Below are 144179 nucleotides of genomic sequence, written 5' to 3' on the forward strand. Positions count from 1 at the left end.
TACATGCGTTTTCGATAGCGCGTGTGGGGTCCGCGTATTCTGAGGGGTGCGCAGGGAGTTTTCCACATGTTTTCATGGTTGGGGGCTGTATGCTGGTCTACTGGCTTTTGCACCTTGTAGGGGATTTGTACTATGTTTTTGGCGCACGGGACAGGGGTTGGGGGCGTTACTTTCGCTGCTGCAGGGTCACTGAGCCGCTTTGCGCCAAGGCTGGTTATGAATGTTGAAATCCATGAATACGCTGTGCGTTGTAATGGGTTTTGGCGCACGTGGCTAGCGCAGACTGCTGCACGCGCACTCTGTGCACCAGCTGCGTGCGCCACTTGTGTGCCGGGTTCTATGAATTACCTTGAACTTGATCTGGTGGCAATCTCCTATGTATTTGTTAACCATTGCGTTATTAACTTTGAGAAGTTGAAACGTCTCCAGATAGACACAATCATTGGTGCATATATGGTTGCCTACTTGCGCCTAGTGCGTAACTCTAAATTTGGAATAATGGGCAAACTACAAAAACTTCATAGCAAATGGGATTGCCAGAATTCCCCATATAGATTGATGAGTATGCCCCTCATGAACTTAAAATTAAAGCATGCACTGAAGGAAGTCTGCTATGAACAGCAGATGATAAACCTATCCACAAAAACATTTAGTGGAATCTATTATAATGAGCGCTCATCACGTTGCAAACTCCCTAGTTATATTAATGCATACCCGAGCCCTCAAACGGTGCGGCAATATTTGTTACTAAAATTTAATATTTCTGAGGCATTGGAAACACATGGAACACAAATGGGTATTCCTCGTGACATGCGTTTCTGTCGATTGTGCGGCCATAATGTCACAGAGACACTACACCATTTGCTAATTGTATGTGATAGTGTGTATGCACTGCGATACAAACATATGAAGTCATATAATAATACCATTAATCCTGACGAAATTGAGACACTGTGGCCATTGTTTATGAGTGGTAATGACATAAATCTAATTTATTTTATGGTGATATTTTATAAGAAAATTGTATTGATATTACATTGTATTGTATAATTATGTAGGGTACCTCAAGACTGTCGTATGAAATCAAATGTGTTTGTAAATTGGTATATAATCTTGTATTTTAATACTGTAATAATGTGTAATCTCGGTATATAAAACATTTGTTTTGTTATATGTATACCTAATAAACTAAAACTATGAATTACCCCCTGTGTGTCTCCAGTATGCACCATTTTGAGTTACACCAGGGCTCCATTAATTAGAGAAGGTAGTCAGCAGAAAAAAATCTATCATGTCAATGGAATGTTATGTTATTGCCAAGAAAACGTTGTTGATGCTTTGAAGAAATACAAGGTATTATATAAAATGTAAGCTATATTCTACATGTGTCATTAAAATGCAAGATGCACATAAACCTACATTTGTTAATGAAATATAGCATTATTTAATTAAAACCTTCTTCTAATGCTCCTGGCTGCATGCTTACAGGGATTCACAGCACACTGGATCCAGCTTATAACAACAACTGAAAAGCATATAATTGCACATTTACAGTCTCTTATATCAAGATTCTAAAAGCACAGGTACAGCCATATTTAACGTATGTGTTATATTTTGGGTGAAAATAATAAAAAATGCATTATAATCTCCTTCGATATGCTATCACAGAAGCACAGCCTATGAGGAGTATGGGTATACTTCTAATCTGCTTTAAAGAATGTCACTAGAAAAACCCCTAATCTAAATTTCATATACAATGTCAATGTTTGAAGACGAGGAAAAGACGTTACTGGCAAAAATGATTGATGGTAATGTGTAGGACCCTTTGACAGGGATGTCATTTAGGGGTCGACAGGGGTCGCAACTGTGACCTCTGAAGTCTCCCTTGCTACCCTTGTGGTCTCCCTTGCTATCCCTAAAAATGCAAGCTCCTGGGCTGTGGCCAGCGCCACGCGGCTCTTTCCTTCTGGAGTGGCTGACTTTCTTGTTCAGGTCTCTTAAAAATAATATTTAAAAAAATAGAACAGGGGTTCCACAAGTCTAACATTCTCAATAGTGACCCTAAATAAGAAAGCATAGGAATACCACATAATGTTCTATACACTTGCTAGACTCATTAAAGCTTTATTTCAGGCACAATTCAGTGGGTAGTCTGTTAAATGGTCTGCCTTCTATTTAGATAAATACCATCTACCACTCAGATTTAAAGGATGGCTTCCTCCTAAAAGCACGCATTAAAATTTGAGGCATACCCTTGGAAAATATCTGATATCATATGGGCAATCTTGCGGCTGAACTATTGAAAGGTTCCCGGCCCCGACGGTATCCCAGTCTGCGTGATCAAATATGACCCAAGTTTTGGGCCATAATACTTAAAATAAAATTTGATAACATCTATATTTCCAACACATTACCAACCTCATGGCTAGCCTCAATTATAATTATAATAGTTCCATGTCTTAAAATCGTAGCAAAAATGGCTGTGAATACAAAATATTGCGGCAAAAATGCTGTGGTTTTTTGCGCCATAATTATATAACGAATTCGGGGAACACCCCTGCAACCCTGGACCCATTATACCATTTAAGGGGAGTGGGGGACACCCCCGCAATCCCTGCTCCCCATAAATGGTATAATGGTGTACACCTTTACCGGGTCACACCACAGCATTTTTGTCGCAATTTGTTTTACCGGCGACATTTTTGCTCTGATTTTATTACCTGATACCATTATGATACCATTATTTAAAAAGGTGGCACGAAAGATCCAGGGAATTATCGTGCAATTGCTCTTTTAGATGTCTCTGAAAAGATATTTTCCATACTAATATTAAATGAATTGGAATCTCACATAAAACAAAACAGAATTTGATCGCGTTTTCAAGTGGGATTCCTTTTCGCAAATGAGCACAGCACTTAGTGCCATCATTCTAGCCCACCTATTGGAAAAGTGCAAGACCTGCGTTTCAGGACCCATTTATATGGCGTCCCTGGACCTAACAGAACCCTTGGACTGTGTCATGTGTCATCTGTAACATGTTTTGGAGAAAGATGACTAAAATGGGATTTCAGCCACATACAATTATGTTATTAGCTATGTTACATGAAAACACATCTCTTAGAGTAAGAATTTCCCAGCAGGGAGCCCTTACTGATTCCTTACCGACATATGTCGGAGTGAAACAGAGCTGTAACCTACTGGCTATACTTTTAAATCTTTATTTAGCCGATATGGATTCCTTATGGTCTCTGATGCCCACTTTCCCAGCCAGATTAGGCAAACGTTTCATTCATTGGATAGCCTTCGCAGATGATATTTTGTTTTTGATACCACTCCTTTCGGACTACAGGCTAAATTTAAGCTTTTTGCCTCATATCCTAAGCAACTACATTTGCAACCCAACATCTCCAAATCTAATGTCATTATCTTTAACAATCAAAAAAGGAAAATTATTAAATACAAATGAATGTTGGGTGGATCACCAATTGAATGAGTCCCTTCTGCAAAATATCTAGGCTACAACCTCTGTAATACATCCTCAGCCACTACGTGGAAAAAGGCCCTACAAGGGAAGGTGACACCTCTCTGCTCTTAAATGAAAATAATATACTCTAGATATTGTGAATTGTCTTTGTCTCCACTGTTTGAGTACTATACGTTAAAAGTAGAGGCTGTTATCCTTTATGGCCTAGATATGTGCCTTGTAGATCTTGATATTACCCTGAATCAGACCCAAAGAATGCTTTTGAAGAACACACTCCGGCTTGCTATGGCTCTCCCGAATGCAATATTACGGGATGAGCTGGGGCTTATATCCCTGGCAGCAAGATACAATTGGAGATTGCTAAATAGCTGTTATAACATGTTAAATCCTCCTAGCAACTCCCTTTATGAAAATCTTGCTATCTTGATTGGAGAGAAAAACCCATACTCCATTAAGAAATATCATGCTAATATGATTACGCTGCTAGACACTATTAATTTAAAATCAAACTGTTTGCGGGAAAGACCGATATATGTAAAAAAAAGACTCTTTGAACATGACTGGCTTTCAGCTATAAAGTCATAGTCAAAATACAAACTCTATAGTGAAATAGCTTGTTTTCCATCTAAACGCGTACCACGAAATCAATATTTAACATTATTCCCTAGTAGCAAGGCACGTGATGTTTTACTTCGCTTTAAGCTGAACCAGTTCCATTCCAATGAGGAAACGCCACATTGGTTGAAAGGCACATTGAATCACAATAATGGGATGTGTCGATTCTGTGGGAACAGTACCGAAAAAGAAACTTTAAAACATCTAACTGTGTACTGTAACTTTTTCGAGACACAGAATTAACATTTTGGGCATTGCTAACATTGGTGGATCCGTTTTTGGATGGGAATTGTTTTGGTCACCTTGCATGTGAGGGTCTAGTACAAACTTCTGTTGTCTCTAACTCGCCTATTGGCTATTATTGATACAGAGATTGACCATGTCGGTCTTTGTCTGATTCTTTCTTGCACCAGTTAGAATACAATCTATTGTGCTTTGGGTTGTTTACGACAAGTGCAAATACAATAGGATTTTCTATAGCAAATTGCACTGTACTATATTGAAAAGTTAATATTGACTTTTGGTTCATGTAAAGTATCATGAAGGAGTGTCTTCCACGTTATCTTCCGTCGATTAAGGAGATGCACTATAAAAATCTTTAATAAGCTCTCACGCAATTGTGTACACTTTTAAATATGGTGCATGGGAATTTGGACACTCATTTGCAGACCTATTCTTTAACTTATCAGTAAGCTGATTGCTATAAACATCTAAAAACTGATTGTTAGAATGATATAGATGGAGAATAATTTGCACTCGAACACCCAAGTTGCAGTATTCTAGTGCTTATTGTAAGGTTGAAGGATATTTGATGTATCATGTACCACTCAGATACTTGTTTAATAATTTTCAGATATCATTAAGTAATGATCTTGGAAACAAAAAAGAATTTTATGCTTTTAGAATGATGTCTATTTTAATATTTCTTTTGTTTCCTCTTCTTTTAATGCAGTAATGGTGACATTTATATAATACTATTTATCTATTTGAAATATGTTTGTTAATGTAAATTGTCTGAAAAATCAAAAACTATTTTTAAACAACTAAAACAACAATAATATATATATATATATATATATATATATATATATATATATATATATATATATATTCAGTAAAACAACTTTGTTAAAGGGAACTTATGGTTAAGTTGCGCTAATAAAAACCTATGAAATCCAATGAAAACACTTTGTTAAAAGGGATGTTATGGTTAAGTTGCGCTACTAAAAACCTATCAAATTCAGTAAAAAAACTTTGTTAAAGGGACATTATGGTTCAAAGTAAAACCGAAAACCCCCTGAAATTCGGCAGTTATGGTAAGATAAGCAACCATAACTCGCGCCACCGTGCACTGCTAACACTAACACCCAGGACATCAAAGATGACATCACAAATGTCATTGATGACATCACTGATGACATCAAATGTGCATTTACTTTTCATGAAAACTCTGTAGGAGGGATTCTTATAATGTTGACCAAAAAGTGTCAAGGATCATTTGAATAAATATCATGAGCTAATTAGTACATTAAGCAATGCATTGATATAAATAGCATTCTATTATGAAGTTCTATCCAGTATACTAAGCAACTCATGCAGAAACTTAGGCAGTGTGTGCAGTATACATGATGATGGTGCAATATTCATAATCCAACATGTAATAAGTAGCTAATAAAACCCACTTAATACATAATTACACTTAATACAGTCAAAACACAAAGAGACAACAACACATACAAATATGAGTATATACAGGGACAGAGAAGTAAGCAAAAAAGCAGAAGTAGTTGCAGAAAGAGTTCATAACCTAACTGATTATCTTTATGCAGAGAAATGATTGCTCTGTTTCAAAGCTGCTACTTACTGTATGTATGTGTATCAAATGATGTCAGTGAACCCTAAGGAAAGGAGTGTGAGTACAATGTATACAAATATGAGCATATACAGGGAAGGTATAGTAATAAAAATAAATCTACGAGAAAGTGCTGATAACTCTAATGATTATCTTCATGCACAGAAAGGATTGATCTCTTTCAATCCTGTGTCTTCCGCTATATATATGTTTCATATGATATGACTTGACCCTAAGTCTAGAAATATAGTACCTTTTCAATTTTTACTTCCTGACTGTTACTGAAGAAAACTATGTGGCTTAGATATGTCAGTAAAGGAAAAAAAAGGACAGCCAGCCATGTGATGTCATCAGTGATGTCATCAATGACATTTGTGATGTCATCTTTGATGTCCTGGGTGTTAGTGTTAGCAGTGCACGGTGTCACGAGTTATGGTTGCTTATCTTACCATAACTGCCGAATTTCAGTTTTTTTACTGAATTTCATAGGTTTTTATTAACGCAACTTAACCAAAACATCCTGTTAACAAAGTTTTTTACTGAATTTCATAGGTTTTTAGTAGCGAAAGTTAACCATAAACTCCCTTTAACAAACTTTTTTCATTAGCATGCAGACAATATACAAAGATGGAGATAGTGCGCGGTACAAAACAATATGCCACATTGAACGAACAAGTACAATTTAACCAGGCTTTAACGACACGCTATTGTTATTATATTCCGGTATAAAATAATTTAAAGGGTTACTTAAATTCTATTGCAATTTTCCATTGTCTACGCGTAATGCAGTCCCTAAATACAACTCTGCCTGTGCCAACGATCTTTCTCATAGTGATATAATATATAAAAGCGGTTTTGTTTCAGAAATTTCATCCTTAGCGTCTCTTACGTTTTTGCACCCCTCCTTCAAAAACAGTGGATTGGGGAAAACGGATTGTCAGATAGGTTAGTATGATTCCAAAAGAGGTTGCAATGCATTTTGTACATTGTGAAGAAAAATCTGATTGCCAGCATATGTGAGGTGGACTCCATCTCTGCGGAAAATGAAAGTGCTGCTAAACAAAATGTTTTCATTGTGGAAAGAGGACATGCCAACATCTCTTAAAAATGCACACACATCCTTATTCACATTGCGTCTCGCTTTCTCCATTTGTGGACCAAATGCAGAAGAATTGTCCTTGGGCAATACGGGAAAAAAGTATTTACAATTTGGAAACATGTCCATGAGCTTTGCGAGTCCTTCCTTCTTTGCAAATTGCAAAGAAATTCCAGATACATGGCCTAAACTGTTTCCTCCACAATGAATGATCAGTATATCTGGAGGACGCTGTGTCAGTAAAGTAACACAAAGAGGTACCAAGTCCAGCCATCTCATGCCACGCACACCATGCCAGTGCACTTCCGCATGTGGAAATCCGAGATTTGTAGATAAACTGCAGCTTTCTGCATGCACCTTCAACCAATGTGTCCATGAGTCTCCCAAAATCCATATAATCTGTTTTCGAGCATGGAAAGCCATGGTTGTGTGGTCTCCTGTGAGGGAGAAGACGGTCTTATTAAAGTGTGTCAGTCAGAACACACCTACTTAAATTTATGGACCAATCCCTAGCACTGCTCATTCTCATTTACATGCGGCTCCACCCTTGAATCCCCGGTGGTGATATGTGCTGGCTGCTAACTGCCACCATGTTCGTGGACATGTACAGGATCAGAGCGTGATGACGGTACAGTAAAGTACTATTCCCCTCTTTCCCCTTTAAGGTAGACTATGAATTTTTATTTTTGGCCCGAAACCGTACAGACATCTGGTATTTTATGTATTTTTTTTTGTATTTTTTGTCCTTGCTTTACTCTTGCAAACATTACAGAACCTTCTCTAAAGCAAGCCTTACGTTCCAAAAGAACATCTCATTTCCCAAACACCATCTCCTTCAAAGTAATGCGCATTGCTTGGAGCAATGTTTTCGTGTCTGCAAAAAAACATACCAACTCGTAGCATGAATGCACGCATGCCGCAATTGATAATACACCTCCCGATGCTTTGATTTGGACAGAAAACAGAAGTGTTCAATTGTACTCTCGGGAGTAAAGCAGAAAAAATTACTTTTGTTGTTGGGAAGATGGTCATGAGTGCTTCAACCAACAGTGCCAAATCTGCCAACAAAGTACGTGAAGTCAGGTATCCCAAATGGCAAGCGCCGAAGTGCAAAATTACCACCTGAGGAGTGGTCATTCTGTGCATGTCTCTACAAACTTGCAGACTAGCCGCAGCATTGGCATCAGTGTCAGCGCTCCACACCACCTCCACTCCTCGCACATCGAAATGTGTGCCACATGCCTACTCTCGGCATAGTGTTGTAAGCCTTGCACAAAAATGTCTGCAAGCGGTTTATAGTGATAATGTCGAAAAAATAATGTCGAACAACAAAAATGTCGAAAAAAATGTCAAAAATAAACATGTCAAAAATATATACATATAATTGAAAAAGTAAATTTTTCGAAAAATAAATGTCGAAAAAAAAATCGAAAACAATATCTATAACCGAATGTAAAACGTCAACACTAGTACCATTTAATAGGGGTGGTTCCCTCCCCAACCCCCCCTCACCCTACACCACCCACCAGGAACCCCCCGACCACCCTCTCACCCTTGACCCCTCATACACGACACAAAAGGATAAAAAAGGGTTAAACTCGTAGGTGACAACCACGATTAAAGAACCTTGCATAGGTACCACAAACCCAATAACGGTTGTGGAAAACCATCATTACCTGACAGAACCTCACTAGAGAACATACTGCAGGTAATCGATTGAAGTTGATTCTGACTAAAACAGGTAATGTTGCATAACTAAACATTAAGGTATCTCACAATATAATAGTGTATGACAGGAAGGGTAAAATATGTTATTTTCTCGTTTATATCTAACAAAAAAGGTAAAACAGTTTATTTTGTCGTTTATTTTAGAATAAACAATGGAGAAGAAAGTGGGATACATCACCACACAAAAAGGCAGAAAAAAGTTAGTTTTGAATGGATACATGTTCTATAAAGAGTCAGAAAAAAAAATCGCTCTTACTGGAAGTGCGTAGAGTACGCCAAAAGTAAATGCGGCGCACAAGTTATTACTGAGGCTTCCGATGTAAAGAGCAAAAATGAACACAATCATTTACCTGATCAGACGAATATTGTTATTAAAAAAACAATATTGGAACTAAAAAGAAAAGCCTTGGACAGTCACGGTGAAACTAGTGGATCAGTACTTTCCGGTGTGTGTGATAAATTGCCATCTCATATATCAGCTCAGTTACCAACGGAGAAATTAATGCAAAGAACAATAAACCGTACAAAACAGCAGAAGGAAAATCTCCCACCGGCGCCAATGCTATTTAATGAAATAACAATCCCGGATGTTTTAAAATAACCGCCGAAGGAGATAATTTCTATCATGCCACACTGGAGGTAAACAACGAAAAAATATTGATAGTTTCTACTGCTGCTAATTTTCAACATCTAAATAGGAGTCAACATCGGCAAAGTGACGCAACGTTTAAAGTATGCCGCAACCTTTTCACCAGTTTTTTACCGTACATGGTACAATAAATGACAAAATCATTCTACTTGTATATATTTTAATGCCGAGAAAAAGTGAGGAAACATATAAAATCATGTTCAACAAAATCAAAGAGACTATACCTGATTCTAAACTGACTACAATAATCATGGACTACGAAATGGCACAAGTTAAGGGTTTTCAATCAGTGTACAAAGAAACAAGGGTTCAGGGGTGTTTTTTTCATTTTACGCAAAGTATATGGCGAAAATTACAGAAATTAGGATTAAGCAGTAAGAGGCCGATTCATGGAATAATTAGCGCGGCGCAAGTGGGCAAAAACGTGCGAATCGCAGTGGAATAGCGAAAATCGCAGTGCAAGTGCGAAAATCGCACGAAAAGCAGCGCACATCGATTCATGGAAGTCCGTGCGCAAGCAAACCAGCGGATGTGCGATAAAAAAGTGCGCAGCGCACGTTGGCGCACAGGCCATCTAACAGCGTGCGCCAGGTCACAGCGAAAATCGCACAGGCCACAGCGAAATTCGCACATAGCGCGGCGCACGCAACAAAAGTAGGCGGAACACGGGCGTAACACTCGGAATGGGGAACAACTTGCCAAAACGTGGGCGTCACGGGGAAAAGTACAGGGCACAAGTGCGCAGAACGCCCACACGCTCGCCTACAACACGTATTCATGGAATAGAATAGGGGAAAAAAGCGCACGCTCAAACCAGCGCACAGGCACAAACACGACCGCCACAAGAAAGCAGGCGGTAGCGTCTCTGCGGCTGTAAGAAATGTGCGCCAGTTTTTCACGTGATCGGGCCTGGGGGAGCGGGCTACGTCTATTACAGGGGTTCGCGTGAAGTTTTTCACGCGATCGGGCCTGGGGGAGCGGGCTACGTGTATTTCAGGGGTTCGCGTGAAGTTTCTCACGCGATCGGGCCTGGGGGAGCGTGCTACGTGTATTTCAGGGGTTCGCGTGAAGTTTCTCACGCGATCGGGCCTGGGGGAGCGTGCTACGTGTATTTCAGGGGTTCGCGTGAAGTTTTTCACGCGATCGGGCCTGGGGGAGCGGGCTACGTGTATTACAGGGGTTCGCGTGAAGTTTCTCACGCGATCGGACCTGGGGGAGCCGCGATCGGGCCTGGGGGAGCGGGGTACCACTCACCGTCTGCCTTGTGTGTAGAAGAACGCGTAGCCAACACCCGCTGTGAAGTAATAGCGTGTGAACCCCAACGGATGGAAAACACACGCACCGCACGAAAAGCACGTACAGAACATAAAGGCACGCGGGATCACCAAGCCCTGCCAGGGCAACGCCCGTGTGCAAAACGTCACAGATGCGCTTACGCTGTAAGGGCCTTTGGTCCAATGAAAACGCGTACGCGTGCTGACGCGCTTACGCGCTAAGGGCCTTTCCTCGATTTTCACGCTGACGTGCAGGATTTTCACGTGCCAAATCACTCCGTATCAAGCTGGCCACGCGAAAACACACGGAAGACCACGCTCCTGCCCAGAAGGCTGAATTACTGCCCCCCAGTGCCCCGAGCAGCCTCCCACATGCCATCTGCTGCTGCCTGCCTGCCTGCCGCCACCGTGCCCTGCCATTTGGTGCCTGCATATCAGCCATCTGCAGGTGTCCAGTTGCTGTGTCCACCCCTGCTGGAACAGAAGACTCCCGACTCGGATAACATCGCTCCACAGCCCAGCCCCAGGACCCAGTTGCCCACCCACTCCTGCCCCTGGGGTTGCCATGTCAGGCACATCAACATCTGGCACCAGTGGCAACCCCCAGCCAGAGGGGCAGAGGGGCACCAGCTTCACTGCCACCGAAGTTGGTGTCCTGGTGGAGCAAGTCCTGGGGCAGTATGATGCCCTCTTCGGATCGTCCCGCGCCAACAAGGAAGGACGGGACAGGATCTCGGCCGACTGTGTGGTTGCCATCAACGCGGAGGGGGTGGCAACCCGCACCATCCAGAAGGTCAAGAAGCGCTGGGAAGACTTGAGGTCCAGGACCCTCATGAAGGCCCGGCGCCTCGTGGAGGGGGGCCGGGGCCGCATGAGTTCCATCCAGTTGAGGGTCCTGGAACGCGCACACCCAGCGCTCCACGCCCAGGTCCTTGAGAGGGAGACCCGTCTGGAGTTGAGCGGTAAGTGGCCAAGCATTGCTGTGTGAGACAGGGCATGTTGCAGTGTGCTGGTTGTCTGATACTTGCCTGCATGTGTGACATAGGCCATGTACGCATGTATGTGTGCAGGGACATCATGGGAATGCATGTGCGACCTGTAATGTGTGAACCGCACGGTTGTTGCATGTGTTTGAATGCGACATGGGGAGCCCTGTGCAGATTGCACACATGAGAGCATGGCAGTCTCTGTTCCTGGACATGGGTGGGGGCGAGGGATGGGTGCTGATGCCAGATACATATGTGGTATCCATGTCTGTGTGCCTGACCTGCGTGTCTGTGACTTGTGAGTGCCATGGATGCATGACACATGTCTGTGACAATGTACAGATTCACTGATGCAGCCTAGTCATCCTTGTATGCACTGTGATTGGGGTGTACGGGGCCAGATGGATGTGACTGAGGTGAAGTGTGTGCATGTGATAGGCATGACCCATGATCCATGTGAGTCCCATTACATTGTATGATTCGAGAGTCCATTGGACATGCATTGAAATGTCCATGGCACGCACCATGACTGTCACTGTGTGTGTTTTGCCTGGACTGACACATGTGTTGTGGTGTGACATGATGGAAGTGTACTTTGACAGTGGCACTCATCTGCTATTGCTTCCTGTCTAGGGGACCATTGTACAGTACCCTGATGCTTGTGTTCTATGTCTCCCTCTACGCAGCGGCTAGAGAAGGAGAGGGTGGAGACGGCGCTGTGGAGCAAGGCGGCGGGGATTCCCCCACGGCTGCAGCGGAAGGGGTGGGTGAGCCCCCACAGGGGCCTGCTACGGCGGTAGATGGCGAGGAGCCATCCAGGTTGGTGGTTTCCACAGAGGAGGAGGAGGCCGCCACTGAGGCGCACATGGGGCCTGGTGGGGGCATCCGTGCTGGTGCAAGTGGTGCAGTCCAGGGGCAGGGGCAGGAGGCAGCACAGGTCACCGTGGAAGGGCCTGTGCATGTCGCTGTCCCTGAACCTGTGGGTGCACCACCTTGCACCAGCAGGGATGCCCCGTCCCAGGCCCGTCCGCAGGTAGAGGGGATGTCCATGTCATCTGACTCCCCTCCACCTGCGGACGGGGGGACCCCTGGCCGTGTGGAGAAGGTCCTGATTGGGGTCGCGATGCGCACGGCTGTGATTCGTGATGCCGTGCATGCTTCCCAGGAGGAGCACGCACGTCATCACGAAGAGCACCGTGCCGACGTGGCCCAATTGGGGTCGGCCATGTTCGGGGGTTTCCTGCATGTGTCGGCCAATCTGGCGGCCCTCTCCTCCTCTGTGGAGACTATACGCCAGTCGTTCTCCTTGCCGTCTACCGGCCCAGATGCCACCAGGGCCCCCTGTGGACCTGCCCTGACCAATGCAGCCAGCTCAGTGGGGATCCCATCCCTGCCACAGTCGGGAGTCAGAGGTCCAGCAGGGGTGGACAACACAGCAACTGGACCACAGCAGATGGAGGATGTGACGGCATCATCAGGCAGGGCACGTGCACGACGGCATCAGTGGTTTCCATCATCCTGGATGCCGTCGTGCTGGCAGAGGCAGTGGCGTCGGAGGCAGCAGCAGGCTCGACGTGGGAGGCATCATGGCTCAGGGCCATCAAGATCAGAGGGGCAGGCATCGGCCGGAGGGCAGGAGAACCATGGGATGGTAGTGTCTTCCGTGTGGGAGCAGTTGGTCCAGCGGATAGGTGCGGAGCGGCAGCGGGCGGAAGAGGAGCGGCTCACCATGGTCAGGGCGGAGTTCTCCATGCGTCGGGCGTTGAGGCGGGCTGAGTGCCTCGAGGAAGCTCGCAGGGAGTTTGAGGTGAACATGGGGTTATCCCTGCGAGACCTCGGGGCCAGGACAGAGTCCCGCCTCCAGGACATCGACATGGAGTTCCATGATGCCCTGGCCGGCAACATCACAGAGTGAGCGGCAGGACTTGCCCGCTGCCATCGTATATAGTTCTTTAGTTAGTTAGTGTTTCGTTTCCTTTATTTTATGAGATTTTTTTGGACCGCTCGGACAATGGCCACTTTTCTGTATATAGTTTTTTTATTAGGTAGTAGTAGGTTTCATTTATAGTGTTGGGCTCATGGACCCTGGAATATTCTTGTGTATAGTTGGATTTTTTAAAATACATTTTTTTGATTTACATTTGTGTTCACCATGAGGCAATGGTTTTTCCTTATTTTTTCTCACCATGATTTTGCTTTGGACAACATTAGTTTTTGGATTCCTTTGTTTTTTTGATTTTTACATTACTTATCGGACAAGGACAATTTATTTTGTTATCCCCATTGTTGTATGTTTGATTAGTTTACTTCATATTCTTCGAGAATACATGTTTTTATAAGTTTCTTTTGTGGTATTTTCTCATTGGTTTCATGCATGTCATGATATGGGTTTTGACATTCACTTGCACCCATTGTGTATGTGTGTGTGACGGACATGTGTTCATTTACATACTTGCCATTGGGGTTGTATCATGTAATTGCATTTGCTATGTGGGTGGATGCAATCCTTGGCTGGGTGTTTGTGCTGGGTATGCTGCCCATTACTGCCATGATTGTGTATCGTCAGGACCTGGGGGCAGGGGGACATGGTTGGGGGCCTGCTGGCAGATGCCCCACAGTGCTGGGGGGTGGGGGTGGTGGGGAACATGAGTTGGACATGGGTGGGGGCCTGCTGGCAGGTGCCCCACAGTGCTGGGGGGTGGGGGGTGGGGAACATGAGTTGGACATGGGTGGGGGCCTGCTGGCAGGTGCCCCACAGTGCTGGGGGGTGGGGGTGGTGGGGAACATGAGTTGGACATGGGTGGGGGCCTGCTGGGAGGTGCCCCACAGTGCTGGGGGGTGGGGGTGGTGGGGAACATGAGTTGGACATGGGTGGGGGCCTGGTGGAGGCTGCCCCTGGTGACTGGGGGGGTGGGGGTGGTGGGAGACATGAGTGGGGGCCTGGTGGAGGGTGCCCATGCACTGCTTGGGGATGGGGTGGTGGGAGACATGAATGGGGGCCTGGTGGAGGGTGCCCATGCACTGCTTGGGGGTGGGGTGGTGGGAGACATGAGTGGGGGCCTGGTGGAGGGTGCCCCTGCACTGCTTGGGGGTGGGGTGGTGGGAGACATGAGTGGGGGCCTGGTGGAGGGTGCCCATGCACTGCTGGGGGGTGGGGGTGCAGGGGGACATGAGTGGGGGCCTGGTGGGGGCTGCCCATGGTGGCTGGGTGGTGGGGGTGGTGGGAGACATGAGTGGGGGCCTGGTGGAGGCTGCCCCTGGTGGCTGGGTGGTGGGGTGGTGGGAGACATGAGTGGGGGCCTGGTGGAGGGTGCCCCTGCACTGCTTGGGGGTGGGGTGGTGGGAGACATGAGTATGGGCCTGGTGGAGGGTGCCCATGCACTGCTGGGGGGTGGGGGTGCAGGGGGACATGAGTGGGGGCCTGGTGGGGGCTGCCCATGGTGGCTGGGTGGTGGGGGTGGTGGGAGACATGAGTGGGGGCCTGGTGGAGGGTGCCCATGCACTGCTTGGGGGTGGGGTGGTGGGAGACATGAGTGGGGGCCTGGTGGAGGGTGCCCCTGCACTGCTTGGGGGTGGGGTGGTGGGAGACATGAGTGGGGGCCTGGTGGAGGGTGCCCATGCACTGCTGGGGGGTGGGGGTGCAGGGGGACATGAGTGGGGGCCTGGTGGGGCTGCCCATGGTGGCTGGGTGGTGGGGGTGGTGGGAGACATGAGTGGGGCCTGGTGGAGGGTGCCCCTGGTGGCTGGGTGGTGGGGGTGGTGGGAGACATGAGTGGGGGCCTGTTGGAGGGTGCCCCTGCACTGCTTGGGGTGGGGTGGTGGGAGACATGAGTGGGGGCCTGGTGGAGGGTGCCCATGCACTGCTGGGGGGTGGGGGTGCAGGGGGACATGAGTGGGGGCCTGGTGGGGGCTGCCCATGGTGGCTGGGTGGTGGGGTGGCTGGAGACATGAGTGGGGGCCTGGTGGAGGGTGCCCCTGGTGGCTGGGTGGTGGGGGTGGTGGGAGACATGAGTGGGGGCCTGGTGGAGGGTGCCCCTGCACTGCTTGGGGGTGGGGTGGTGGGAGACATGAGTGGGGGCCTGGTGGAGGGTGCCCCTGGTGGCTGGGTGGTGGGGGTGGTGGGAGACATGAGTGGGGGCCTGGTGGAGGGTGCCCCTGGTGGCTGGGGGGTGGGGGTGGTGGGAGACATGAGTGGGGGCCTGGTGGAGGGTGCCCCTGGTGGCTGGGTTGTGGGGGTGGTGGGAGACATGAGTGGGGGCCTGGTGGAGGGTGCCCCTGCACTGCTTGGGGGTGGGGTGGTGGGAGACATGAGTGGGGGCCTGGTGGAGGGTGCCCATGCACTGCTGGGGGGTGGGGGTGCAGGGGGACATGAGTGGGGGCCTGGTGGGGGCTGCCCCTGGTGGCTGGGTGGTGGGGGTGGTGGGAGACATGAGTGGGGGCCTGGTGGAGGGTGTCCCTGCACTGCTTGGGGGTGGGGTGGTGGGAGACATGAGTGGGGGCCTGGAGGAGGGTGCCCATGCACTGCTGTGGGGTGGGGGTGCAGGGGGACATGAGTGGGGGCCTGGTGGAGGGTGCCCATGCACTGCTTGGGGGTGGGGTGGTGGGAGACATGAGTGGGGGCCTGGTGGAGGGTGCCCCTGGTGGCTGGGGGTGGTGGGAGACATGAGTGGGGGCCTGGTGGAGGGTGCCCCTGGTGGCTGGGTGGTGGGGGTGGTGGGAGACATGAGTGGGGGCCTGGTGGAGGGTGCCCATGCACTGCTGGGGGGTGGGGGTGCAGGGGGACATGAGTGGGGGCCTGGTGGAGGGTGCCCATGCACTGCTTGGGGGTGGGGTGGTGGGAGACATGAGTGGGGGCCTGGTGTAGGGTGCCCCTGGTGGCTGGGGGGTGAGGGTGGTGGGAGAAATGAGTGGGGGCCTGGTGGAGGGTGCCCCTGGTGGCTGGGTGGTGGGGGTGGTGGGAGACATGAGTGGGGGCCTGGTGGAGGGTGCCCCTGCACTGCTTGGGGGTGGGGTGGTGGGAGACATGAGTGGGGGCCTGGTGGAGGGTGCCCATGCACTGCTGTGGGGTGGGGGTGCAGGGAGACATGAGTGGGGGCCTGGTGGGGGCTGCCCCTGGTGGCTGGGTGGTGGGGGTGGTGGGAGACATGAGTGGGGGCCTGGTGGAGGGTGCCTCTGCACTGCTTGGGGGTGGGATGGTGTGAGACATGAGTGGGGGCCTGGTGGAGGGTGCCCATGCACTGCTGGGGGGTGGGGGTGCAGGGGGACATGAGTGGGGGCCTGGTGGAGGGTGCCCATGCACTGCTTGGGGGTGGGGTGGTGGGAGACATGAGTGGGGGCCTGGTGGAGGGTGCCCCTGGTGGCTGGGTGGTGGGGGTGGTGGGAGACATGAGTGGGGGCCTGGTGGAGGGTGCCCCTGCACTGCTTGGGGGTGGGGTGGTGGGAGACATGAGTGGGTGCCTGGTGGAGGGTGCCCATGCACTGCTGGGGGTGGGGGTGCAGGGGGACATGAGTGGGGGCCTGGTGGAGGGTGCCCATGCACTGCTGGGGTGGGGGTGCAGGGGGACATGAGTGGGGGCCTGGTGGGGGCTGCCCCTGGTGGCTGGGTGGTGGGGGTGGTGGGAGACATGAGTGGGGGCCTGGTGGAGGGTGTCCCTGCACTGCTTGGGGGTGGGGTGGTGGGAGACATGAGTGGGGGCCTGGAGGAGGGTGCCCATGCACTGCTGGGGGGTGGGGGTGCAGGGGGACATGAGTGGGGGCCTGGTGGAGGGTGCCCATGCACTGCTTGGGGGTGGGGTGGTGGGAGACATGAGTGGGGGCCTGGTGGAGGGTGCCCATGGTGGCTGGGGGTGGTGGGAGACATGAGTGGGGGCCTGGTGGAGGGTGCCCCTGGTGGCTGGGTGGTGGGGGTGGTGGGAGACATGAGTGGGGGCCTGGTGGAGGGTACCCATGCACTGTTGGGGGGTGGGGGTGCAGGGGGACATGAGTGGGGGCCTGGTGGAGGGTGCCCATGCACTGCTTGGGGGTGGGGTGGTGGGAGACATGAGTGGGGGCCTGGTGTAGGGTGCCCCTGGTGGGTGGGGGGTGAGGGTGGTGGGAGAAATGAGTGGGGGCCTGGTGGAGGGTGCCCCTGGTAGCTGGGTGGTGGGGGTGGTGGGAGATATGAGTGGGGGCCTGGTGGAGGGTGCCCCTGCACTGCTTGGGGGTGGGGTGGTGGGAGACATGAGTGGGGGCCTGGTGGAGGGTGCCCATGCACTGCTGTGGGGTGGGGGTGCAGGGAGACATGAGTGGGGGCCTGGTGGGGGCTGCCCCTGGTGGCTGGGTGGTGGGGGTGGTGGGAGACATGAGTGGGGGCCTGGTGGAGGGTGCCCCTGCACTGCTTGGGGGTGGGATGGTGGGAGACATGAGTGGGGGCCTGGTGGAGGGTGCCCATGCACTGCTGGGGGGTGGGGGTGCAGGGGGACATGAGTGGGGGCCTGGTGGAGGGTGCCCATGCACTGCTTGGGGGTGGGGTGGTGGGAGACATGAGTGGGGGCCTGGTGGAGGGTGCCCCTGGTGGCTGGGTGGTGGGGGTGGTGGGAGACATGAGTGGGGGCCTGGTGGAGGGTGCCCCTGCACTGCTTGGGGGTGGGGTGGTGGGAGACATGAGTGGGAGCCTGGTGGAGGGTGCCCATGCACTGCTGGGGGGTGGGGGTGCAGGGGGACATGAGTGGGGGCCTGGTGGAGGGTGCCCCTGGTGGCTGGGTGGTGGGGGTGGTGGGAGACATGAGTGGGGGCCTGGTGGAGGGTGCCCCTGCACTGCTTGGGGGTGGGGTGGTGGGATACATGAGTGGGGGCCTGGTGGAGGGTGCCCATGCACTGCTGGGGGGTGGGGGTGCAGGGGGACATGAGTGGGGGCCTGGTGGAGGGTGCCCATGCACTGCTGGGGTGGGGGTGCAAGGGGACATGAGTGGGGGCCAGGTGGGGGCTGCCCATGGTGGATGAGCAGGGGTGCAGGGTAGTCCCCCGTGGTGTGGGCTGCCTGCAGGGGCTGTGGAGGTTGTGGAGCGTACACCTGGGAGGACCTACACGGCCAATTCACGTGTAGTACTCCCCAGAACCCCTGAAAAACACATACCCTGCTGAAATCGCGTGTGGAACTTCCCGCGCACCCATGGAATACACGTACCCTGCTCGCACTGGGCCAATCGCGTGCGGGACTTCCCGCACACCCCTGAAATACACGTACCCTGCTGAAATTGCGTGTGGAACTTCCCGCGCACCCCTGAAATACACGTACCCTGCTGGAATCGCGTGTGGAACTTCCCGCGCACCCCTGAAATACACGTACCCTGCTGGAATCGCGTGTGGAACTTCCCGCGCACCCCTGGAATACACGTACCCTGCTGAAATCGCGTGTGGAACTTCCCGCGCACCCCTGAAATACACGTACCCTGCTGAAATTGCGTGTGGAACTTCCCGCGCACCCCTGAAATACACGTACCCTGCTGGAATCGCGTGTGGAACTTCCCGCGCACCCCTGAAATACACGTACCCTGCTGGAATCGCGTGTGGAACTTCCCGCGCACCCCTGAAATACACGTACCCTGCTGGAATCGCGTGTGGAACTTCCCGCGCACGCCTGGGATACACGTACCCTGCTTGCACGGGGCCAATCACGTGTGGAACTTCCCGCGCACCCCTGGAATACACGTTCCCCGCTTGGCGTTTGCTGTTTGCCAGCCCGGTGAACTGGTCCAGGGTTAGCGCAGCCCTTTGCGATGATTTAGCGATTTTGATGGCTTTTCCTTGCGCGAGGGCGTTCTTGGGGGCGTTACTGGCGCTGCTGCAGGGTCGCTGCGATTCTCTGCGCCACGGCTGGTTTGGGAGCCTAAAATCCATGAATACGCTATGCGCGGAAATCGGTTTTAGCGCTCGTGCCTGGCGCAGACAATCGCACGCGGACACTCTGCGCCAGCCGCTTGCGACACTTTTCTGCGAAATTCTATGAATTACCCTGTAAATATATAGAGGACAGTTGTTACCAATACAACATTAAAAAACTGTTTGCATTAGCTTTTGTACAGGAGAATCATGTTGTTGAATTTTACGAACATTTAATTGAAAGTGAATACTACAAAGATCTTGAAGCAGAAAATACAGATTTATTAGACTATGTTGAAACCACTTGGATCGGACAATTAACTCGAAGTGGAACGCGGTGCAGATCAAAATACCCTGTACACTTGTGGAACTGCTACCAGGCTACATTAGAAAATAAACAACGCGCCAATAATAGATTAGAGGGGTGGCATAGTAGACTAAACAAACATTTCAATACAAAGAATCCTAATTTATGGCATTTTTTGAAGGACTTGCAAATGGAAGAACAACACCAGGAATTTAGAATATCCCAAACAATTTCATTAGCAAACCAAGAACCAAAACGTAAAAAATACAGGGATTACGAAAATAAACTAGAACAAATAATACGAGATTTTAACGAACACAATAAAGACACATTCTTGAATTCAGTTGCATTTAATTTGAAATGTTAAATAAAAGTACAGTGGAATTTAACCTAAGAAAAAAATAAAATTTGCCTTTCGTGGAAATCTGCGATCCAGTGTGGCATGGGAGAAGTACATCCAATAACACCAACCTGAAGCTCAATAAATCAGAGTCTGCAAAAACGATCCATGTAAATATCCACAAAAAGACAAAGTAAAAACAATCCAAGAAGGAACAATATACGGAACTCCAAAACGAACCCATAAGTACAAAAAATCCACAATCCACAATGAACCGGAAGAAAAAATATGAAAAAGGCACTTAATCCAATGGAAAAAAACCCAGCATGGTTCAAAAAAATCAATGAAAAAAAAAATCCATAAAATCACGAGCACGAAGTAACGGAGACACGAACGCTAGGAAAACGGTTTACAAATGGGCTTTAAAAATGGCGCTCACGTTAACGTAAGGGGACGTAACGTGCGTAAGAAAACAAAAACAAACATTAAATATATAGTTATATGAATGTTTCTAATCCTCTAGCACCATCTACACGACAAAAAGTATAATACACATTGAAGTTAAAAGCATACATGTTATTGAATGTTATATATTTATTAATATATTTAGTTTAGAATTGAAATAAACTATTACTTCATATATACATATTAAATAAAAAAATATTGTGTTAGAAATTGTGTTATTATTAAATAAAATTTAATATTTATACAATAAAAAAGCATATTTTAAATATAACAAATTGTATTAGTATATTATTTATATGTTTGTATTACTTACCATATATAAATCATTGCTTATAAAATATAGAAACATTCGACATTTTTATTTTCGACATTTATTTTTTTCGACTAAATATTTTCGACATTTTTGTTTTCGACTATATTGAATTCGACATTATGACTGCTGACCAGCACAGGTATTTATATTTTAATCAGAGAACATGTGGAAGCCTTATGATTTAAATTAGAGAAAATATTGCCGCTAAATGTCTGTAGGGAACACATAACAACGCTCCCCCTTTAAAGTGCAAGATTGCTGATTTGTCATTCACAAATTGCACGACTGCTTACTGTCTTCCGCATAACCTGTACATACGTTGCAAGCATGCCTATTTAGGGCAGACCTCAATTTTGTATGTGAAAATGTCGGAGTTCTGTACTCTGTACATCCTACAGTAATGCTACTTGCAATGTGATCGTATGAGAATAGTAAGCACTCCCGATTGTAGTGCTGACATTTCCTTCTGAGGGTCTCCCAATTTTTCAACATTGTGCTTTTCATTAACAAGTAAAACATTTTTCACCGTCTAGTACTTTGCCCTATTGCTTACAAACATCTATCCTATGCATAGTACACTTTGTAAAGAACAAGGCATTTCCATACCCTTAAAAGATTTAGTTATTTTGAAGGACTTACAAGAACCATATTGCAAGTACTATGCCAAGACTTCACAGAGTGAAGTTAAATGTGCACATGCACTGGGTTGAAATATGAAAGTTCAATCCTCTGACGAAAGATGCACAAGTAATGTCTGCAGTATCATCACTGCTGCAAACACACAAAGTAATTGATTTTGTTTTTTTAATTTGCAGTGAAGACTACGCTCCTGAGAATCAACAGCATCTACACTGCAGACGACATATCCGAAGAAACCTGGTCATCTTGCACAAAAAAGTAAGCACAGTACAACCTTTATATTGTAACTACTCGTTAGAGAGACTGTGTGGCTTATTTGTTTATTTTGGGCACCAAAGCAAGCATTGATTTGTAAACCATTCTACCTACAAATATCCATTTATTGAACAAAGAATAACAGGCAGAATGGATGACAAATCCCTCTGTGTTTGGTACTGAAATGACATAGGTAATCCTTAGAAGGTTAGATTGTGAAAAGAAGTTGCTGTAGCAAGTTTTTGGCATTTCGGTTATTAATAATGGGTCTCGTCACAAGTAAGCCACTTTATACTCTCATCTGAAGCACATTGTAGTAGTACACAAACAGTAAAGTAGCCTTAGCAAATGATTGTTAGAGTTCACTGTACGTTGACACACCATGACAAAGAGATTCCCCATCAGATTATGCACACATGCACACTGCACAAATACATTGGACAACAGAGCAAAGTATATTTTTTTCTCAACAGACACCAAAGAATGCCTACCAAAAAGCAACTCTGTAGAAAGGAGTGCAGAATTAGAGCAAAGAAAAATAAGGGTGCCCAATGTAAGCATCCACCTGTTGTTGAGTGTGTACAGAATCTTGGTACAAACCAGCTAATGCAGTTGGGTAACATAATAAAGGAAGTCTCAACTTCCAAAACTGTACCTCCTCCATCAAAAAGTGTCCCAAAACACAGAAGTGTTGTCAAAAAAACGGCTCCCTGTACAGCTAACAATGTTCTTAATAATCCTGATAGTGTAAGAAGAACCCATAGTAAAAAAAGTATTTTAGCAAAAATGTTTCATCACAGAGTCCTTCACAATTTACTAAGAAGAGGACCAAAATCATCCACACCCCTTAAAACCTACCGTAGAAAGTTAATCCTGCAAGCTCTTATGGACAGTGCAATCCTTCTCAAAAGGAAGTTGTTCATATTTGTGTTAAATAGGATGAAAGCACTAATAAAACTAAGTACCAAACTACAAAAGAAACTCAGCAATATACGGAATGTGAACAAAAATTATTTTCTTTCATGTTTGTGGTGGTGAACGGAGTCACACAACAACCACAGAGCCATATTTTAATGAAGAAGCATACAACAAAATCAAACAAACGCAATTGCCATCCATAGCAGTGGACACGCGTATGAGAAAATCAATACTACCATCATGGAAAAAAAAACATTGCTTATAAAACTATCTCCTGAAAACTCAGAATTACCTCTCGATTCGGTAGAACCACAACGTTCAGTATACAAAGGGCCATGCACATCAATGTGTGCCATTCCAAACAAAGCTTTCAAATCTTTATGTCAGTTTCTTAATCAATATGTAAAAGGTAAAGACAAAAGTAAAATGAAAGTGCTGCAAAATATGGATATGTGTGCAGTGCAGAAAGACACAGGTCTAAAAGGACATTCATTAGCCTGCATTTCTGGGCCTATTTGCAAAAGTAAATTCCATGATGTCAAAAGAATATCAGTACATCATTCAAATGTAAGAAATTTAGTGTATACAATATACTATGCAAAAAGTCCAGCTTCAGAATTAGGCAATTTAAATACCACTCTTCTGCATGGTACACCCAAATACTCACAAGAAGAAATGGACCGCATCCATAAAAAGTATTTTGGAAGTGAGAGCCCCGTAGAAAATGCAACAGTTTTAGAACATAGTAGCGACAATTCTGCACATAGCAACCTTCTACTACACACATACAGAAAAGAAATAGTAACATTTAAAGGGTCATCGGCTGAAGTACCAAACCATGTGTGTGTGTGTTGCTGCAGAACGTTTTACAAAAGGAACACAAAAAATGTGGACATAGCATCCAAAATAGAAAACAATGAAGACTCTAAATGGTTTGAATTAGCTTTGTACCTTTTAGTTGAAAACAAATATGAAATAACTGAATTCCTAATATGTTGCAGTTACTGTACTGCAAAATTAGACAACAACCACACTCCTTTGCATGCTATTACAAATAATTTGGAATTGTTTCCATTACCAAAAATCCTGCAACAGTTCAATTTGTATGAGAGCATAATAATTCAAACAGTTCACCCATTTCAAGCAATTATACGCCTTCATCCAAAAACAGCAACATTACCTTCCTCTGAATTGGTGAAAGGCATTCATGGCAAAGTAGTTTACTTGCCATTAGATCTAACGGAAAATGTACACACTCTAGGAGTGGAACGTTAAATAGAACATTCTTTAATAGTCTTGATGAATGGAGTACCAACAAAGGACAAACACATTTGGCAACAATTAGTGGACTTACACAAAGTTAGACAAGCATTGCAATATCTAAAAGACAATAATGAGTACTACAAGGAAATAAATATTGATGAAAGCTTAAGGCAAACAACTGAAATAATTCAAGAGCCATCAGAAATGGGACAATTCGAACCTCTGGATCCAGCTGCAGTATCCACTCTTTTGGACCATTACACAATTCATCCATTGCATTCCAATGAAAGCATAGATGATGCACTAGAAACTTACCAAATGCGACAAACCAAAGGGTCACCAATGAGTATTTGGGAAAAAAGTATAGAAGCATGTGCTTTTCCACTGCCATTTCCTACTGGCAAAGGTGGGTGATACGTTGATAGACCCACCCTGATTGCGCATCAGAATACCGCTCATTACAAATGTATTCACAAGATCCCAGATTTAGACAAAATGTGGAATACATATTCCACCTACTCTATGAAAGTGAATTAGCAACACTATGTTATGGAGTTGCACACATTCTTAAATCTGGAACGCACTTTCAAAATATGTCAGCTACGCAGTTAATACAAAAAGTACAAGAAAAAGATGAGGTTTTACAATCAAGTATAACAAATTTGTTTGCAAACATGCGTGGTACAAAGGAATACTGGTTCAGATGGCATGGAGACATGCGTTGCATGATCAGAAACCTTGGACCACCAACTTGGTTTGTTACGCTAAGTTGTGCAGAATATTCATGGGAAGATTTACATGAGTTCCTATGCATAGCAAACGGCAACAAAAACAACATAGATATATTAACACCTGGAGAACTTCGCTCCAGTTAAAGTCTCAAGATAGTTCCATCATTGTTTCATTGCAATGCTACACTTTATATGCAATAAAACTATTTCTCCCCTTGGAGAAGTGCAATACTTCTTTTGGAGAAAAGAATATCAAGCGAGAGGAGCACCACATATTCACATGCTGTTATGGATCAAAGGTGCACCGGAATTTGGGCACAACAGTAATATCACTGTTTTGCAGTTTATCCAAAAATATGTCACATATGAAATCCCTTCACAACAGACACATAGTGAGCTGCATGGGCAGATTTTACAATTTCAAAGACACAAATGTGGCAAATATTGTCGCCGTAAATACAAAAACAAAGATAAATACTACACCAAATGCCACTTTGGTTTCCCTAGACCAGTTACAGAAACAGGTGAAGTAAACAACTTCATGTCTTCAGTTCGACATAGCGTTAAAGGTAAATCCCCTAAAAACACGGATTACATAAAAAGAAGGGAAGAATAAAAATATATCAATGATTACAATGCAATCATTTCCCTATTATGGAAGGCAAACATAGATATGCAGTACATTGTAGACAATGCAACTGCTGTTGCACGATATGTTACAGCCTACTTAACAAAAGCAGAAAACACAGAGCTTCAAGACCTCTGGGATGACCTAGCATCAGACAAAACATTATCACAGAAATTGTACAGCCTAGGCATAAAAATGCTCTCTCATAGAGAATGTGGGGCCTATGAAGCAGCAGATCGTTTAACCGGCACTGCTTTGTATGGAAAATCAGACAACATAGTATGGCTCAGTTTTGGTCCTGCAAAATCTAGAAAAAGAGTGCTAAAATCATATGAGGACATAGAAATAATTGCCAGAAATGATCCCAACAGCCAAGACATTCTAAAAAAACTATTTACTGGACGTTACCGCCTGGGCCGTGACTTTACCACCATGGCGTAAACTACGTTTACGCCATGGTGGTTGGCGGACTTACCGCCCCATTCCGACCTAGGCGGGGCGGTAAGTCCCCAATCCCCATTTACCCTTCCCCATTCCCATTTTTGCCCCATAGGGCATAATGGGAGTGGGGAAGGCGTTAATTACGCCACCGTAAATTACGGTGGCGTAATTAACTCCATGGTCCCTTAGCGCCATGGATTTTAACACCTGCTAAAAGCAGGTGTTAAAAGCACCATGGCGCTAGGGGACCTCGTAATCAGGCGGTAAGGGTCGGCGCTGTTAACGCTGCCGTAAACCCCTTACCGCCTGAGTTGTAATGAGGCCCATACTATCCGAACAGGAATACCACTCTGGAAAGCATGTGTCTATACCACATAGCTCAAAACTTTGCATACAAAAATAATGTAAAATCCGATGAAAGCAAACGTAGATATAGAGTGACCGATTGTGAAGGGAGCTTAGTGAAACTTAACAAACGAAGCTTAATTAATCATGTAAAATTGTCATTAAAAACTCCTCAACAGAAAGAACTATATTACATGTCTCTGTTACAACTTTTCAAACCATGGAGAAAAGAGGAAGACATACCAGATAATTATGAGTGCTATGAAGATGCTTTCAAAGCAAATGAAAGCCCTATCACTGATGTGAAATTTACGCAGTACAAAACAATGTTACACAATGAGCAGCAACAGGAAGAAGAAATTCAGGCCCAACTACATACAGACTCTTCCGACAGTAGTCAACCTTCTGTAACAAGAAGTCAAGAACCATTAGGACAACCACTAATAGCAAATGAGGCTGAAGTTGCTATGGCAGAAGTGGAAAACACATGTATCAGTATCAAGAAGATACAGAAGACTTAACTGTACAACAAGAAAACTTAACAAAGATCAGACCCAAGAGTGCAGGGTCTCCCCATAACCACCTCAGTGATGAGTGGTAGTGGGGGTTATTCTGTAGGTTATCCTTCAGTGTGTCTGCCCAGAGGCTTCACTCCTAGATGTATGTCTGTGGATCTTACATGGGATGGATGTGCAGTGTCTTCCACGTCTAATACTTACCACTTTTTTTCTTTGGTGCATGGCCTTTGGCCATGCACCCAATGTTCTTGGGTGCATGGCCATTGGCCATGCACCCAACACTGCACGCACTCCCCACAACTTGCCAATCAGAATGCAACACTACGGGTGTATGCATGGGTGGCACATGTGGCGGTGGTTGTGGCCAGGGCCTACAGTCTTGAAAGTAAGGCCTTCGGCCGACAGCCATACGTACAAGACCCTAGGCCCTGCCCACAACCACCATAACATGTGCCACCCATGGCGGCGTACTAACGAATATAATAATAGCCATTCGAAAAAATAATGCATTCACGGCATGTTGTCAATTCCAATGTTCCCTAACACGACACGTGTCCTTACAAATGTAACAACTCCCCCGTGCACTGCACAGGCTGAAATACTGGCCTTATTGGACCCCTCATTTTCTGTGCGTACAAGGAGGCCATAGAACTTATGTCAGTAAGTAGATATAAGTGTACTGTGCGTACAAGATGTCCATAGAAATTACATCATGACGACCGACCCCCAGAACAAATGCATTGACCACCCATATCTTAAGACTCTAGCCCCTGGCCACAACCACCGTAGCATGTGCCACCCATGGCAGCGTACTAATGAATATAATAATAGCCATTGGAAAAAATAATGCATTCACGGCATGTTGTCAATTTCAATGTTGTCTACCAATACGCGTGTGCTTTCAACAGTTACAAATTTCCTGTCCACTACATGGACTGAAGTGTTATAAATTTCCTGCCTACTACATGTACTGAAGTGCTATTGTTATTACACCCCACATTTACTGTGCGTACAAGGTGTCCATAGAAATTACATCATGACGACCGAAGAACAAATGCATTGATCACCCATGTCTTACTGTCTGAACCTTTCCCAATGCTCTGTGACACAGCAAAATAGTTTCATGAAAAAAGCATGTGTACGCTGGTTGTTGCTCCACTTTCCGTGGATCCAAGATGTCAGGCACATCCAAACCATCTGACACAGAACCCGTCTTACAGCAGCCAATGGCCAGAGATGTTGCGTGTCCGTGGTCATGACGCCAGCCCCTTAGCGAATTGGTATATTGTTTGTCGACCGAACAGGGAAGTGTGACCGCGGAGCGAACATAGATATCACTAATTATTTCAAACCTACATTTTGATAATTATAAAGGAACATACTGCACGGATGGTGACCAAATTTACAATAGCACGCTTTCTGGACCAAGCCCCTGTACCTGCGCAGATTTCTTCAAAATCCGTCCAGCGGTTTCACCTGTAGCCGTTTTCAAAGTGTTTCCCCCATTCAGTCTATGGGAAGAAAATAAGTTTTGGGACCACCCTATAACTTTGCCCCCATCTGGCCCAAACATCTCCAAACTTTGCAAGAAGATTCGTCCAGGGGGAGCAAAGTTATAAGCTACCTAAAAAGTGCTCTTCCTATGGAAACAGCAACTTAACCATAACTACATGGCCACTACCGTGGCCATGATATATATATATATACATATATATATATATATATATATATATATATATATATATATATATATATACATACATATATATATATATATATATATATATAAATATATATATACATATACATTACATGGACGCGGTATCGTCCATTTAGTTATGGTTAAGTTGGTGTTTCCATAGGAAGAGCACTTTTTGGGTGGCTTATAACTTCGCTCCCTCTGGACGAATCCTCACCAAACTTTGCAAAAAAAGTATATGGCTCACTCTGATTTTTTTTTTTGCAAAGTTTGGAGAGGTTTGGTCCAGGGGGGGCAAAGTTATAGGGGGGTCCCAAAACTTTTGTTTTTTCCCATAGACATCATTGGAAAAAACTTTGCGCACGGCTACAGCCCGAACCGCTGGACGGATTTGCGGCAGGAGCGGCGGCTTGGTCCTGAAAGCGTGCTTTTGTAAATTTGGTGTAAATCCATCCATTAGTATTTTTAGAAATGACCAAAATGTAAGGCAAAAAAATTAGTGATATCTGTGTTTGCTTCGCGGATGGACTTCCCTGTTCGCTCCGCGGACAGCACCCCGATTGGAACATGGGCTTGGTCATGTCCGCGGACATGCAACGTGTTCGCTGATTGGACGGCGTTGGGTGTGGAGCGTGTCAGATTTTCTGTGGCGCCCGCCATCTTGTATTCGCTGTCGACCACGGACAGCGCTGTGAAACTTGGATTAAAAATTGTATTTAGTGGAGTGTGTTGGTGTGTAAGAGTGTTTGGGGAGGGTGGGGGGAGTATGAGATAGGTTCAATGTTTTGTTTTTTATGTGCTATATGCTTTTGTTGTGTTTGATTTGTCCACGGAGAACACGGCTGTTCTGACATTTTGTAAATAAACTAAATGGTGGGGTGTTCAGAGGACGGAGTATGTGTCCTTTTTGTTCGCAAGGAAGGTAACATTAAGCTAAAACCACTTGCGGTGTACTTAAATGTTCGTAAATACACAAACTGGGGGTGTCCTGAGGACGCTGTCCGTATTGTAATCTGTCAAGTTAATGTGTTCTAAGAAGACTCGCGGTGTCCCGAAATGGTTGCAATTACACAAAATGGGGGTGTTCTGAGAACGTTGTTTGTATTGTTCGTACGAACCCTCCTTTTGTCTGCTGATAGTACAATTTCCTCTGGGCCTCACCCGACTTTTTGTCCACTAAAGAAACGATAAATCAGGCTGGTGTCCACCGACATTATGTGATAATCCTATGACTGGCGCTATTGACCTGGCTGACTTGCTTTTGCGACACTAAATCATATCTCCCGCCCCTAAGCCTGACATTATGAAAGCATTCATATTCCCCACCTCTCTCTGTGACGTTACAGGGTGCGTCATCAAACGCGCCCAGTCGTCTCCAGTCCTACACGACTTTACACAGAACCCGGAAGACAACACACATTATGTCACAACACAGCGCGCCACAATTCGGAATATGAAACTGTGATTTAAAAGCAAACAGCAAGATTGTACATTTTGTAAAGTACATTTATTTGACATCAAGGGGCCGATTCATGGAACAAACGTGCGCCGAAAATCTTTGCACAAGCAGGCGCAAGCAGGCGCAAGCGCAAAAAAACAGGCGCACGCGTGCGATTCATGGAACACCAGAAAGTGGGCGGGACACGGGGCGTAACGCGCGGAATGGGGAACAACATGCGAAAATAAGGGCGTAACTGGGGATGTACTGCAGGGAAGCAGACGGAACGCCCACACGCACTCGAACCACACGTATTCATGGAATCGAATAGGGCAAAGCCACGCACAGCCAAAGACACGCACAAGCTGAAACACGTCTGCCACACGAAGGCAGGCGATAGAGTCCTAGCGCATCACAAAAGTGGCAACATACAGCAATTCGGCCTGTGGGAGCGGGGCACGTGTATTGCGGGGGTGCGCAGGAAGTAACACACGCGATCGAGCGGGGTACGTGTATTTCGGGGGTGCGCAGGAAGTTACACACGCGATTGAGCGGGGTACGTGTACATCGGGGGTGCGCGGGAAGTTACACACGCGATTGAGCGGGGTACATGTATTTCGGGGGTGCGCGGGAAGTTACACACGCGATTCAGCGGGTGCGTGTATTTCGGGGGTGCGCGGGAAGTTACACACGCGATTGAGTGGGGTACGTGTATTTCGGGGTGCGCAGGAAGTTACACACGCGATTGAGCGGGGTACGTGTATTTCGGGGGTGCGCGGGATGTTACACACGCGATCACATCAGGGTACGTGTATTTCGGGGGTGCGCAGTAAGTTACACACGCGATCTCATCAGGGTACGTATATTTCGGGGGTTTGCGGGAAGTTACACACGCGATCTCATCAGGGTACGTGTATTTCAGGGTGCGGGGGAAGTATCACACGCAACATCAGCAGGGTACGTGTATTCCAGGGGTGCGCGGGAAGTTCCACACGCAATTCCATCAGGGTACGTGTATTACAGGGGTGCGCGGTAAGTTCCACAAGCAATCTCATCAGGGTACGTGTATTACAGGGGTGCGCGGGGAGCACCACACGTGAATTGCACGTGTAGGTCCTCTCAGGTGTTCCCTCTACACCCTCCACGGCCCCTGCAGGTGGCTCACACCACAGGGGCCTACCCTGCGCATGTCCTGCAGGCACCCCATCCACCATGGCCATGCCCCCCAGCCAACCCACATGTCAACTTGCACTACTGCCCACCAATGCATGTCCCCAGCCACCAGGGGCACCCTCCACCAGGCCCCCACCCATGTCTCCCACCACCCCCAGCAGTGCAGGGGCACCCTCCACCAGGCCCCCACCCATGTCTCCCACCAACCCCACCCCCTAGCAGTGCAGGGGCACCCTCCACCAGGCTCCCACCCATGTCTCCCACCACCCCTAGCAGTGCAGGGGCACCCTCCACCAGGCCTCCACCCATGTCTCCCACCACCCCCACCCCCCAGCAGTGCAGGGGCACCCTCCACCAGGCCCCCACCCATGTCTCCCACCACCCCCACTCCCCAGCAGTGCAGGGGCACCCTCCTCCAGGCCCCAACCCATGTCTCCCACCACGCCCACCCCCCAGCACTGTGGGGCACCTGCCAGCAGGCCCCCACCCATGTCCAACGCATGTTCTCCACCACCCCCACCCCCCCAGCACTGTGGGGCACTTGCCAGCAGGCCCCCACCCATGTCCAACTCATGTTCCCCACCACCCCCACCCCCCCAGCAGTGCAGGGGCAGCTTCCACCAGGCCCCCACCCATGTCTCCCACCACCCCCACCTCCCAGCAGTGCAGGGGCAGCCTCCACCAGGCCCCCACCCATGTCTCCCAGCACCCCCACTCCCCAGCCACCAGGGGCAGCCTCCACCAGGCCCCCACCCATGTCTCCCACCACCCCACCCCCCAGCACTGTGGGGCACCTGCCAGCAGGCCCACACCCATGTCCAACTCATGTTCCCCACCACCCCCACCCCCGAGCACTGTGGGGCACCTGCCAGCAGGCCCCCACCCATGTGCAACTCATGTTCCCCAGCCAACATGTCATCACAATCTAGATCCCTGGTCCCTATGGTCAGCCTCCAAATGTAAAACACCCACCCGAGTATTGCATCCACCCACTCATAATTTGCAATTACATCACAGAACACCAATTGCAAGTTCCGAAACAAACACATTTCCCTCACATACACCCAATGGGTGTCAGTGAATCTCAAAACCCATATCATGAAATGCATGAAACAAATGAGATACCACACATTGAAGTCCACCAAAAAAAAAATGTATTAAAGGAAACATAAACATAATCAAAAATAAAGAAACAGAAATGTGAATGTACAAAAACTAAAAGAAGCATGTCTGTGAAAAAAAGCAAAACCAAAAATAAAATTCCAAAGTAATGGTGTCCAAAGTCACTGTCCACAAAACGTAATCCAATGGGAAATAAAAAAGAAAGCCATTGCTCCATGGTTAAAATGTGAAAAAAAAATACAATCCAACAGTGAACTATGTACATGGGAACAAACCAGGGTCCATTATCCCAACAAAAGAAAGGAAACCTATCTAACTACACTAACTAATAAAATAAACTATATACAAAAATGTGGCCAATGTCCGAAAGGTCCAAATAAAATCAAAACAAAAATGAAACCTAACACTACCTACATAACTATGTACAAGGGCAGCGGGCTAGTTTCACGGCTCACTTGTGGATGTCCCGGGCCAAGGCATCATCGAACTCCTGCTCAATGTCCCGGAGGCGGTCCTCCTCCATGGCCCCGAGGGTCCGCAGGGCCGTCGACGTGTCCACCTCCAAACCCCTGCGGATTGATCCCTGCCACAGTCGGGAGTCGGACGTCCAGCAGGGGTGGCCACATCAACGACTGCACCCCAGCCGGCGGAGGATGTGCAGGCAGCAGGAGGCAGTGCACAGGCAGAGGCACAGCAGCAGCAGCAACGTGGTCCCGCCTCAGGGCCCTCCGCATGGAGTTCTCCGCCCTGACCATTGTGAGCCGTGCCTCTTCGGCCCGCTGCCGCCCCGCATCTATGGCGTGGCCCAATCACTAAATCAAAAGGAGGACTATTTTTAGGGTAATACAACTGTGTGTTGCCCAGTTTCGTTTTCACACTAATAATAACAACACAGTCCTAACGATTATAGAGGGTTTGACAAAGAAAAGCCAAAATGCCTAATTGCGCTTTCCGAATAGTCTCTTGATGCACTTGTGTTGTGCTAAAAGACACATGCTCCACCACTTTGGCTTTGGCATGTGTTGGCTGCCCCCCAGATGAAGATAAACATTAATTTTATTTGATTTTCTCTGGGTAGGCAGGTGCAGATACAAGTTGGTTAAAATTGTGAAGAGTTTTCTTCAACGACAGTCTCTCTTGAGGTAGGTCACCTCGGATTGAGAAGGGGTCCCTGAATGCTTTTAGCAGGGTAGCCTCAAAATGAACGAGCTAGACCTGTGCGATACATGTTATGCACTAGGTTAGAGTCGTTCTCTTAGCCGACCGGTTTCTGTGGTGCAAATAAGTGGGCCACTTCATCAGGGCTTGTGCAGGGCATCTACATGTGTGCCTGCTGTTAGTCTCATAGGGCAGCACTGTCTGCGTGTCTTAACGTCCTCTCCCTGTAGGGGTGACAGGAGGGGAGGGGGAGAGAGAGAAAGGGAGAGCAGCGGTGAATATCACATGCTGTCAGTTCAAGTTATTAAAAGACACTGCACTGGTGTGTCAGGAGGGGGAAAAAGGAAGACTTACCCGCTCCGTGTGATCTGGTGGCTTTATCAAGAACGGTGAGACGGCCCGCTACCTGGGGGCCAAAGGACAACAATTATTAATGTCTAATTAGATGTCTGAGTACATCGGATCGGAAAAAAGTCAGTACAGAAAGTTACTTATTCTTCTAACCAAATTGAGTAGTTTTCCTGTCTAATGCGACACGCGCTCGGCGTTGTCGCTACACATTTAGCAAACATATTTCTGACAAGCTTCAGTACATCCCGGATGCCCACGAAGGCGTGACATCAATGGGAGAGGGAGTGGCTAACCCAGGTGGGCCACAAGGGGCTTACCTCTGAGCAGAGTTCAGTCCGTTTCACGAGCCGTGCGCTAGAGGATTGAGTCTTCGCGGGCCGTGTGACTACACTATTTATGTTGCCATGGGTTGGCGCGTGGTCACGTGATCACGCGTGCCTGACTCTGGGATGGCCGTCCACAGAGGGAGACTGCGGCCATCACCAGGTCAGGCACCGCGGACCGCGGGTCCCCAGGAATTTCACATCAAATGTTATGAGTGGGAAAAATCCCCGATTTTCTTCATGAATCTTGCTGCTGGTGCCTGCATGTACCATCCTGTGCAGCCATTCATACATACAGCACTCATCACGGGCACAGTCAGGAGCACCAGTCCAGAGTACATCAAAAACAATCAGTCACAATGAAAGTTAAATTAAACAGAACAATGTTGGCACTATTGATTCATAACGTGGCCAGAGTTTGCCAACTGGTTGCTTCATTCAGTCCGTCTTTATCTGTTTTGAGACGGAAGATCCAGAGTTGTTCACGTTTGAACAGTAGATTCTGTAGGTTCCCGCCTCTTGTGGGGATAGACACTTTTTCAATTATTGTCCATGTGAAGTCTGCCGAGGTGTGTTTAGCAGCTAGAAAGTGTTCTACCATGGGTGCCGTGATCTTCTTAGTGCGGATACAGGATCTATGTTCCGCAAGGCGTATTTTTATAGGGCGTGTTGTCATGCCTATGTAGCGTTTGTCACATGGGCATGTGATCATGTAAATCACGTTGCTACTGTTGCAGTTAGTCAGTGTTTTCTGGATCCACGGGTAATGCCACCCTATGTTAATGGAGGTGGTTCTCTTGGTACTTGAACAGGCATTACATGTGCCACAAGGAGTGTGGCCCGTCGCTGGGTTCTGCCCCCACAGTGTATTCAATCTGTGTTCTTTTTCTCTATATGAATGTACCAGGGCGTCACGTAGATTCTTCCTTCTTTTGAGTGCAAACCTTGGGGTATCGATACTATGCTGGCCCACATTCAAAATTGGCCATAGTTTCACAATCTCTTTTTTGATTTTGTTCGCAATAGGGGAGAAGCTCATTACTGCAGTTATAGTGTTCTCAACTTCATTAGACTTAACGTGATGTTCCAAAGTGACTTCTCGTGGGATGTTACTGGCTCGTTTTGTGCCTGTTTGATAATTCGTTTAGGATATCCCCTGTTTCGAAGTTTGCCTGCGAGACTTGCTGATTGTCGGATGTAATCTGTTCGTGTGGAGCAGTTTCTCCGGTACCTAAGGAATTGTCCAAATGGTATATTTCTTCTGAGACTGGTGGGATGGAAACTTCCGTATGTAAGAAGTGAGTTTCTGTCCGTGGGTTTATTGAATACTGTGCTGAAGATGGTTGCATTCCTTATCTCCAAAGTGAGGTCTAGGAAATGTACAGATTCCGTGCTGTGTGTCTCTGAAAATTTGAGAAAAGGATTCTGTCCGTTGAGCCATATCATGAACGTTGCAAGTTCTGGTTCAGTACCTTTAAAGATTAGTAACACATCGTCAATGTATCTGGCCCAAAGGTCCAAATTAGGTAGCCACGGATTGGTTGGATTGTAGATGATTGCCTCTTCAAAGTTTGCTACATAGAGGTTCGCAAGACTCGGGGCAAAGGTGGCTCCCATTGCTGTCCCGGAGATTTGTTCATAGAACGAGTTCTCGTAGATGAAGAAGTTTTTTGTTAGGGCAATTTCTGCCAGTTGCATCACCAGGGAGACTGGGGTCGTCATCGGAGGGTCTCTTTCCCGTAATATTTTGTCAATGACTCTGAGTGTGGCCATTTGTGGAATCTTCGTGTAAAGTGATTCAATATCAAGTGTTACCAAAATGTTCAGTGTGGGATCAAACGGTCGGTCCTTAATGAGTTCTAACACAGCTGTGGTATCCTTCAGATATGAACGCATCTTAGTGACTTCAGGTTTCAGAAAGTAGTCTACAAATTGTGACAGAGGTTCAAGGATTGAGCCTATCCCAGATACTATGGGTCTGCCGGGTGGTGGATTCCTTCCTTTGTGCACTTTGGGGAGGGCATAGAAGGCCGGTTTTTTGGGGTATTTCGGATTGAGGAATTCATATTCTTTGGTGCTGATGAGTTCCTCAGCATGTGCTTCTTCAAGAATTGGTACTATCAGCTGTCTGATAGCTTCAGTGGGATCCGTACCAAGTTGTCTATAGCTCACATGGTCTTGAAGGAGCTCCATCACCATGTGGTGGTATGCCGTGGTGTCCATTATTACCGTGGCGCCCCCTTTGTCGGCTGGTTTTATGGTAATGGCAACATTGTTGGATAAAGATTGGAGTGCCTGTCTATTTTTCTTGGAGAAGTTCTTAAATCCTGGCATTATCTCTCGTTCCAGTTCCTCCAGTTTCTTAAGGAGCGCTTTCTCAAACGTGATGGATTCTGGTGTAATAGCATTGGATGGAGGGTAGAACGTGGATTTCCCTCTCAGGGTGGTGGCCTTCTTTTCCTCCGAGGGTGTCATTTGCCCAAAATATTGCTTCAATCTAATTTTTCTGATAAGTTGTGCAATTTCAATCCTGGTTTGGAATGGATCATGTTCGGCCGTGGGTACAAATGAAAGTCCTTTCTCAAGTAGAGCTTCTTCTTCAGGAGACAGGTTATATTGAGAGAGGTTCATCACTAGGCTTTCTGTTCGAGTTATGTTGTCCTGTGACCATCTAGGGAGTTGGTGGTTTATTCGTTCAGTGCTAGTGTTTGTCCTTGGCCGCGTCCTTTGCTGCGGGTGACTCGAGTGGAAGGGTTCTGCCATTGCACTTGCGGTTGCCAATTGCCTCTCCCTCTGTTTTTTGCTTTTCCTTGCCCTCTTGGAAAAAAAGGTCTCGATGGACCATTATTGTTTGGGGCTGTTCCCCCCAGTGAGCTATTCGATCCTGAGGTGTTAGAACCACTCGCTGAGCTTCCACTTGAGAAGGTCCATTGGTTTTGTCTTGCACGGTTGTTTTGAATTCTTTTTCTGTTATGTTGATTTACTTGTTGGCCCGGCGTAAAGGTATTGTTAGCACTCTGATCTTCGTAGTATGCATCTGTGATATAAGGATAAATTTTCTCCTGTGTGTAGGCTGCCAGATCTTTCTTAAGTTTGGTGACTTTCTTGTTGAGATTGAAGTCTCTAAATTCTTTCATTGTGGCCTCTAGGTCCTCCAAGCTTTTCTTATATTGAGCAAGGACGTTCGATGATTTAAGGCTCTCTTGTTTTTCTTCTATCTCCTTCATTAGTTTTTCGGACACTGATTTGGCTGTGCTGATGATTAGTATCAGCCAGTCCCTGGTGCATTTATTGGAGATGTAACTCCAATCCTTCCTGAACTCTAAGTGTTCCAGGAAGATTCTGGGTTCTATCCGTATGATCAATCCTAAGGGAGCTGCATGGGCTCGTAGGTACTCAGTCATTATTGCCCCGTGCAATTCGGTTCTGATCAGCTGTTTTTTCAGGACCTCCAGCTCGTTCCATTCATTATTTGCCATCCCTGGTGTGGGAAGGGATATTTCATCTCCCAGGATTGAAGGAGTTGCCAGTATAGTGTCTACCAGTTCTTCGGCGAAAGCTAGGCATCTCGCTTCAGCCATCGTTGTGCTGCGGTGGGGTGTGGGTCAGGTGTCTTGATATGTTTGCTAAACAAAAAACAGGCAAAATGGTGTGGGTGCTTGAATCCTTCAAGCTCTAGTTCACAGCCCGTGGCTGTAAGAAGAAATAAACCAAATCAAAAGGAGGACTATTTTTAGGGTAATACAACTGTGTGTTGCCCAGTTTCGTTTTCACACTAATAATAACAACACAGTCCTAACGATTATAGAGGGTTTGACAAAGAAAGGCCAAAATGCCTAATTGCGCTTTCCGAATAGTCTCTTGATGCACTTGTGTTGTGCTAAAAGACACATGCTCCACCACTTTGGCTTTGGCATGTGTTGGCTGCCCCCCAGATGAAGATAAACATTAATTTTATTTGATTTTCTCTGGGTAGGCAGGTGCAGATACAAGTTGGTTAAAATTGTGAAGAGTTTTCTTCAACGACAGTCTCTCTTGAGGTAGGTCACCTCGGATTGAGAAGGGGTCCCTGAATGCTTTTAGCAGGGTAGCCTCAAAATGAACGAGCTAGACCTGTGCGATACATGTTATGCACTAGGTTAGAGTCGTTCTCTTAGCCGACCGGTTTCTGTGGTGCAAATAAGTGGGCCACATTCATCAGGGCTTGTGCAGGGCATCTACATGTGTGCCTGCTGTTAGTCTCATAGGGCAGCACTGTCTGCGTGTCTTAACGTCCTCTCCCTGTAGGGGTGACAGGAGGGGAGGGGGAGAGAGAGAAAGGGAGAGCAGCGGTGAATATCACATGCTGTCAGTTCAAGTTATTAAAAGACACTGCACTGGTGTGTCAGGAGGGGGAAAAAGGAAGACTTACCCGCTCCGTGTGATCTGGTGGCTTTATCAAGAACGGTGAGACGGCCCGCTACCTGGGGGCCAAAGGACAACAATTATTAATGTCTAATTAGATGTCTGAGTACATCGGATCGGAAAAAAGTCAGTACAGAAAGTTACTTATTCTTCTAACCAAATTGAGTAGTTTTCCTGTCTAATGCGACACGCGCTCGGCGTTGTCGCTACACATTTAGCAAACATATTTCTGACAAGCTTCAGTACATCCCGGATGCCCACGAAGGCGTGACATCAATGGGAGAGGGAGTGGCTAACCCAGGTGGGCCACAAGGGGCTTACCTCTGAGCAGAGTTCAGTCCGTTTCACGAGCCGTGCGCGAGAGGATTGAGTCTTCGCGGGCCGTGTGACTACACTATTTATGTTGCCATGGGTTGGCGCGTGGTCACGTGATCACGCGTGCCTGACTCTGGGATGGCCGTCCACAGAGGGAGACTGCGGCCATCACCAGGTCAGGCACCGCGGACCGCGGGTCCCCAGGAATTTCACATCAAATGTTATGAGTGGGAAAAATCCCCGATTTTCTTCATGAATCTTGCTGCTGGTGCCTGCATGTACCATCCTGTGCAGCCATTCATACATACAGCACTCATCACGGGCACAGTCAGGAGCACCAGTCCAGAGTACATCAAAAACAATCAGTCACAATGAAAGTTAAATTAAACAGAACAATGTTGGCACTATTGATTCATAACGTGGCCAGAGTTTGCCAACTGGTTGCTTCATTCAGTCCGTCTTTATCTGTTTTGAGACGGAAGATCCAGAGTTGTTCACGTTTGAACAGTAGATTCTGTAGGTTCCCGCCTCTTGTGGGGATAGACACTTTTTCAATTATTGTCCATGTGAAGTCTGCCGAGGTGTGTTTAGCAGCTAGAAAGTGTTCTACCATGGGTGCCGTGATCTTCTTAGTGCGGATACAGGATCTATGTTCCGCAAGGCGTATTTTTATAGGGCGTGTTGTCATGCCTATGTAGCGTTTGTCACATGGGCATGTGATCATGTAAATCACGTTGCTACTGTTGCAGTTAGTCAGTGTTTTCTGGATCCACGGGTAATGCCACCCTATGTTAATGGAGGTGGTTCTCTTGGTACTTGAACAGGCATTACATGTGCCACAAGGAGTGTGGCCCGTCGCTGGGTTCTGCCCCCACAGTGTATTCAATCTGTGTTCTTTTTCTCTATATGAATGTACCAGGGCGTCACGTAGATTCTTCCTTCTTTTGAGTGCAAACCTTGGGGTATCGATACTATGCTGGCCCACATTCAAAATTGGCCATAGTTTCACAATCTCTTTTTTGATTTTGTTCGCAATAGGGGAGAAGCTCATTACTGCAGTTAAAGTGTTCTCAACTTCATTAGACTTAACGTGATGTTCCAAAGTGACTTCTCGTGGGATGTTACTGGCTCGTTTTCGTGCCTGTTTGATAATTCGTTTAGGATATCCCCTGTTTCGAAGTTTGCCTGCGAGAACTCATCAGCACTCATCAGCACCAAAGAATATGAATTCCTCAATCCGAAATACCCCAAAAAACCGGCCTTCTATGCCCTCCCCAAAGTGCACAAAGGAAGGAATCCACCACCCGGCAGACCCATAGTATCTGGGATAGGCTCAATCCTTGAACCTCTGTCACAATTTGTAGACTACTTTCTGAAACCTGAAGTCACTAAGATGCGTTCATATCTGAAGGATACCACAGCTGTGTTAGAACTCATTAAGGACCGACCGTTTGATCCCACACTGAACATTTTGGTAACACTTGATATTGAATCACTTTACACGAAGATTCCACAAATGGCCACACTCAGAGTCATTGACAAAATATTACGGGAAAGAGACCCTCCGATGACGACCCCAGTCTCCCTGGTGATGCAACTGGCAGAAATTGCCCTAACAAAAAACTTCTTCATCTACGAGAACTCGTTCTATGAACAAATCTCCGGGACAGCAATGGGAGCCACCTTTGCCCCGAGTCTTGCGAACCTCTATGTAGCAAACTTTGAAGAGGCAATCATCTACAATCCAACCAATCCGTGGCTACCTAATTTGGACCTTTGGGCCAGATACATTGACGATGTGTTACTAATCTTTAAAGGTACTGAACCAGAACTTGCAACGTTCATGATATGGCTCAACGGACAGAATCCTTTTCTCAAATTTTCAGAGACACACAGCACGGAATCTGTTCATTTCCTAGACCTCACTTTGGAGATAAGGAATGCAACCATCTTCAGCACAGTATTCAATAAACCCACGGACAGAAACTCACTTCTTACATACGGAAGTTTCCATCCCACCAGTCTCAGAAGAAATATACCATTTGGACAATTCCTTAGGTACCGGAGAAACTGCTCCACACGAACAGATTACATCCGACAATCAGCAAGTCTCGCAGGCAAACTTCGAAACAGGGGATATCCTAAACGAATTATCAAACAGGCACGAAAACGAGCCAGTAACATCCCACGAGAAGTCACTTTGGAACATCACGTTAAGTCTAATGAAGTTGAGAACACTATAACTGCAGTAATGAGCTTCTCCCCTATTGCGAACAAAATCAAAAAAGAGATTGTGAAACTATGGCCAATTTTGAATGTGGGCCAGCATAGTATCGATACCCCAAGGTTTGCACTCAAAAGAAGGAAGAATCTACGTGACGCCCTGGTACATTCATATAGAGAAAAAGAACACAGATTGAATACACTGTGGGGGCAGAACCCAGCGACGGGCCACACTCCTTGTGGCACATGTAATGCCTGTTCAAGTACCAAGAGAACCACCTCCATTAACATAGGGTGGCATTACCCGTGGATCCAGAAAACACTGACTAACTGCAACAGTAGCAACGTGATTTACATGATCACATGCCCATGTGACAAACGCTACATAGGCATGACAACACGCCCTATAAAAATACGCCTTGCGGAACATAGATCCTGTATCCGCACTAAGAAGATCACGGCACCCATGGTAGAACACTTTCTAGCTGCTAAACACACCTCGGCAGACTTCACATGGACAATAATTGAAAAAGTGTCTATCCCCACAAGAGGCGGGAACCTACAGAATCTACTGTTCAAACGTGAACAACTCTGGATCTTCCGTCTCAAAACAGATAAAGACGGACTGAATGAAGCAACCAGTTGGCAAACTCTGGCCACGTTATGAATCAATAGTGCCAACATTGTTCTGTTTAATTTAACTTTCATTGTGACTGATTGTTTTTGATGTACTCTGGACTGGTGCTCCTGACTGTGCCCGTGATGAGTGCTGTATGTATGAATGGCTGCACAGGATGGTACATGCAGGCACCAGCAGCAAGATTCATGAAGAAAATCGGGGATTTTTCCCACTCATAACATTTGATGTGAAATTCCTGGGGACCCGCGGTCCGCGGTGCCTGACCTGGTGATGGCCGCAGTCTCCCTCTGTGGACGGCCATCCCAGAGTCAGGCACGCGTGATCACGTGACCACGCGCCAACCCATGGCAACATAAATAGTGTAGTCACACGGCCCGCGAAGACTCAATCCTCTCGCGCACGGCTCGTGAAACGGACTGAACTCTGCTCAGAGGTAAGCCCCTTGTGGCCCACCTGGGTTAGCCACTCCCTCTCCCATTGATGTCACGCCTTCGTGGGCATCCGGGATGTACTGAAGCTTGTCAGAAATATGTTTGCTAAATGTGTAGCGACAACGCCGAGCGCGTGTCGCATTAGACAGGAAAACTACTCAATTTGGTTAGAAGAATAAGTAACTTTCTGTACTGACTTTTTTCCGATCCGATGTACTCAGACATCTAATTAGACATTAATAATTGTTGTCCTTTGGCCCCCAGGTAGCGGGCCATCTCACCGTTCTTGATAAAGCCACCAGATCACACGGAGCGGGTAAGTCTTCCTTTTTCCCCCTCCTGACACACCAGTGCAGTGTCTTTTAATAACTTGAACTGACAGCATGTGATATTCACCGCTGCTCTCCCTTTCTCTCTCTCCCCCTCCCCTCCTGTCACCCCTACAGGGAGAGGACGTTAAGACACGCAGACAGTGCTGCCCTATGAGACTAACAGCAGGCACACATGTAGATGCCCTGCACAAGCCCTGATGAATGTGGCCCACTTATTTGCACCACAGAAACCGGTCGGCTAAGAGAACGACTCTAACCTAGTGCATAACATGTATCGCACAGGTCTAGCTCGTTCATTTTGAGGCTACCCTGCTAAAAGCATTCAGGGACCCCTTCTCAATCCGAGGTGACCTACCTCAAGAGAGACTGTCGTTGAAGAAAACTCTTCACAATTTTAACCAACTTGTATCTGCACCTGCCTACCCAGAGAAAATCAAATAAAATTAATGTTTATCTTCATCTGGGGGGCAGCCAACACATGCCAAAGCCAAAGTGGTGGAGCATGTGTCTTTTAGCACAACACAAGTGCATCAAGAGACTATTCGGAAAGCGCAATTAGGCATTTTGGCTTTTCTTTGTCAAACCCTCTATAATCGTGGCCCAATCACTGCCACACGGAAGACACTCTCTGTCCTGGGTCCTCCTGCCCTCCGGCCGATGCCTGCCCCTCTGATGTTGAAGGCCCCGAGCCTTCATGGCTCCCACCACGTTGCTGCTGCTGCTGTGCCTCTGCCCGTGCACTGCCTCCTGCTGCCTGCACATCCTCCGCCGGCTGGGGTGCAGTCGTTGATGTGGCCACCCCTGCTGGACGTCTGACTCCCGACTGTGGCAGGGATGCCTCCTCCACCAGCCTGGCCGCACCATCAGAGGCAGCTCCACAGGGCACCCAGGTGACTGATGGGTGGGAAGATGGCACGGAGGACGACTGGCGCGTAGGGGGTCCAGTTGAGGAGGGGGTCGTAGCAAGTCCCATCATACAGAGGAATCCGCCCTGGGTGACCTGTCCCAGCAGGCTAACGTGGTCAACGAGCCATTCGAGATGACGTGCAGTCTCCTCATGAAAAGACTGCAGGTCACCTCGCATGGCCCGTTGACGCAATGCCACACCAGTCAGGACAGGCTCAACCCGGACGCGGATAGCCACGTCCGCAGGCAGAGGAAGGCCAGTTGACGTGAGCTCATCCCCGGCCTGAAAACGGGTCTGGACGTAGGCATCCCTGCTGGTGCAAGATGATGCAGGGACAGGATCAGGGACAGGATTGCACACATGCACCTCCGAGGGGGCCTGTGCTGCCTCCTGTCCCTGGTCCTGCACTGCACCACTATCACCAGTGGGATCCCCACCTCCAGACCCCGTCTCTGGTGCTTGCACGGCCTCCTCCTCCACCAAACCCCCCACCAACCTGGATGACTCTGTGCCATCTTCTCCTGTTGGGCCCTGTGGGGTCCCAGCTGCCCCTTCTGCTGCCGAGGAGTCCAACTCCAACCTCCGCCTCTTGGACCTCCCCCCGGCAGCTGCGGCCTGGGACGCGGCACCGGACTCCTCACTCCCCGACGAGATGACAACATGGGAGGGGAGCCGGGCCTTGCGTCTCCGGCTGGCGGTGGGATCCCCGCCGCTGTGCTCCACAGCACCTTCTCCGCCCTCTTCATCAGTTGACGCTGCAGACAGGGAGAAACAAAACACAGGCATCAGGGCACTGTACAATGGACACATACACACATGACAGTTGTACATGAGTGGCATTGGCAAACCTCAGACATGTCATCACAATCCCCAACACACATGTCATTTCAACTCGCACACATGAGCCATACCACAGCCATATCGCAACTGCCAGCACCATCCATACACATACAACAGCATGAGCAGCCAAAGGTGAGCCAGACATCACATGCAACACAGGAAGTTAACCACACATGTACACACACCACCACACTTGCATGCATGTGTACACCACTGCCAAGTGTCGCAGTGTTCAGAAGGGCATCCATGTCACATCTGCCAATCAGGCTTCCACATACCGCTGTCACATGCATCCATGTTGCATCACTGTTGCACCCTTGTCAAATACACACACATGCACATGTACACAGTGCTGATACATGCAGCCGAAAACAACATAAATGCGTGACATCATGGACATGTCTACTTACATACACATTCACCCAAACATGTGTGCCCACACAACTGCATTTGGCATGCAAGCCTACACACACAAGCACCATCCATGTCTCACACATTCCAGCCCTCGCATGTGTTAGCCCCACGGCCCTGTACACCCCCACCCATACACGACCCCATAAAAACAGATGTGCAACCTGCACACTACTGAAAAATCACCACACGCACTGCTCACAATCAGGATGCATGTACACTTACTGCTCGACTCCAGACGGGTCTGCCTCTCAAGGACCTGGGCGTGGAGCGCTGGGGATATGCGGTCCAGGACCCTCATCTGTTCTTCCTACAGGTGGCCCCGGCGCCCCTTGGCATCCGCTGCCTTCAAGAGGCGCCGGGCCTTGTTCAGGGTCCTGGACCTGAAGTCTTCCCAGCGCTTCTTGACATGTTGTAAGTCGCGGGCTGCCACCCCCTCTGCGTTGATGGCAGTCACAATGTCAGTCCAGATCCGAGTCCGTCCTTCCTTGTCGGAGCGGGAACTTCCGAAGAGGGCATCATACTGCCCCAGGACTTGCTCCACCAGGAGACCAACTTCAGTGGCACTGAAGCTGGTGCCCCTCTGCCTCTCTGGCCGGGGGTTGTCAGTGGTCTCAGATGGTGTTTGCCCCGACATGACAACCCCAGAGGCAGGAGTGGGTGGGCAACTGGGTCCTGGGGCTGGGCTGTGGAGCGATGGAATCCCAGCCGGGAGTCTTCGGTTCCAGCAGGGGTGGTCACAGCAACAGCACCCCTGGCTGATGTGCAGGCAGCAAATGGCAGGGCACGTGGGCAGCAGGCAGTCAGGCAGCAGCAGATGGCAGGTGGGAGCGTGCTCGGGGCTCTGGGGGGCAGTAGTTCGGCCTTCTGGGCAGGAGCGTGGTCTTCCGTGTGCCTACGCGTGGCCAGCTTGATACGGAGTGATTTGGCACGTGAAAAATCTGCACGTCAGCGTGTAATTCGAGGAAAGGCCCTTAGCGCGTATGCAAGGCAACACGCATATGCGATTTCATTGGACCAAAGGCCCTTAGCGCGTGAGCGTGTCTATGACGTGACGCGCGCGGGTGTTTCCCTCATTGCACGTGATGACAGAACACACGTGGATTTCCACCAATCGCGTGTGAAAGTTCCCGGTACCCCGGAACACACGTAGCCAGGCTAATCGCGTGTGGCACTTCCCGCACACCCCTGAGATACGCGTACCATGTTCGCACGGGCCCAATCGCGTGTGGAATTTCCCGCGCACCCCTGAAATACACGTACCCTGCTGGAAACACGTGTGGCACTTCCCGCGCACCCCTGAGATACGCGTACCCTGCTCGCACGGGCCCAATCGCGTGTGGAATTTCCCGCGCAACCCTGAAATACACATACCCTGCGGAAATCGCGCATGGAACTTCCCGCGCACCCCTGAAATACGCGTACCCTGCTCGCACTGGGCCAATCGCGTGAGGTACTTCCCGCGCACCCCAGTGATACACGTAGCCCGTTTGCCGTGCTGGTACAGGGTTAGCGCAGCCCTTTGCGTTGGATTGGGTATATTGATGGCTTTTCCCTGCGCGAGAGGAGTTCTTGGGGGCGTAACTGGCGCTGCTGCAGGGTCGCTGCGCCACTGTGCGCCACGGCTGGTTTTGGTGGCTGGAATCCATGAATACGCTGTGCACGGAAATGGATTTTAGTGCACGCGACTGGCGCAGGGATTCGCACGCGCACACTGTGCGCCAGCCGCGTGCGCCACTTGTGCGCTGAATTCTATGAATTACCCCCCAAATGTTTAGAGAATATTCAGCGATTTGCATTTGTCTTTGTTGTCGATCCGCAAAAGTTCATGTTGAGCCACGCGATGTTCCTTTGCGGTACAGAAGGTGTTAGATCAGCTTAGAACACAGTGCGCCACAATTTGGGATATGAAACTGTGGTTTAAAAGTAAACAGCAGGATTGTACATTTGGTAAAGTACATTTATTTCACATGAAATGTTTAGTGAATATTCAGCAATTTGCAATTGTCTCTGCTGTCGATCAGCAAAAGTCTATTTTGAGCCACGCGCTGTTCCATTGCGGTAGATAGGCTGTTGGTTTATGATAAAAGCAGTAAATGGTCGCACTGATAATCGGAAGTTTGCTCCAACAATGAGGCGTTAGACCACCATAATGGTTGGTATGTTGCTTCTAGCCGCTAGTACTGCGTAAGGGCATATTGGTCCTTGGCGATTGTCCCATAAAATGGTGAGGGTCATGAAGTTGCTTACATGGAGCTGCACCTGGCAGTTGAGAAATCCATCCGCTGGAGTCTGAAAATCGTGGCATTGGCAAAATGCGGCAACATACCTGTTTTAAAAAACATAAATTAGTCTCACCAGCCGATCTTTATTAAAAATATTCATTTTATTTATTAGGGCGTGAAACTATCTGCTAGCGAAGATGATGCAACGGAGTATGTTAATAATAAAATAATAATATTTTCGCATTTTTATAGCGCTAAGAACTGTCAGGTATATCAGAGCTGCTTATTATTACCCACGGTGTGTGGTGCTCATTTATCAACCACGGAAGGATGAAAGGCTGAGTTTGGCCGTGCTGGGATTCGAACCTGCGTTAACAAGCTGTGCATGGATGTCAAAGCGAGCGCTCTACTCGCTGTGCCACTTGAGCGAAAACAGAAAAGTGGCACAGCGAGTAGAGCGCTTGACCGGCTACAGACAGTTTAAATTATTTCTATTAACCCACCCTGTGTCGTCTGCCTTTTTCAGAGCCCTCTAAACGACAGGGGATCAATTTGGCAGTGATAGTGCGCGGTAGAAAACAATATGTCACATTGAACGAACAAGTACAACTTGACCGGGCTTTAATGCCACACTATTGTTATTATATTCCGGTATAAAATAATCTAAAGGGTTACTTACATTATAATTGCATTTTCCATTGTCCAAGTGTAGTGCAGTCCCAAAATACGACTCCGCGTTTGCCAACAATCTTTCTCAAAGTGATATAATATACAAATGTGGTTTCGGTTCAGAAATGTCATCTTTATCGTGTCTTACGTTTTTGCTACACTTCTTCAAAAGAAGTCTTTCAGAACAATCTCTGTCTGTCAACATAAAAAAAAAATAGAACCTTATACTGGGAGTCGTGGGCCTCTCCGGGCCGCGAGAAAAAAATGGAAGCAGCTGACCTTCACTATGAACGAGCATAAATGCTTACTTTGCAACATTCTGTGTAAAGCCATCTGTGAGAACTTGCTGTTTACACTACATCTTTGTATATTGTTTGTGTGGTAATAAAAAAAGTTTGTTTAACGGACGTTATGGTTCCAAGTAAAGCCGCAAAACCCCTGAAATGCGCCAGTTATGGTAAGCTAAGCAACCATAACTCGCGCCACCACCGTGCACTGCAAAGACTAACACCCAGGACATCAAAGATGACATTGCAAATGTCATTGATGACATCACTGATGACATCACATGTGCATTTACTGTTCATGTAATTTGTGTACTAGGGATTTTTATTATAATGTTGTGAAAAAAGTGTCAAGGATCATTGCAATAAATATCATACCGTAATTAGTGCTTTGAACGATGCATTGATATAAATAGCATTGTATTATGGGGTTCTATCTAGTATACTGAGCTACCTATGGAGAAACATAGCATTGTGTGCAGCGTACAAGATGAAAGTATAATATTTGTAATGTTAATATGTTGAATAATGAAATGATAATTGTCCTGAAATATTCGAAAATAAACAAAATGGGGGTGTTCTGAGGACGTTCTTTGTATTGTGTGACTGCTTAGCTGTATGCAATGAGGGAATGGCACAGAGAGTAAAGTGGAAATGGTAGAAGGGGTGTCGAAGAGTTACGTGGTCCGCGGACACCGCGGCTGTCCGTGGACAGGGCATGCTACATCCGGGGTTTTCCAGCAAATCCAACATGGAAAGAAGACTGTACTGATTAGCCAATCAGATGTCAAGGTTGTGGATTTGTGGTGAAAGAGACTGTGTGTGGTGAAGATGGCAGAAGTAGAGAAAGTCAGGGTGTTGGTGCTTGGAGATATGTTTGTGCATGGTTTACAACAGTACGCTCGATGCAGGCATGTTGAAAAGAACTTTGATGTGAAAGGAGTGGAGGTGGTGTGGAGCACTGTGCCTAATTGCAATGTACAGGGAATTGTACAAGTTTGTGAGGAAATGGCCACGATGAACAGTCCGCATATAGTAGTTTTGCACTATGGTGCTTTCCATTTGGGCAACGTCAGTGCCCCTACTTTGTTGGCTGATTTGGAACACTTAGTTCAAGCCGTAATGAAGATCCTTCCAAATGCGAAAGTAATTTTTTCTGGATTACTACCTAGGGCAATATCGGACAACAGTTCAGTTTTTTGTCCTCAGCAAAACATTGCTAGGTGTGTCATCAACCGAGGCATGTGTGCCTTCATGCTTAGAGCTGGTATGTTCTTCTGTAATAATGAGAATATTGATGCCAGTAATATTGTTAATTTTAAAGAAGATGGCATCTCTTTATCTTTTACGGGAAATGCCTTTCTATTTTGGAATGTAAGGGTTGCTTTGGAGAAGGTTATGTGAAGATTTTAGGAGTAAAGTACGAAAAAAAAACAAGAAAAAAATACAAAATAACAGGTGTCTGTCAAGCATCTGTTAAAAAAACTAAAAAAAGCTCTTTTCAGAGCCAACTTCAAAGGGGAAATGGGGCACACTATTTAAATTTACATTCACCACGCTCAGATTCTCGATATGTCCGCGGCCATGGTGGTAGTCCGCGGACATCAAAATCACTACGTGGGTGTTCAGTATGTTCTATGTTACATGGATATGAAGTCAGGGATATTATGGTTAAGTTGTGCTACTAAAAACCTATGAAATTCAGTGAAAAAACGTTGTTAAAGGGACATTATGGTTAAGTTGCGCTATGAAAAACCTATGAAATTCAGTGAAAAAACTTTGTTAAAGGGACGTTATGGTTAAGTTGCGCTACTAAAAACGTATGAAATTCAGTGAAAAAAACTTTGTTAAATGGACGTTATGGTTCAAAGTAAAACCGAAAAACCCCTGAAATTTGGCAGTTATGGTAAGATAAGCAACCATAACTCGCGCCACCATGCACTGCTAACACTAACACCCAGGACATCAAAGATGACATCACAAATGTCATTGATGACATCACTGATGACATCACATGTGCATTTACTTTTCATGAACACTCTGTACAAGGGATTCTTATAATGGTGACCAAAAACTGTCAAGGATCATTGGGATAAATATCATGAGCTAATTAGTGCATTAAGCAATGCATTGATATAAATAGCATTCTATTATGAAGTTCTATCCAGTATACTAAGCTACTTATGCAGAAACATCGGCAGTGTGTGCAGCACATGGGATGGGATGTATTTTCATTCATATTTAGGCATGCAGAACTTATTCCAAGATGGCCGCGGTTGTATATGCGAGTCACTACGGCCTTGCAGCGATCACATGATCGGTATTTTGAAAGCAAAAGGGAGGAGCCTAATATCAACGCCGGTCCGGCGTCTGTTTTTATAAAAAGAAAGTGTTTGCAGGGATTTCGGGAATAAAAAAGCCTGAGGAAGCTTGGTAGACAAGCGGAACACGTGTCGGTTTCCACCCTGGTTGGGTGAGTGTCTTTACAACCTGTTTTGTCAGTTAGGGAGGCATGGGAATGATGCCTACCCTTTTTAAGCCATTAGGCAGTGTTGGTTGCACGAGAATTTTTGTAATGAAATAAACATACGTTTTTGAGAAAGCGGTTTGGTTTTGTGTGCAGGGTTTGTTTTACATGTTGTTGGTTTTTTTTTTAAGTATTACAACCTGCCTTTACACATGTGTTTTTTGCATATTTAGAAATCCAGCCAAGATTTCTACCCTTAGCACCAGCTACTTGCAGGCTGAGCACTATGTTGGCAGATCAGTTGTTTTTCACATATATACATATATATATATATATATATATATATATATATATATATATATATATATATATATATTCAGTAAAAAAACTTTGTTAAAGGGACGTTATGGTTAAGTTGCGCTACTAAAAACCTATGAAATTCAGTGAAAAAACTTTGTTAAAGGGACGTTATGGTTCCAAGTAAAACCGAAAAACCCTTGAAATTCGCCAGTTACGTAAGCTAAGCAACCATAACTCGCGCCAACACCGTGCACTGCTAAGCCTAACACCCAGGACATCAAAGATGACATCACAATTGTCATTGATGACATCACTGATGACATCACATGTCTGACACTCCATTTTTCCTTTCCTGACATATCTAGGCCACATGATTTTCTTCAGTAACAGTCAGGAACTAAAAATTGGAAATGTACTATATTCGTAGCCTTATCCTTCAAGTATGTTCTTACAATAATTCCCTTATGGTCCAATCATATCATATGAAACAAATACATAGGGGAAGACACAACCTTGAAAGACAGCAATCCTTTTTGTGCATTAAAATTATCAGTAGATTTCTCAGCACTTTCTGATAGTTTTGATGTTGTTTTATTATTGTACGTTCCCTGTATATGCTCATATTTTTATATGTTGTACTCACACTATTTTCCTTAGGGTCCAAACACATCATGTGATATATATAGATAGGGTAAGTAACAGCTTTGAAACAGAGCAATCATTTCTCTGCATAAAGGTAATCATGAACACTTTCTGCTATGATTGCTGTTTTTTTTTTCTTACTTCAATACCCTTGTATATATTCATATTTGTATGTGGTGTTGTCTCTTTGTGATGTGTCTATAATAATGCAATTATGTAGTAAGTGGGTTTTATTACCTACTTATCACAAGTTTCACTGTACGTGAAACTCTAATATGAAAACAGTTATCATTTCACTATTCAACATGGCAAGTTTATGAATATTGCATCTCCATCATGTATTCTGCACACAATGCCTATGTTTCTACATGAGTATCTTAGTATACTGGATTGAAATTAATATTAGAATGCTATTTATATCAATGCATAGCTTAATGCACTGATTAGCACTTGATATTTATTCCAATAATCATTGACACTGTTTTTATTAACATTACACTAAGAATCCCTTGTATAGACTTTTCATGAAAGGTAAATGCACATGTGATGTCATCAGTGATGTCATCAATGTCATTTGTGATGTCATCTTTGATGTCCTGGTGTTAGGTTTAGTAGTGCACAGTGGTGGCGCGAGTTATGGTTGTTTAGCTTACCATAACTGGTGAATTTCAAAGGTTTTTCGCTTTTACTTGGAACCATAACGTCCCTTTAACAAAGTTTTTTCACTGAATTTCATAGGTTTTTAGTAGCGCAACTTAACCATAACGTCCCTTTAACAAAGTTTTTTTACTGAATTTCATAGGTTTTTAGTAGCGCAACTTAACCATAACGTCCCTTTAACAACGTTTTTTCACTGAATTTCATAGGTTTTTAGTAGCGCAACTTAACAATAATAACTTTGACTTTATGTACATGTAATATGGAACATACTGAACCCGTTCTACTGCACTTGATGTCCGCGAACTCTTTTAATATCCGCGGACATGATCGGAGAACAGTACCACTACCTAAAAACTCTGGGGGGGTATGTCTGATTGTTATATCATAACATAGGAACATTTAACAAATTCAAAAAGCAGCACACATACACATTATATGTAGTAATACATAAGAAATGTACCCCATATATGTAACACACTAACCATTCATTTAAATACAATGGGCCTCATTACACGTTGTGCTGTAGGGATTTAACGTTACCGGTAAGGGATTACCAGTATCGTTAAATCCCCATCCCAATTACGACCCGGCTCACCGCTATTTGCGGCACCGCTAAGTACGGTGCCTCTAATAGCGGCCAGTCCGCGGGCGTGCGACCCTCGATTTCATAAATAACACCATGCCGCTAATAGCACATCATCACAAGCCAGGCGGACGTGCTAATAGCGGCATGGAAAAGCCCCCAAAACCCCTTACCAGCATGGCGCAAATACTGGCATTGCGAACCACCCGTTATCAGAACCTAGCAGTGTTCCCACCTGCCACAGGTGGACAAAATCAGCACAGGTGGAGGCAATAGAGACTGTGGCAGCACAAAAAGAGTACACCACACCCCTTCACACACCCCTTCCCACACCAAGATGGTTCCAATACTAGCAGCATTACATGGGCTGGAGGACATGATTGCAGTGCAGCAGCAACAACAACAGGCAGCACAAAGGAGAGGCAGGAGGAGAAGGAGGAGGATGGCAAGACAGGCACAGCAAGCACCACCAGGGCACCTAGTCATACCACAGAGGCAGTCCCCAATCCCCAGGATCCAAGCCAGTCCATTAAACCTAACCCCTGAGCAGATACACAACCTGTACCGTCTGGACCGGGATACCATCACCAGCATCGTGTACATGACACATGATAACATTGTCAGCCTCATAGACATCAGAACTGCCATTCCCCCCTCTACTGAAGGTGGTGACTGTGCTCCACTTCCTGGCCACAGGCACCTACCAGCACACAGTGGGGCAGATGCATGGCATCTCACAACCAGCATCCTCACGCACGCTGAACCAGGTACTCGATGCCCTCCTGAAGCATGCACGGGAACACATATTCCTGCCACGGACTGCCCAGGAGATTGCAAACACCAAAGTTGGCTTCTATTCACTAGCAGGCATCCCAAGTTGCATCAGGGCCATCGACTCTACCCATGTGGAATTGTTGGTCCCACATCACAATGAAGTAGTCTACCAAAACACAAAACAATTCCACTCTATGTTGTGCCCGATTTCCCGGATGAACCCATGATTCCATGGCCCTGTGTAACTCAAACATGCCATGCTACATGGAGCGACAAGCCGGACAACGTTCCTGGCTACTTGGTGAGTAGCAGGGCAAGCATATGGCAGTGTGATGTGGTGGGGAGAGATACATACTCCTACTGGGTGTTGACTGTCGTCTGTAGAACAAATGGACATACAGATGTAGGCCAATGTCCATCAGGGAAGGCCGCAATGCCCTTGAGGAGAACCCGCATGCAACTATGAGCTGCACAACATAGAGTACAATCCAGGTTCCCGAATATTGCACATCCATCCACATCCACATTGCACATCATGCCACACCACATACCACACAAATCAGCAACATGGCGTCCAGATGGTACTACAGAATCAGCACAGCACAACATCAAGACAGCAATGTGCCCTTGAATGCATGCAAAGGTAACACCCCTAGCCATACCATTGAACCACACACCTATAGCACCACTGAAGTGATTCCACACAGCATGGCACCATCGATGTCGGAATGGCAGTACACTAGCAGTGTGGTACCAAATGTACCTGGGCCCAGGGACAACTAAGACCTGGCCTCACCCAGGACATGTCATCTGCTGTCGGAGGCATGATTTGGACATGTCCACTTGCAGGGTCAAGCTTACCTTGCACATTGCAGTCATGCAGATCGTCTGCATGCATGCTGGTAGTCGTGATTTTGATTCACAATGCAAAGTCAATTTGTGTGACATGTACAGGCCGCACCTGAGGTGAACGGTAACAGGTACCCATTATTCACCCCATAAAGGTGAGCCGGCTATCCCCTGAAGAGGTGGCTCCTAATCCTTGTACGGAACCCACAGAACCGGCAGGAAGAAGACTACAATCGTGCACATACCTGTACCCGCGTCATGATAGAGCAGGCATTTGGCCTTTCGAAGACACAGCTCTGGTGCCTAAGCGGGCCGGGTGAGGCTCTCCTGTACGGCCATGACAAAGTGCCGAAGATAACCATGGCATGTGTAATGCAGCACAAAATGTGCATCAGACGGAATGTGCCTATGCCACCTGACATTGACATGCAACCACCAGATGAGGATGATGTTGATGGGGATGAGGATTGGTGAAATGGTCCGCTAGGACATGCATGAGGCGATGGCCAGGAGGGACACGATGTGTGTCAGCATCTGATGTATCAAATGTTATGAGATACAAGGGGGAACTATTATGTATGGAGATGGGTATTGTTGCCCTGATGTATGTGGTGAGGCCCACAAAGGACGCTGTCCCCAATGAAGTACACATACACAATGATGAAGACCAAGCCTGTGTTTCAAATTTTCAACAGTGTATTGTGATCAAAATGTGAACAAAAAGTGCATGGCCCCAACTGTGCAAACACCCTTTCCCCCCTCCCCCCACAACACTCCCAAAAACACCCTTTCCCCCCTCCCCCACAACACTCCCAAAAACACCCTTTCTCCCCTCCCCCCACAACACTCCCAAAAACACCCTTTCGCCCCTCCACCCACAATACTCCCAAAAACACCCTTTACCCCCTCCCCCCACAACACCCCCATGTGAGGCTTATAGTGTGTAGGTGTCCTGCTCGACATGTGCCAGCAAGTTCTTGCTGCCCCTAATTCTCATGGCCTCCTCCGCCATTAGGTGGTTGGGATGGCGTGTGCCTCATGGTGCGCAGAGAGCGGCGCAGGGGGCTTGTTTGTCGGGAACTCGCAGAGGAGGAGGTGCCCGGTTGATCCTGTGTTGGGGGGCATTGTTACTCCATGGCGTCCGCAATACGTGTGATGGCCTGCCTACATTGGGCCATTTCCTCACAAATCCTGTTTGTGCAGGGCTCCATGCCCTCCCTTGTCTGGCTTGCATACGACCAAAGGTCATCCCTCAGACGGGCTGCCTCTGCCACATGCTGGCCAACCAGCGCAGTGCTTTCAACCTGCCTCTGGCTGATGGTTGCAAGGTCATGTTGACTGGGTCCAGCTGTTGGGGTGGCTGCTGCGCCCTGGTCCATGCCACTGGCATCAGGTGAGGATACCTGAGGGCTCCATCGCCCTTCCACAGTTTCGTCGCCTGATTCTGCATGGCTACCTGATCGTGATAATGGCCTTGGGCTTGGCTCAATGGACCGTGGTGGGCTGGGGGTCTGGGTTTGATTCTGAACGTCAATTGCCTCCTCAACGTCCGAAAGCAGGTCGGTGGCTGCTGCCTCACCAGTGGAACTGGTGGCAGCAGAGTGCGGGCCCTCCGTGCTGGTTTCCAATGTCATGGGGTACACTGCCGTGGGTGGAACAATTGCAGCAGCCGTGGCCTCGGGCTGTGTAGAACTGATGCTCTTGCTGCCTTTGCCCCTCTGCTGCTGATCACTCCTCCCGGTTCCCCTTGAGGTGGTGGCGGTGTCCCCTCTGTCATGTGTCCTGGGCTTGTTCTTAGCTGGTGGAGCAGGTGTCACAGTGTCCAGTTCATCAGTGTCTGTCTGTGACCCTGTAGGGGACAAAAATAGGGAATATCATTGTTTATGGTTCTACATGCCTTATGCAGAATGTTTACATCATGCCGCTCTATGCATTGGGGTCTCTTTATTTTTGATTCCGGTAATGGGGATGTCGGGTGGGTCATGCATGAATGGGTCTGTGTTGCACGTGTATGTGGCGATGCGTGCATGTAGGTTTGTGGCTGGATCGATGGCCTGATTATGGACTCATATTTGGGGGGCCCATCACCCTTCACTGTGCATTGTTTGATGTATACACTCACCTCCATCTGATGAAGTGGGCGCACCATGCTCCATGTCTCCGACACCCTCGATTGATTCCACACCAATTGTGGCGGCGCAGGTCTCCTCCCACTCCCACAGTTTTATGGAGGAATCAGCGCCACCTCCTGTGGCCATTGCCAGCGGGCGATTCACGGACAGGATGTTTCGTACACAGACCCGTAGGTCGTCCCACCGCTTTCGGCAGTCCTTGACAGTGTGGGTGGTGGTGCCCAACGCACTGACTTTGTGGGCAACCTCTGCCCAGATGGCCTTTTTCTTGACAAGGGTCTCCCGCCGCATGTCATTTGTAAATACTACATTAGCATTCGCCGCAAGTGTCTCAGTAAGCATGATCAGCTCCTCGTCGTTGAATTTTTCTTTTCGCTGGCGATCAGCGCCTTTCTTGACAGCCTTGGGCATCTTCGCGCTATCCTGGATCACTTTGTATTGGAGTCTTGTCGAAAGAGGTCCTGGATGCAGAGGATGGCAATGGATTGTGTTTTTAAAGATGGCCGCCGTGCTCCTTCCCGTTCCTGTGCGATGACGCTATTTCCGGTTCCGCATTTTAACGGTGACTGCTAATAGCGGTGACCGCTAATAGCGGTGACCGCTATTTGCATATAGAGTGAGGGCGGAGGTGCTATCTGCACTTTCGTCTAAGCCGGTAAGGGACTTTTTGGGGTCTTTAGCGGCACAGCGGTATGGTCATTACTGGCATGGCGCTATGCTCGTGTCCGCGTACTCGTAATTGTACGCTATTAGCACCCTCTTGCCAAGGCGGACACGTTAATAGCGCCATGCCGGTAAATGTTGAATTTTGTTCTAAAATGGAATATACCAAAAGAAGATAAATTGGCTTCCAACATAATTACCTCACAGACACTACATAACTAAGAGCAAGACCAGACCTACAGCGTACTTAGAACATATCTTACCTGAAATAGTAAGTGTACTTCATTTTACTCATATATTTATAAACTTTCTGTATTAGATCAAAAAACATATATTATCTTTTTTTTCTCACAGAAATGTCTAGTACTCTGGAATGGCTAGAGGAGCATTTCCCATATGAGGAACTGTCAGAAGATAGTGAAACTAATGGTAAACACTTTACAATATAAACCATTTAATTATTATTATTTTATATACATTTAACATATATATATTTTTTTGTACAGAGCATACCAAAATAGAAAATACCTCTGAAGAAACTGTTATGGATAACACTCTTGACAGCATAAAAGAAAAAATGGATTTATTGTTGACCAATTTTAATAATTTGAAAACTTTTGTTGAAGATCATTTTAAAACAAAAACCTTATACCATTGTCCCACATGTACTTGTCCCCCTCACCATATCCCAGTCAATTATCCCCAAACCCTCTCCATAACCCAAAACGTTTTGATGAGACTTCCATCCCTTCTTCACCTGATGCCAATCAAGTTGAAACCCCTAATTCTCCTGTTTTTGTTTCCGTTTCTGTCTCACCTTCTCTATCATAAATTATTAATATATGTTAAATTAAGTTACATTTTTATATTGTGTTGTAATTAGTTTCCGTTTTTTTTTTTTAAAAAACAATGTGGGTGTCCGCGGAAAGCACGGGTGTTCTGAAATGTTCATAAATAAACAAAAATATAGGTGTCCTGAAGAACACTATACCTGTCCGTACTGTTCACTAGCAAGTTGAAACTGTTCTAAGAACACACGCGGTGTCCTGAAATGTTCGTAAAGAAACAAAAATTAAAGTGTCCTGAAGAAAACTATACCTGTCCGTAGTGTTCGCTAGCAAGTTTAAACTGTTCTAAGAACACAATTGATGTCCTGAAATGTTCATAAATAAACGAAAATGGAGGATTCCTGAAGAACACTATACCTGTCCGTACTGTTCGCTAGCAAGTTGAAACTGTTCTAAGAACACACGCGGTGTCCTGAAATGAAAATTAAAGTGTCCTGAAGAACACTAAACCTGTCCGTACTGTTCACTAGCAAGTTGAAACTGTTCTAAGAACACAATTGGTGTCCTGAAATGTTCATAAATAAACAAAAATGGAGGTGTCCTGAAGAACACTATACCTGTCCGTACTGTTCGCTAGCAAGTTGAAACTGTTCTAAGAACACACACGGTGTCCTGAAATGTTCGTAAAGAAACAAAAATTAAAGTGTCCTGAAGAACACTATACCTGTCCGTAGTGTTCGCTAGCAAGTTGAAACTGTTCTAAGAACACAATTGATGTCCTGAAATGTTCATAAATAAACGAAAATGGAGGATTCCTGAAGAACACTATACCTGTCCGTACTGTTCGCTAGCAATTTGAAACTGCTCTAAGAACACAATCGGTGTCCTCAAATGTTCGTAAATGAACGAAAATTGACGTGTCCTGAAGAACACTATACCTGTCCGTACTGTTCGCTAGCAAGTTGAAACTGTTCTAAGAACACACATGGTGTCCTGAAATGTTCGTAAAGAAACAAAAATTAAAGTGTCCTGAAGAACACTATACCTGTCCGTAGTGTTCGCTAGCAAGTTGAAACTGTTCTAAGAACACAATTGGTGTCTTGAAATGTTCATAAATAAACAAAAATGGAGGTGTCCTAAAGAACACTATACCTGTCCGTACTGTACGCTAGCAAGTTGAAACTGTTCTAAGAACACAAGTAGTGTCCTGAAATGTTTGTAAATAAACAAAAATGGAGGTGTCCTGAAGAACACTCTACCTGTCTGTACTGTTCGCTACCAATTTCAAACTGTTCTAGGACACATGCGGTGTGCAGAAATGTTCGTTTGACGTGTGACGCACTTTTATTTACTTCAATACCCGAACAGTGTCTGTAGAACATCAACGCGCATGCGCAAACCAATGTCAGTGCATTTGGTGTCCTGCGGACAGCCGCTTCCTTCGCGAACATATTCGCAAAGTGATCATGTGACCGCGCCCATGCTGATCGCATGTTCTGAATGCGGACACTGTTCGTGTCCCCGAACAATTGAAAAGTACATTTTCAAGTAATCCACACTATTTCTCAATAAAAACTTACCATAGCACAAGTCCCACATATTAATCCTGAGTTTCTACATACTTTTTGAAAGTTTTTGAACCTTGTTTTGTGTTCGATCTGTCCACAGACAGCGCGCATGTCCGCAGACCACGTACAAGCACCCCTATAAAAGACCACGCTCTAGAGCTTATTCTCATTGTGTTTGTGGCTATTCTTCAGAGCACAGCTATTTTTCCTGCAAGTTGCAGATTACACCATCATCGAGATGGCATCCATGGCTGCACTACTGCCACCTGGTGCTGCAACTGCTTCAGCACCACCCCCACCCCCTCCACCACCACCACCTTCCCAAGGGCCTGAAGAGGGGAACAGGAGTGAAGATGCAGAGGAGGAAGAAGAGGATGACGAGAATCAGGTAGAGGAAATCCCTACTACCCGCACTAGGCGTGAGTCTTGTGTGTGGTGGTTGTTTATCATTCATGGGAATGGTCCTTAGGCTCATGCGAACCGTGTCACCTGCAATGAGTGCAAAATGGTACTCAGTCGCAGGAGGCATGGTTCGCACAGCTTTGGGACCACTATCATGAAGCGACACCTAAGGTCATTTCACTCTGGGGCCATTCACAAGGTTGTATCTTGCGAGGAGCGTAGTAGGTTGATTTCCTCTACTTCATCCTCCGTTTCTGATCCTGTTACCACAAGGACCACCTCTCTGGGACAGCGCCTTCCTCAAGCTGCCTCACAGGCCATACAGAATTCTGATGACCCTTACCTTTCGAGGGTCACAGTTGTATGTGACACAGTACGCTGCAGGGGGGAGCGACTTTGCAGTGCTTTTGAGACTATTGTCCCAGAGCATGAGAAGACCTGCTCACTAACCAAATAAAACCCACTCTACATCTTCCTCTCTCAGCTCGCCCTTTCTTATCCCTGTGGTTGGTGTCACTCCCTTTCCCCTCCTTTCCCCTCCTCTCCTATTGTGTCGTGTATAAAAAAAACAAAAAAAATACAAAATAAAAAATAAAATAAAAAATAAGGCTCTTTTCGGAGCCGCCTTTCACAGTTAAAAAATAGAAGTGAAAATAAATGAAGCAGGGCCCTTTGTATTTTTTAGAAGTCTGCGGACAGTCCGCGGACATCTGAAAATTTGGGGTGCTACCCTAACATAACCATTGCAATTTTCTCTTGGAGGAAGTGGTGGCTCTGAAAAGAGCCTTTGGGAGGTGTTTGTATGTCAAAAATTATAAATACTCAACACCTACTTCAAAATGGATGCTGTAATTCTAAAAAAGGTCGCAATGCATTTTGTACTTTTCTCAGAAAAATCTGATTGCCAGCATAAGTAAGATGGACTCCATCTCTGAAAAATGTATGTACTACGAAACATAATATTTTCATTGTGAAAAGAGGACATGCCAAAATCTCTTAGAAAGGCACCATCAGCCTTATTAGCATTGTTCTTTGCTTTTTCCATTTGTGGACCAAATGAAGAAGAACGAAGCCACATTTGTCTCTGCGCAATACGTGAAAATATTACTTGAGAATTAGGAAACATGTCCATGACCTTCCCAAGTCCTTCTTTCATAGCAAATTGCAAAGAAATTCCAGACACATGTCCTAAACTGTTCCATTCGCAATTAATTACACTTATGTCTGGATGTTGCTCTGTCTCCAAAGTAGCACAGAGAGGTAGCAAGTCCAACCACTTCATTCCACGTACTCCATGCCAGTGTACTTCCACATATGGAAATCCAAGATCTACAGCTACTCCACAGCTTTCTGCATGCACCTTCAACCAATGTATCCACGAATCTCCCAAAATCCAAACAATCTGTTTTCTGAAACACACAGCCCTAGCCATCTGTTGTTCTCTCAGCAAAAAGATCTATCTATCTGAGAAACTCTCTCCTGGCACAACACACCCACTAAATCTTCCTGACTAATCCCTTTCAGTGCTTTTCTCATTTGCATAACTTCTGAACCCAAAAATCCCCGGATGTAGCACCCGATCTCCGCGAACTACCGCCATGTCCACGGACATATCGTAACATGAACAGCCCTTCTACCATTTCCACTTCACTCTCTGTGCCATTCCCTCATTGGATGTAGCTAAGAAGTCACATGACCATCCACCAAGCACATTCAAGACCTCTACGTCTAACTGCATCATCATAGATCAGCACTGCAAATGTAGTGTGAATCTCTCTGTACAAGTGTCATATCATTGGCAAGCACCATCTACAAGAAATACTTTACAATTCTCCAAGATTTCTACTTGCAGCTCCATGCATATCCATATGCATGAACACAAACTACAGGTATGCATATTTTCTGTACAGTACATGAACACATTTTCAAACTGAATTTTAACTTGTGTAATCTGTAAAATGAATCTAATGTCTTTTTTCAATCTCCTAAAATCAACTGTCACTTATAAACCTTTATACTATTTACTTTCTTTATACACACACACACTCAAATCATGTTAACCTAACATTTTTTAAATGAAATATATAGACTACATATATTCAAACAAAATTGCATGCATGCACACTCTATGTTCAAATCTCAAAAAATAATACTCAACAATTACATAATTTGTTTTATTTCTTTCTTTATTTAATTACTTTAATTTAAGCATGACATTGAGGCACTATTACCTGGAAGAGCTTAGTTACAGAAATAGTGGTATTCAGTGGTACATTATGAATTTCACAAGACATAGTAAAGATATTTTGTTTGCTACAGTTAGTCATTGCAATACAATTTGTTCATTAAGAAAATAGCATATGTATTGAACTGGCGCGACATATCTTATGTAAATAAGATAGTTTTAATGGTTTCAAGGAAGGCGCTGAGGATTTCAATTAAAAAAATCAATGACTAACTTAAAAACAGTGCTATATACAAACAAAATTACTAATTTGTTTCTTTTAAAATTACAGTGAAGACCATTCTCCTGTAAAGAAGCAGCCGAATTTGAAGAACAAAGAAGAACTAAGAAGTAACCTGTTCATTTTAGAAAAAAAGTAAGTAGAATATCACCATAAATTTGTATTATTACTCAAACACACTGTAAAGTTAATTCATGCTATTTCTGTGCCTAAACATAGATATTGTGCACCATTCTGTCCAAAAATCCCCATGTCTTAAACAGCGATTTACAGCCAGAATGGCACACAAATTCCTATTTTTGGACACACAAATTATCCAACTCAACCGCTAGAATTTTGATATTATAGAACAAACAACTGTTTTAATTCTATACATTAGATTTACTATTTGTACTTCTCCACACCACTAGCTTACTTTTTTCTGCCATCTGAACCCCAGTTTAGTAGCACATACATTCAAGAATACCCATCCTTACCAGTTGTAGTTCCCAATGCACAATCACACACCATTACATACATCTTTATCATGTTACTCAAACACTCATGCACACAGCACACATACATTGCAGAACACCCCAACCCATTCCTTCTTTATTTTTTTCAACAGACCCTAAAGAATGCCTACCAAAAGTCAAATCCGTAGAAAGCAACGCAGAAGTAGAGCAAATGAAAATAAAAGTGTCCAACATAGGCATCCATCTCTAGCAGAATTTGTAAAAAAAAATTGAAACAAAACAGCTAATACAGTCATTTAGTGAAACACAAGAAGTTTCAAGTACAAAAACTTTGCCTCCTCTATCAAAATGTAAAACAAACCAAAAAACAATTAACAGAAAATCAGCTATCACTACAGATAAAACTGTTTCTTTAAATATTGATATAGTGCAAAGTAAGCATACCAAGAAAAGTATTTTAGCCAAAATGTATTGTCACAAAGTCCTTCAAAATCTTATAAAAACAGGAGAGAAATCAGGTTCAATGCTTAAAACCTATCATTGGAAATGAATCTTAGAAGCATTGATAGACAGTGCAATTCTTCTCAAAAACAAGTTATTTATTTTAGTGTTAAAGAAAATGAAACCACTAACAAAATAATAACTAAATTACAAACAAGACTTCTCAATAAACGAAATGTCAACAGAAAGAACTTCTTAAGTTTCTGCGGAGGTGAATGGAATCACACTACGAGCACAGAACCATACTTTAATGAAGAAGCGTACAAACAAAAGCAAACAAATACAATTGCCATACATAGCAGTGGTCAATGTTATGAAAAAGTGAATAATACCATAATGGAACAAGAAAAACTCCTTACAAAAATATGCCCTGAAAACCTAGAATTACCCCTCCATTCAACTGAATCAGAACATCTAGTGTACAAATGGCCATGCACGTCAGTGTGTAACATTCCCAAACAATTCTTCAAGCCTTTACGCCAATTCCTCAATCAATATGTAAAAAGCAAACACAAACTCAAAATGAAACTACTGCAAAATATGGATACCTGTCCAGTGCGCATGTACACAGGACTACAAGGACATTCATTGGCCTGCATTACAGGACCTACTTGTAAAACCACCTTCCATGATATCAAAAGGATATCACCACATCATTCAACTATAAGAAATCTAGTCTATAAACTGTACTATGCTAAAAGTCCTGCTTTAGTACTAGCAAATTTAAATAACATTCTTCTACATGGTACAGCAAAAGACCTACTTGAAGAAATTAACTATATCCAGAAAAAATATTTTGGAAGTGAAAGCCACTTACAGAATGAAATAGCTTTAAACCAAATTAGCAACAATTCTACACATGGCAACCTTTTACTAAACACATACAAAAAAGAAATAACAAAATGTAAAAGTACATCAGCTGACATACCAAACCATGAGTGTGTATGTTGCCGCAGAACTTTTTATAAAATTAACACAACAACTGTAAACCTATCATACAAAATAGAAGACAATGAAGATTCTAAATGGTTTGAATTAGCTCTCTACTTTGTAGCAGAAAACAAATACAAAATAATTGACCCCTTAATACTTTGCAGTTACTGCACTACAAAACTTGACAACAACCAAACTCCTTCACGTGCTATCACAAATAATTTGGAATTATACCCACCACCAAAACCCCTACAACATCTTAATTTGTATGAGAGCATCATAATTCAAACAGTGCACCCATTTCAAGCAATAATACGCCTTCAACAAAAAACAGCAAAATTACCTGCCTCTGAATTGGTAAAGGCATTCGTGGAAAAGTAATTTATGTACCATTAGATCTAAAAGAAAATGCGCATACTCTAGGAGTGCAACGTCCAATGCAGCAATCTTTAATTAGCTTAGTAAAGACAATAAAATTTGGCAACAGCTGGTAGATTTACATAAAGTTAGAAAAGCCTTGCAATATCTTAAAGAGAATAGTGAATATTATAAAGAAATTAATATTGAAGAAAACTTGAAGGATACAACTGAAATAATTCAAGAAACACAAGAAACTGGTCAATTTGAGTGCCTAGATCCAGCTACAATATCAAATACTTTAGACGATTATACAATTCATCCTTTGCACTCTAATGACAGCATAGAAGATGCACTGGAAACATACCAAATGAGTCAAACAAAAGTATCACCAATCAGCATATGGGGAAAAAAGTATAGAAGCACGTGCTTTTCCTCTACTCTTTCCTACTGGCAAAGGAGGAAGGTACGATGATAGACCTATTCAAATATCAGCATCAGAATACCGCTCATTACGGATGTATTCTGAAGGTCCCAGATTTAGACAAAATGTGGAATACATATTCCACCTACTCTTTGAAAGTGAACTAGCAACTTTATGTTACGGAGTTGCACACATATTAAAATCAGGATCACACTTTCAAAATATGACAGCTACACAATTATTACAAAAAGTGCAACAAAAGGATGAGGTTTTACAATCAAATATTACAAATCTATTAGCAAACATGCCTGGTACTAAAGAGTACTGGTTTCGACGTCATGGAGATGTACGTTGTATGATCAGAAACCTTGGCCCACCCACTTGGTTTGTTACATTAAGTTGCGCAGAATATGCATGGGAAGATTTACATGATTTCCTACGCATATCAAACAAAAACAAAACAAACATAGATATACTAACACCTGGAGAACGTTGTTCTTTGGATCCTGTTAATGTTTCAAGATATTTTCACCATCGCTTCATTGCTATGCTACATTTTATTTGTAATAAAACTGTTCCTCCCCTTAGAGAAGTGCAACACTTCTTTTGGAGAAAAGAATACCAAGCCAGAGGAGCACCACATATCCACATGCTTTTATGGATTAAAGATGCTCCTAAATTTGGTCAAGACAGTGATGCCACTGTTTTACAGTTTATTGAAAAATATGTCACTTGTGAAATTCCATTGGAAGCCACAAATAGTGATCTTCATGCACAAATTTTACAATTTCAAAGACACAAATGTGGAAAATATTGTCGTCGCAAATACAAAAACAAAGGGAAATACTACACCAAATGCCGATTTGGTTTCCCTAGACCAGTTACAAATACAGGTCAAGTGAACAACCTCATGTCTTCCGTTAGACATAATGTTAAAAGTAAGTCACCTAAAAATACATATTACATAAAAAGAAAAGAAGAAGACAAATATATTAATGATTATAATGCAATCATTGCCCACTTATGGAATGCAAACATAAATGTGCAGGACATTGCAGACAATTCTATTACAGTTGCACGATATGTCACAGCATACTTAACCAAAGCAGAAAAGACAGAGCTCCAAGACCTCTGGAATGGCCTGTCATCAGATAAAACAGTGTCTCAGAAATTATACAGCTTGGGCATAAAAAATGCTCTCCCATAGAGAATGTGGATCATATGAAGCAGCTGATCGTTTAACTGGTACTGCATTGTATGGTAAATCTGAAAATATAGTATGGCTAAGTCTTGGTCCAGCTAAATCTAGAAAAAGAGTTCTAAAATCATACGAAGATATAGAAACAATAGCCAAACGTGATCCCAACAGCCAAGACATTTTAAGAAAACAATGTATTGGACACATACTACCCAAACAGAAGTAATACTTTGGAAACCATGTGTCTATACCACATAGCCCAAAACTACACATACAAACATAATATAAAACCTGATGAAAAAAAAGGTAAATACAGAGTGACAAACTGTGAAGGCATCTTAGTTAAACTCACCAAACCAAATTTAATTAATCATATCAAATTGTCATTAAAGACTCCTCAACATAAAGAAGTATATTACATGTCCCTGCTACAACTCTTTAAACCATGGTGAAAAGAAGAAGAAATACTAGATAACTATGACTCATATGAAGATGCTTTCAAAGCTAATGAAAGCACTACAACTTATGTAAACTTTACACAGTACAAAACAATGTTGCACAATGAACAGCAACACGAAGAAGAACTCCAGGCCCAACTAGATAAATAAACTCCTGACAGTAGTCAACCTTCTGTAACAGGAAGCCAAGAACCACTGGGAGAACCACTAATAATAAATGAGGCAGAATTACCTATGACAGAAGTAGAAAACACCATGTGTCAGTATGAAGATAAAGAAGACTTAACTATACTACAATCAAAACTAAACAATGAGCAACGTGGCATTTTTCAAGAAGTAACAAAACAAATTGCACATGGTGTACAACATGAAAATAAAGAATGTTCCTGCCATAATTATAAACCTATACTACTGTACGTCAGTGGTGAATCTGGTTCTGGCAAAACATTCCTAATCAAAATCATCAGAAAGTTCCTTCAACAATTGACAAACAACAAATGTCAGCTGTTGTCACTGCCCCCACTGGTTTAGCTGCCTACAATATAGGTGGTGTCACGTTACACCAATTACTACTATTGCCAGTAGAACACCAAAACAAATTAGACTATTACAAACTTTCTGCAGAAGCTACAATGGAACTACGCAGAGTATTGAAACAAATGAAAATGCTACTAATAGATGAAGTGAGCATGGTCTCCAACCTAATGTTGGCTTTTATTCACCTCAGATTAAAAGAAGTACTCAAACAACCTATGAAGAGTTCTTTGCAGGAAAACACATTATTGTTTTCGGAGATCTTCTTCAATTGACACCAGTAAAAGATGAGCCTATTTTTAAAACATTAGGACACAAACTCTGCCGTAAAACTGTTGGCAGCATTGGAAATGTCAACCTTAGGCAACATTTCCAATACAGAGAATTAACAGAAAACATGCAGCAATCTGCAGATCTCACTTATGCCAACATCTTAAAAAGTATCAGAGTTGGTATACTTTCTAAAGAAGCAGAAGCAATATTGAAAACCCGGCACATTCATGCACTTTATGCCAATAATGCATGTGCTACAGATGTTGTGGAACAATTAGCCCACAAAAATGTCAATTGCATGGCCTTAATGCCAACTCTTGCAAGCTGTTTCAAATTCAATGAAATAATGTTAAGTAAAGAAATGCAACCAATAATGGAAATTAGTGCCACAGACAAACTAGATGTACATGGTATAACACTAACCATGTGTGACCAAACCACAACAAGAATAATTAGTTTAGAAAAATTAATCTCAAACACAGCAGGCTTAGAAAAGATATTGAAATTATCCTTAAATTGCAGAGTAATGCTTAAACGTAACCTTGACATGGACCAAGGACTAGTTAATGGAGCACTGGGTACAGTTGTTGGCTTTCAAACATACCCACGTGACAACAAAATTCAGTTTGTCAATATTCTCTTTGAAAAACTTTCAGAAGTAAAAAGGATAGGACGCTCAACAGCTCGATTCCTTCTCTTCAAAGACATGTATCTACGCAGAGAACAATTTTCTCTAACTCTTGCATACGCAGTCACGATTCATAAATTACGAGGTCTTACCCTTGACAAAGCAATGATAGATGTTGGCACAGAAACTAATACTTCATCAAGTACCACAAGCAAAAAAGAATCAATTAGGGAAAGTAAACCAGGTACTTCTTCAAAGAAGGAAGACAAACTCCACAAAAATCAGTCAGATACAGAACTACCTTGTCCATTTAAACTCTCAAATATACAGGGTAATTCATAGAAATTCGCACAAAAGTGGCGCACATGACTGGCGCACAGCATGCCCGTGCGAATGTCTGCGCCAGCCGCGTGCGCTAAAATCGATTTCCGCGCAGAGCGTATTCATAGATTCTCGCATCCAAAACCAGCCGTGGCGCAGCGTGGCGCAGCGACACTGCAGCAGCGCCAGTTACGCCCCCAAGAACGCCCTCGCGCAAGGAAAAGCCTTCAAAATCCCCAAATAATCGCAAAGGGCTGCGCTAACCCTGGACCAGTTCACAGGGCTGGCAAACAGCAAACGCCAAGCGGGGAACGTGTATTACAGGGGTTCGTGGGAAGTATCACACGCGATTCCAGCAGGGTACGTGTATTTCAGGGGTGCGAGGGAAGTTCCACACGCGATTGGCCCCGTGCGAGCAGGGTAAGTGTGTTTCAGGGGTGCGCGGGAAGTTCCACACGCGATTGGCCCTGTGCGAGCAGGGTACGTGTATTTCAGGGGTGCGTGGGGAGTTCCACACGTGAATCCAGCAGGGTACGTGTATTCCAGGGGTGCGTGGGAAGTTCCACACGCGATTTCAGCAGGGTACGTGTATTTCAGGGGTGCACGGGAAGTTCCACACACGATTTCAGCAGGGTACGTGTATTTCAGGGGTGCGCGGGAAGTTCCACACGCGATTTCAGCAGGGTACATGTATCTCAGGGGTGCGCGGGAAGTTCCACATGCGATTCCATCAGGGTACGTGTATTCCAGGGGTGCGCGGGAAGTTCCACACGCGATTGGCCCCGTGCGAGCAGGGTACGTGTATTCCAGGGGTACGCGGGAAGTTCCACATGCGATTTCAGCAGTGTACGTGTATTTCAGGGGTGCGCAGGAAGTTTCACACACGATTTCAGCAGGGTACGTGTATTTCAGGGGTGCGCGGGAAGTTCCACACGCGATTGGCCCCGTGCGAGCAGGGTACGTGTATTCCAGGGGTGCGCGGGAAGTTCCACACACGATATCAGCAGGGTACGTGTATTTCAGGGCTGCGCGGGAAGTTCCACACGCGATTTCAGCAGGGTACGTGTATTTCAGGGGTGCGCGGGAAGTTCCACACGCGATTGGCCCCGTGCGAGCAGGGTACGTGTATTCCAGGGGTGCGCGGGAAGTTCCACACGCGATTTCAGCAGGGTACGTGTATTTCAGGGGTTCTGGGGAGTACTACACGTGAATTGGCCGTATGGGTCCTCCCAGGTATTCGCTCTACAACCTCCACGGCCCCTGCAGGCAGCCCACACCACGGGGGACTACCCTGCACCCCTGCTCATGTCCCGCACGCAGCCCATCCACCATGGGCATGCCCCCCAGCCAACCCACATGTCACCTTGCACTACTGATCAACAATGCATGTCTCCCACCACCCCCACCCCCAGCAGTGCAGGGGCAGCCTCCACCAGGCCCCCACTCATGTCCCCCTGCACCCCCACCCCCCAGCCACCAGGGGCAGCCTCCACCAGGCCCCCACTCATGTCTCCCACCACCCCCAACCCCCAGCAGTGCAGGGGCAACCTCCACCAGGCCCCCACCCATGTCTACCATCACCCCCACCGCCCAGCCACCAGGGCCAGATTCCACCAGGCCCCCACTCATGTCCCCTATTACCCCCATCCCCCAGCCACCAGGGGCAGCCTCCACCAGGCCCCCACTCATGTCTCCCACCGCCCCCACCCCCCAGCAGTGCAGGGGCAGCCTCCACCAGGCCCCCACTCATGTCTCCCACCACCCCCACCCCCCAGCAGTGCAGGGGCAGCCTCCACCAGGCCCCCACTCATGTCTACCACCACCCCCACCCCCCAGCCACCAGGGGCAGATACCACCAGGCCGCCACTCATGTCTACCACCACCCCCACCCCCCAGCAGTGCAGGGGCAGCCTCCACCAGGCCCCCACTCATGTCTACCACCACCCCCACCCCCCAGCCACCAGGGGCAGATACCACCAGGCCCCCACTCATGTCTACCACCACCCCCACCCTCCAGCAGTGCAGGGGCAGCCTCCACCAGGCCCCCACTCATGTCTCCCACCACCCCCACCACCCAGCAGTGCAGGGGCAGCCTCGACCAGGCCCCCACTCATGTCTCCCACCACCCCCACCCCCAGCAACCAGGGGCAGATACCACGAGGCCCCCACTCATGTTTACCACCACCCCCACCCCCCAGCAGTGTAGGGGCAGCCTCCACCCGGCCCCCACTCAATTCTCCCACCACCCCCACCCCCCAGCAGTGCAGGGGCAGCCTCCACCAGGCCCCCACTCATGTCTACCACCACCCCACCCCCCAGCCACCAGGGGCAGCCTCCACCAAGCCCCCACTCATGTCTCCCACCACCCCCACCCCCCAGCAGTGCAGGGGCAGCCACCACCAGGCCCCCACCCATGTCTACCACCACCCCCACCCCCAGCCACCAGGGGCAGCCTCCACCTGGCCCCCACTCATGTCCCCTATTACCCCCTATTACCCCCACCCCTCAGCCACCAGGGGCAGCCTCCACCAGGCCCCCACTCATGTCCCCTATTACCCCCACCCCCCAGCCACCAGGGGCAACCTCCACCAGGCCCCCACTCATGTCCCCCTGCACCCCCACCCCCAGCAGCGCAGGGGCAGCCTCCACCAGGCCCCTACTCATGTCTAGCACCACCCCCACCCCCCAGCCACCAGGGCCAGCCTCCACCAGGCCCCCACTCATGTCTCCTACCACCCCCACCCCCCAGCAGTGCAGGGGCAGCCTCCACCAGGCCCCCACTCATGTCTACCACCACCCCCACCCCCCAGCACTGTGGGGCACCTGCCAGCAGGCCCCCACTCATGTCCAACTCATGTTCACCTGCACCCCCACCCCCCAGCACTGTGGGGCACCTGCCAGCAGGCCCCCACTCATGTCCAACTCATGTTCCCCTGCACCCCCACCCCCCAGCACCGTGGGGCACCTGCCAGCAGGCCCCCACTTATGTCCAACTCATGTCCCCCGGCACCCCCACCCCCCAGCACCGTGGGGCACCTGCCAGCAGGCCCCCACTCATGTCCAACTCATGTTCCCCTACACCCCCACCCCCCAGCACCGTGGGGCACCTGCCAGCAGGCCCCCACTCATGTCCAACTGATGTCCCCCTGCACCCCCACCCCCCAGCAGTGCAGCGGCAGCCTCCACCAGGCCCCTACTCATGTCTCCCACCATCCCCACCCCCCAGCAGTGCAGGGGCAGCCTCCACCAGGCCCCCACTCATGTCTACCACCACCCCCACCCCCCAGCCACCAGGGGCAGCCTCCACCAGGCCCCCACTCATGTCTCCCACCACCCCCACCCCTCCAGCAGTGCAGGGGCAGCCACCACCAGGCCCCCACCCATGTCTACCACCACCCCCACCCCCCAGCCACCAGGGGCAGCCTCCACCAGGCCCCCACTCATATCCCCTATTACCCCCACCCCCCAGCCACCAGGGGCAGCCTCCACCAGGCCCCCACTCATGTCCCCTATTACCCCCACCCCCCAGCCACCAGGGGCAGCCTCCACCAGGCCCCCACTCATGTTCCCCTGCTCCCCCACCCCCAGCAGTGCAGGGGCAGCCTCCACCAGGCCCCCACTCATGTCTACCACCACCCCCACCCCCCAGCCACCAGGGGCAGCCTCCACCAGGCCCCCACTCATGTATCCCACCACCCCCACCTCCAGCAGTGCAGGGGCAGCCTCCACCAGGCCCCCACCCATGTCTCTACCACCACCCCCACCCCCCAGCCACCAGGGGCAGATTCTAGCAGGCCCCCACTCATGTCCCCCTGCACCCCCACCCCCCAGCAGTGCAGGGGCAGCCTCCACCAGGCCCCCACTCATGTCTAGCACCACCCCCACCCCCAGCCACCAGGGGCAGATAACACCAGACCCCCACTCATGTCTACCACCACCCCCACCCCCCAGCAGTGCAGGGGCAGCCTCCACCAGGCCCCCACTCATGTCTCCCACCACCCCCACCCCCCAGCAGTGCAGGGGCAGCCTCCACCAGGCCCCCACCCCTGTCTACCACCACCCCCACCCCCCAGCCACCAGGGGCAGATTGCACCAGGCCCACTACTCATGTCCCCCTGCACCTCCACCCCCCAGCAGTGCAGGGGCAGCCTCCACCAGGCCCCCACTCATGTCTACCACCACCCCCACCCCTCAGCCACCAGGGGCAGATACCACCAGGCCCCCACTCATGTCTACCACCACCCCCACCCCCCAGCAGTGCAGGGGCAGTCTCCACCAGGCCCCCACTCATGTCTCCCACCACCCCCACCCCCCAGCAGTGCAGCTGCAGCCTCCACCAGGCCCAAACTCATGTCCAACTCATGTTACCCAGCCAACATGTCATCACAATCTAGATTCCTGGTCCCCATGGTCAGCCTCCAAATGCAAAACACCCACCCGAGTATTGCATCCACCCACTCAGAAATGGAAATAACATGATAGAACTGCAATTGCAAGTTTGGAAACGAACACATGTCCCTCACATACACCCAATGGGTGTCAGTGAATCTCCAAACCCGTATCATGATATGCATGAAACCAATGAGATGATACTACACATTGAAGTTTGATCTAAAAATATGTATTAAAGAAAACAAGAATTGAATAAAAAATAAACTAACAGAAATGGGAATGTAAAAAAAGTAAAAAGAAGCATGTCCATGAAAAAATGCAAAACCAAAAATCAGAATCCAAAGGAATGGTGTCCAAAGTCACAGTCCAGAAAAGAAAATCCAATATGAAATTATAATAGAAAGCCATTGCTCCATGGGTAAATAGTAAAAAGAAAAGAAAATCCAACAGTGAACTATGTACAGGTGAACAAGCCAGGGTCCATGATCCCAACAAAAGAAATGAAACCTATATAACAACACTACCTAATAAAAAATAACTATATACAAAAATGTGGCCCATTCTCCAAAAGGTCCAAAGAAAAAGCAAAAACAAAGGAAACCTAACACTAACTACATAACTATTTACATGGGCAGCGGGCTAGTCCAACGGCTCACTGGATGTTGTCATGGGCCAGGGCATCATCGAACTCCTGTTCAATGGCTTGGAGGCGGGCATGTTCCCTGGCCCCGAGGTCTCGCAGGGATAAAGCAGTGTCCAGCTCCAACTCCCTGCGAAGACCCTCGAGGCACTCAGTCCACTTCAGCGCCCTCCGCATGGAGTTCTCCGCCCTGACCATTGTGAGCCGTTCCTCCTCTGCCCGCTGCCGCTCCGCACCTATCCGCTGGCCCAACCGCTCCCACACGGAAGCCACTCCCATTCCAGGGTTATCCTGCCCTCCGGCCGATGCCTGCACCCCTGATGTTGATGGCCCCGAGCCATGATGCCTCCCACGTCGAACCTGCTGCTGCCTCCGACGCAACTGCCTGTGCCAGCACGACGGCAGCCAGGCTGATGGTATCCACCGACGCCGTCGTGCACGTGCCCTGCCCGATGATGCTGTCACATCCTCCATCTGCTGGGGTCCAGTAGCTGGTGTGTCCACCCCTGCTGGACCTCCGACTCCCGACTGTGGCAGGGATGGGATCCCCACCGAGCCGGCTGCATTGGTCGGGGCAGGTCCACAGGGGGCCCTGGTGGCATCTGGGCCAGAAGACGGCATGGAGAACGACTGGTACATAGTCTCTACAGAGGAGGAAAGGGTCGCCAGATTGGCCGACACATGTAGGAAACCCCCGACCATGGCCGTTCCCAACTGGGCCACGTCGGCACGGTGCTCTCCGTGATGACGTGCATGCTCCTCCCGGGAAGCACGCACCTCATCACGTATTGCACCTGTGCGCAATGCGACACCAATCAGGACCTTCTCCATACGGCCAGGGGGTCCCCTCGTACTCAGGTGGAGGGGAGTCAGATGACATGGACATCCCCCCTACCTGCGGACGGGCCTGGGATGGGGCATCCCTGCTTGTGCATGGTGGTGCAGTCACAGTGTCAGGGACAGTGACATGCACAGGCCCCTCCACAGCAACCTGTGCTGCCTCCTGCTCCTGCCCCTGGACTGCAACACTTGCACCAGCAGGGATGCCCCCACCAGGCCCCATGTGCGCCTCAGTAGCGGCCTCCTCCTCCTCTGTGGAAACTACCAACCTGGATGGCTCCACCCCGTCTTCCGCCGTTGCAAGCCCCTGTGGGGGCTCACCCACCCCTTCCGCTGCAGCCGTGGGGGCATCTCTGCCGCTTTGCTCCACAGAGCCGTCTCCGCCCTCTCTTCTTCACGTGGCGCTGTGTAGAGGGAGACATAGAACACAAGCATCAGGGTACTGTACAATGGTCCCCTAGACAGGAAGCAATAGCAAACGAGTGGCACTGTCAAAGATCACTTCCATCATGTCCCTCCACAACACATGGCTCAGTGCAGGTAAAACACATGCGGTAACAGGCATGGCGCATGCTATGGACATTAGCATACATGTCCAAGTTATTCTTTAAACATACACTGTTGTTTTGGAACACACATGCATCATCTGCCATGCCTATCACATGCACACACTTCACCCTAGTTTCATCCATCTGGCCTTGTACACCACAGACACAGTGGATACAAGGATGACTAGGCTGCATCAGTGAACCGGAACATTGCGACAGACATGTGTCATGCATCCCTGGCATTCACAAGTCACAGACACGCTGGTCAGACACACAGACATGTACAGCATACATGTACATGGCATCAGCACCCATCCCTCACCCATGTCCAGGAACAGAGACTGGCATGCTTTCATGTGGCCATTCCGCATAGGGCAACCCATGTTGCATTTGAACACATGCACCAACGGTGTGGTTCACACATTACTGGTCTCACATGCATGACATCCCTGCACACACACATGCATACATGGGCTATGTCACACATACAGGCAAGTATCAGACAACCAGCACAGTGCGACATGCCCTGTCTCACACAGCAATGCTTGGCCACTTACCACTCAACTCCAGACGGGTCTGCCTCTCAAGGATCTAGCCGTGGAGCGCTGGGCCTATGCGTTCCAGGACCCTAATCTGGATGGTACTCATGCGGCCCGGCCCCCCTCCACGAGGCGCCGGGCCTTCAAGAGGGTCCTGGACCTGCAGTCATCCCAGCGCTTCTTGACATGTTGGTAGTCGCGGACTGCCACCCCCTCCGCATTGATGGCAGTCACGATGTCCGTCCAGATCCGAGTCCATCCTTCGTTGTTGGCGCGCTTACTACCGAAGAGGGCATCATGCTGCCCCAGGACTTGCTCCACTAGGACACCAACTTCGGTGGCTCTGAAGATGGTGCCCCTCTGCCTCTCTGGCCGGGGGTTGCCAGTGGTGCCAGATGTTGCAGTGCCCGACATGGCAACCCCAGAGGCAGGAGTGGGTGGGCAACTGGGTCCTGGGGCTGGGCTGTGGAGCGATGGTATCCCAGTCGGGAGTCTTCTGTTCCAGCAGGGGTGGACACAGCAAATGGACCCCTGCAGATGGCTGATGTGCAGGCACCAAATGGCAGGGCACGGTGGCAGCAGGCAGGCAGGCAGGCAGCAGCAGATGGCTCGTGGGAGGCTGCTTGGGGTCTGGGGGGCAGTAATTCGGCCTTTTGCGCAGGAGCGTGGTCTTCGTGTGCTTACGTGTGGCCAGCTTGATATGGAGTGATTTGGCACGTGAAAATCCTGCACGTCTGCGTGTAAATCGAGGAAAGGCCCTTAGCGCGTATGCACGTCAGCACGCATTTCGATTTCATTGGACCAAAGGCCCTTAGCGCGTGAGCGCGTCTGTGACGTGAGGCGCGCGGGTGTTTCCCTCATTACACGTGATGACAGAGCACACGTGGATTTCCACCAATCGCGTGTGGAACACTCCTACACACCAACACACTCTACTAAATACAAATTTTGAACCAAGTTTCACCGCACTGTCCGGGGACGTCCGCGAATCCAAGATGGCGGGCGCTACCGAAAATCTGATGCGCTTCATGCTCCACACCGGCCAATCAGCGAACACGTCGCCTGTCCGCTGACACCACGCAAACTGATTGGCCAATCAGGACACTGTCCGCGGAGCGCACAGGGAAGTGTGTCCGCGGACCGAACAGAGATATCACACATTTTTTATGACCTAATTTTTGGTCATTTTTAAAAAACTACTGGACGGATTTTCACCAAATTTTGGTGAGGATTCGTCCAGGGGGAGCGAAGTTATAAGCCACCCAAAAAGTGCTCTTCCTATGGAAACACCAACTTAACCATATCTACATGGCCACTACCGTGGCCATGTAATATATATATATATATATATATATATATATATATATATATATATATATTGAATGAGTCTGTTCTTAAACGCCAACTCAGCCTTTCATCCTTCTGAGGTCGATAAATGAGTACCAACACAGGTTTGGTGATATTGTATGTATATTTCTTATTATATTAAGCGCTTAAGCCTAAGTGCTATGTAATACCACATCATTATCATTTGGCCATGGGCGTCTGCTTGCATTCACAGTAATTTGGTAATATGGGCCTATACACACTGATCTTAATGATACACATGACGATCCATTCTTTTATGAAATGCATATCACATTATAGTGATATTGTAACCATATTTTTCATAATGCACTTAGGAACAATGCTATGTGATGCCACTTCCTGTTTTGTCAAGGGGTGAAAGATCATGTTCCATTGCTTCCCGCGATAATACTTCGGGGTGGGTTCAAATGACATCACTGTCTGTGATGTCATCAAAGGTCAAAGGTTGTGTGATGTCACTTCTGCTACCCCAGGCATTTTGGTGAAATAACGTCCCTGCCCGTTGACATATAAACATCTACCAGTGAACCTTTCCTCACCAATTTCAAGCCAAGGTAGATCCTCATATACTTCTCCTGAGTTACTGCAACATCAACTTTCTTTAAATTTCTTGTGGGTGTTCAACAATCATTTAGACTTGGCATGGAAATATCTTGTTTGATGTAATAGAGCCAGCCAATCCATAAATCTCAGTATGGGGATTGGACCATAACTGTATGCAATACGTGACAGTGCTTAGAGCAACTTGGCCAGCTGTAGAAGTGACACCTATTTCACAATGCATAGCATTGACGATTCCAACCTTCATGAGAAGTACAAGATCACTAACAATGCTCTAAAATAGCTAAAATCCTTCATTTTGGGCTGATTTTAAGAGTTCAGACTTTACCCCTACCTTTCCCAGCACACCAAACTGGATTGTTGCATTGTCTAAAGTTCACCATTTTCCCCCTAGACTTTCAAATATATGCAAATATTCACAGATGAAACACACATATTGGTGTGAGTGAAGACTTCTCCACGCTAAAAACCATGCCTGCAATGCCTGCTACTGTCATCTTTCCAAATATGCCTAAAAGAGATCAATGATTGGATGAAATGCAGCAAACTCACTGTAATTTTGTATGCATTGGCAAGAGAAGGCATTCAAGGACAGTAGACATGGGGGGGGGGGGGTCCTATATGGAGAAACATTGATTAAATGAGCAAGGCCAGAAGAACACAGTCAATCCTGAACTCACTATCCCATTAGCTTCTTACACCCAGCAAGATTTACTAGTTATGCTAGAGTTTGTGTTAACATGCGCTTTAATGATGGATTAAGGGTTTTCAAATAATTTTTCATGTGACAGACTGATACCCTGTGGCCATCTTCCAATTGGACAAGCTTCCCCTCATGACGGATGCTTGATAAAAAAGAGTTAAGGAACGGAAATACATGGATCCTTAAATTCAGAGAAAGCAAAGGAAGTTCAAGGGGGAAGAATAGAGGTTTACGAAAACTGATATTTACGGAAAGAGTAATGTACCCTATTAGCGGCAACGTGGGCACTTTTGTTACATGTCAGGAAAGATGATAGCGATGGATGTGTGACATGGATAGCTTTGCAAGAATTAAATGGCAATGCGAGGGAAATCCTAATGTGATGATATTAAAAAATGTTCTTGGCATCACTATGTTTTCTCTTCTTAACAGCCTCATTAACTATCTTGTAAAGTATGACACATTGTCTTAAACAATAATAAAAACAGTAATAATAATAATATTGAAGACAAAACAAGCTCTTTGGTTGTGTCCCATATTATGTGTGTTGGTTCATGCTATCAAATCAATGTCTTCCTAGATTATACCCTAAAATGAACTTGTTAGACTGCTCCCTCGTGTATTTATCCTTGATTGTATCTCAGCTACTTAGATGGCACTACCACATCTTCCTGCCCCTAGATTATGCCCAAAACTATGCGTTGTGCCCATGTAACAGAATACCTTGCTGCTAGGTGGTGCTCGCCTTACCATTTTGCCTTGATTTCGGCATATATTTTGAGTGTCACTGTGCCTGAGACTAATTTGGGCCTAGGCACCTCTCCAAATGGATTTTGTCCTCAGACTATGCATCACACTGTCCATTTCTCTCCAATACATATCCCGCTTTCCGAGATCTCAAGTTTCACGCTCTGACTGACAACTGTTCAGGTGTATTCACACACAGCAGGAAAAAAACCTGTTCAAATATTCTCCAGATACTCACATGAACACACTCTCCTATTCCAATACGATGCACGAAATATCCTATCTATCAAATGCCGATGTGGAAGGAATAATCAACGAAGATTAGCAACATAGAAAAAAAGCACTTCTGGCAGCATACACCGGCTTGGCGGAACATCATAAATAGAACAATTTAGGAGATTGCCTAATGTGCAATGCGAAGTTTGAATGACAATGAAACAAGGTTATCATCATGCAGGATGAATTCTAAGGGGTGGGTATCCCGAGATCACAATTGTGGGACCACCTGGGGCATATTTTTCATCGATGAAAATAGTTGTGAACATGGATGTTGTGAGGGCTGTATTAAACCTGATGCAATTGGATTCAAATTTTCAAAGTTTTGGCTAAGTCATTTCACAGTTTGTCATGTCTGATATGCTATGTCATGTCTCACATAGTGATGTGCAGTGTGATATGTAATTAAGTTGCATATGTTATGACATGGTCTCATATCTTGATATGTCATATGTTTTATGTATGACATAAACGTGTATCTGCTATCCCATAAGGTCACACAGCTGTCAATGTCTGGACCTAAACACATTTAAGAACGATTTTCTTTGGAACACATCTGGGGATGTCCTGAGCATCTAAGATTTGCTCCTTCTTCCATATACCTTATTCATAAAGCATACGACTGGGAAACATATGGAGCTGCCTGGAGAATAATTTTAATGCTCCCGTGAACATGTGATTCACAAAGATTTGCTTAAGTGCACCTCAGAAATGCTCGAGGCATCTCTATGTTAGCTCTACTTATAGGCTTTGTGAATGAGTAGTATTTGCTCCTTTGCAAATGTTGATGAATTGAACCCACTGGGCCTGATTCACAAACGTTTGCACTAGAGTAGATCAGGAGATGCCTGGAGAATGTCAGGCTATCTCCTGCTACTTTATATCTGATTTGTATTTGTTGTTCTATCGGCTTTGTATAGTGCTTGATGCCTAAGGGCTAAACAAAGAACCAACGGTACAAAACACAAGAGCTGATCAAACAAAACCAACAGCTGAGTTAGAGAGAAAGCGGGTTTTTAGGCGAGATTTTAGAAGGGAATACGTGGATATGGAATGCAGAGAGAGATGACGAGAGTTCCAGTTCTTTGGGGCGAAGAGAACAAATTAACAAAAGTGGGATGGGGCACATGGGGCACGTGGAACAGCTAAGAGAAAAAGGGATTGGGAGTGAAGTAAGCGGGCTGGTGAGTAGGAAGTTGGGGCGAGAAACCATAGAGGCACTTAGAAACAATTAAGAGTACGTTGAAAAGGAAGCTATTTTCAAAGGAAAGCCAATGGAAAGAGTGCAGAGCAGAAGTAATAGAGTCACTGGGGCGCAAGAGAAAATGTAGGGAGGCCAAGGAGGATATAAGAGAAATGGAACAGTCAAGAGAAAACGAATGAGGAGATAAGGGGGGTAATTCATAGAATTCAGCGCACAAGTGGCGCACGGAGCTGGCGCACTGTGCACGTGCGAATCTCTGCGCCAGCCGCGTGCGCTAAAATCCATTTCCGCGCACAGCGTATTCATGGATTTTTGCTATCAAAACCAGCCGTGGCGCACAGTGGCGCAGTGACCCTGCAGCAGCGCCAGTTACGCCCCCAAGAACGCCCCTCGCGCAGGGAAAAGCCATCAAAATCCCCAATCCAGCGCAAAGGGCTGCGCTAACCCTGTACCAGAACGGCAAGCGGGGTAGGTGTATTACTGAGGTAAGCGGGAAGTTTCACACGCGATTGGCCCTGTGCGAGCGGGGAACGTGTATTACTGGGGTTCGCGTGAAGTTTCACACGCAATTTCAGCTGGGTACGTGTATTTCAGGGGTGCGCGGGAAGTTTTACACGCAATTTCAGCACGGTACATGTATTTCAGGGGTGCGCGGGAAGTTTTACACGCGATTGGCATGGGTACGTGTATTTCAGGGTTGCGCGGGAAGTTTCACACGGGATTTCAGCAGGGTACGTGTATTTTAGGGGTGCGTGGGAAGTTTCACAGACGATTTCAGCAGGGTACGTGTATTTCAGGGGTGCGCGGGAAGTTTCACACGCGATTTCAGCAGGGTACGTGTATTTCAGGGGTGCGCAGGAAGTTTTACACGCGATTGGCCTGGGTACGTGTATTTCAGGGGTGCGCGGGAAGTTTTACACACGATTTTGCTGTCAGAGCGGGGAACGCATATTTCGGGGGTGTGCGGGGAGTCCTACACGTGAATTCGCAGTGTGGGTCCTCCCAGGGGTCCCCTCTACCCCCTCCACGGCCCCTGCAGGCAACACACACCACAGGGGACTACCCTGCACCCCTGGCCATGTCCCCCAGCACTCCCACCCCCCAGCAGTGAGGGGCACCTGGCAGCAGGCCCCCACTCATGTCCCCGTGCATCCCCCACCCCCCCAGCATTGACAGGCACCTGCCAGCAGGCCCCGACATATGTCCCCCGGCACCCCCACACCACCAGCATTGACAGGCACCTGCCAGCAGGCCCCGACACATGTCCCCCAGCCAACACGTCATCACAATCTAGATCCCTGGCTCTTATGGCCACCCAAATCCCACCCCACGCCACCCCAGTCCAAACACCCAACCAAGCTTTACATTCACTACAAATTGAAATCCCCATTACATGATAGATCACAAATAAGCAGTATGCGCATGAATACAAGTCTGTCCGACCCACACAATGGCAACACATGACTGAGAAAACCAACATTGTGACATGCATGAAACCAATGAGAGAAGACCACACATTGAAGTAAGAAACAAAAATGTATTCAAGTCAAAATGAAGGAAATGAAATCAAAACACACAATAATGCCAATAATAATCAAAATGCAGCATGTCCCAAAAAATGATAAATAAATAAAATGCAAATCCAAAATAATCCAAATGAAAATTTGTCCAAAGCCACCGTCCAAGAAAGCAAATCCAAAGGGAAAGAAGAAAAGCGTAATATCCATTGCTCCATGGTGAAGAAAAAAAAAGATGAAGGAAAAAAATCCACTGTAAAACTATGTACAAATAGCAAATCCAGGTTCCATGAGCCCAACGACATAAATGAAACCTACAATGAAACCTAGCTAATTACTAACTATGTACAAAAATGTGGGGCATAGTTCATGCGCCCCAAATGAAAGAAAAAAGAAATGAAACTTAACACTAATGAACTATATACAATGGCGGCAGGCAAGTCGAATGGCTCACTTGTTGATGTCATGGGCCAGGGCATCATCGAACTCCTGTTCAATGTCTTGGAGGTGGGCCTGTTCTCTGGCCCCGAGGTCTCACAGGGATAACCCCATGTCCACCTCCAACTCCCTGCGAATTCCCTCGAGGCACTCAGCCCGCCTCAGTGCCCTGCGCATGGAGTTCTCCGCCCTGACCATTGTGAGCCGTGCCTCCTCCGCTCGCCGCCGCTCTGCACCTATCTGCTGGCCCAACCGCTGCCACATGGAAGACACTCCCATTCCAGGGTCCTCCTGCCCTCTGGCCGATGCCTGCCCCTCTGATGTAGATGGCCCCGAGCCATGATGCCTCCCACATTGAGCCTGCCGCTGCCTCCGACGCAACTGCCTCTGCCAGCACGACGGCATCCAGGCTGATGGAATCCACCGACGCCGTCGTGCACGTGCCCTGCCCGATGACGCCGGCACATCCTCCATCTGCTGGGGTCCAGTTGCTGTGGTGTCCACCCCTGCTGGACCTCCGACTCCCGACTGTGGCAGGGATGGGATCCCCACCGAGCTGGCTGCGTTGGTCAGGGCAGGTTCACAGGGGGCCCTGGTGGCATCTGGGCCAGAAGACGGCATGGAGAACGACTGGCGCATAGTCTCCACAGCGGAGGAGAGGGCCGCCAGAGTGGCCGACACATGTACAAAACCCCCGACCATGGACACTCGCAACTGGGCCACATCAGCACGCTGCTCTTCGTGATGACGTGCGTGCTCCCCCCGGGAAGCACGCACGTCATCACGAATGTCACGCGTGCCCAACGCGACACCAATCAGGACCTTCTCCATACGGCCAGGGGTCCCCTCGTCCGCAGGTAGAGGAGTGTCAGATGACATGGAAATCCCCCCTACCTGCGGACGGGCCTGGGATGGGGCATCCCTGCTGGTGCATGGTGGTGCAGTCACAGTGTCAGGGACAGTGACATGCACAGGCCCCTCCGCGGCGACCTGTGCTGCATCCTGCCCCTGGACTACACCACTTGCACCAGTGGTACCACCCCCACTAGGCCCCATGTGCGGCTCAGTAGCGTCCTCCTCCTCCTCTGTGGAAACCACCAACCTGGATGGCTCCATACCGTCTTCGGCCGTTGCAAGCCCCTGTAGGGGCTCACCCACCCCTTCCGCTGCAGCCGTAGTGACAGACGCAGCACCAGTCCCCTTGGTCCCGGACAATGGTAAATTCTGGGAGGGTGACTGGGCCTTGCGTCACCGCCCAGTGGGGGCATCCCCGCCGCTTTGCTACACAGCGCCGTCTCCGCCCTCTTCATCACTGCCGCTGTGTAGAGGGAGACATAGAACACAAGAATCAGGGTACTGTACAATTGTCCCCTAGACAGGAAGCAATAGCAGATGAGTGGCACTGTCAAACATCACTTCCATCATGTCCCTCCACAACACATGTGTCAGTTCAGGCAAAACACATGCAGTAACAGGCATGGCGCATGCAATGAACATTAGCATACATGTCCAAGGGACTCTTGAAACATACAATGCTGGTTTAAAACTCACATGCATCATGGGTCATGCCTTTCACATGCACACACTTCACCGTAGTTTCACCCATCTGGCCTCGTACACCCCAGACACAGTGGATACAAGGATGAGTAGGCTGCATCAGTGAATCTGAACATTGTCACAGACGTGTCATGCATCCATGGCATTTACAAGTCACAGACACGCAAGTCAGGCACACAGACATGGACACCATATATGTCCATGACCGCAGCACCCATCTCTCACACCCCATCCATGACCAATAACAGAGACAGGCATGCATTACTGTGTGCATTCCGCATGCTGCTCTGCATGTTGCATTGTAACACATGCACCTACCATGTGGTTCACACATTACTGGTCTCACATGCATGACCATGATGTCCCTGCACACACACATACGTACATGGCCTATGTCACACATACAGGCAAGTATCAGACAACCAGCAACCTGCAACATGCCCTGTCTCACACAGCAATGCTTGGCCACTTACCGCCCAACTCCAGATGGGTCTGCCTCTGAAGGATCTGGGCGTGGAGCGCTGGGCCTACGCATTCCAGGACCCTCATCTGGATGGTACTCATGCTGCCCCGGCTCCCCTCCACGAGGCGCCGGGCCTTTATGAGGGTCCTGGACCTCAAGTCCTCCCAGCGCTTCTTGACTTGCTTGATGTTGCGGGTTGCCACCCCCTCCGCGTTGATGGCAACCACAAAGTCGTCCCAGATCCTATCCCGTCCTTCCTTGTTGGGGCGTGATGTTCCGAAGAGGGCATCATAATGCCCCACGACATGCTCCACCAGGACTTTCTTCTGACTGAAGCTGGTGGCCCTCTGCCCCTCTGGCTGGGGGTCGCCAGTGGTCTCAGATGGTGTTTGCCCCGACATGGCGACCCCCGAGGCAGGCGTGAGTGGGCAACTGGGTCCTGGGGCTGGGCTGTGGAGCGATGGTATCCCAGTCAGGGGTCTTCTGTTCCAGCAGGGGTGGACACAGCAACTGGACCTCTGCAGATGGCTGATGTGCAGGCACCAAATAGCAGGGCACATGGGCACGTGGGCAGCAGGCAGTCAGGCAGCAGCAGATGGCAGGTGGGAGCGTGCTCAGGGCTCTGGGGGGCAGGAAAATGGCCTTCAGGGCAGGAGCGTGGTCTTCCGTGTGTTTTCGCATGGCCAGCTTGATACGGAGTGAATTGGCACGTGAAAAAATTGCGCGTCAGCGTGTAATTCGAGGAAAGGCCCTTAGCGCGTAAGCACGTCAGCACACAAACGCGATTTCATTGGACCAAAGGCCCTTAGCGCGTAAGCGCGTCTGTGACGTGTCGTGCACGGGCATTGCCCTTTGCGTGTAAAACTTCCCACGAACCCCAGGAATACACGTACCCAGGCCAATCGCATGTGAAACTTCCTGCGCACCCCTGAAATACACGTACCCAGGCCAATCGCGTGTGAAACCTCCCGCGCACCCCTGAAATACACGTACCCAGGCCAATCGCGTGTGAAACTTCCTGCGCACCCCTGAAATACACGTACCGTGCTGAAATCGCATGTGAAACTTCACGCGCACCCCTGAAATACACGTACCCAAGCCAAACGCGTGTAAAACTACCCGCACACCCCTGAAACACACGTACCCAGGCCAATCGCGTGTGAAACTTCCCGCACACCCCTGAAATACACATACCCAGGCCAATCGCGTGTGAAACTTCCCGCGCACCCCTGAAATACATGTACCGTGCTGAAATCATGTGTGAAACTTCACGCGCACCCCTGAAATACACGTACCCAGGCCAATCGCGTGTGAAACCTCCCGCGCACCCCTGAAATACACGTACCCAGGACAATCGCGTGTGAAACTTCCCGCGCACCCCTGAAATACACGTACCCAGGCCAATCGCGTGTAAAACTTCCCGCGCACCCCTGAAATACACGTACACAGGCCAATCGTGTGTGAAACTTCCCATGCACCCCTGAAATACACGTACCCCACTCAGTATATGCGTGCTATTTATTTGTGCACACTTTTGTAATGCGCAGGGACGCTACCGCCTGCCTTCGTGTGGCGGACGTGTTTAGGCCTGTGCATGTCTTTGCCCGTGCGCGGGTTTGCCCTATATTCGATTCCATGAATACATGTGGTTCGTGTGCGTGTGGGTGTTCTGTGTACTTCCCAGCAGTACTTCCCCCTTAGGCCTTCTTTTTCACGCATTATTCCCCATTCCATGTGTTACGCCCCCAGTTCCGCCTACTTTTTTTGTGTGCGCTGCGCTATGTGCGCTGCGCTTAGCGCAAGCTGTTTGGAGACGTGTGCGCCAGCATGCACCATGCACAGATTTGGCGCACAACCAGTGGGAACGTAGCACAGCACCTTCCTTGAATCGCATGTGTGCGCGTGCGCTTGCATTCTCACGCTTGCGCCTCCTTGCGCCTGCTTGCGCTCGGATTTTCGGTGCACGTTTGTTCCATGAATCAGCGCCAAGGAGTTTAGTAGAGGGAAATGTAAGGAACTGAGAAGCGTTTTGAATATTGACTAGTCGATAGCAGCAGGAGTGAGAGATAGAGGAGCTATGAGCAGAAAAGGATACTGAAGAATCGAGGATGACGCCAAGGTTATGGGCAGAGGGAGAAATAGAGAGCGAAGAGGGGGGCAAGGAGAGTGAGGGGGAGGAGAAGAAGGAGGGGGATACTTAAAGCAGTGAAGATAAACACATTAGTTTTCAAGGAATTGAGGTGGAGATAGTGTGAGGACATCCAGGATAGAATAGTGAGGAGACAGGCAGACACGGAAGAGTGGATACAATCTGTAAATGAAGGGAAGGATAGAAAGATTTGTAAGTCATCCACATAAAGTTGGTAAGAAAAGTCAATGGATGAGATAATAGAGCCAAGAGTCGAGGTGTACAGGGAAAAATGACAAGGGCCAAGAATTGAGCCCTGTGGAACACTGTGTATGAGAGGGAACGTGAGGGAAGAGCTTCCAGCCCAGGAAACAGAGAAGGTGTACCCTGAGAGGTAAGACCAGAACCATTGGCGAACAGAATCATGGAAACCCAGTTCGACAAAAGAAACGAGAAGAATGGTGTGATCAGCCATATCAAATGCAGCCGAGAGATCAAGAAGAACAAGAATAAAATAGAGTTTAGAGTGATGAGAAGAGATAAGTGTGTTACTGACAGACAGAAGAACAGTTTCCATAGAGTGACAGGGCCTGAAGCCAGACTGAAAAGGAGGCAGAAGAGAGTGTGAGTTAATAAAGAAGGACCTTGGGATTAGATAGGGTGGAAATTGGAAGGCAAGGAGGGATTGAAGGTAGTTTTTTTTTTCAAAATAGGGAGGATTGAAGCATGTGTGAAAAGAGAAGGAACACTAGAACAGGAAATGGAAGTGTTAAAGAGGGCAGTGTGATATGACAGAATGATGAGTAAACTGGGAAGATTAGATTCTCAAGGTACACAACTAGAGGAAATCTAGATCTATCTGGAGAATCTCTGAAATGTTGATGAACATCTTAATGATGTGACAGTGATCTCCAGATGTAATACTTTTGAATCCTTTGTGAATATGGTTTTAGGCAGTTTGTCTGCACTGTGAATCTTTGAGAATAAGCCAATTTATATTTAACTTTGCACTAGGAGGTTGTTACAATATCATACCACAAGCTTAATTAGATGTGCATATAATCTGATTTAAAATAGAAAGTAGAAACAAATAGAAACAGGGACGTGCAACCCTTGAGGTCTCCCTTGCTACCCCCGTGGTCTCCCTTGAACCCCTAAAAAAGGTTTTTAAAACAAGTGTCTTAAAAAAAATGTTTAATGCAAGCTCCTGGGCTGCGGCCAGCACCATGTGGCTCTTTGCTTCTGGAGTGGCTGGTTTTCTTGTTCAGGCCTCTTAAAATAAATGAACAGGGGTTCCACAAGTCTAACACTTTCAGCATTGACCCTCAATAAGAAAGCATAGAAATACCAAATAATGTGTCTTTCTGGAATTCTATACAATAATTGCTAAACTCATTAAAGGTTTATTTAAGGCACACTTCAGGGGGTGAGTCACTGATTGAATCTGTTCTTAAACACCTCAACTCAGCCTTTCACCCTTCTGAGGACGATAAATGAGTACAAACACAGGTTGGGTGATACTGTATGGATTTTTTTTTCTATATGAAGCACTTAAGCGCAAATGCTATATAATAACACATAATTTTCTTTTCGCCATGGACGTCTGCTTGAACTCACAGTAATATGGGCCTATACACACTGATCTTAATGATACATATGGCGATCCATTCTTGTATGAAATGTATATCACATTATAGTGATATTGTATAACCATATTTTTCGTAGTGTACTTAGGAACAATGCGATGTGATGTAATTTCCTGTTTTGTCAAGGGGTGAAAGGTCGTGTTCCATCGCTTCACGCAATATCATTTCAGGGTGAGATCAAATGACATCACTTCCTGTGATGTCATCAGAGGTCAAGGGCCGTGTGGTGTCACTTCCGCTACCCCTGGTATTTTGGTGAAATGACATCCCTGAATAGAAATACGGCAAAACCAATTCAATGAACCTAGATAGTGCATCAAATTCATTCTGAGGAGCATAAACAATATTACAATCTGCCGCCAACAAAAATATACACATCGTGTTATTGAACACGAGGCACATAATGTAATGGATTTTGCAATCACCCACATACGCTTGAGACTCCGGTCCTGCAGTACATAAGCAAGCTGTTAGTGTAATTACGACTGCCTTCGTAATTGCGATTACTATTGTCATTGCTTGCACAATCCAAATCGTCGCTCTGGTCGATTCCCAATGTACACATGTTTATTTGATATGATTTCTAAAAGCAGGGTTGGATGGTGATTGCAAAGTGATGCTGTCTGAACTCCTGAGCACTTGTTCGCGACAGTTAATGCATTGGTTCTGCCCAGAGGAAAGCTCTCTTTGATGTCTTTTTCTAATGGGGAAATGCAGCGGGGACATCCAGTTGGATTCCTCACGCCACGCATCTCGCATTAACTATACCAGAGGCTAGGCTTCTGAAATAGTTACAGCTGCGACTGAGATGTATACATCTCCCCCAGATCCAGTATTACAACCAATCTAATTACCTCTTGGAAATGTGGCGTTCTTTAAAATTCAGAGGTGGGTATCGTTTTCTGTGCCAGCCTTTAGCAGAGATAGTTACAGCCAATACGTTTTTTCTACGTAGGCCTGCACGAACGAATGCTTCATAGGAAATGGCTGCATGCGACATTCATTATTGCACCCTGTCTTGTACCCTTGACTTCAAAATTATTATGTGTGTCACTATAAGTGACACTAACGAGAGATTGTTCTTCCTAACTCCCTTATCACTATAGGAAATGGCACTGTGTACAGCAAGTCGACATTTGTTTGCTATAAATACTTCTGCAGACCTCATTGTTTTCAAAAAACGAATCCTGCAATTAGTTTACCGATGTGGCTCTTTATCCTTGCTTATCATTCTTATTATAATGGAGACTTACACTTGGTTTGCCATTTTATGTTATATTTCATATCGCTCGATATATACATTTCCGTGGAGAGCTAATTGTATTTGCGCACCTTCACTTAATCAAATTAGGTAACGCTGACATTCCCAAAAGCTCTAATTGAGGAGATGTTGTATTTGATTCTGTATTGTTTGTTTGTTTATTTATTTATTTATTTATTTATTTATTTTTGGGGGGGCCGGCACCCTCCCATTCATTGTCCATTGTCATGGCCTCTTCACATACAAACGATCTTGAGAATCTTGGCACTTGAGGAACTTCTCCTGGCCATTTGTGGTAGGCCAAGTTTACCTCTGATATTGGGGTCATTCTGTAATGTGCCAACGTATGTTGTATAAGGCTAGGTTTATTGACTGTGTTAATAATAATAATAATAATAATAATAATAATAATAATAATAATAATAATAATTTGCTTTTATATAGCCTACAAATCCTCAGGCATATCAGAGCGTGGTGTATTACTACCCACGGTGTGTGATGCTCATTTATGGAGCTCAGAAGGATGAAAGGCTGAGTTTGGCCCCACAGAGATTTGAACCTGCATCGCAGGCTCTACACGAATGTCAGAGTGAGCGCTCGCTGTGCTATCTTTCGTGCTCTGAAACACTTGTGTAGGAGCGCGATACAAATAAAATATCATATCATATCTGACCGTTACCCTGTGTATTACAGATGTGCCGTTGTTCTGGCAATCTATGGAAGGGGACAGGACGGGCATGCCTGGAAAAGGGAGTTCTGTGCTAGCCTCTTGTCTGATGGCTATTGGAAATGGTAACACTGATACATACTGGTCATCATCATTAGTCAATCATTCAATCAATCAATAAATACATATTTATTGGAAACAGACCACAATGCAATATTCCAATATTGAAAAAATACAATAAATATCGTAAAATATAATTTCTTTAAAACCATTAAAATAAGGCGCTTAAAACATCCAAGAAAACACATCAATAACAATATGCAACTAATGTGTGCATGTTCGGCGGAAGGGGCCCATATCTACTTGGACAAAATACACTGTACTTGCCCCTCGCCCTATCGCAAACTTGCAACCATTGGTTCCAGGTCCCCTCAAATACTGAAATACAGCAAAGAACAAAACTGGATCACGTCGCAGAGCAACATGGTCAGATCCTCAGCATCTCCAAGTAAGGGTTGGCACCACTGGCGAGGCTTCAGAAGATGATCACGAGACTCTGAAGCACCATCTGCACAGCATGGCACACTGCCAGGTACTGCTGCATCACCAACATTGCAAACTCACAGGAATGATAATTAAAGGGAGGGGTCCAAACGCTTCATGTTTTTGAGCATAAAGTTAAAAATCTGCTTTGACCTCTGACTGTTCCTCCTTGGTCAGCCCCACTGGGGAGCGTTGATCATCTGCCCACAGTCTCTGAATCCCCATCACCATCCCTGACCCACCCGCAGACAATGCTACCGGCTTAACATTACCATGAGACAGTGTCAGATGCTGGCTAGACACATTGGAAGCCTTAGAGCTTCTGGGTATCAGCAACACATTTTAAATCCTCTTTGTGCCCAACATGGACATTGAAGGCCTTAACATTTGCCTTGAGTCTCTGATGCTCCAGCTGCAATGCTTGACCCTCTGCCACACAATTCTGTTGCTTCAAAATTGCAACTGCACAAGAATGTAAGTCGGCCAGTTGTGTGATCAGCCCACATGTGACATCCATACAATTAGTACTTTACCATACACATTGCAACCACCTTTACATTACAGCACGTACACCTTATGTGCACTCACTCCACATAAGCTAGTTAGACCATTTTGAAGGTTTCAACCCTCATTATGTCTAGTGTTGTCTTGCAAACATCCCTTGTTTTCACCAGTCTCCTTCAACAGGTCTTGTCTTGGCCCATCCAAGCCAAAGTGCTGCTGTTAATATAGCTGTTTACACCTCCTACACCTGCAGTACCTCTCCTTTACACATGGTTCCCATATGGCGTAGGTAGATTTGAGACTAAGTGCCAGACACCAGTCTAAAATGCTGATGTTTACACTACAGCCACCTACAGTGATAAACAATAACTATAGTGTATGCAACACTCTATTAATCCTCATTAAATATGTCCTACATCTTAAAAAAAAAGAAACAGACCTATTCTTAAAAATACAGTAAAATAAATGGATGCACTCAAGGTGGTATACTGTCAAGATTTCAAATATTGCCATGAGGAATTGAAGTCATAGGCTAGTTGTCATGGACCTCAAGGAAAATAACACAGCTTTCACCACTGCCTGCTCTAAGAATGGTCTGGCCAAGATTCAGGTCAAGTGTTCCACTGCCAAAGTGTACAATATTGTATTCTCCCACCTTGACTCCTGATCATGGGCACTTCCTGACTAGAGCAAGGCGGGAAGAAAACTGTCTTTCAGCTGTGCTCTGGGAAAAAGCAAATTGTGTTCTTGACAGTGTTGTAGCACAATTCCAAATGAGAGATCAGTCCCAATTATCCACCGTAAAGGTAAACAATTTACAAAAGCCTTTGGACTGTTGGAGTTGTGCCTAGTATAAGAAACAAAATTATATTTAAATGACATGAATAGTAGTGAGTTGTAGTCTCCGAATAACTCAATTGCAGCTCAAAACCTTTATTGTTGATACTCAAGCTCTGTTAATAAAATCGGAAAGGTGGAAAAATTAAGTGATCACTTAAATTGATTTTTAATGAGGGCACGAATTTAACACAATAACAAAAGCTCTGTATAGCTTGTGTATGTCATCACTGAATATGACAGTCCAATTGAGCTGGTTTCAAGGGGGTTTCACATTTCGCACCCCACTACCAGGTTTAGACATGGCCCATTTATAATGGAAGGGTTAATCTTAGAACAAATCCTTAGGTTCCACCCAAATAGGGAGGCAAATGGCCCATATACCAGGAAAGACTATGAACTCCATAAAAGACATTTTAACACTGTCTGTGATCAAACTGTAGAATATAGAGCCTTGGGAGCTGAACCGGCAGCACCCAGACTGGTAATAGCAGGGGAAGAAGGAACAAATCCATTCCAGACCCGCAAAGCCTCATTGGGCACCTGCCCCACAAGGTAGGAGGCGATACCTACGTGGTAGTCCTCTAAGTTGAGTCAACTAGAGGAAGCATCCCCTCAAGTCACTCCTCAGCAGAGGCAGAGTGCTTTAGCATTCAAATGCCAACAAGATGTAATACACCTATGGAACAGTGTGACAGCTGGGTTTCAGTGTATAGTTGGTAATACCTGCTTTTAATGGGGACACCTTCAATTAAATCATTAATCTCCATTCGGGGAGAGATACTGAACTCCCAGGGAGCAGAAGATGCAATGAGTTTAGGACTGGAAATAGCTGGGGACAATTATCCTATGGTAGAGGGAGTACTCATGCCCCTCATAAAAAGTGAGTCAGTGAGACTAGAAGTTTTCAGATGCCTAGTGATGTCATCTAGTGAACAGGAACGAAAAATACAGTTTGGTCAAATTGTGACAGCTACTTACAGATCCATAGGTAAAGATCACCTGGGTAGATGACCCAGAGAGGGGCCAACAAAGGAATTAGGTGAGAGTAATCACTCTAAAAGGGCACCACCTACTAGCATCAATGGTATCAGGCAGGAACCAGACAGAAACACCTTCCCAGCTAAAGGCAGAAAAGGAAGGACACAGGTTTCCAGTATGTCCACAGTCAAAGAAGAAGGGGAGACCTTTCATAGTAGAACCGTATCTTTGGAAAGACACAGTACAGGCCCCAGGCAAGTAGCAGGCTGGGGGTATAAAGCTGTGTAAGGGCAGGAGAAGTAAGACAAGTACCTTTCAGTTAAGAGATAGGGCACAGTTTAGGCAACCACAAAGGTACAGAGATGAACATTATCCTTCTTCTCCTTCACAGAAAAAGAAGAAACAGGTCTTGGCACAGAAAGGGAGAGCAGAAGCCTGACAAGAGGGAGGAGAAGAAATGAAGCACAATGAAGTTTTAAGAGTGGACAATGTCAAACACTCTAAACCAAACTCACAAGATATTACCAGTGACTAAAGAAACAAGTGATTGACTATTCATTTATTTTGCATTTATAAAGTGATCCAAGCCTGCAGGCATCCAGGCACTAGTTACAGAGAGGGGAAGGAGGATGGAGGCATCAGGGAAAAGGGGAGGAGTACTAAGACAGTTGAATAGGTGGTTTTAAGTTGTTTTCTTAATGTCCAGTAAGCAGTGTTGGCCATTAATTGTGGTGGTAGGGCGTTCCAGAGATGTGCAGCGATGGTTGAGAAGCTAGCACATCCAGCTTTGGTTCGCGTGAAAGGTGGAATAATCAGATGGTCGCTGTAGGCTGCTCTGGTTGGTCTTGAGGAAGTATGTTTGGTGGTTCTGGATTAAAAAAGGGAGGTGCAGTGTTGAATAGGCGGTGGTGGGTAATTGAGAGGATTTTGAAGGTGATTGTCTCTCCTATGGGGAATCTGTGAGTTGCTTTTCAGTGGACAGTTACATGGTCCTGTTTGGTCAGGTTCAAGGCTGGTCAGATAGCTTTATTTTCGATAGTCTGGAGCTTATTGATGTTGTACTTAGAGGTGCCTGCGAGGAGCGAGTTACAGCAATCTAGATGGGAATCAATTAATTCTCTGGCTATGGTTAGTTGGTCCGTGTTGGTAAGGAAGGGTTTGGCAGTGTTAAGGAGCTTGGTAGTATGAACAGCTGATGATGCAATGCATTGACGCAGCAGGTCATACTAAGGTTTGAATCAATGTAGACACACACAGTTTTGACATGTGGGGATACTGGGATTGTGACAGTGTGAATGGTGAAGGTTTTGTAGGCCAAGTCCAATCTTGCCAGCCATGAGGGGGTACCCTCAATGAGTATTTCTGGTTTTGTCTGTGTTAAGGCAAAGTTGGTGGGTGGCCATCCAGGCTGGTATCATGTCATAGATTTTGTTGATGGAAATTGTGTCTTGTGTGCTATTGCCTGAGAGTGAAAGGAAGATTTGGGTATCATCAGTATTGTTGGTGTGGGATATGCAGAGGGCATCCAGATGGTGGAAGAGGAGATTAGTGTATATATTGTACAGGGTGGGGAGATGCAGGTGCCTTGCAGGATACTGCAAGGTATGGGTGTGGTGATGGATGCTGCAGTTCCTCGCTGTTCTGTTTACTAAAAATGAGGCAAACCATTTGGTTACTTCAGGGGAGAAATGGGTGGCACTGGTGAGGTGTGGGCAGAGTGTGTGGTGGTTGACCCAGTCAAAAGCCAGACTCACGGATGTCATCTAGTTGATTTTTTAGATATAGAAGTGTGAATTCGGTGGCGTGCCTAGAGTGGAAGCCTGATTGACGTAGACTTAGGATGTTGTTATTCTCAAGGTGGGACTGAATTTGGAGGTATACGGCACAGTCGAGGATTTTCAGTACGAATGGGACTTTGGTGATGGGGCGGTAGTTGGTTGTTTGTCGTGGCAGGATATTGTGAAAGTTTCTTGATAGGGGGAGATTCAGGCTTCTTAAATTGCATGTGTGATGAGGCTAGTGCTGAAAGTGGAGTTGGCAAAAGCAGTGATGATGGGAGTGTGGGTTTCTGTACATCCTCCTTGGCATTGCAACTGTTTAATGCTAACCATTATTTTTGTCATATCCTCTTCTGAGACTGGTACAAAGCTGATTGGGGAAGGTGTGGTTGGTAGTGGAGCAGAAGCAGTGCTATGTGTAGGGGGTGCGGCATAGGTTGGGGGTATTTGTTTCTCTTCTATATTGTGTTGGCGGGTGGAGATTTTGTTGGTGAGAGCGTCTTGGATAGTTTCACACCAGGCATCGTCTTTAGTAAAGTTGGTGATAGGAGTGACAGGGGTCTCTAGTTTACATAAGATGGCGAATAGCTCACGTGGGTGGGAGTGAGCTTAGGAGATTCTGTTAGTGATAGCAGTAGCTTTGGCAGTGATGATGGCCTGCTTGTCGTTTTTGGAGAAGTTTGCTAGGCATGCTTTGTTGGACACAGTGGAGGGTTTGCGCCATTTGTGGCTTCAAGTGTGCTTTTAACGGCTCTTATGGTTTGATATACAGGAGTGAACCAGGTGTTTTTGTGAGTAGTGGGTTTGGAGTTCTGAAATTTAAGTGGTGCAATGGAGTCGACTTTTGAGGTGATGGCAGTATTATAGATGTTGAGGAGTGCAATGGGGTTTGAGCGCAGCGATGCACGTGCAAGAGTTTGGTCAGCCAGCTGGTGAGGAAGGAGGTGTTCCCTAGTGAGGCTGCTGGAGCAACGAGTATTGGTGGGTGGGAGCAGGGTGTTGCCGATGGTCTGCGTGGGGTCGGTAGGAACATTGAATGTGTTGGTCTGGTAATCAGTCCAGAGGTTCTCGGAGTTTGCTATGACAGTGGTAAGGAAGCTGAGGCCAGTGATCCAATCAAGTGTTCTGCCTAGTCAATGTGTAGGGCTGGATACTCGTTGTGTAAAGCCTAGGGCTTTGAGGGAACTGGTCAGATTGAGGGTGTACTTGTCAGCAGGATTGTTGTATCCCAGGTTGAGGTCCCACATGATTATTATTTTGGATGAGGGTTTGAAGTTGGTCGGTATGTGCTGAAGGAGGTCTTCAAATGCTTTGGCTGGGCCTGGGGGGCGAAAGACTGTGTCGAGGGTGATGGTGGAGGGGGGTTAGTAAGGTACGTTTTTCATAGTAAGAGAGGTTGGTGATGGGGAGCATGTGAATGGGTAACATTACTTTGTGAATGAGTGCAATGCTACCTCCCTTGTGTAGGAGGCGGTCACAGCAAAGTATGGTGTATCCAGGTGGAATGGCAATGGAGAGTGTTGGGTCGGGCTGCTGGATGAACCCTTGTTTCAGTTATGGAGAGTGTGTCAATGTTATGGTTAGTGATCAGGTCTTGGATGTCAGTAGCATAAGCTGTGACTGACCGTGTGTTAATGAGCACACATGTGAGATGGCACGGTGTAGAAATTACAGTCTGAGAGCTGTCAAGGCAGGGAGTGTGTGCAGTACAGCACATTCTGGATTGCATATTGCGGGTGCTGGTTGTAGGCCAGAAGGCAGGGTTAGTGTGTGGTGCTGTTGTGTGAATATAGAGGCTGTGTAGTCTATTAATGCCTGTGAAAGGCTGTGAGCTAGTAGGGGGCTCTGTTGGGGTTGTGGGCATGAGTGCAATGCTGATGGTAGCCTGTTGGGCAGCATGATGGAGGGTGTGGGGGCTGAGCTAGGGGTGATAGGTTTACCTTGACTGTGTTGAAAATCAACAGTCACCTGCAGGTTAGGGGGGGTATGCTTGCAAGGTTGCAGCGTGTTGCTGAGAGGCGTGGGATGGGCCTGAATATTGATGTCAAGTGGGTGGGCGTGACTTACTATCTCAGAATTGGTGAAGGGGAGTATTTTACATGTGAGAGATCTTGTGCAGAGAAGCTATTCCAGTTAATATGAAGCGTATGACTTAGAGTTGGGCATACAGTTTTGCCTGCAAGCTACCTTAGCTTCATAAAACAGTTCAATGGGCTTTTTGATGCTACCGCTGTTTGAACGCTGTGGAGTGAGTTCGTAAGTTGGTGTGTGCACTCGTTTGGTGGAGAGCTGTTGTGTAGGGAACCATATTGTTGGTAAGAAAATGGTAGGGTTGGGCAGTAGAATAAAGGACAGCATTGTGTTATCAAGATATTAATAGCACGCAGAATGGAGGCTACTGGTGATTGAGTTGACTTAGCTAGGTGATGCGCCTAAATGAATGCAGCTGGTTCGGCCATCTGAGGACAGGAAGAGGTGTTTGGGGAGGTTGAGCAGACTTTTTGATCTCGCTGCAGAAGTCCAGCCATGGTGTGGGGGCCAGGAGGCAGGTAGCCGAGTGAAGGAGTGCCATGCTGCTTTCCCGGCATGGACAGGTGCAGACAGGATGTGAAGAAGGCCTTAGTTCCAGTCCTTTGTTAAGGGCCAGCATCACCTGCCAGCTTCGTGCGGGCTTGGCAGTGTATGTATTGAGTGTCCAATTACATTGCAACATCTTGGGTGATTGCAACCAATCCAATCGGGTGCTGAGTGGCTGCAGTGTAGGCAGGTCCATCGTGTTGACCTCTTTACATGGAGCTGCATTTCCTTTGTTGTGGTGGCAGAATTATATGTTCGTAGAGGGTAACTGCATGCAGGAGCCTTCTGGCATGATGTGGGTAAGCCAGGGACCTCTCCTGACCTCCTTGTGATGACGCAGACAGAGTGTGACAAAGGCCTTAGTTCCAGGTCTTTGTTACCAGTCAGTGTCTCCTGCTAACTTTGTAGGGGCTTGGCAATGTATATATTGAGTGTCTAATCACGGTGCTCCTTCTTGGGTGATTCCGACTCATCGTGCAATTGGATTCTGGCAAATAAAGACCCAAGAAGCTTTTACAACATATTCTTCTGATCAAAAGGTAGACAGTATTACTCATGCAGTAGAAGTGACTGAGGAAAATAAACTGTACATAGTTAGCATACATCTTGAAGCAGAACTTTCAAAGGAAATAGAGGTATTATTTTGGTCTGAATTACATGTAACACAAGATGGACTTTTAGCAGAGTAAGATTGGCCGAGGCTATATGTTAGGGAAAACCCTAATGGGAAGAAGAAATTAAACCAGCTATTTCAGATGAAGTTGAGGAACATGTAGTGAACACTTAGGCAGCCTTTTGGGCTGTTTTAGGTGCATCACGATTATTCAAGAATCCCATCACTATTGGTGACCATGAAGGCACACTTATAGAAGTTGGATGTAATCAATAGGAAACTAGCAGCTAAAGGCTACATTTTCAATTTTAAGAAACCTCAAATAGACCATAGAGAAATCATATTTCTGGGATTTTCATTATCTGATAAGGTAGGGGACTTGCAATGCCAGTCCCTAGAGAAATGTTCACACTTGCAGAGCCCACATACACATAAGCAGTTACATGCCATACTTGGCCTTTCAAATGTTGGGACGTTCTTACGTTGCAGACTGTGCAGCATTAGTGAAAACACTGTATGACTTGTTGAAACCCATCTTCTGTCCTGTAGACTGCAAGGGAGAGCACACACACACATTCTGCACTATGTCTACGAACAGATGACTCAAAGTAGTCCTCTCCAGGACAGAAACATGGAAAATGACTTAGAAGTGGCATTCACATGTCTATACAATTCTAGAGCATAAGTTTGCTCCTGAAGTGAAGATTCTGGCTGCAGTTCAGATAATAGGTCAGACGGAACACACATTAGCTGCAAACAAGACTATGCACAAACTGTTAGTGCAATTAGAAGCAGTTACAGGCTATAGTATTAAAAATGTGAAGGAACTACACCCAAGAAGACTACAATGTGCCTAAACACAGACAGCTCAAGATATAAAATATAATTATAAACCAGAATTACTGCAAATGTATGAACTGGAATGGTCTTCATCAGGCATCCCAATTTGGATGTTTGCAAATGTAATATACTGTGATGGAAGTGCTGTTCCAGCAGTGTTGGGAGCATTCTCTGTTTAGGCTGAATTTCCTAACCTAGTGAGTCCCCCAGCAGCTTTCCTGGATTTCTGGAGTTTGTTTTTTCATCCTGCCAAGAGTGAGACTCTTTTCCTTCCACTCTTGGACATGAATGTGGTTGATTTCTTTGAATGTCCATGTGGTCTATGGGATATGGGGTATTTTACTCCATAGGGCCTCATGTGTTTTGCTATGTGTGTTACACTGCACCCTCTGTGCCGTAACACTGGGGTGTCCTAGAGGATCCCCACCATAGACTCCATAACCTGGGACTAACTACTGTCTCCCAGGGCATGTAAAGTCACCATTGGCTTTACTAGACCTAAATTTACTAACAGAGCTAGTACAAACCATCCTATTGTGGACGTACTGGTAGGGGTAATTCGATTACCCCTGGGTCTGTTGTTCGCGGGGGCACTGTCCCGTCCCCCTCGTCGAGTTTTGGCTGGTGGCAGTGGATACTAATTTTTATATTCAACCGTGAATATATTCCTATGGGATTCTTCCCATTGTTGGAGGCTAATACTTTTTCACATTAGTCTCTAACATACCGCTGGTTTATTTGTCTTAAAAAAATCCACCGGTTGGTATTTTCTGCCAGAACTCAGTTTTTAAAATGGCGTATGTGTTCGCCTCTGTAACTCCGACCCAAAGGTTGAGCCCTTTGTTCCACTTTTGGCGGGCTTCTGCACAGAAGCCCTCCAGAGTGGTGCCATTCTGTCTGGGTACCACAGGGGATGTGGGAGGGGGTTTAGGCACCCTGGACTGAGTTGCCTTGCCAAATCAAGTCGCACTCTGGTGTGATTGGCCCGAGTGGTGAGCCGCCCCGCTCACCACTTAGCATGTTTGATTGACAGCTAGGCTGAATGAATGGGGGTTTTCTGCATAAAAGCAGGGCTTTTGGGACTGGAACTTCAGAATTCGCCACAGAACCTAAGAATCTGTCGAGGGTTAAGCTGAGCCAACCTGCAACAACGACACCTCCGGTGGAGCCCTGCTGAACCGACTCACCACTTCCCAACGACAGAGGAGATCTCCCTGCTGGAGAGTCTTCTTCCCCTGACTGGTGGGAACAACCAGTCCCTTGCTTTTTCTTCGCTTCCAGGACGTCTAGTGGTCAAATTGCCCGTGCTGAGCACCCCAGCAACCGGATAGCCACTAACCACTGTACCGCAACCAAAAGGTGGTGCCTTGTGACGGAGCACTCCGCGGCCGGTCTCTTCCCTGGTGGTGCAACGATCTTCAACTTTTCCTCAACGACGGGATCCTCTCATCTTCTGGAAAAGCCCCGACTTGCATCCACCACCAAGAACAACTGCCCCCGCCGGAGCTGTCTCTTCACTTGCAAGGTACTGTGTCCGCCTGGCATCCCTTGAAACGGTTAGCGTGAGGTGTCTTAAATCCTTACCTTTCCACTGGGTCGCCTCCAGACCTTCTTAACTTTTTGTTCTAAAACTGGTCCAACCTTTCTGTGACATTTTGCTACAAAGACTTGAAGTGCATTTCCACTGTGGTACTTTTGGGACATATCACCTTGCCTCTCTCCGAGCGGGCCTGGCCTCTGAACTTTGTGATTTACAGTAGACCCTGCCTTGCTCGCCTTGCATTTGTTTCGTAAAAGTGTTGGTACTGAGTTGGTTTCATACCCTGCCTTTTTCTCTCCCTTTCTAACAAATACTAGAGTGCCATCTAGGTTCAAGCATTCACCTCTGTCTGCAAATAAGTGGTGCCGTTGAACCTAGACTTGTCGAAATATTGTTATGGGATTGATATATACTTATAGTAACTGTGATTGAAGTTGTTTGCCATATTAGTGCCAGTGTGTTTTCCATAGATGTGTTTTTAAATAAATAATTATATATCTTTACACCCAAGCTTTGATCAGTGTCTGCTTGTTCTACTGTGTGAATTGCCCTATCCTGTATACTCCAAACACGGCCTAACTCGTCTTGAGAGAAGTCTGACTGCTCAGCCACAGCTACCAGGTAAATCTGGGTGGTATGGACTGCTACCAATTGGGTTTACTGCTAACTCCTGTAGACTTAAACTTTTTGCAGTGGTCCCAGAGGGAACTGCACAGGTTTCTGCCTAACACTGGTTGCAGCGGTGGGATTTGTATTGAGTATACAGTTTAGAGTGCTTTTCAACACTTTAGGATAACTAACCACAAAGCTTAACACTAAAAAAGCAACCTGGTTGTTCTCTAGGCTCCCCCCTGTTGCAACTGATGTGGTAATGGAGTTGGGGGAGGAGGATAGGAGAGAGTATGAAAGTGTGAAACTAGCTTTGATAGCTAGATTTGGGAAGACGCCTTCCCAGTATCTTAAGAGGTTTAGATCCCTCAAAAATCATGATGGTACCTCTTGGGCTACCTGGGTAAGTGACGGGTTGAAAAACTTAGATGGATGGATTAAGGGTTACAAGGTGAACACTTATGAGGGTATGAAGAATCTTTTTATGTTGGAGTCTATTTATGATGCCTGTTCTCCTGAGCTCAGACAGCACTTGGCTGATTCGAAGGAATTGTATTCCAGGAAGCTAGTGAAGGCTGCTGACTTGTGGGTTGCCAACAGGGCTACTCATAAGGATTCTGGGGCAACTCAGAAAAAGGATGAGGGAAAACAGCCTAAAACAGACTCAAAAGAGAATTCTAATAACTCAAATTCCAAAGAAGGCCTCATACTAAACCATAAGGGTAAGCCACAAGGAAAACCACAGCAGAATAGTGTACCGTCTGGTGCCAAACCAGAGGGAGGCCAGAACAAGCCACCATTCCAGAAAGCATTCGGTAAATGCTTTGTTTGTGGCTCTACTGACCATGTGAAAGGAGATCCCAGATGCAAGGGTAAACCTTCAGGGGTCCAGCTTGTCTCCTTAGCCTTCGCTCCAGAGGAGGAAGTCCAAATGGCAAGTGGAAACTTTCTACTGCTGGCTGATGAACCCATTGGAGTCTCAGCCAGTGTTTCTTTAGTGTCTCTGGGTTTGTTGGAACAACATAATTTAGATGTCTATAATTCTATCCCAGATAATACTAAAGAGTATTATAAGGACAGTGTCCAGGTGAACGGCCAGGAAACTCCTGCCATTAGGGACACTGGAGCCAGCATAACTGTGGTGGATAAATCTTTTTTTCAGGCTGAGGATGTTGCTAAGGCACCCAAACGCCTCACCAAGTTAGCTGGAGGGCCTGTGCAGATGCTTCCCCAATTACCAGTTCTCATCCAGTGTAATGACATGACTGTGAAGATACCTGTCAGCATACAGAGTGAGGTACCAGGACGAGTTCTGTTGGGTAACAATTTAAAAACTCCCGGAGTTGTGTCTCATACCCCCAGACCTCCTAATAAACGGTTACAGGAGCTAACCAGACCTGCAAGGGAGAGAACCATGAGAGGTACTCCCCAGGAGATGATGAAGAAGGATATCACTCCTGCTCCACTGGAATTGTCAGCTGCTGTCTCGAAGAAATCAGAAGTGAAAGGGAAACCTAAAACTTCTATACTGAAACCAGCAGCCAGCACTTCAGTGCAGCCAACAAGGACTTCCCCTCGGTTGTCCAAAGTTACACCAGTAACTCCCCCTCCAGCTGAGTCTGAGAGGGTGGTACAACTCTGTGTGGTAGAATTAGACTCTGAAGAAGAGCTAATGGAAGGCAAGGAACTCATTGGAGATCTGGATCCTGTTGACCATCCTGAGCTGCAGTCTTTACTGGCAGAAGGTGGACCCAACAGGGCAGACTTCAGTAAGGGTCAGAGAGAATGTCCAACTCTGGAAGGTCTTCGCCACCAGGCAGAAGCTCAGGCTGAAGGGCAAGAGCCTGGGAAATACATGTTGCACTGGGAAGATGGCCTCTTCTACAGTGAACCAACCGAGTCTGAACCTGGAGACTACAAATGACTTGTAGTACCCCAAGAGAACAGACAACAGTTCTTGCAGTTAGCCCATGAGATTCCTTTGGCTGGTCACTTGAGTTTCTAGAAGACTAAGGAAAGGCTCTTTCTCTACTTTTATTGGCCAAAGATGGGGGCCGAAGTAGAAAAACACTGCAGGAGCTGCCACAACTGCCAGACCTCTGGTAAGTTTGGCTCCAAGAATGTGGCACCTTTAGTGCCTCTCCCAGTTGTGGGAGACCCATTTGAGAGAGTAGGGATTGACATTGTTGGTCCCCTTGATCCTCCAACCTCCTCAGGCAACAGGTTTATACTTGTTGTAGTAGACCATGCTACTAGGTATCCTGAGACAATTCCTATGAGGACTGTTACAGCTCCGGCTGTGGCTAAGGCCCTCCTTGGTATTTTTACCAGGGTCGGGTTTCCTAAGGAAGTAATCTCTGACAGGGGGTCAAACTTTATGTCCCACTACATGAAAGCCACGTGGAAAACCTGTGGAGTTACTTACAAGTTCTCAACAGCTTACCACCCACAAACCAATGGGTTGGCAGAAAGGTTCAACCAAAACATGAAGAGCATGATAGGTGCTTTAGAGGAACCCCTTAAATGGAAGTGGGACCTTCTACTGCCATGCCTTCTCTTTGCTTATAGAGAAGTCCCTCAGGAGGGATTAGGTTATTCTCCCTTTGAGCTTCTCTATGGTCATCCTGTCAGAGGTCCATTGGCCCTGATTAAGGAGGGGTTGGAGAGTGCTCCTTCCCCCAAGCCAGTCAGAGTGACTGACTACGTGATAGGTCTCCGGAGGAGAATGTCACACATGATGGCGGAAGCAAGTGATAACTTGAAAGCTGGACAAGCATTGGTCAAGCACTGGCATGACCAAAAGGCTAACATGGTTGAGTTCACTCAAGACCAGCTAGTTCTCGTTATGATCCCAACAAGGCAGAGGGCCTTGCAAGACAAATGGACGGGACCCTTCAGAGTTGTGGGTAAACTTGGAGAGGTCAACTATCTGGTGGACTTGGGCAATCCCAAGGAGGCTCTGACAGTCTTCCACACCAACAGACTCAAAGAGTATGTCTCGAGACCTGATGTAGGAGCGTTGCTTCTAGCATCATCCGAGGAAGAAGAAGAGAGTGAAGCTCTTCCGGATCTCCTCAGAGGCTTACTTTTAGACGAAAAAATTGAAGGAGTAAATCTCTCTTCAAATCTGACACCTGAGCAACAAGAAGAGTGCAAATCTATGTTGAATCAGTTTGCCTCCCTGTTCTCACTTTCACCAGGCTTGACCCCTTGAGGCCAGCATGACATACTCACTGGTGACTGTCTGCAAGTCAAAAGCAGAGGATACAGAATGTTGGAAAGTGTAAGAACCCACATCAAAGGTGAGGTCAGCAAGATGCTTGATCTCGGGGTAATAGAGCCCTCTACTAGTCCATGGTCTAGCCCAGTTGTGTTAGTACCAAAGGCAGGATCTAAAGAACTTCGATTCTGTGTGGACTACCAAGCTCTTAATGCAGTCACTAAGACTGATGCCCACCCTTTGCCAAGAACAGATGAGTTGGTGGATAGACTTGGTTTAGCCAAGTTCCTCAGCACATTTGAATTGACGTCAGGCTATTGGCAAATAGCCCTGACAGACCATGCCAAGGAGAAAACTGCATTTTCTACCCCAGCTGGCTTATACCAGTTTAAGGTAATGCCTTTTGGATTGAAAAATTCACCTGCTACATTTCAACGGATGGTAAACCAGGTTCTGAATGGGATGGAGGACTTCTGCATGGCATACTTGGATGACATAGCAGTGTTCAGCAATTCCTGGGAAGAACATGTAACCCACCTAAGAGATGTTTTGCAGGCTCTTGGACGAGCCAATCTGACCATAAAGGTGAGTAAATGCCAAATTGGACAGAGTAAGGTAGTCTATCTTGGACATGAGGTAGGAGGCGGAGAAATAAGGCCTTTGCTCAGTAAGATTGAAGTTGTGCAAAATTGGACAACACCTACTACTCAGACCCATGTGAGAGCCTTCTTAGGTCTCACTGGGTATTACAGGAATTTCATTGAGAACTATGGGACCATACCTTCTCCTCTGAATGTCATCTCCTCTCCAAAATTCCCTAAGAAGGTTAGATGGAACGAGGAGTGCAATCAGGCCTTTGAAAACCTGAAAAAGGCTCTTTGCCAAGCCCCAGTACTCAGAGCTCCTGATTACCACCAAACTTTCATTGTGCAGACAGATGCTTCAAATGTAGCAATAGGTGCAGTACTCAGTCAACTGGATGGGAAAGGTAGGGAGCACCCCGTTTGCTTCATCAGCCGCAAGCTGAAGGATCCTGAAACAAGGTGGGCGACAATCGAAAGAGAATGCTTTGCTATCGTGTGGGCTCTGAAGAAGTTTAGGCCTTACTTGTATGGTTCTACTTTTGCCATTCAGACTGACCACCAACCCTTGAGATGTTTTATGCAAATGAAAGTGGAAAACCCAAAACTACTGAGATGGTCAATCTGCCTGCAAGGGTTTGATATCACCATTGAGCACAGTTCAGGGTGTCACCACCAAAATGCTGATGGTCTCTCTAGGATGTATATCATCGACTAGAGGTATGAGATTCATCCAGGAGTGGATTAAATCCTCATGTCCCTTAGTCTGGGGGGGGGGTGAGTGTTAGGGAGAATTCTCTGTTTAGGCTGAATTTCCTAACCTAGTGAGTCCCCCTGCAGCTTTGCTGGATTTCTGGAGTTTGTTTTTTTCATCCTGCGAAGAGTGAGACTCTTTTCCTCCCACTCTTGGACATGAATGTGGTTGATTTCTTTGAATGTCCATGTGTTCTATGGGCTATGGGGTCTTTTACTCCATAGGGCCTCATGTGTTTTGCTATGTGTGTTACACTGCACCCTCTGTGCCGTAACACTGGGGTGTCCTAGAGGATCCCCACCATAGACTCCATACCCTGGGACTGACTATTGTCTCCCAGGGCATGTAAAGTCACCATTGGCTTTACTAGACCTAAATTTACTAACAGAGCTAGTACAAACCATCCTATTGTGGATGTACTGGTAGGGGTAATTTGATTACCCCTGGGTCTGTTGTTCGAGGGGGCACTGTCCCGTCCCCCTCGTAGAGTTTTGGCTGGTGGCAGTGGATACTACTTTTTATATTCGACCACGAATATATTCCTATGGGATTCTTCCCATTGTTGGAGGCTAATACTTTTTCACATTAGTCTCTAACATACCGCCGGTTTATTTGTCTTAAATAAATCCACCGGTTGGTATTTTCTGCCAGAACTCGGTGTGGCGTATGTGTTCGCCTCTGTAACTGCGAACCAAAGGTTGAGCCCTTTGTTCCACTTTTGGCAGGCTTCTGCACAGAAGCCCTCCAGAGTGGTACCATTCTGTCTGGGTACCACAGGGGGTGTACGAGGGGGTTTAGGCACCCTGGACTGAGTTTCCTTGCCAACTCAAGTCACACTCTGGTGTAATTGGCCCGAGTGGTGAGCCGCCCCGCTCACTACTTAGCATGTTTGATTGACAGCTAGGCTGAATGAATGGGGGTTTTCTGAATAAAAGCAGGGCTTTTGGGACTGGAACTTCAGAATTCGCCACAGGACCTAAGAATCCGTCGAGGGTTAAGCTGAGCCGACCTGCAACAACGACACCTCCGGTGGAGCCCTGCTGAACCGACTCACCACTTCCCAACGACAGAGGAGATCTCCCTGCTGGAGAGTCTTCTTCCCCTGACTGGTGGGAACAACCAGTCCCTTGCTTTTTCTTCGCTTCCAGGACGTCTAGTGGTCAAATTGCCCGTGCTGAGCACCCCGGCAACCGGATAGCCACTAACCACTGTACCGCAACCAAAAGGTGGTGCCTTGTGACGGAGCACTCCGTGGCCGGTCTCTTCCCTGGTGGTGCAACGATCTTCATCTTTTCCTCGACGAAGGGATCCTCTCATTTTCTGGCAAAGCCCCGACTTGCATCCACCACCAGGAACAACTGCCCCCGCCGGAGCTGTCTCTTCACTTGCAAGGTACTGTGTCCGCCTGGCATCCCTTGAAATGGTTAGCGTGAGGTGTCTCAAATCCTTACCTTTCCACTGGGTCGCCTCCAGACCTTCTTAACTTTTTGTTCTAAAACTGATCCAACCTTTCTGTGACATTTTGCTACAAAGACTTGAAGTGCATTTCCACTGTGGTACTTTTGGGACATATCGCCTTGCCTCTCTCCGAGCGGGCCTGGCCTCTGAACTTTGTGATTTACAGTAGACCCTGCCTTGCTCGCCTTGCATTTGTTTCGTAAAAGTGTTGGTACTGAGTTGGTTTCATACTATCATATTATTATTATTATTATTATTATTATTATTATTATTATACCCTGCCTTTTTCTCTCCCTTTCTAACAAATACTAGAGTGCCATCTAGGTTAAAGCATTCACCTCTGTCTGCAAATAAGTGGTGCCGTTGAACCTAGACTTGTCGAAATATTGTTATGGGATTGATATATACTTATAGTAACTGTGATTGAAGTTGTTTGCCATATTAGTGCCAGTGTGTTTTCCATAGATGTGTTTTTAAATAAATAACTATATATCTTTACACCCAAGCTCTGATCAGTGTCTGCTTGTTCTACTGTGTGAATTGCCCTATCCTGTATACTCCAAATATGGCCTAACTCGTCTTGAGAGAAGTCTGACTGCTCAGCCACAGCTACCAGGTAAATCTGGGTGGTATGGACTGCTACCAATTGGGTTTACTGCTAACTCCTGTAGACTTAAACTTTTTGCAGTGGTCCCAGAGGGAACTGTACAGGTTTCTGCCTAACAAGCAGTTCCGACACACTCTAGGTTTTCTGCTACCTGTGCTGCTATGAAAGGGCGATTCAACCATAAACGTGTGTTTGAACACTGGGATACCCAAACAAAACATTTAGGAGATACATTAGCTCAGGTTGTTGAGTTGCAAAGGCCTCCTCCTTGCACTGCGACAGATTGGGCCACATATGCCCACTTTAATTGTGTCTGATTTAGACTATGTAGTACAAGGTTCTAATTTTGACCTTCAATGGTGGCAGGCCAACTCATTCAGAGATTTTAAAGGCATGCAAATATTGTCAAAACTACTTTGGCAAAAGGTATAGGACATCAAAAAGGCTAGACCTCTCATCTGGTTTATACATACACAAGCACACAGAAAAGATTCTTTGCATAGTGCAGACAATGTGCTTGCAGATGAGTCTGCAAGACAGCAGACTGTACAAAATATGGTAGCAGCATTAACACACTCCACCACATACATAGATGAGGACATACAAGCATGTCTAGATGAAAATCGTCCTAACCTGCCTGGCTTCCCCACCACATATGCCTACACTGTAAAAGAGCACACTTTATCAGTCACTATACCTAGATCAATGGAGGCCCTATTGAAAGTGTCCTACCAAACAAGCAGGATAGATTAAAACAAATCTCTGCAGCACATGCAAGTGTATCTACAACTCACCTTGGGGTGTCGGCTACTGCACGGCTCCTGCAAGACAGATGTTGGTGGCCAGGGCTTGGTAAAGAAATACAACAGAGCATAGCAAATTGTTCTATATGTTTACAAACAACGGTGGACAATTCCCGTAAAACAACAGTGAGCACACTAACAAGGGTGAACGTTCCTTTTGAATGCATGTATATGGACCACATAAGTCCTCTGTCACAAGTCGCTAAGTACAAATATCTGTTGGTCGTGATGGATTCATATACAAGATTTACCTGGCAAATTCTGCAGAATAAAGCTGATTGTAAAGAGGCCATAGAGGGTTTTCTGTCCTAAGTAGTTATGACAGCACTGAAATTACTCCATGCTGACAATGGGCCAGCCTTTTCTGGCAAAGCCTTAAGAGAGGCCCTGTCAAGCTGGACTTGTACTCTGCACTTTTCTTACCCATTTTGGACACAAGCAATGGATTTGCTGAGAGAGCCAATGGGTTAGTAAATCAAGTCTTGACTAAATGCATCCTCTCATCTGGAGGTAATTGGGTGAATCATGTACCTATAGAACATTGTATCATACATAACCTACTTCACCCTTCCCAATGTGAGGGTAAAATGCTGTATGAGTTGCTATTTGGCACTCACATGTATTTGCCTCATTTATACAATCCTTGTGGTTCTCTCACCAGGCCAGACCAGCTGTTTGTCATAAATCTTGTAAGAAACTGCATCCTTGGTGATGAAGCACCACAGCACCACAAGAGGTTGCAGAGCACCTTGAAGTCTGGGGACTATGGGCCTCATTCCGAGTAGGGCAGTAAGGGTTACCGGTCACCGGTAATGAGACCGGTGCCGTTAAACCCTTACCGCCCTACTACGAGTTCCCAGTGCGGATCCTTCCTTAACGCCTACTTTTAGCAGGCGTTAAGGATGGAACCCGCAAAGGGACTCCGGGGTCAATAACGGTACCATAATTTACAGTACCGTTATTGCTGCCTTCCCCCTTCCCATTGAGCCCTATGGGGGCTCAAATGGGAATGGGGAATGGCCCTGGTGAATGGTGAATTACTGGTCCCTCCGACCTCAGAATGGACCGGTAATTACTCCATTCACCAGGCCGGAGTTTGGACGAGTTCGGAGGTAGCCATGCCGCAAATAACGGCGTGGTTACCTCCGAACTCAGAATGAGGCCCCATGTCCTGGAAAAGAAACATGGCAAAGAGGCTCTTAGTCAATACTACAGACCTCTGGTGAAGATCCTGGAACTCATTGGCTCATGAACAGCCATCCTTCCAGCCCAGCCTCCTTAGAAAGGTTTGCGTGTTGATCACATTAAGCCAGCTTCAAATGGTTACACCCCTGTTCCAGAGGGAATAGACTCTCTACCTTGAACAACCTGATGAGCCGGCAAGAATAGAAGAGCATATACCATTACCATTAACTCTAGAAACCTCTGAAACGTATGAGAATTGCTCTGAAATGTATGAGAATACCTCGGAAAACCTATAAGAATATGTCTATTATTCCGAGAACAGAAGAGCCAGAAACATGGATAGAAGTAAAGTCAAGCGTGAAGTCCATACAAAGGATTTTTGACCGTCCAAATTACACCAAGAACTGCAATGTTTCTGTTGGAGCAGTGATTTTATTCTACATTTTGCTGTGGATACGTCTTCTCACCTTTTTATCTTGTGGTCCAAGTGACATTTTTTAATCCCAATGGAGATCCCACTGATTAGCCGACAGTTGAACATAACACCTTTAGCTGTAGAACATACAATACATAAGAGGGAGGTGCATGCTGCTGATGAGGGTGTGGTCTCAACACAAATAAGCATATTCCCACTAGAGTTAGAGCAATTCTGGACATGCCAGCATAAAACATACAGTGGGCATAGTATGCAACCCCAGGTACATATGCTACCAGTTGTAGACAAATCTAGGATAGTGTATCCAAAGATGCATGTCACAGACACCTATAGGAACCTGTTTAGAGCCAACTAGAAGCTTTTGCTCAAGGGGCACTGTTAGATCCTGAAGATGATCTAGAAAGGTTAGATGACATGCAGACCATGGGCCTCATTACGAGGTAGGAGGTAGCCAAGGTGCTATTAGCACCATGGCTATCGCCTTACCGCATTCCGGGTCTGGGTTCCCGAAATAGGGACTTACCGGGTCATTCCAACTTGGAGGACCCCGTAAGTCCCCATTCTGGGAACCAAATCCCATTCCATCCCCCACAGGGCTCAATGGGAATGGGGATGGAGCTAATAACAATAACGCAATTTGTGGTACCGTTATTAGCTCTGAAGTCCCTTAACGGTTCCCATCCGTAATGCCTGGTAAAACCAGGCGTTAAGGAAGGGACCCGCTAAGGGACCTCGGAATAGGGTGGCCATCACACTGGCACTTTTTCATATGTGTCCCAACCACTTGGGACTGAAATATAGCTTTCACTAGGGGCTTGACTCACCACCACTCACAGGACAAGTGGATGACTCCCACCAGTATGCTCCATCAATCCTTTCCACTACATGCTACATAGGCACTTTCCGTTAGGCCAGGCACTGACCTGCACCTTCGCCTTAATTAATACCTCAATTGGACCTCACCATGCACTTCCTGCCACCCCCAGGGGAAAGGGGCCCTATCCTTATTTCACCACGGGACCATCCGGCCCACTTTCATATCACGAAGTAGACATGTTCATATTAACCTAAATATCACACAGGCCTCAATTCTTGCTGACAGCCTGAACCTTGCCTCCAAGCCTTTGGACCTCCACCGAGGATCTTAGAAATTGTCACGTGGCATTTTTGAACAATTTGGGAATCTTCCCATAGATCAAACCCACCTGGTAAGCATTATCAGGTCTTAATTCTGTGTTCACAATTGCACATTCCACTAAGGACATACAACTAATTTGCTAATCCTTTCTCTTTTTTCTCTCCACCTTTTCCCCTCCCTATTCTGCAATGTACTATATGCAATTCTTGCAATTCTCACAAATTAATGTACCATGCTGAGCACCGGCTTTAATTATTATTTTTGTGCACTCAACTCAACCATACTGCTAATTCACACTGTTTGTATATCACCTGCACTGTGTCACCTATTTCACCATTGTTTCGGTTTTTGGCCACCTTTGTCACTACACAATATTATGTGAAACAAAAATATGACACTTCTGACCAATTTGTATAACTATCAGCATTGATAAAGACCCTTCGGGGTTGAAACACAAGTCGGCTGACCATCCTCGCTAGACCAAGTGTCCATACCATGGATAATAAAACCACACAATGAAACACAGCAATCTGCATGAGATCCTTTTTATCTACAAGGGTCAAATACTATCTATAACTGCAAGGTAACCAGGACCTTTCTGAAAAAAAGTGTTATAGAAGACACATAGGCATAGAAGTAGGTCCTTGTGTAGCTAGAGCTGAAATAAACATTTCACAAACCTATGCCATTTCTGTAGGCAAAGAATGTCAATAAATAGCAAAACCGGCACTTTTAAAAGAGGTTGTTAGCGAAGTAGACACGTGGGGTAGGTCAGGTAATTGGTCAGCAATCCTAGACAGGATAGGGAAACTAGGAAAGTTTAGGACCAAAAGAGAAGTGAATAAAGCCGAAACATGTTACACCTGGAAAGAAAGTGTACTGGAAATCCAGAGAATTGCAAGACGGTCCATAGAGAAGAGCCGTCTTGCCGCTGATGACAACTGCATTACTTTGTAGCAGGGAATCTACAAGCTAAGAGATGTTTATGTGGACATGGGGCAGATCATAAAAGATGAACAACAAGCAATGGTTGAACTCTGAAAGTCACAGACTTCCTGGACACACTGCGCCTCATTATGAGGTCAGCGCTATTAGCGGGCCCGTTATTAGCTCCATCCCCATTCCCATTGAGCCCTATGGCGGTTCGAATGGGAATGGGGAATGGTTCTCAGAATGGGGACTTACCGGGTCCTCCAAGGTTGGAATGACCCGGTAAGTCCCTATTTAGAGAAACCGGACCCGGAATGCGGTAAGGAGGTAGCCATGGTGCTAATAGCACCATGGCTACCTCCAACCTCATAATGAGGCCCATTGTCTACAGGTGCTCCAGACTGGACTACCATCACTTGTCCAGAGAAACTGGCAGAACTGAATCTATAAAGAAAGGCTCAGAGACAGGCCATTTCCGAGTCCACCTACACTCTTCTGAGTGTGATCAAGAAACATTCTATGGGATATTGGCATGGGACAAAGACTTTTTGTCATGGACACTGCATGGAATCCTGAACAGTCCTGTGCCAGCAAATACACCTCCATGTGGAGGGCATCGGTGGGCAGCTGTTGATTTTCCCCAGTGCTGGAGCATGTCCATAGCAGTGGTGTGTGAAGGTGAGCGGGCCCAGCAGCAATGCAACAGAGGGAGACATCATGAAAAGGGCTTGTACAGCCTCCTCGCCCACTCGCATAGCATGCAGGTGGGAATAAAACAGGGACTGTCTTGAGGAACTGGGAAAGTTGACAGCTATGTTCTACCCAGCAGGGTTCTCAGCGTGCCCGGGAAGGGCCCCTGGCCCTGAAAAGTTCTAATGCATTTATTAGTTGCCCACCATGCCAAGGCCCCCCACCCCAACTGCCTAGGTGTTGCCTCACAGGGCAAAGGAGCGGGGGGGCTTTGCCAGGAGGCCATGAGCCCTGCCCACCTAGCAGACCCATTGGAAATGCTCTATTTTGCCTGGCCTGAGCTCCAGGACGGCCGGTGGAGCTGCCCTCTCCCTTGGGTGCCTTCCTTGTATGTGGGTTGAAGAAGTTATAACGTGCACATCAGTTCATTGCACTGAACGTTCCCCTGAACAGAAGGCACATTTGTTTGGGGGTTTGTATTGTGCATTTGAGGGGTTGTGGTGATGGGGTTTTTGGAGAGCGGGGCCAGGTGAGCAGGGGACATTGTTCCACTACTTCTTTTAATACACTTAGACCACTGGATATAGCTCAATAACACAAATGGGCTAAATGTGAGATATGGCTCAATAACACAAATGGACTAAATTCAAGATATTGCTCAATAACACAGATGGGCTAGGTGTGAGGTATTGCTCACTAACACTGATGGGCTAATCATAAGATATTTCTCCCTGAAACAGATGGGCTAAATGTGAGATGTGACTCAATAAGACAAATGGGCTAAATGTGAGATATGCTCATTAACATAGATTGGCTAGGTGAAAGATTAGCACAATTAATAAAAATGGGCTAAATTGTATTGTATTGTATTGTATTTGGTTACCTATATAGCACTCTTTCCCCATTTGTATGGCCTCAATGTGCTTTGTGGTTGGAACGCCTTCAGTGACCGTAGTCAATGTGCTGGAAAATTTGAAAATGTTTAGATTCGGAGATGCATGTGTGCATTTTTGCCGGTCTAGGACTTGAGTGGCTGGCTAGGCTCGACTAAGCTGTCGAAAAAGAGGTCAGGCACGTAGGTGTGTGCTGTTGGTGGTTTGTGATAGAGTGCTATTGTTGAGAGAGTCGATGTGTGGCCAGCTATAATGAATTTCATTTAATTGGTAGTCGCTGTATGCTTGTGGCAGTGGTGTTGAGGTACATCAGGTGTTTCAGTGTGGACGGCTATATGTGCTGCTAGACCAGAAAAGCATAGCCATAGCTGCATTCTATGATGCATGGATGCTTGGCCGTGCCTGTGGCCTGTGTCCACAGATGTGGTGTAAGGTGTACGTACCGTAGTCGTCAAGGTTATACGTACCGTAGTCTTCACAGTTGTTCGGCTGGAGCAATCTTTGCCCAGTACGGACAGCGTGGTCTCATTATTCAAGGTCTCTCTAGTGCGATGGTCTGAAATTTAGTGAGCATGGGCGAGTGTAATGAGGTGTCCCTCAGCGAGGGCTGCTGGCTTCCCTGGTCTATTGGTCTCATTATTCGTGCTCTCTCTTGTGCAAGGGGCTGAGGGGGCGGTGAGCCCTGTTGAGTATATTCTGGTGTGCCACAGCGAAGGCTGCTGGCTTGACTGGTGTATTTGTCAGGTAGGAATGTTGTTGTGCATGCAGTGATAGTGTGTCAGGTGAGCAGCTGCAAAAGATGCCAGCCCCTTGTGTTGTAATTGGTGTAAGGGGATGTTGCGTTCGGCAGTGTGTTTCAAGGAACAAGGGTTCAGGGGGATATTGGGGAAAGCCAGAATTTTAGGGCCTTTCTGAATTTCAGGTGGTTTTCAGTGTTGCAAATGTGCAGTGGTAGGGAGTTCCAGATGATTGGTGCTTGGATGGAGAAGGAGGAACCACTCAGCCTGGAGGAGTTGTGAGGTGGGATAACTAGGCATAAAGTTGTGCAAGATCTGAGATTCCTAGAGGGTTTGTAGGGAACAATTTTGTCTTGAAGGAATTCTGTCATGATGCTCGCTCCCGGGGAGCCGGTTCAAGCCCTGCGTCCCCGAAAGCGGACATCCAGTCCCCAAGGAAGGACCCAGCAACCCCATATAGGGGCCCTTTGGACAGTGTCCTGGCGCCTATGGCGCCAGGCTCATAAAAGACATCAGTCCTGGCGCCATAGGCTCCAGGCTCATTATGGATGTGCTTGGGTGCACCTACCTGATGCAGACCATGCTGCAGGATCCCGGCCTCCTTGAGGCCTGAAAGGAACTACTTTACCTGTGGGACTAATTTACCATCCGGGCCTGGTCGGGGAAGTATACATACCTGATTGGAGGAAGGATACATACCTGGAACTTCTTGTAAGGCTATTTAAACCCCACCCGAACAGCCACACGTGCTTCGCGTTGTTCTGCATCTAGCAGCTGGACGCTCACCGTGTCTGCTCCTGCATCCTGACTTCTGCCACGCCTGCCAGCATCTTGGATCACCTGCAAAGGAAGAGAAGAAGAGAACAGAAGAAGAAAAAGTCCTTACCTGCTAAATCCGCATCCCGGAGACATCTCGCCGACAATCCTGAAAAGGAAGACTTTTATTTAAAAGCTCATCGCGTCGATCGCTGCAGCGCCGCATTCCACTCACCTTTACTGGGCACCTCCATGTTCAGCAGCGATCATCCGGATTCGCAGTCACGCCCCAGCGCCTAGGGAGAAAAAGACCAGAACAAAAGGTGAGAGAGAGAAGGGAATAAGGAAAGCTAAATCTCCATGTTAAGACTTACCTGTTGATTCATTCCCTCTTCATTTCGGGTCCGCGCCGCATCCTGGCATTTCCGGACCCCGGCCCGTAAGGGGAAAAAGAGACATCAGCGTTAATAAGCGAATGAAAAGACATTACCAAAAAACGCTCATTAAAGACTTACCTGATTTCTACAAGGATTTCACCTCTCATCTCGGGTCGGTGCCTGTTTCCCGGCATTCCGTACCCCGGCCCCTATGGGGAAAAAGACACTAGCATTAGTACATTAATGCATGGACACAAGGGGAAACTCTTATCAAAAAACTTACCTGGAAGCCAAGCAAGTTTGGTTCTCACCAATCTGAAAATCCAGTGAAGTAACCGGATACCAACGCGCCCCTGCATCAGAAGCATTCCAGACCCTAAGGTGAGACGCTACGAGGAATCACAGAAGGGTTTCGAGGAGGGTGAGAGGGGAAAGTGGGAGGCTGATTGCATTACCCCGCAGACAGTTAATCCCCTATTTTCGTCTACAGAAGGATAATTCTGCGAGCCAGACAAGCCAGATTTGGGGGCCCGGTCCAGTCCGTCTTCCGAACCCTGCGCATCACCTTAGAAGAGGTCACAGCAGCGCGAACCAGGCCAGCGCCTCCGTGGGAGTCAGGTGAGCGTTACAATTCCTGCTCGGTGTTGGTGATGCACATGGCTTTAAAGGTAGTGCGTGGACCAATCGGGAGCCAATGTAGGACTCAGAGTAGGGCTGATGTGTTCTCTGGCGGGTAGGTTAATGAGCAGGCATGCTGCCGCGTTTTGGATTCTTTATAATTTCTTTAGTTGAGATGCTGGTGTGCTTAGGTAGAGGCAGTTTGCGTAGTCTAGGCAGGATGGGATGAGCGAGTGGATGGGCAAAAAACATTGGAGAAAGGTGAGGTAAGGGAAAATATGCCTGAGAATCCGTAGATGGAAGATGCTGGTTTTGGATAGTGGTGTGCTGGCTGAGGGATAAGTCTGAGTCCATTGTGCATTCAAGGTTTTTTACCTCGTTAGAGATTGCCAGTGCTTGTCCTCGTAGTTTGGGCAAAGGGATTGGTCGGGGGAGGAGGGTTGTTTTCCCCCAACCTAGGATTTCAGTTTTCCCAGGGTTGAGGATGAGGTGGTTGGTCGTAATCCAGTGGTCAATAGCCGATAGGCATGACAACAGGTCCATACTGCCAGAGCCTTGAGTTTAGGGGATTTTGAGGATGATCACTGTAGCAGGTAAGATTGTGTGAGCGGATGATCGCGGGCAGGGGTTTTAGGTATAAATTGAAGATTAGGTGTGATAGGGATGCTCCTTGTGGCACACCTTTACTTACTTGTTGTGATGTGGATGTGAACTGGTCGAGGTGCATGATTTGTGATCGATTTGAGATAAAGGAGGAGATCCATGAGAGGGCCGTGCTTCTGATTCCTAGTGTTTGTAGCCTGTCTAGTAGGATGGTGTGATTGATTGTATTGAAGGGTGTGGAGAGGTCCAGCAGGATGAGAACAGCACAGCCTTCTGCATCAGCCATTCTTTTTAGGTCATCCCAGATGGAGACTAGGGAAGATTGTGTTCCCTTAGTGGTCTGAATCCTGATTGTGCAGGGTCTAGGAGGTTGTTGGCCTCAGCAAAATCGCCAAGCTATTTGTATGCCACGCGGTCCATGAGTTTGGCGATTAAATGTGTGTTGGAGATAGGCCGATAGTTCTGGGGGCGAAGTGGGTTGAGTGTTGTTTTTTTGAGGATAGGTTGGATGTAGGAGGTTTTTAGGGCTTTTGGGAAAGATCCTGATATGAGTGAGTGGCTGAGGATTGTGCGTGCAACACTACCTGCACAGGTGGAGGCTAAGATGTTTTTGAGGAGTGAGGTTGGACAGGGGTCCTCAGGGGAGCCTTACCGGCGGCTGTCTGCTATGAGCAAGAGGAACTCTAGGTGTGTGATGGTAGAGAAAGAGTCGAGGATTTTTTTCAGGGTGCGTTTTGAAGGTCAGTCTTTGGGGGGGGTGGGTGGCAGGGGTATATGTTTTAATTTAGAGATGATGGTGGAGTATCTTTCATTGATGGCATTGTGGATGTGCAGTGATAGGGTGTCACATAGGGCTTGGGAGCTTGGTGGGGGGCTGGCTTGAGCATGCAGGGGACTTGAATTTGGCTATGGTTCTATGTAGTTCCTTACTTGGGTACTTGAGGCAAAGTGTATGGAGAGAGTTGAGGAGTGAGTGTGCTAGATCTTTGGTGATTATAACTTTGTTCCATAGTGGAAAGGTAGAGAGGGTGGTTGGCGGTGATCGACTGTGGCCTTGAATGCTAGCCGCTCTGCTCAGAGGTCTGGAGAGGTACATTGCTGAGTGATCAGTCCATGATAGGGGCAGTGGGGGGGGGGGGTAGATATAGTCATGGTGCTGAAAATTGCATTGAAGTTGTGACCTCTCATGTGTGTGGGTGTGGAGATGTAGTGTGTCAGGTTGATTGTTTCTAGGTTGTCTGTGAGCGATCGGGTCATAGGGTTTGACGGTGAATCGAACCATATGTTGAAATCCCCTAAGGACCTGATTAGCACATCAGGTTTGTCGGTTTGAAAACTGCTTGCAGAGACCATCCACAGTTGTAGACATTTATATGGCATTATGTGCAAATAATAAAATATGCACTTGCTGCCAACAGATTCTAGCAGTGTCCACTGATAAGTAAAACATCTCTTTAGTGCAGCCATTGATATGCAGACAGAGAAGCAAGGGTTTTATGCTGCACCCCTGCACACTCCCTTAGCCTAGTCACAGGGAAGGGCTGAGTTGTCTATCTCCTCAGTGGCAACGCGTATTAACCTCATACTTTCCTGAATGCAGTCTGTTTTATAGCATCACCGGGATTTACAGGAACCCCAGATTGATTAAGCCTGTCCCGGGAACCAAGCTTGGAAAACCTTATCAAAAGCAGCTGTAGAAGCAACAAATACGATGAATAAAGTGCAAACCTTTAAACCTGATACTTCTCCAATACAACATGTAACAAAGTTGATAATGTATCCCAATTTTCCTCCTAAAACCTACCTGCAATTTAGTCATAATATTGTTATCTTGCATTCATGTTTCCAGCCTCTGAGCTAGGACATGTGTATATACTTAAACCAATGCATCCTTGGGGTAAATCAGGTGGTAATAGGCTAGGTTGTCTCTCTTGCCTTTCATATAGATTTGGATGATCTCAGCTAATCCCAAGGTATTGGGATCATCTCCCATAAAGTTATAGTTTTAAAGTACAGACATAGGAAGGTGCCCCCAGATACTGGGCACTGACATTAAAAGATCTACTGACATCGTATCTGTACCAGAGACCTTGCTTGACCTTGAGGTGACACCTCTACTGCTATTTACTTGAATGTGAATAGTGGGGGTGTATCACAGCCTTATTGCAGGATAATGGGATATCTGTCATCTGTGTACTGCCAGAGCAGGATTGCCAATTGCTTCGTCATCATGATCACATCCGAATGAAGTCAGAAAATTGTTCTAGCTATCCAGATGCAGGTAAACGCACATCAAGGGAAATCGATTAACCCTTCTACACCTTGACATATACAAGTCCAAAATAACCTCTAATCCTGTGTGTGATCAGCACTCAATAATGCATTCCAATAATGTTCCTCATTTACTTTCATTTTTTGGCTCACTAACTGCTTATATGTCATGCTTAACATCTTAAATTGTTTAGTGTACTTCACAGTGGGCAATTTGATTGAACTATGTAGATGCCAATGTTTGTCTCTATGGTACTTTTCAAGCTGGGGATTCATGGCCCCTGATCTAGCCCTACCCTTTTCGCTAGCTTAGTCATCTGAGGCTGTATTGAATGCATCAGGGAATAGTATATAGATCTGGTCTTGTTCCATAAGGGCTGTCTGTAATACAGGAAGGAGATCCACACATGGCAGAGAGATCTGCCCCATATTAAAAACTGACAATTTAAAAGTCGAAATTATATGCACCTTTTACACAGTGTTTTATGTAATGTGATATGATTGTATTTATTTCCTGTAGCAAATGCTAATTCAATACCTAATTGTATTCGTATGGTGCATGTGTCTGCCTTCTGAACCTCTGCACCATGGGTTGAAACCATGCATGTTAACTATCATGGAAGTGGTTCTACATTTCCTGAACCTAACACCAATAGTATTTTCTCAACTGACTTACATAGTCATGTGGAGGTCTTTCAGTGGAATAAAGAAAGTAGTCAGGAAAATTAGGTTATGTAAGGCCTGTATCGTAATTGGAGAGAGGGCATGGCAATGAGTTACATAGTCCACTCTAGGAAATGTAATCCTGTGGGTTATCCGCAGACACATGGGTAGAACACGCTCTGACAAATACAGATAAATATATGTATACAGTTTCTATGAAAAATAATGAAATAAGCTTTTAGCTTTACTTGAAAGCGACTCATTTGGGATGTCTGTCCTCACATAAGTACATTCAGTGACAAGTTGTGTTGTATTGTTCACCGTTAGGTGCAAGTGTGCACGTAGGTGAGCAAATAGACCTGTGTGGTGTCTGTACCTGTGTAAAAAAAGGGGACTCTGGGACAAGTGATCCTGTGGAGGGAACATCTGTGATGAGTGAGACAGAGAACCTCATTGCAGCTGTGGCGGTAATGGCAAAACAGGAGAGATTAATTGACTTGTAAGGGTTGTAAAGTACAACTTACCAGAGGATACATACATTTATGAATTGCTACAACCCTTCTTTCAATTCAGAGTTAGAAAAGAAAAGTGCAATTGACTTGTATTTTTCAATCGATGAACCATAATGATTGAATGTCAGCAATCCGAAATACCAATGGTAAGAGGTAGTCATTTGTACAATGTGTCAGTAATACAATCCCAGCCTCAGTTCGTACTATAACGAAGCATGACCACTTGTGAATAACTGCTCAATATACGCACACTAACTCAACATTTTCCTTCTTCTATGCTGAAATATGACAACAGACATTTTGCATACCTAAGTCTGCAAAACAGAAGACATGAACACCATGATATCTGTGTATTGGTGTTCCGTTAGGAACGGGTAACAGACGTGTCACATGTCCTACTAATCACGTGTCTTTAGTGCCAAATTCATAGATTCGAAAGATGCATAATCCTGCTGTCATTTAAAATAGCAGCTAAATAAACGTGTCCTTCAAATTACATCCATTAAATATCTTGAAATATTTCTCTGTTTATTTGCAGTGACTCAATAAAGCATTGCACTGTCTTGCCAGGATATGCTACTCTAGAATTAAAGACATATGTAACAAGATAATTCCTCATTGTGACTATTCAGAGATAATTATTTCATGGTAAAAATGCAATACATCTCACATTGTTTTAATCTTTTTTTCTCTGTCCTAAGGTCTTAAATGTGTTTGGAATGTGCTCAAGAATTCTAAACCTAATGTGTGCAGCACTGTCGAATATATGTTTTAAAACGGCTTGCAGTTGGAGATTTCAAATTATTGGCCCTGACATCTGATTAGTGCATACTCTCATATTGGAACTTTTCTTTTTCTAGTAGTTTCACTGACATGCTATTTTCCTCATGCACATGAAACTGACTGTTCGACACTTACATGCTATTATTGCATACAAAACAGGACAATCAGGGAAATGGTCCACTTTTTTGAGTTACCAGAAATAATTGGTCTGAACTTTCGGATATTGTGTGAACTGAAACTAAATGATCTGCTAGATTTCTTTGTTGCTTATATGAATAAAACTGTCAAAGCTGCAACTAAAGACTGACATTTTTTATTTTGTTATTTGATTGTTTGCAGCGTGGGCCTCTCGGTAGATCACTGTACTGGGTGTGGGTAGCCAGCATTTGGGCTTGCGTCTTTTAAAAATAGCACCGTATTGTAAGCTGAGACCTGTGCATCCATCGGGATTAGTCCTTGGTCAGGTGTTGTTGAAAAAGACATGTTTTGAGGGATTTGCAAAACTGGACCATTGTGGGGCATTCCAAACTGATACAGGGATTTCGTTCTGGTGGGTGAAGACAAGGATGGTTTGCAGGTCCTCTCTTTGCAGACAAGTTTTGATTTGTGCTGGCCGGCTAATGAGCTGTGCGAGGAGCATGTGCTTCCAAATAGGTGGAGTTTGCCCGCCATGTAGGTTGGTGTGCTACAGGTTACAGCTTTATTTATTTATTTATGTATTTATTTATCTGTATTGCTTTTAAAACGTAGTGTGCAGATAGAAGACAGAAAAGCCAGCGAGGAACAAAACCAAGGTCAAGAGTCAAGAAATCACATGGGAAAGGAAACCTATTAATCCTAAGAGTTCATAAATTGTGTTTTTATAGCCATTTTAAAACTAAAGAGAAACGAAATGGCATGTGTATTAGATGGGATAGAATTCCACAAACCTGGTGCTCAGTACAATAGTAATGATCTTATCTTCTGTGAGTTGTTGCAGGTGGAATTTAGCTAGTAGAGAGGAATGAGTGATTGAGACACTATCATCTTGTAAAGAGAGGGTAGGCCAGCAATGTAATCCTGCTTGACAGGTCTTAATGGCTGCCTTGTGTTGCTTGATTTTCTGCATATTTAAACACCAAGTATCACTCTTTTTTCCTGTAATACATACACCTTTTTTTACCTTCGATTCTTTAAGAATGGGAAACAGTTCCCTCTGACTTGACTTAGCACCAGCTATGCTAGTATTATATGTGTTTCTTTAAGTATAGAGCACCTTTATAGCTCGATGCAACAAGCCAATATGTAGACAGTGTTTCTTGACAGGGATCTTTCCTCCAGTACCTTTCACATTGTCTTTTGATTTTCCTATGCTTGATGACATCAGTAGTACACCATGTCTTGCATATGACTTCATGTTTGACCTTCTTGATGTAAACTAGAGACAAGTAGCTACGAGACAATGCCATGTATCTGGTCTGACCACTACGCAGTATAATTCTCATTGACCATGCCATTTCCCAATCAGAAATGCACCAACGAGGCAAAGAGCGTGCACTGCTGGAACTTGAAGAAAATCGAAAGGATCGATTTAGAACAGTGTATCAATGAAATCTTAAGAGATCTTAAGGAAGAGGATACATGAGAGACTATGTTGGCAAACTACTCTCACCATGTTATGGAGTTGGTGGATCGGAAGGCACCACTGTCCCCAAATTGGTTAGATCCAATAGTAATCACCTAAAGTGGTTTAACTCTGATTTATCAGCACAAAAAAAGGAAAAAAGTAGAAGAGAAACCAGATGGTTGAAGAAACCCACACCAACCAACAAGAAAAGTTGGTAGGAGATCGAGAAAGTTTATAAAAAAGAAAATCATTGAGGCTAAGAACAACTATTACAATGACCAAACCAGGACGGCTGCCAACGCGCCTAGCAAACTCTTCAACATACTCAAATCCATCGAAAAGCCCACTGCATTAGCCCCCATATTTGTACTACCTCAGGAAGAATGCGATAAAACCCAGGCAGCATTCTCTAACAAGATCACTAAGGCAAGGGAATTGATAGCACGTGCCCAAATAAATAAGGCTAAATGTGATCAACCACCTATAAGAACGACCACAGAACATAGGGAATGTTTTAGCTTTAAGGAGATTACAACAGAAGACATTCTTACAACACTGGCCTTTATGAAGCCCACATTGCGTGCAGAGAATAAATTGCCTAAAATAATCCTGGATAATGCGGATATCTTTGCACCACTATTCACAAAGATAGTTAATGCTTCTTTCCATGATACAATGGTGCCTAATAGCATTAAAAAGGTAACCATCAGCCCTTTAGTGAAGAAGCCTAACATGCACCAATGAGATAGCAGGAATCTTAGGCCCATTACCAACTGTCATTTTATTCTCAAGGTAATTTACATATAGCCACAATGCAATTGCATTCACTGTGAGGCAAGCGAGATTCTCCATCATCAACAATCTGGCTTCTGCACTGCGCATAGCACAGAGGTGACTATGCAGACACACATGTTAGCCATAATAGACAAGAGCTAGACAGGACTCCTTATTCTCCTAGATTTAAATTCTGCTTTTGATCTCTTGGATCACAAACTACTCCAGTGCGCACTGGAGAAAGTAGCTAACTGCTCAAAGGAGGAAATTAGCTGGTTGTCTTCCTTCCTTACTGATAGGAAATCAAAGATGCATTGGGGAGATAAATTCTCCCACAAATCCGATATCTTCTGCGGCGTTCCACAAGGAGCTAGCTTATCACAACTACTGTTTAACATGTACCTCAGGTTCCTCTGTGAAGTTCCAGATAACATCAATGCCTACTTCACTAACTATGCTGATGATACTGTTGGGGAGAAGCTGGACCCCCACCAGGGTTGTGGGGGGCCAGCGGCCATACCCTCACCAGCTATGGGAGACCCCAACACCTCCCATATGGCCCACAGAAATGCAACAGAGACCCCAGCAGGCAGCCACATGTTCCAAACTGCGTTTATTTCTGGGCAGCAAAAAAAGAAAAACACGCAGAGCATCGTGCACATCGAGAGTTCAGGCGCCGTCTCCCCCGGGGCTGGCTTGCAGGGCAGCTTTGTAATCACACTGCAGGCTGACCTCACAGAATTGGATCAGCTCCCAGAAACCTATCTCTTCCTGCTATTGGCTGCTAAGTGATAGGTTACCTATGTAGCCCTTATAGAGAGGCTGACAATTGGATGTTAGCCTTTTGCATCAGTGGGTTGGTTTAGCTGTGCCAGCCCCCCATTACCTAATTCTAACTTGTTGCATTATGACTTTGTTCCCATAACTTTTTAGCTGAAGCAAGCAGTTCGCACCTGAGCTCTGAGCGCTGATTGGCTGGGCTGAGCCATTCTTGTTACAATTATGTTTCAAATGTTGTGCGAGTCTTTGCGAAAATGTCTTTCTTTCCCAGAAAGAAAAGAAAAAAACACACTGGGTTGCCGTGGTTTATTCGCATTTGTGGAGAATTAAAAATGTTTGTCTGCAGAAAGCAATCTTATCTTGAATGCGCGACCTTGGCTGCTCGTGGGTTTTGCGAGGAGCATTGCTGAAGGCTTCTGCAGCCAGTGTTCAGTGAGAGAAATGAACTTGGCTGTAATTTTCCTGAAACATGGCTTTACACTGTGCAATTAGACCATGTTAATTCATATAGGCATTTGCAAGCCTTTAAACAGGGATTTTTGTGTTTGTAGATTCTGATATTGCAGCATTGATTCTAATGTAGCATGGAAGTTGCACTGTTGGTGAAGTGGGTGTGTTTCAGCATATTTGTCACCCATGGGTGCGCTGGGGCCTGGTTCAAATGATAAGTGCGCTCCTTGTTCTTCCTGCTGTTCTTCTGTATATGCGCCTGGGGTGAGGGGGCATGGGTTTGATCTCGATTTTCCCTCTTCAGTCCCCCCTCTGGTCGACTTTGTCGACCACACAACCAAGCAACATTCACCTCCTTCCGGTCTGCATATCTTTGTCAATCCCTTGAAGTGTCCATAATTTTTTGCATTGTTGTTGATGAACAGTACATGAACAGTACATATAGGAGTGTTCTCCTTCTATGTTCCACCACACTCACTTCCCTTCGTACTTCCTCTGATCACAGGGAGTGGCCACCTTTATTACTGCTGGAACCATGTTGCACACCGCTATTTTCTCCCTTAGTCCGGCTCTTCCTTTCACCATGTCTCTTATTTGCATTCCGATGTCTTCTTCTGTTGTTCTCTTACATCTTGCAATGTATCTCTATCTTGCACAATGATGCTGTGCTCGGTACTAGTCCTTCCGTTATCACCTTCAATCAACCAGGCAGTCATGATGTCATCCATTACCATGCAAGCACTAGCTAGTTCTTTGCTTTCTCTTTTCAGATGCATTTTTTGCTGATCATTCTTTAGTATGCTGGTACTTCACCCAATCATTCTTCTGTCTCGCTCGAGAAGTAATTCCCCCCTCTTTTTACTCCTCTGTCTGTTTCTCTTCTTCCGTTGTTTTCCATCTTGGTGAATGTGTCATTCTTCACATTTTCCTTGGTCATCACCAACAAGGGCATGCTGATGCGCACCAATGAACAGTCTCCTCCCCAATTCAGTGGTAGTTTCTCTTGATCTTTAGATGCATGTGCTCAATAGTAGTCCATAAGCAGTGATGTTCCTGCTCTCATCTCGCAACTTCTCTCAACCTTCTTTCATCCAGAATGATTCTCCACTTCTTGTCACTGTTGTGCTGGTAACATATCGCTGGTACCTTAACAGTATACGTCCTTCTTCATTCTCCACCCAAGTGACCATCTTTGCTCCTTTGTCTCACTCCGTTAGGCACTTATCATATTTTTCTCTCTTTTATTTTATTTTTTCTTCTCTCTTTTTGTTTTTCTTTCTTCTTTTATTATTTATTTATTCTTTTGGGGTTTTTTTTCTCTTGCAGCTTGCTCACTTGTACATTTGCTCGTTGTTTCTTCTCTCTCTGGTCACTTTCCACATACAGTTGTTCTCCAATTAGCTGCTTTATGTAATCATCTTCCACAGGGGATTACCCCCCTTTTTCTTTTTTAAATGTATTATTATTATTTATTTTTTTTGTAATCAATCTCAATGTTGCTGTCTTCCCTTGCAATCTTCTTCGCACCTTGGGATACATGGGCGTCGTGCTCTGCTGTAGTAATTTCTGTTGTAATCAATTCTCTTCCGGCATATGTTAAAGAACAGTCAGGACAGCTCTCTCCAGTGGTGTCCCTACCAATTTAGTACATGTGTGCATGTTGTTGGTCACTTCTGCTATGTGTGTTATGTGTATGTTTTACTCCCTTTGTGTCTGCCCTTAACTCTCCTTACTTTAGCAGCAGCTTTTTCTCACCCACTGACGCCGTAACTCTTCCTGCTTAGGTTAGGGAATGTTAGCAGGGGATACAGCGGTAATGCTCACTATTACAAATAATTTTCAAATTACCACCCCCATTATTTCGTTCATCATTAATAGTCCCATCGTGAAGGTAAAAGTCCTTATTTGCTTGCCCATAACCACTTACGCTGCTGGGTCCTTGCAGCTGATGAGATGATAAAGTTGCCCGCCTGAAAATCGCAAGAAAGGCGTTAATACGTTAGTACTTGTTAGTAACCTCAAGCTCCGCGAACTAAACAATCACTAAGGGCAAAAATCAAACCTCCCCCTGGACATTTCGTGTTTTCAAAATTTCTCAATATGGGTAGGGAAAATCTTGGGCTGTTTATTCAATGGAAGCAAGGAAATATACTTCAGGGAAACATGCTCTAAGGGGTCTGAGGTTCCTGATAGGGTGGGCAATTGAGTGGGGAATGCTTCACGATCCTTTAATTAGTAGTCCTCAGTGTTACTAATGGAAGATAACATTAAGGAAATTTCCTACACATTTCTAACAGCATACATACGCAACAACCTGCATGTGCGGGGAAAAGAGAAGGAACAAAACAGTGTTACAGCTGTAGGTGCACAAAATGTAATATGAAACTCAATTAAACTTTGGACATGGGTGTGTCGGTCCCTATTCTAGTTGCTAGTGTGCGTTGGACCATAGGATGGCCATGTTTCCCTAACTCGGCAGTGTTCGTACTATTTTGCAGTTCATGAAAATCTCTTGCGTTGGCCCTGTTGATCGTTGCTCCCTCGTTGCCAGGGTGGCCACCGCTTTGTAGGGCTTGACGCCTCACACATCTAACAAAGTCTGTCAGGAGGGGAAAATGTTCCACTGTAGTCCATAGCCATTGGGTGTTGGTTGTCCGTTGTCTTCAGGCTTGCCCTGGGTCCTTTATGTCTGGCGAGAAATGAAATGGAAGCGCTTGAGACCTGAGCATTTACAAATTCTTCAATTTCTTGACCTAACCTCTCTGCACTACTCTTGCACTATTCAGTGTCCTAGTGGGAGGAGCCAATGGTACATTTATGCACCATCCTGTCACCACCTGGTGGCGTTCAATGACGGTCTGACCGTAACTTGTTGCGCTATTCGAAATGTACCCAGAAAATGGGTAGGCACTTAATTTATGTGAAGATACTCATTACACACTTGGATCATATATACGCAATTTAGGTGCTAGTGTACAAATGGGCCTTTGGATCTTTATATTTACTGTGCTTTTGTTGTAAGTTATTTACAGTGTGTCCCTTTGTCCCGTGGGGCATCAGGCACTGACAATCTGAACAGGGAAACATCAGGGTGGTAAATTTCTCATATAGGGTGGCTGTGTTTCTAAATTAAGTGCACCATGTTACTTAGTTAAGATAATCACAGGGTTTTTAAATCTTTTTTTTCTATGGCTCCTCTCTCAACTTCTCAGGGCGTGTCTCACAGTGAACTGCAAGCACTTTCAGCTGGTGCTAATGAAATTCACTACCAATTATTCGCTACCTGTCCCTCCCCCCCTTTGTATTTTATTTATTTATTTATTTACTTCCTCTTTTCTTTCAAACCCAACCGTCACAATTTACTCCCATTCTCTCTATCCCACCCCATGTCCACTTTTTAAACCCTACCTACTCTGTTAATTACTCATTTAGTCTAGTATTTTATTACTCCACTACTGTAATTACTGTTACATTTAAACAATATATTTATCCCCCCATTATCTGCTCTCAAATTTTAATACAACCATCATTCTCCAGTTCGTGCAGCAATGACCTCTTTCCCTATGTGTGTTGGCTAATGCATTTGTGACAGTGCTGTGTTCAAAAGCGCTAGTGGCATTGCTACTTGCACTGTGTTATTTAGTCGCCAAATTGAGTCTGTTGGGAACATTGATCATCCACCCTTTACCTCTATTTCTCTCCTCCCGTGGTGAACTGTCAATGAAATGTACGCCCCCCCTCAAGTGCACCTTCCTCCACCTTGTGTGTCTCATTTAATTGTTCTGTGTTATTCGTGTATTCATGAGCCCAGTCTCCTCGCTGAAAGATGTGTGCTCAAAATGTGGCTAAATGTACTCTCTTGTGATGCGCTATCATTATGCACCCCCCTCTGTACCGTGCACCCCCATTATGCTTAAACAATCTTCCTTACTTTCAACATGTGTATGCCTGGTGTTTAACAAGTTATGGATTTCTCTGTTAATAAGGTGGTCATATCCACATCGCTCATGATGTCACAAATGTCTCTTCCCTAATGCATGGCCTAGTCGCACCACTGTGCCCCAGAAAAGATAATGTTTTGATACCTATCACCACCCCTATGCAATTGTCCTCTGCATTATTGAGTGTGCGTGAGTGTGTGTGTCGGCGTGCGTCTCGCCCGCTCTCTCGGGGAGGTGGAGCATGAGTGTGTGTGGCAGAGTGAGTCAAATCAAGTTTGTCTTGGGCTGTCCTTTTAGCGGTATAATGTCAATCTATGTCCTTTGAAAGGTTTGTTCCCCATCAGGAAGACCCCTCCCAGTCATGTAACCGGTACCATTGCTATTGTGTCAGTGTTCTGTATGGGTGCTGGCTGCTGTGCAGTGCCCCTGTGTTGTGATTCTTGTCAGTCCTGGGGTAGTGGTGCTGTCATTTGTTGTGTCTGTACATGTAGTGGTGACAGTGCCTGCGTTGGTGCTTGTGGTGTCTGCTGAAATGATCCCGTCCTGCCCCATGTATCCTCCCCACATGGGCGGTGCATATTGTGGTGGTTGTTGACACTGCTATTGTGATTCTTGTGCGTGTGTGTTGAGGCTGTTTTTAACTGCCCCTCCCATTGCATACTTTAATAATTTATTTTGTGCCTACTTGTCCTCATCTGCCTTTCTCTGCCCCTGCCGTTTTATTTATTTATTAACCGTCTTCTCTTGCCACAATCTACAATGCACACAGTCAATGTCTAGCGCGTTATCCTTCCTTCCTCCCTTCCATAACCCCATGCATGCTGCACCACCCCTTACTGATCCTCTATCATGTTTGGCTGTGCTGTCTCGTTCAGTCCTTCTCTCCTCCTCCAATCCCTTTCTTCCCTTTCCAGTTCCCCCTCTCTGTTGCTATTGTTACTCCTTGGACCTCCCCCGTTATCTTCCCTTTAAATTTAATTCCTCTGTACCTGTGCCTTCAAATCTGCTTCCATGCACTGCAGCCCTCCCTTGCTCACTCCTGTGCTGCTAGTGGGTTGTTCTGCACCTTCCTGTTTGTTCGCTTTAGTGTATTGTGATTGTGTGTGTGTGTGTGTGTGTGTGGTGTTTAAATGTCCTTCTGCTGTTTTCAGTTCTCTCATGCAATGCATTCCTTGCTTACCATCTGTGTCATCAAATATTACACTCCCGGAGGTTCAGAAGGGTGAGTCCCCTCTTCCCTCTGCTCGTGCTGGTTCAGCATCAGCTGACCCCTCGCATCTTCCCTTTTCCCCTTTGTGCACACAGTTCAACTGTAGCCATGTGCTTTTAAAGCTATTCCCGTGTAAGTGCTGTGTATGTGTGTCCTTAGCGATTGCTGCACGCTTCTGGAGAAGCCGCCTATGAGCAGCCATGGTCTTTTTTAATTTACCTTCAGTACTTTTGAATCTTTGCACACTATGTTTTACTGACTTATTTCGGCATGGAAGCTGTGTGCTACACAACAGGTGAAGGGGAGTCATTTCTGTATTGTGTGATACATTTTACCTCTATTCAATTTAAACATTTCGATAGTCTGCTGTTCAGGGAGCAAAAGTTAAAAGATAATTGAACATTTTTCAACTTCTGTGAGCCTTCTTGGCTCCGAACCTTAGCCAGTGCACTCCACGTGCAGCCCATCTTCACCAAACCATTGCCTTCTCCGGCACACCCCCACAATTTTGCGCATGTGTCTTCCACACACCGCCTCTGGGTCACCTATTCTCCAAATCCAAAACCACACCACTATCTCCTCACCATCAAAACTCTGTGTCCTATGCATCAATCTGAAGGTGACGTCACCAAACGAAAAACACAGTGCAAATGAACAGACAAATGTGCATACACAGAACAATAACCCATTTCTCCCAACCCCACAAAAATCCCAAAATAAAACCCCACAATCCCCACAGCTGTCTTCCTGTCTCAACTGGAACAAGGTAAACCACAATAAAAACTCTTATAATTGGACTGCACACGCTGCGTCGCCTCACGTGTGATACGCTCCTCACCAGGGGACCTTAACCAACCAACTATCTTCCGCACTCGGGAACAATCTAGCTACCTCCTGCGGGGAAACATCATCCACTCACTGAACTAAAACGCTCAATTAGCAGGGAACCTCATCTACTCATTGATCTATAACGTCAATTCATAGGAAATCCAGACCCCCGTACATGAAATCGCCATCCAGACCAACCAGCGCGACACTCCTGTCCTATATGTGGGGAGTCACTACCCCACCCAATAGGCTCAAAAACACAAGAAGGGACCACTGCCACCGCCCCAGTCCCAACTACAATTCACGTGCCGATCACCACCAATTCGCTGAATTTTGCGACAATGTTCAATCTCCCACCACCCAATTTACAGTGCCTCCCCCCAGTTTCTACCCAAACAAAAGAACTTAAAATATCTGCAACATACTGATCAACAATACATCATGATACTTGAAACATTTGCCACAATCACACCCTCCCCTCAAAGCCCATGTTGCTGGTTAACTTACATTTCCTATGTTGCACTGGCACTTGCTCTGCTACTGGACGCCCCCTCAAGGCGCTTCACCGGACCCCTTCTTCTGCAGGGCTCTCACCTGCCCTCAAGCGGGGTATTTCCAAGTGGCCCCCGATGCCTTTGGCCGGTTACGCGTTTTCCGGTGGTCTTCAGGTGCAGGCGAGGGTCCCACAGCTTCCTTGAGTCGGCGGCAGGGAGTGCAGTTCAACGCAGGGCTTGCGCAGGCAGTGCTCATTCACCCACGTTACAATGAGCAATGAGCCTCACAGAGGGCACCAACTTGTTGGGGAGAAGCTGGACCCCCACCAGGGCTGTGGGGGGCCAGCAGCCATACCCTCACCAGCTATGGGAGACCCCAACACCTCCCATATGGCCCACAGAAATGCAACAGAGACCCCAGCAGGCAGCCACATGTTCCAAACTGCGTTTATTTCTGGGCCGCAATTTTTTTTTTAAAAAAACACGCAGAGCATCGTGAACATCGAGAGTTCAGGCGCCGTCTCCCCCGGGGCTGGCTTGCAAGGCAGCTTTGTAATCACACTGCAGGCTGACCTCACAGAATTGGATCAGCTCCCAGAAACCTATCTCCTCCTGCTATTGGCTGCTAAGTGATAGGTTACCTATCTAGCCCTTATAGAGAGGCTGACAATTGGATGTTAGCCTTTTGCGTCAGTGGGTTGGTTTAGCTGTGCCAGCCCCCCATTACCTAATTCTAACTTGTTGCATTATGACTTTGTTCCCATAACTTTTTAGCTGAAGCAAGCAGTTCGCACCTGAGCTCTGAGCGCTGATTGGCTGGGCTGAGCCATTCTTGTTACAATTATGTTTCAAATGTTGTGCGAGTCTTTGCGAAAATGTCTTTCTTTCCCAGAAAGAAAAGAAAAAAACACACTGGGTTGCCGTGGTTTATTCGCATTTGTGGAGAATTAAAAATGTTTGTCTGCAGAAAGCAATCTTATCTTGAATGCGCGACCTTGGCTGCTCGTGGGTTTTGCGAGGAGCATTGCTGAAGGCTTCTGCAGCCAGTGTTCAGTGAGAGAAATGAACTTGGCTGTAATTTTCCTGAAACATGGCTTTACACTGTGCAATTAGACCATGTTAATTCATATAGGCATTTGCAAGCCTTTAAACAGGGATTTTTGTGTTTGTAGATTCTGATATTGCAGCATTGATTCTAATGTAGCATGGAAGTTGCACTGTTGGTGAAGTGGGTGTGTTTCAGCATATTTGTCACCCATGGGTGCGCTGGGGCCTGGTTCAAATGATAAGTGCGCTCCTTGTTCTCCCTGCTGTTCTTCTGTATATGCGCCTGGGGTGAGGGGGCATGGGTTTGATCTCGATTTTCCCTCTTCAATACCCAGCTGCTGATGGAGTTAAGAAGTGACTATGCAAAGGATAGCCAGACAGTAAAGACACTATATAATATCATAGAATCTTGGATGGATCATAATTGGATGTGCCTTAATGGTAATAAAACCTATCTGTTGGTCTTTGTATCCCACCAAGCCAGGGCCAAACTCAAATCCCAATATGAATCCTTCATGAATAAAGACACTCATATCCAAGTGGTGGGTAAGGTTAAGACACTTGGCATGACACTGAAGCCTCTATGAGTGTGGAGGCACAGGACCTGTATGTGAGCAAAAACTGCTCATATTACCTCAGGCTCGTTAGAGCGATCAAACCCTACCTCAACAAAGCAAATTGTGCTACTAGAGCAAGACCAAATATCCTTTTGCGTCTGGATTATGAGAATGTGCTTTTGATAGGCACTAGCAAACAGTGCACTGCCAAATAGCAGCTAATTCAAAACAATGTGGTAAGGATAGTTAAACAGAATCCAGGACTGAGCACATAAGCAATGCCAGAAGGGAGCAACTTTGTTTGACGGTGGAAGACAGAGCACTTTTCAAGTCCATAACAATAGTCCATGAGTGTTTATACTGGAAAGCACCTGTCTATCTTAAATCTAAGATCGTCCATTATCCGCCAGTACATGCATTGAGATCAGAAGCACTTGGCCAAATCGTGGTTGCTCCACATAAGAGAGCCAATGGGCTAGGCAGAGCTTTTCCTACCTGTGCAGCTCCTAAATGGAATAACCTACCACTGAACTTGAGACTTGAGCCCAATCATCTCACATTCAGAAAAAACTTGAAAACATACCTGTGCAAGTGAATTTACTACTTCGCCAATTAGATAGGCAGTCTTGTTTGGCTAAGCCATTTGTCTCATCTCTACGTTTGTTTTGATGTTTTTTCTGTGTCTTTTTGTCATGCCCGATGCCTGCAGGCTTTCAGCATTGTACAAATAAATAAATAAATAAATAAATAAGGTAATAATGACAGTGGAATTAATGAAATTAAATTGATGGACATTTGTGTCATTGAATAAAGCCCTATTGGAAAGCATAGGCTGTGCAAGGTTGGCAAACACCTCAGGAGTAGCCTTTTTAAGGTTTCTCACCATTAATTACAATATTGTATAGTTGTTAACTTTACTGCGGATAGCAGGGAGGAGAACAAAAGAGATCCATTTGTGATCCGCCCATGGATATGGAGTGATAACAAGGGAGGAAACTGAGAGATTATGGGTTATCACCCAATCAAGAATGTTAGCCGCTCTATGAATGGGACAATTAACATGCTGGGTAAACCTGATAGCCTGAAGAGAAGAGAGAAGTGCCATGACATCCTGGTCATTATTAATATGTGCCCAGAGATTGAAATCACCAAGACCAATCATCTAAGTGGTCTATTTGAGAAAGTCCCGTGGCAAGGCCAATAATTGATCCTCAAAGAAGGGGGCTCCCCCTGCAGATTTATATATAACCAAAAGACAGACAGTAAAGTTATTGTCAACCTTTAAATTAATCAAAGAATGTTCACAATTGTCTATCTGGATAGATTTAAGGGCATGCATGTTTAGTCTAATTTCAGTTCGATCTGCTCTGATAATCTCAGAACCAGTAGGGGTAGCTAGCAAGCCTGTGTGGTTACTAGTGTCTATTAACCATGCCTCAGTGAGACAGAGTATATCTAAGTCCTGTGTGGTAATTATGTCAGCAACTTCGGTTGTATGCTTAACTAAGGAACATGTATTCAAAAGAGCAAATTGAAGGTTCTTATGTTCAATACAGTGGAAATGTAAGGGGATACATTTAGTTTCCTCTTTAATAGGTGAAATACTAGGGGTAAGCCTGCATTTCTAATAGTGCTGAGAATGAGGGTTTGAAGGAAGCCAACTCATCTAATTCACTCTGCACCTCTATCTGGGTTATCACGGTGCCTATACTACTCACCGCTTTGATTTATGTCACCAGAAGGAGCAATAGGTGTCACAGAAGGAATGGATGATAAACCTGCCAGTGCCATGAAGTGTGCTAATACTTCTGCATAGCAATGGCATTTAGGGGGAAGTTTCCTCCAATGCATTGTTAGTCAGATTGTTCCTTGCCAAGTCTAAGGTGTCCAGCAGTTGCATGTCAGAGAGAGAAGTCAGGAGGAATGCACAAGGCGACCCAAGGCAGGATTGCTGCACACTTGCTCCTAAGAAATCTCAGAACACATACACCAGGTCATGTGAAGACGTGGACGACACAGGCTGGTGCAGACCAGCTAAACCCTGACCCCCCCCTCCTCACCCCCCCCCCCGAGCTACCATGCCTGAAGTACAGCTAAATAGGACAGAAGGGCTGCTGGGATAGTCCTTTTCCAGTTAAACAGTTCTAAAGTTAGCAGCCTGACACACAAATAAACCTCAAAATAACAGATGCAAGGCAGTAAATTCACACTAGTATTGTGAAGTTGCAGACTTCTAGTATTTCTGTTTCTGAAACAATTGCAATTCCAATCTGGTAAACGAAAAAGCACACTCATACTAACTATTCACAATAAGTGTGGCAGCTAAAAGCAGTTCTATTTCTGAAACAATTACAATTCTAATTTGCCAAAGTAAAGCACAATTGTACTTTTCAATTCACAACAAGTGCAGCAGCAGTGAAAGCAAACTCCTTTTTTACTGGCACAGACCGCGGCTAAGCCCTGGCATGCTGGGGCTGACCCGCCTGAAGTACTGCTAAATAGGAAACAAGGGCTGTTGGCATATGGAGTCCTATTCCAGTTAAGGCAGTTCTAAAGTTATCAGCTTGACAATCAAATAGACCTAAAAATGGCAGAGGTAAGGCAATAAATTCCCACTAGCATTGTAAAGTAGCAGACCTCTAGTATTTGGGGAGGGGGGGTAGCTTAGGGGCAAAGCGATTGTCTCTTGTATGTTGTAAAAATCAATTATAATTATAATTTCTATTTCCGAAGCAATTACAATTCTAATCTAGTAAAAGTAAAGCATGCTCGTGCAAACTACTTAACAACAAGTGTGGCGGCTAAAAGCAGCTCTATATCTGAAACAATTACAATTCTAATTTGCAAAAGCAAAGCACACTCGTACTTATCAATTCGCAACAATTGAGATGATCCATGCAGTTATGGACACTATTCTGGCCTGGACAGGAAGACAGTGTAGTTCGCGTAGGACACGGTGACTCAGTCAAATTTCTACATACCCGTAAAAAGGTATGCTGAGGTTTGGTGGACTGCTCTTAGTGGAGTCAGAGTGAGCAGATGGGAGCCCTATGTCGAGGGTGTTTCCCCCTTTGAAGTGTGAAACCAAGGGACTACACTGTGATCCAGAAATCCTGCAGTGGGATGAAGGGTCCAGTTTTGTAAAGGTTTGTAATTTGTAGCTAGGTCACTTGGAACATCTTGACTATGTGTTTCTGGAAGGTCAGGCTGCTGTTGACGGTCAAACCTAAGGATTTTGCAATATCCGAGAATTGCTAACCGGTGCAGGTAAATGCATACATATGATCGTAATTAAGCCGCGGCTGCAACCAATCCACTCAGAAAGGGTACATCAGGCCCACACTTTCCCCAAACACGCTTACCAACACCATCCTGCCACTAGCTATTGTGAACTGGGAAATGCAGCTGCTCCTGCTCCACATCAAGCTGCAGCTGTCGGAAGAGCAGCACAGGCCAGAGGGCACATAGAAGAGGAGGAGGAGACACCAATGAAGTTGAGCACACATTCTTCAGGTCATTCCCTCACCCTGGACTGAAACTGACAACCAGCTGATCACTTTGTACTCACTGAAAGGTGGACAATCGCTGAGCTACTCACCCTGAAGCTTGTGTCGGTCCTACAGTACTTTGCAACTGGCACCCACCGGCACAGTCTCTGCATGTTGAACTACTGCTAAAATCACTGAACGAGCTGTAGCCATGCTCCTTTCTGGGCCTTCCCATAAAATCTCTGGGTCACACGCATAAACACGCGTGCAGTGTGGAGTGCACAGAGAGTGTTGTTTGCTGTGGAGAAGGACTGCTATCTCTCTCCCATGTAGCTATGTTGCTATTGCTGGTTTACTAGTTACTGTATTTGAACTACTGCTACAATCATTGGTATGTTTTAACTTCAACCAGAGCTCCTTGACACTAAAAGACATATTAGTGCTCGTTCTAATCGTTACTTTTAATATTTTCTCATAGAACGAGCGGTGGCCACGCCCCTTTCTGGTCCTTTCCATAAAACCTGTGGGTCACACGCAATTACGCATGCACAACATGGAGTACACAAAGAGTTCTGTTTGCTATTCGCTCGTGAGCTGTGCAGCTTGCAGCACCCCTGTTCCTCTCCACTGTTCTGACTTGTGCTTTGCTTGAGACGCTGAGCGTTTAATTTGATGGTTTATAATCTGACTACGGCTATGCCACTAAATGCAAAAGCCCTGATACACCCGCAACCACATCTATCCTCTGGCCCTATCATCATCAGATCAACACCCCGTAGTAGGGTTGTGCATGCCAAAGACAAAAAATCGCTTGAAATCAATTATTTGCGATATTCGAACATTATGGGCTGCTGCTTCTACTAATGCAAGAACATTGAAGCAAACAACACCACACACCACGCCTAACGTATGGAATGATGTTCTTAACTCTGTCCAGCAAGATAATGGCGAGGAAGAATTTGCGGCTGTTATTAATCAAGACATTCAGAGCTACATCTTCAATCCCATGAAAACCCCTCACATTAGCCACTAACAGCTGATGTGATTGGAAGCATGTTAACCGACAAGCATGAATTGCAAAGCTTTGCTCAGGTACTCATGACTGAACTCGGGCCCAGAATGAACCTAGACCTGCCCTTGTCTATCTCATCGTCTGGGCGGCCAGTACCTTCAATGCAATTGCTGGTGAAGTCATTTATAGCATCGGCCCAAATACAGGAATCTGAGTCACTTTCCTCAGGCGTACCACCATCATTATTATCTCAATTGCCGATTCTATATCCTCACTCTGGGACATACTCCTCCTCAAATACAAAACCCTCCAAGCAAACATTATTCTCTAAACCAATGGCTGGACCTTCCTTAGGATTTCATCCACAACCACCCGAAGCTTGGGAAGTGGTTTTAAATGCAATCATGCAATGAGCTCATGACTGAACTCGGGCCCAGAATGAACCTAGACCTGCCCTTGTCTATCTCATCGTCTGGGCGGCCAGTACCTTCAATGCAATTGCTGGTGAAGTCATTTATAGCATCGGCCCAAATACAGGAATCTGAGTCACTTTCCTCAGGCGTACCACCATCATCATTATCTCAATTGCCGATTCTATATCCTCACTCTCTGACATACTCCTCCTCAAATACAAAACCCTCCAAGCAAACATTATTCTCTAAACCAATGGCTGGACCTTCCTTAGGATTTCATCCACAACCACCCGAAGCTTGGGAAGTGGTTTTAAATGCAATCATGCAATGAGCTCATGACTGAACTCGGGCCCAGAATGAACCTAGACCTGCCCTTGTCTATCTCATCGTCTGGGCAGCCAGTACCTTCAATGCAATTGCTGTTGAAGTCATTTATAGCATCGGCCGAAATACAGGAATCTGAGTCACTTTCCTCAGGCGTACCACCATCATCATTATCTCAATTGCCGATTCTATATCCTCACTCTCCGACATACTCCTCCTCAAATACAAAACCCTCCAAGCAAACATTATTCTCTAAACCAATGGCTAAACCTTCCTTAGGATTTCATCCACAACCACCTGAAGCTTGGGAAGTGGTTTTAAATGCAATCACCAACGTTCTTCATAACCTCTTAAAATGTTTTGACATTTTAGAGAAAAAAGTGGAATCACAATCATCAGCTATAACACTTATAGACACCAAAATCGACTTGCTGGCGATGGCATCACAACAAAGTCAAGAAAAGCGCTGCATGTCACCTATTGGTGATCCAACGGATTGCCCCGGGGATCCAATTAACGAAGCTGACTATCGCCATGAGTTAGTTACCAAATCCCAAGTTCTATAACAGCCTTTCTGAATTTATAACGGAATCCCCCGGCTATAACTGACGACATCTTCATCGATCTAGTAATGACCATACTGGATCTGATCTTTGGTGACCCCTCTGTCACGACAACTCTTATAGCAGGGGATGTAAACTTAAAATGTTTTATCACAAAGGATGGTATGCTATCCAATCGAGCCAAACGATGGCTTGACCTCGTGTCCACCAAAAATGTAATCATGTTAAATGGAACAATCGTGGGAGATGTCTTGGCAGCCCCAACGTTGCACAGAAACTAAGCTTTGTCAATCATAGACTACGTTTTTGTGCCTAATGGTAATATAGATCATATCGAAAATTTCATGATAATTCCTACAAACAAAAGTGATCATAACATTCTAGAAATCAAATGGCTCCCAAGCCTGATCACCAAGAATAAATACTATAATCATTTGATTCCGGGATCCTCCAATGGCAACCGCATCAATGTCACTTCTATCTTTTTTACACAAGGTGCAATCTTATTACCATGATGAAGACTCTTATGAGACATATGCGTTCGATTCTGATGAGGTACTACATTTCTTTAATGAGTCGAATCCCCACCATGGGCAAGTGGTACAGTCTATAAAAGTAACACATGATGTTAAAATTCAGAAATTAAAAACGAAAATTAAAAATGAAATTAGGGCGGCAGTTTACCAAGATGAAAAATCTGGAACTCCCGAATCAATGCAAGGTTAGAAGCAATAAATATAAAAACAAGATAAAGCAATATAAAATGCTTAAGCTTCAAATAGATGTGGAACAAATGTTAAATGCATTGCATGAGACAAACACTGGTCAAATATGGAAGCTCATAAAGAGTGCCTATAATGATACAGCAGAAGCAAGCATGATCAATGTTATTAATTAATCAGTACGGAGCAAGCATTTCACGGCTTTATTTACTGCAGAGGAAACCGTACATTCTGGTAATAATTGTAAGACACATCAATCGCAACTAAAATGTGACCATCTAGAAATCATGTTAATAATTGCTAAACTCAGCTCGTCCCGAGCCTCGAGTCCAGATGGACTAACTAGCATCTCCCCGAAAGCAAACACGGAGGCCTGGGCTAGCACCTTTCTGGCAATTTTTCAAAACACAATTAAAAAGTATCAAATCCCAACCACATGGAGAAATTCAGTAATTATACCGATTTTCAAAAAAGACAGCAGGGAAGACACAGAGAATTGCAGACCAATAGCCTTACTTGATGTTACTGGCAAACATTTTGCACGGCTCATTCCCCAGGATTTCCACCGTTGGCTAAAAAAAGCACTGCAAACTGATAAGTGTCAATCAGTGTTTGTGATAAGACTCAGCACATCAGTTAATCTAATATCGATAGCAGCTTTGAAAGACTAAGTCATTGAAAAAAAAAACAGCAGCGTATTTTGCCTTCATAGACTTCAAACATGCGTTTGATTTCATATACAGTAATTAGCTGTGGATCAAACTAACGGAGGCGGGCTGCCCTAGATACCTGCTTGATTTAATCCTACAATTTTAAACAAACACCTCCATTCAAGTTAAACTAAATAAAGCTGGCCTGTTGTCCAAAAAGATTCCAACAACCAGCGGCCTCAAACAGGCTTGCATCCTTGCTTCCACGCTTTTTAATTGTTATATAAAGGATATCAATAAAGCATTAAATCCTATTAGGTCTTTTGCTCAGAAAATGTGTGTCACTTCGATTTCCTGGCTCCTAAATGTCGATGATTTGGTGTTGGTTGATCTAACTCCCATCGGTTTGCGATGCAAATTAGCTGCTCTGCAGATCTATGCTGATCAAAATCTGCTGAAAATGAATGTACAAAAATATAAAACTTAAATCATTGCCAAAAAAACCAGTAAGCTCCATTATAAATGGTCGCTAGGAGGAACGTTCCTATTGAACGTAAATGAATACAAATATCGGGGTCAAAACGTAAACAACAAATTAAGAGACATGCCATATAAGAATGAATTCAAATATAGGATGCAAACTCTAACATCTCTAGAGAAATCAATTCAGAATAAATATGGCAAATTTTCAAGCAAACCTATAAGCATGTTTTACAGACAAAAAGTGGGGCTTCTCATCATCTATGGAGCCCACATAAAACCAGCCATAAACCTGCCCAACTGGAAAATGTTAGAGGGCGTACATTGGAATGTGTTACTGTCCTTACCAAAAAGTTTCCCATTAGACATTGTAAGATTCGAATTGGGAATCCTACCTCTTCAATCTATGGTCGAATGGCAATTGCTAATGCTCTTTAGAAAATGTTTGCTAGCACATTCGGGTGAGCCGATGCTGTTCCTAATACTTGCCAAAGCCTTTACATCTAGACAAGACTCAGGCCTATTCAAATGGAGACAGTATTGTGAGAACGTGTTGCAAAAAGCCAATATTAACTTACTGATGTTACTTAAAAGACCAGAAGCAGCTAAGAAAGAATTCAAAGAAACTGAATGGATAGGTGTGTGGGAATCATGGTTAACCTATAAAGTCTGCAAGGCCTGTATGTTCATTATGAAACCCCTGTGCCAAATCCCTACTTATCTACTAACATTCCGAGAACTCAAGTATAGAGCCCATTGAATGAGGCTCTGCTTCAATCTTTGGCCAACTGAAGAAATCTTAACCTCTCGTAAAATCTTATCCTTGATCGAAGCAAAATGCAGATTTTGCAGAATTGACTCAACCAAGAAATAATTAGAGCATCTACTATCTAACTGCCAAGCTCTGATGAAGCAATGACATGAAAATGTATTTAAACATATGGGATACTTTAACACACTATCAAATACAGATGTGTGGAAGATGATCTTCAACTCAAATTATGTATCCCTGAATTTACAACAATTCAATTCTTATTATCGCTAAAACTTCACTCTGACCAGCAACTAACATGTTAAGTATTGATTTGCACTCCTTTTCTTAATATATTACAAATGTAATCTCTTTTAGATCCATGGGCAAATAGTGAATGAAATAATGTTTTAGATAATTTGGACTATTATAAAAGCAAATAGAAATGGTTTCATTCTGTGTTTGAAACACACTTATGAGACCTTCATCTGGAATGTAATACCCATAGGATTTCAAATGATGCAAAAAGAAACTGTACATTCCAATACCATGATTTAAGAAAAACGTGTGAAAGGATGCATGACAACCAAAGACACAAGTATAAAAATACATTAAAAAATAATAATAAATGAAGAATTTTATATGTATGTGTCAACTCAAAAATCCCCCAACACAGTCTATACTACCCACCTCCCCCTCCCCAACACACCATTTCCAACATACCCTGTTCACCCATCTCCCCCTCCCCAACACACCATCCACAAGACACCCTCCCCACCCACCTCCTCCCTCACCAGCACACCTGGCCCAACACAACCTCCCCACCCATCTCCGCTTTCCCAACACACCATCTCCAACACACCCTTCTCACCCACATCCCTTTTGAATATGTGCAGAGTGCCATGTAATGTCACCCCCATGCCCACACACAGTTGGTGTCAGACAAAGCAAGGAGCGTGCCTTGGGGTGCTGGGTAAAGATCCCTCAATGGGGTTGACGGAAGAGGAGTGTTCAGATTCTTGTTCCTGGATGTGCTGTTGCATGCAGGAGTTGAGGGAGTTGGCAAAGGTTGACATGCCCTCAGTGTGTTTCCTCATCCTCTGCCCTATTGTGGTGATGGCAGCAGTGGCTGGCAGAGGGTCTGTGAAATATTCCTTCATGATCCGTGAAGGCAGTCCTCATTGCTGCACCTGCTGGCCTGCAAGTTGTTCCACGGTCGCTTGGCACTGCTCTATGGCATCCAGCCTCACCCATGTCGCTGCCAGAGTGTGCTGTTACACCTGTGGTGGATTATGGGGAGGGATGGGGCTAATATACGGTGAGTGGAAGCCTGTGTCTTCCTCCTCCTCCTCATGGGGAGAGCCATCGCTGCTTGTGTCTGCCCCAGACTGGTGTTGCTGGTGCACGTCCCACACGGGTGACAAGAGGATGTCACAGCCAGATGGGTGAGCACCAGTGTGTGTGAATGGCATCCTTGGGAATCTCTACAAGGGCTGGCTATGGTGTGGGTGTGGCTGTGGCTGCATCTGCATCAGCATCAGCATGTGTGTGCCATCTGTATGGCTGGGGTAGGAACCACTGGGCCTCATTACGAGTTTGGAGGTAGCCATGCCATTTTTAATGGCATGGCTACCCCCAAACTCGGGTCCAGATCCGGGTCCCGCAAAATGGGAATTACCGGGCCATTCTGACCTTTGCGGGCCTGGTAATTCTCATTCGCGGGACCCAGACCTGGTACGTCCCCATTCCCATTTGAGCCCTATATGATGGGTTATGATGAGTCTGTTGTTAGCATCCTGTTCTGCTAGCGGGTGCTGCTCTCCATATCTGGTCTGGCCAGGCGTACAGAGCGGGACCCGCTGCAGATCTCCTAATGTGGTGGCCCGGTATGATCGGTGTTGGTCCCTTACCGGCAACATTCATACCGTGGTCGCCACAGTCGTAATGAGGACCACTGTGCACCAATGTGTCGAGTATGATTGTCTCCACACCTAGCACTGCTGTCACTACTGTGGTGGTATCTTGTGGCTATGTTGACTCACTTCTTTTCTTCCTCCTTTGGCTTCCACGTCCAGCCAGGGCAGGGGTGGAGGTGGATGCACTGACAGCGGTGGGGATATCCTTGGCATTGGAGGGTCTGCTTCTTTATCCTCAGTCGACTGTGTACCTGTTATGAGGATAATGCCATGCTGTTAGTCATCGTGAATACATGAAAGTGGGCTAGCATGACACTCATGCAACATGACGTTAGTTCTTCCTACACACATTTTCTATAATGGACATATTGGTTTCATGCCAAGGAGTACAGCTACTGCTAGGTGAAAGTAGTGCCTGCTGAGGGTGTACAGAGTGGATGTATGTGTACATTCCCTGTTCGCCTGCCAATATTGATTGCTGTTCTGGGGCGCAGAAGGTTAACTTGGCAACATGGGCTGTCACAGCACACATAGGTGCTTCTCATGGGTCCATGGCTTTACTTGCACATTTCCCCTACAGTGCATGCACATTACTGCATAATCCCAGCTTCCCAGACACATGCATTTAGTCACAATGCCTTTGTATTGATTGCAACCTGGTTGCCCATTCCCTTGCACATTGTTCTCATCTATGCTGGGCATGACTGCTTTCGGCCAGTGTATTCACATTGGGGTGGGGACTGATGTATTCACTGCCATCCCCTTGGCTTTCTGATTCTACTTTGGTGCTGCCGATGCCGTCAATCCTTTCCATGTGATTTATGATGCTGGCTCTGTCCTCCTGCAGTGTCAGGTCGAGAGATTGCACAGTGACACTTCCTGTGACTGTGCCTCTGTCTCCTGTGTGGCAATGAGGCTGTGGACCCTGTCCTTTAGGTCATTCCATCAATTCCTACAGTCTTCAGTGTCCCATGGGACAATGCCCACTGACACCAACTTGTCTCTGATGGAGGACTAAATGGCAGCCTTCATCTGGCTAGCCGTCTTGTGCTGCCTGCTGCCATATTTCTCCTTAGTGTGGCAGACTACCTCATTTACTAAGATCTGGAGTTCAGCCTCCATAAACTTCTGCTTTTGCTGCCTCATCTCAGAGACCTTGGACTTTCCCTTCTCCTTTGACATAATTCTCCAAGCATGGTGTCTGGATGGCAACAGGAACTGGGAGATTCAGAGTGGATTGTACTTCCCGTTCCAACGATGACGCTTTTTATGCTGGTGGAATTACCACCGAATGGGGTGGCGGTAAAAGTAATGCTGCCGATTCTGGGCAGCATTATTGTCATAAACAAATTTTCGACAGTAATTCCACTACACGGAATTACCATTACCGCCAGTGTTGTGTGCACGCTCCCACCGAGTTGTAATACCTCAGTAATTACACCACACCACAGCGGTACCACTGTATTACTGGGCAATTTATAAAGAGTTATGTTTTTCTATGATAGAATTCAGAAAAAGTAGGTTAGCATGTGTCGCATGTGTCGTCCTTGGTAATGCGTCCAATCATCCTCCAATCATAATACAGACTATTTTGAAAAGGCACGTTTAAATGTGTTAGATTGAAGACCCAATGAAACAGTGCAGGACAGAGATTTGAAAGAAACCATGAGCCAGAGATCAACTGATGGTAATAAATGCTATTTTGTATAGGAACCAAAAACAGAATGCTAACATGAAATTCCAAACAACTGGGCAGGATGTTTATTTTAATCAATGTGTTTCTAATAATGAAAGATAATAGGACCTTAATCCAG

Source organism: Ambystoma mexicanum, chromosome 7q (assembly GCF_040938575.1).
Source record: "Ambystoma mexicanum isolate Mex_15411 chromosome 7q, UKY_AmexF1_1, whole genome shotgun sequence".
Lineage (NCBI taxonomy): Eukaryota > Metazoa > Chordata > Amphibia > Caudata > Ambystomatidae > Ambystoma > Ambystoma mexicanum.